Here is a 144179-nt window from a genome sequence, read left to right as displayed (position 1 = left end):
CCTCTGCACCCCTAACCAGCAGTGACCTCTGCCTTCAGCTGCTCAATATTGATCTCCCCATCCTCGATCTGCTGCCGTCGCTGATTGGCCACTGTCTTCTCCGTCTCCATGATCTGCAGCAGGTGCAAGTACTTCTGCATCAGCGCTTCACACTCTCTGGCCAGGGTCTGGTAGCTGTGGACAGACAGATGTGGTAAAACACTACCTTCTGGTCCGCCAGACATCCAACCAGAAGTGGGGGTCCCCCATTGATTGCAACTTAGAGAAGGACCTGACACCCAGACGTGGTGTGCGGGGCCTTGACCTGGCTGCTGTGCTGTTACCGACTGTTCTGACCCCTTCTCCAGCTGCTGTCTCATACTCTGAACTCTGGTTCCTCTACCTGATCCTATTCTCTCCTCTTGCCCTCCAATCCACCTCCGGGCCTTTGTACAGGCTCACTCTCTTGTTAGGGGTAAAGCATCTGGTGACTTTAAGTTAAAGTCAACACTCAAATGGAACAACAAAGCCTGGATGACAGCACATCTGATTGCAATATGGTTCACTGAATATTTTGAGCCCACTCTTGAGACCTACCGCTCAGAGAAAGAGATTCCTTTCAAAATATGACTGCTCACTGGCAAGTGCTGTGGTTCCCACGTAGATACTGATACTGGTGTGTGCCCCCCTCCACACACACACAGAAGTTAGGAAAAGTCTTATGACTCACATAATAGAAGTCTCCTAGGAGAGCAGGACCAGAATCTCAAGCAGCTCTGAAATGGCTTGAGAAAGCAAGGAAAGGAGCCTGGCCTGGGTTTTTATTGTGGTGGGAGGTTTTAAAGAAAAAATATTCAATAACACTTGTGAAAGATGGTAAAGCATATTTTATTCAGAACCACTGTGATACTTAGAGACCACCGTGATGGGATTCAAAGCAGAGGAGAAATGAGATTGGGCTCGACTCTGAAAGCAGCATGGGCAAGTGGGAATTCAAGGCCAGGCTGCATGGTGGGGGTCAGGGGATGAAAAATTACTAAGAGAAAAAGCAAGTGTTGGGGTCTCTGGCTAACCTGACCTAACAGGATTCTTACCAAAGACAGGCCAAAGTGATCAGACACCACCTGAGGGATGGTGGAGGAGGAGGAGGAACCTGAGCCGATCTCGAGGGTGATCAGACATACGGGTGGGGGTTCTGGTTAAACTGACTTAGCAAGGTTCTTGCTAAAACTAGATTTTACGAGGAAGTTCACACAAAGGCCTAGGAGAAGGTTCAGGAGCCTGACTAAAGTTTGGTCAAAGCAAGAAATCTTTGCCAGGGATGAGACTAGGGCAAGAGTTCTGCACACAGACAGGGGCTTCTGTGGTTCGATCCAAAGCCAATGCCCAAGAAGGGAGCCTCTGGACTTTCTCCTCAGCTTGTCCAGGTGTGGACACGAGGGGAAGTAGGAGAGGAGAGGCGTAAGCTGTCAGCACACATCATAAAGTTCAGAGTCTGACCGCTCATTACAAGGACCAACATGTGTACAAAAATATGCATTCTCAATGCCTTGTTTTTATATAAAGAAATGCCAACAGGAAGCTCAAGAATGATGAAAACTGTGTACGGGGGCCGGCCCCATGGCTTAGCTGTTAAGTGCGCCCGCTCTGCTACTGGCGGCCTGGGTTCAGATCCCGGGCGGCAACCGACGCACCGCTTCTCCGGCCATGCTGAGGCCGCGTCCCACATACAGCAACTAGAAGGATGTGCAACTATGACATACAACTATCTACTGGAGCTTTGGGGGAAAAATTAAATAAAAAGCTTTAAAAAAAAACAAAAAAAACTGTGTACTGGGGGTGGCTGGAGTAACAGCGCTGGAGGGGACCCAGAAATGTTGGCAGTAACTGTTCTGAGGTTAGACTTTTCTATGTTACAGATTTATCTAATATAAACAGAGAAATTTACATATACCATGCTTTCCCATTTATTAGTTTTTCTTTAATTTTAACTTTTGTACATAAGAAATCATTCTAAGATTTGATTCCTTTAGCACACTAACAGTTACAAAAGAGTAACCATATGAAATGAAATTTTCGTATCTCTTGCTAACTAAAAGGACAAGCTGCATCCTAGTTTGTCTTTCCACTGTATCTCACACAGGCAGTATTTTCTGGAATCAGTGGCATATTATAATGCAATAGGGGTTTGGTTTAGGTCCTTGAACATAGTAGAATTAGTTTGACTAGTTTTCCTCACATCAATTGAAATTAGAAATTCCATTGCTTTAGCTTTTTAAATCTCAGTGATCTCCAAGGACATGCACATGTAAACACTGATGTAAAAATTATAAATGCACCTGGAAACTTCAACACATTCATTTCACATCTTGAGATTCTCTAGCCTAAAAAGAACAAAAATTCTATTTATTTCCACAATTCTCTTGCCTTACTGACATTATCTCTCTCCATCAATTCACATTTTTAAGCCCACGAAACTCAAAATGTTATTTCTCATACAGGAAATAAAATTACCAAGAGCCAAGGGAAACCAGAGGCACAAGGCTGCACTGTTCAAGCGATACAGGAATCCAAAGGAAAGAAACACAAATATTGGCATCAGCACAGATAAGCAGCCTGCTTCCCAGGGACAGAAGGAAAGCCACATTCAGAAATTTAAACACATTCTAAACTCCTCTGGTAGAGACAGAAGCCTTGGAGTGGGTTAGTCCCTGGTGCAGAAGGGTGGGGACACCTGAGCAGCCACAGGAATGGACTCTGGGAGCTCAAACACCCTCCTCTGCCTGTGGAGGAAGAGAAGGGCTCCCTCTCTCAGCTTCCACTCTCACAAGTGAGGAGACTGTCGGCAGGATGCTGTTTAACGTTGTGACTCAAATGAACGCTAAATTGATAAACCCTAATCCAGACTCAGAACTCCTGACTTTCACAGACTTTCTCAATGTGCACAAATTACACTCTGTGGGCACCTGCACTGTGGGTGCAAAACATCGCCCTACGTGTCGACACAGGCCCAAGGGGATCACAGAGACGACCTCAGGGAGGACAGCAACCCCCAGCCCCTGTGCAGGTGTCTTCAGAGCTTTCCAGGGCTCTGTAGCTTCTCTCAGCAGACAGGCTCCTTTTGCGGTGGGTATGAGCAGGGACGACACCCAGGAAGAACTTGTGGGCCCTCAAGTACTTCCCTGTGCAGACTCAAGGGGTGCTTAGCTTAGAGACCCTGACCCCAGGCCTCTGCTCTCAGTCACGTTGCTTTGGACCACAGTGATCTTGTAAATGGCACAACCCAGTGTTTGAAGAATCCAGCAAACTCACACCAACCTACAGTTTACATGGAAAGGAGGGAAGAAAGTTGTAAAGCATTTTTCTAGTTCAACAAGAAAAGCCACATGTATTTATTACTTTCAGAAAATAATGTTAATTAATTGCTATTTCCATGGCAAGACACTGTTTTATGAACAAGTAATCATACTTAACACTTTTGCTGTTCAAGTATAAGCCCTGGAATTCCATTTGAAAACCCCCCATCCCAAAGAAAAGAACAGATCTCACAATATGACTACACACACTCAGGGAAGGCAGAAAGGGAAACAAGAATTTTTAACACATTCCATGTAATACTAGAAACTTATTTTTTTCTGAAATTTACCTCTTTCTTGCCTCTTTGGAAATATTTTATATTGCTTTACAAGCCCACAGATTACATAAACTTTAACTTTTGAAAACCTAAGGGTCAACTAATTGAATAAATCTTTTCAAGGTGACAAATCCAGGGAGGAGCAGTGCTGACAGGCCAGAACACCCAAGCAAGTTTGCACAGAGGAACCTCCACTCCAAGGCCTACCCATAGGATGTCTGTGCCAGGACACAGCCTGGGAGGGGCACAGGGACTTCATATGATGGATTCCAGGCAGTCCTTCTCTCCTCTCCTCTCGTGGAAGAGTTACAGACAAAATATAAATCTCACAGTCAACTCAGCCAAAACAAAACTCCCAACAGCTCCCCACCAAGCAGGACCTCCCCAAGTCTCCCCAGCTGAGGCTCTTATTTCTTAGCTCAGGATATAAACTCAGCACTGACTTCAGCTCCTACCTCCCCAGCCCCACCCCTCACCACTTCCCATCTGTACATGGTCCTAGTGTCTCGACAACACACCCAGAATTCAACCTCCTCTCCCCACCCTGACCTAAGCCTCCAAGATCTCTTGCCTGGCTTATTTCAACAGCCTCCTAACTGGTCTCCTTGTTTCTCCCCTGGTTCCTCTGTGGTATATTCTCAACAGAGCAGCCAGATCAAGGCTGCTAAACATATGCCCAGCCATGTTACTCTTCCTCTCAAAACATTCCAATGGTCACCATCTCATTCAGAATAAATAAAAGCCCAAGTCGTCACTACGACCAACAAGGCCCCACAATTGGGCCCAAGTCACCACTCTGCCTTCAGCTCCTGCTGCCCTCACCGGCTGTGCCCTGGCCAAAGTGGCTTCCTTGCTGCTCCCAGAGCAGGCCACTTGCCTTCCTCCTGCACTGCTTTTGGGCCTTGTTCAAAATCTAACTCTGCGGTGAGACCTTTCCTGGTCCTCCTGGCTACCATTCCACCCACCTCCATCCTAGCACACATCACTCTCCCACATGAGCCACACCATTGATGTCACACCCAGAATGTCACCCAGGGCATGGTTTTGTGTCTTGTTCACTTCTCTGGAAAGGTCACTGCAACAGTGACCCATGGGGCAGTGGAACAGAAGTGTTGGGGCAGCGCGAGCCCGGGATGGGCGCGGCAGCAGGCATTTTGCCTAGGCCCGCGGGCACAGCCAACTTGCTTTACGGAGGACGAGGGCGAGCGCGCCGCCATCTTGCTGTCCTTCGGGCCTTGGGGACCAGCTGCATATACCAGAGTATTGCCCAGAGCTCTACGCCACTCCTCACGTGGCGGTCCCGCTCGGGGGTGGTGAGGAGGGGGCAGGAGCCTGGCGGTTCGACAGCCTGAGGCTTGGGATGGTGATTACTGCGTGGCCGCGAACTGCTCCCACTGGCAGGGCAATGAGGAGAAACTTCCATCTTCTTCCACAGGTAACCAGCCACCGCTGCCCCATCAGCCCCCCATGAGTTCCAGCCCAAGGTGGGCGGCACTTTGTGCTAGGGGCCTCAGGGCTGGTCCAGCTGGTGAGTCAGCGTTGGGCGCTGCGTTGCCTTGGTCTGCGCCACCGTCTCTGCTCGGAGCGCCTCAGGTCACCACAGCCACCACACAGCCACCAGCGCCAACCTTATGGCCTCCATCACCCTCTCACCCCCACCCTGCGGCCACCCTACTCTCCATTGATTCGGGCTGGGGCCAAAAATGTCAAACAACAGTATATTCCGGAAATGCTCTTCCTTAGGTCACTATCTTCTTGCATTTGCTGTGACTTTTCTTCTCTTTTGATGGCAAGGGAGCCTGCCTTGATCTCTGCGATCAGGAATGTAGCTGAGCAAATGCAGCTTGTATCTGCTGAATGGATACATCTCCCAATTGCTCTGTTGCTAGAAGGGTCCTGGCAGGGCAGGGAAAGGTGGCTCTGCGTGTGGAGGTGAGTCCTGGAGAGGTGCCTGACAGCATCTTGGGCAGAGCAGAGTTAGGCCCACTCCTCACGGGGAGGCTGTCCCTGCAGACTGGGCATCTGACAGCATCTGGGGGAACAGGGTACAGTCCAATTCTCATAGGGAGGCTGACCATGCAGACTGGGACTCTGCAACTGACAGCATCCTGGGTGGAACAGGACACAGCCTAATCTTCACAGGGAGGCTTACCCTGGGGACTCGGGGAAGGGGCTCCTCTCTCCACGTCTTCCTTGGGCTCTCACAGTCTGGTGAGGGGTTTGCCTTCCCCCTGGCTTGGCTCCCTTCATGAGAGCTTCTGGAATTCAGCTAGTTCAGCGAGTCCTTTCCTGCGGACCCCACGCTGGAGGTGCCAGAACAGTGCACTGAAGACATTCTACATTGAAAACCTGCTGGCAGATCCTTTTGTTTCATGTTGCAGGTTGTTATTGAAGTTTGAAAGACCTGAATGCCACTGTTGTCTATAGTCTTATTGAAAGTTTACAGTGATTTGTTCTAATTTGAAAATTGTTACAATCTATCCAAAGAACTAGTAACATGAGCTTGTTTTAGAGGTTAGCCACCCTGCTTTCTTGACAGTTTCCTTCAGAGCCTGTGTCCCAAAAATTTTGTTACTGTTTTTGAGAATGAGGCAAAACACTGCAGAGAAAGTTGCTTATGGCATGTCTCATGGTCAAACCTGTTCTAGGGGCAAAGGAGGTGGAGGTCTTTGGGAAACTAGTCACAAAGCATTGAGAAAGGTTAGAAGGTCGTGTTGCTTGGAACTCCCTGAGGAGCTAGTACCCACCTGATCTGGTCCACAGTGGCCTCAGGGGGTTTAGATGACCTCAAGTGGAGCAGAAAGCCCTCGGGAGAGACAACCCCACCCCCCATGTGCACAATTATGGTCTAAATAGAGATTTTACCTTAATGAGGAGAAAAGATTATGAAGTATCTTGGTCAGTACCTTGCAGGGGCAGGTTGCTTTGTACAGGGAGCAGCTTTCCTTCTGATAGTGGAAGGACAGGAGGAACACAGAACCACAGCTCTTGGTGCTGACCTCCTCTTGGTGGTGGTCTCGCATCCTCAGCTGCTTGAGCAGAGCTGGGCCAGTCGCCCTGCTGAGTACCTGGGAGTCTCTGCTGGCCGACACCTGGCCTGGCTTTGAAATAGGGGGACCAATCTTCCCCGTTTTAACACCCAAAGTCTTGCATCCCAGGGACAGCAGGAGGGTTGGGCAGCCATGAGCTTCTAGGAACTATTTCCGAGGCTTCCTGAAGCCTTTCCTGTTGTCTTGATATCATCCTGTGCTATCTGCCTGAGCGTCTGTGTCCCTACAGGACACTTACCACAGCCTGGGAGGGGGTCCTCACCTTCCTTCCTTCTCTGCCCTACAGTCAGTCAACTCCTTAAGGTAGACAGTGGGTCTTTCATCTTTCTATTCCAGTAATAACTTGCAAGCAGAAGGTGTTCCTTAAATCTTTACTAAGGGTTGAAATGGGCATAGTCGTTACAGGTTTGGGTGTTCGCAAAAACACTTGTTTTGTTTTATAATTGATCATTTTAGGGGGAGACATTTAACTCTTTCTTTCTAATTGCTTTTTCATTTATTCTTTCAGTCTCCCCATAAAGGGCTCAAAACGTCTGGCCCAGTTGTTAAAAGCTGTTCACAGGGATGAAGGGACCCCACTAAGCATTCTTTTGTCTGTAGTGAACATTTCAACAATGTTCACCAAAAAAGCTCTCGGAAATGCTGGAGGTTCAGTACTATGTGCTCAAGCCCACGGCCATGCCCTCCATCTTCCACTTGAGGGAGAAGGGGGCTCTGAAGGACATGGCCGCCCCAGGAGAAAGGACACCAGGAAGGCCGCTGGGGGCCTGAGGATCATAAGGGTGAAGCAGATGGGGAAGGAGCTTCAGGTTCATCGTGGTCCTCGAGGGAAAAGCTGAGTGCTCAGCCGGGCTCCCGCAAGTTGAAGTGAGCCACTCTTCAGGGTGAACATCCACCCAGGGCTGCCCAGGAAGCCACCAGTCAGGATTGAGCACAGAGTCTCTGGAAGGAACTCCAGGAGACAGTGTGGCCTCCACAGGGTCAGACAGCCAGTGAGATGCAAACACTTCTGCAGTAGATGCTGGCGATGAGACCCCCTCTTCCCTGCCAGGGCCTGCTAAGTAAGAGTGACATTTCTGTGGGTGACTTTACCCCCCAGGATCTGGGGCAAGGAGATTTATTGGCTGGCTTCCTTCTTACAGTTTCTCCTCAGCACTCACTCAAGAGAGGCCATCTGTCCCTCAAGAGCCAGTCGAGCAAAGGAGGCTGAAGAGAGATGTGGGGACCAGCTGCAGCGGGACCAGCCTGGGGCCTGATGAGGGTTTGGCCCAGAGCCCCCAAGTTCATCATTCACAATGATGGCTCAGAAACCCTCCCAGAGCCCCTCCACCCTTCAACAGACGTCAGCCCGAAGCCAGCCACAGAAGCTGTGTAGGGCGAGCACGGCAACACTGGCCCCACTTCCCTCAGCGGGGTCATCCTGTCAGCTCTGGGGGCCCAAGAACTCTTCAACTTGCTGCACTCCTACTGCTTCTGCTCCCAGGGGAACAGGAACATTTGTGCCACCTGCAGGAGCAGGTGGATAGAGTGGCGAGCTGAAGAGGGGCAGCCGCCGACAGCTATGTTCACCCGCAGCAGGAGGAGCTGGACGAGCTGAAGGGAGGCGGCTCCCTGCCTGAGCAGCCTGTGGCCCCCAGCCGAGGTCAGTCCCGGGGCTCAGGGCTCCCCCACTGCCTGCTCATCATGAGGGGTTTCCTGCTCCACAGCAGACGGCCCCTGAATAGTTCTGTGTGTAGCATGCCTGCTGCTGTCTTGGGAGAAGGCTCTGCTGGTAGCCGTCCCACGCAGACAGGGAGCCCAGGTTGCAGAGCTCACCCTGCTCACTCTAGGGCACTCGAGAGGCAGCGATAGCTGTTGGGGTTTAGCCGGCGTGAAAGGAAACATTGCAGGTCAGCTGGGAAAGCCAGACTTACCCAATGAACAGTGCCTGAACGGTTGGTTTTCCACTTGAACAGGAGAAAATCAGCTTCTGTTGCATCCCACACACAAATGTAAATTCCAGTGAGTTAGGATCTAAATGTGAAACAAAATCGACATAGTAAACTATTAGAAAAGTTATGGGAGACTCTTAAAGTCATGGGGAGGTTCTTTCCATTCATGTTTTAATGAATACCCTTGAACTGAAATCATTTTGAACATTTTAATAATTTCTTTAAAATTTTAAACAGCTGTTTGAGTAGAATACGTTCTCTTCTGTAAAAATTAAAACACTAAAGAAATACATAAGCTAAGAAGTGGTAAAAACACCTATTTCTCACTTACCTCCCAACTTTTATTCCTTGTTGGTAGTAAAATTTGGTGTGTAATCTCCTAGACTGTTTTCTGTGCTTTACATACATATTTCTCTACCTGTACAAATAGTTTGGATATATTTTTGGTGTGTTTATTGGCTATGTTTCTGATTTTCCTGTTCTTTTACAGTTTAGTACTTGTAAACATTGGTTTTTCGATATTCTTTACATATTGAAGGTACCATCTTTTCCCAGTTATAGATCCATGGAAAACATTTCCCTACCACGTTGTTCATTTAATCTGGATCAGTGCTTGTCTTCCCAGATGTCAGTAACACTTCAGGTGGGAAACGGCACTATGTGACAGGCTGTTCAGGACCTCCTGGACCCCCAGGGCAACAACCATTAGGACAACACAAAGCAAGAAACAAAACACATCCTGTGTGTTTCCAGATGCATTCTGGAGGAAGGATAGCTCCAGTTGAGGGCCGCTGATGTCCTGGTCAGAGCCATCCACTATGTTCTCTTATCACGTTAAAGCTGTTTCTGTAGTTTGTAGTACCTGATGGTACAGTTTGGTGCCTTTGTCTGTTCCTCTTGGTCAGACTGCACAAGGTTTCTCACTGTTACAGGTCTTTCCAGACAGCCAGCCTTTGACTCCATTGCTCATGTCTACGTTGTTGTTCCTGCCTCGTGAATCCTCTCTTCATTCTCCAGTCTTTGGTTTTATTGTGGTGTTGTTCTGGCTCCTGGAGGGAAGTGGTCAGCTTCTTCGTGTACAGTTGATATTCCCTGATACCTGCAGTGGAGGCTGTGTCTCTTCTTCTGTCCCTTTGTCCCCACGCCATGGATTTGCCCCATGCTGCTCTCATTGCAGTTCATTTCTAAAGAGTTTGTCCTGTCAGTCTGGATTCCCTCTTTAACCTGAGAGACTTAGAAGGGCGTTGACAGATTTTCAAGTGGATAGGTTGGGGGAGGGGAGCCAATATTTTGTGATTATTTTTTACTTTTATTGCTTTAAGGCCCAGTAATATGGTCACTTATAGATTTCTGCTTTTTGGACTCTTTAGATATTTCATTGTGGCTTAGCACACAGTCAATTGTGGTGATTGTTTCATTGTGGATTGAGGAGAATGTATCCTCTCCACTAGTTGCTTACATTGTTGTCCCTCGGGCTGAGGCTAGATCTAGCTTTTTTGTGTTTGTCAGCAGATCTATTTCCTAACTTACTGTATCACTTGACCTGTGGATTTCTAAGAGAGGTAAGGTAGGTTTCCCTGTGATTCTGGAGGTGCCTGTGTCTTCATGTTTGTCCAGTTTTGCTTTATGTTTCAAGACCATATTGTTAGGTGCATAAGTGTTCTTGACACTTGTCAACACAGAAAACCTCTTTTTGTCCCATTTAAAGTCTTATTTCTTTATCTCCTTATTTTCAACCACATTATATCCCTTTATTTTATAACTATACTTTAACTCAACTTGAGAACCTTCCTCTTTTTATAGCGCAATTTAATCCATTTAAAATTGAAATTATTGATAAATTGGAATTTGAGTCTACCATTTAATTTAATTTTTAATTTGTTAGGCTTTCTCATGATTTTTCTATTCGTCTAGTAGGTGTCTTTCAGCTTTTAGGAACAACCATTTCTGTCTGTCTTTCTGTCAATTCTTAGAGTTGATCAGATCCTGTGTTCTACACTCCCAGCTCCTCACCTTCCACTCCCCAGCTTGAGACTGTCTGATCTTAGTTCTGTGTTCTTATTTTCCCCGTCAAGTAGCCATGATTGGATGTAAGTATACATTTTATTGGTTACTTTGTTCACCACTATTTATGGTATCAAATTTTTCCTCCTTTTTGGAAATATTTGATGCTATTTTGGAACTCATGTGACAGTAAAATTTTGAGAGGAATCGAGTCTGAGATACTCCTTAGGTGCTGATGCTGGGGAGCTAGCACCTAACCTCTTAAAGTTGCATCGGTGTGTCTGCAGAGTCAGGATGAGGTCAGAGATGTTTAAAACCATGGAATTGAATGAGGTTTCCTGGAGACACTGTAGCCATAGAAGGGACCACGGCCCAGCCTAGGATCAGGCAGTGTTTGCAGAGGTGCAGCTGAAGAGGGTCCAGGAAAGGGGACTGAAACAGTGGAGCATGGAGTCGCAGGAGCCATGAGGGGAAAAGTGTATTGGAGAAAGGAGTGGCAATCAACTGGGTCGGATACAGCTCTGATCAGAATGAAGAAAAGATGGCTCGACTCGGCCACGTGGGATCACTGGTCACCTCAGTCTCCTCGAGAGGGTGGGAATGAAGCTGGGTCTAGAGTTGGTGAATGGGGGCTGTGGGAGGGCAGTAGGGATGAGGCACTTTACTTAAGAGGTTTAGCCATGAAGGGGAGTCGTGAAAGTGGACAGTAGCCAAAAGGGAGCATGGGTCCAAAGGAGAGTTTTGTTTGTAACGTGGAGGTGAGCTAGGAGGTGTCTTGCTGCAGGGAGGACTGGATGGAAAGGAGGAACCTGAGAGCCTGGGAGGAGCGTGCTGGACCCTGAAGGGGTGCAAGGCTGAGCTCTGCTGCCTTGGGACTTGCAGAGAACATGAGGACAGATGTGCTGGTGGAAAGAGCGTCCTGTGTCTCTGCTCCTGTATTCCTGGAGCATGAGGTGGGCAGTGGCTGGGAGTGTAAGGGCGATGCAGGAGGTGTTAGGTGAGTAGCAGGGGGAGGAGGGGAGGGAGAGAGAGCGCTCCGGCTTGGTCTCCATGGCCTACACGGAGCTTCCCGCTGGGGTCCCCGGTCTTAATTTGTGTATGACAGACAGCTGCTGTCTGTCTTTGATGTCTTCCTCAAAATGTCGGCTCTGTTGATGGTTCCCAGGGCTACTATGAATTTGTTCATCACTGAAGGAATCTTTGGGTCACTTTTTAGGGATTTTATATCAAGAGTCTCTACATCTGTTTATTCAGTCCATCATCTTTACCCAATCCCTTTGTTTTTGGACAGATTCCATACAACAGAGCTGCTGGTCCAGTGGCATGCAGGTTCCAGGTTTCAGGAGGTTTGCCCTCCAGAAAGCCGCTGCTGATTGGCATTCTCACAGGACGTGGTGTTCTGTCCCTGAGCCCACTAAACCTGTGGGTGTGACGACATTGTAAATCCTAGGGCAGTCCTGTCAGGGCCCATCGATAGCATTTCTGTGACCTGTGAGGGCGAACATTTTTCCATGATCATTATCTGTCACTTCCCTGAGTGTGCTGTCGTCTGCCTTGCTCACTGAGCTCCGAACCTTCCTGATGGAACCAGGCTGTTCACTCTCTATCCAGTGTGATTGCACCTTCCCTCAGTGTGCCCCTTGAGGACTTGCTTTAAAAATATCTGTTTTCTTCACATTCTTTGATTCTTTGTACATATAATCTAGATTTAATCTGGAGCTTTAAAAATGATTTATTGTAGAAAACCTTGAACATACACAAATTAAACAGAAAAGTGTGACAGCCCCCCATTTCCCTATTACCCAACTTCAACATTTATCAATATTCTGATAATCTTCTTTTGTCCATATTTCTACCAACTCCCTACCTTCCATTGATTATTTTTTAATTAATAGATTGTTTTTTAGGAAAGTTTCAGATGGACAGAGAAATTCAGCAGGTAGTGCAGAGCATTTCTCCCTCCTCCCCCCCAGTTTCCCCTACTGTTAACATCTTGCATGACCACCTGTGTTAGTGCAGCTCATTCCTTACAAGTGAGGAGCTGATGTTGATACAGTGTTTGTAACCAAGTCCGTGGTTTACATTAAGGTTCTCTGTCTCGCTGTCATGTACTTGGATTTTGACAAATGCATAATCTCATGTATCCACCATGACAGAGCCTACAGAAGTGTTGGATTGTCCTAAAAGTCCCTGTGCTCTGCCTCTTCATCCCTTGCCCCCTAACTCCTGGAAACACAGATCTTTATACTGTTTCTATAGTTTTGCCTCTTCTAGAATGTCATGTAACTGGAATATATGAAAACTATGGAACAGAGTATATAGCCTTTTCCAGTTGGCTTCTTTCACTTAGCAATATGTATTTAAGCATCCACTATGTCTTTTAGTGGCTTGATAGCTCATTTCTTCTTTTTTTTTCCCTTTTTGTATATTGAGTTAAAATATACATAACAAAAAGTCTGCCATCTTAACCATTTTTAAGTGTACACTTCAGTGGCGTTAAATACATTTGCACTGTTGTATAGTCATCACCATCATTCATCCCCATAACTCTTGTAAATCTGAAATTCTATACCTATTAAACAATAACTCTTCCTTCTCCCCGCCCCCCAGCCCTTGGCAGCCACCATTTCACTTTCCATCTCTATGATTTTGACTACTCTCAGTACCTCGTGTTAGTGGAATCATACAGTATTTATCTTTTTGTGACTGGCTTATTTCTGTTAGCATAATGTCCCCAACGTTAATCCATGTGTAGCATATTGCAGAATTTGCTTTCTTTTTAGTGCAAAATAATATTCCATTGTATGGATATACTATATTTTGTGTATCCAATCATGCGTCAATGGACACTGGGGTTGCTTCCACTTTTTATCTACTGTGACTAATACTCCTATGAACATGGGTGTACAAATATCTCTTCAAGACTCTGCTTTCAGGTCTCTTGGGTGTATATCCAGAAGTGGAATTGCTGGTTCACATGATAATTTTAGGTTCAATTTTTTGAGGAACATCCATATTGTTTTCCATAGCAGCTGCACCATTTTACATTCCTATCAACAGTTTACAAGTGTTCCAATTTCTCCGCATCCTGGCCAACACTTGTTGTTTTCTGTCTTTTCCATAGCACTCATCTTAGTGGGTGTGACATGGTGTCTCACTGTGGTTTTGATTTGCATTTCACTAATGATTAGTGCTGTTGAGCGTCTTTTCATGTGCTTGTATGCCATTCTTCTTTGGAGAACTGTCTCTTCAAGTCCTTTGCCCATATTTGAATTGGCTTGTTTTTTAGTTGTTTAGTTTTAGGACTTCTCTGTATATTCTGGATATCAGTCTCTTGTCAGAAATATGATTTGCGAATATTTTCTCCCACTCTTGGGTTGCCTTGTTACTCTGAATAGTGTCTCTTGATGTACCAACTTATAAAATTTCCATGGAGTCCAATTTGTCCATTGTTTCTCTTTCGTTACATGTGTCATATCCAAGAAATCATTGCCAAGTCTGGTGTAGTGAAGATTTTGTCCTATGTTTTCTTCTAAGATTTCTTTTATTTTAGGTCTTACATTTACATCCTTGAGTTAAATTTTGTATCTGGTGTTGGATGAGGGCCCGACTTCATTCTTTTGCATGCAGATATCCAGTTTTCCCAGCACCATTTGTTGAAAAGAAACCTTTCTCCATTGCATGGTCTTAGCACCTTTGTCAAAAATCACTTGACCATATATGAGGGTTTGTTTCTGGGCTCGCTATTCCATGGCATTGATCTCTATGTCTGTCTTTATGCCAATACCATACTGTTGATTACTGTAGCTTTGTAGTAAGTTTTGAAATCAAGAAGTGTGACTCCTCTAGTTTTGTTCTTCTTTTTCAGGATTGTTTTGGCTATTCTGAATCCCTTGGGATTCCATGTGAATTTTAGGACGGGTTTTTCTATTTCTGCAAAAAACATCATTAGGGTTTGGATAAGGATTACATTGGATCTGTAGACTGCTTTGGGTAATATTGACACTAACAATAGTAAGCATTCCAACCCATGAACATGGGATGTGTGTTATTTATGTATGTCTTCTTTAATTTCTTTCTGAAATGTTTTGTAGTTTTTATGGTGCAAGCCTTTCACCTCCTTGGTTAAGTTAATTCCTAAACATGTTATTCTTTCTGATACTGTTATAAATGAATTGCTTTTGTAATTTCCTTTTCAGAGAGCTCACGGTTCGTGTATAGAAATGCAACTGATTTTTGTGTATTGACTTTGTATCCTGCTACTTTCCTGAATTCATCTGTTAGATCAAATGGCTTTTTTGTGGAGTCTTTTGGATTTTCTACATGTGAGATGATATCCTCTTCAAACAGAGACCATTTTACTTCTTTCTTTCCAATTTGGATGCCTTTTATTTATTTATTTTTATTCCCTCGTGGTTCTGGTTTGAACTTTCAGTACTGTGTTGAATAGAAGTGGTGATGGTGGGCATCCTTTCCTTGTTCCTGACCTTAGAGGAAGATCTTTCAGTCTTCCATCACTGAGTATTATGTTTGCTGTGTGTTTTTCATATATGGCTTTTGTTATGTTCAGGCACTTTCCTCCTATTCCTTGTTTATTGAGTGTTTTATCATGAAAGTGTGTTGAATTATGTCAAATGGTTTTCTGCGTCAATTGAGATGGTCATGTTTTTTTCCCCTTCATTTTCTTAATGTGGCATATTACATTGATCGATTTTTGAATGTTGAACTCCCATTGTATATCAGGAATAAATTTCACTTGGTCGTAGTGTATAATTCTTTTAATACGCTCTTGAATTCGGTTTGCTAGTATTTTGTTGAGGATTTTTGCATCTATGTTCATCAGCGGTAATGGTCTGTAATTTTATTTTCTTTTAGTGTCCTCGTCTAGTGTTGGTATCAGGGTAATGCTGGCCTCATAAAATGAGTTTGGAAGTGTTCTCTCTTTTTCAATATTTGACAGAATGTAAGAAGGCTTGTTTTTAATACTTCTTTTTATGTTTGGTAGAATTCACCAGTGTATTCATCTGGTCCTGAGTTTTACTTTCTTGAGAGATTTTTTTTAGATTTCTTGAAATATTAATGACATATAACATATGTAAGTTTCAGATAATCAAGATGATGATTTGTGAAAGGATTACCACAATACGGTGAGTTAGCACCTCCGTTCCCTCACATAATTAACTTGTTTTTTCTAGCTATCAATTTTAAGATCTACTCTCTTAACTTTCAAGTATATAATATAGTATTGTTAATTATGGTCACCATGCTGTACACTAGATCCCCAGAACTTATTCATTTTACAGCTAGAAATTTGCGCACTTTGACTCACATCTCCCCTTTTCCCCCACCCCCGAGGCCCTGGCAAACACCATTCTAGTCTCCATTCCTTTGAGTTCGGCTTTTTTAGATTTCACATATGAGTGAGAATATATAGTATTTGTTTTTCTCTCTCTGACTTATATCACTTAGTGTAATGCCTTACGGTCCATCCATGTTGTTACAAAATGCAGGATTGCATTCTCTTGCATGGTTAAATAATATTCCATTGTATATTTCATGTATATATACATATACCTCACATTTTATCTATTTATCCATTGATGGACACATAGATTGTGTCCACATCCTCAGTTTGTGAATAATGCTGAAATGAATATGGAGGTGCAGATATCTCTTCAGAATAGTGATTTCAATTCCTTTGGATATACAACCAGAAGTGGAATTGTTCATTTATATAGTATTTCTATTTCTATTTTTTTGAGAAAATTCCATATTTTATCCATAGTGACTGTAGCAATTTGCATTCATACCAACAGTGCACAGCGTTCTCTTTTCTACACAGTCTAGCCAACACTTGTTGTCTGTTGTCTCTTTGAAAATAACCATTCTAGCAAGTGTGAGGTGATATCTCATTATGGTTTTGATTTCATTTCCTTGATGATGAGTGATTACGAGCATCTTCGCATGTACCTGTTGACAATTTTTATGTCTTCTTTGGAAAAGCATCTAATCAGGTCCTTTGACAATTTTCATACTGTTTTGTTGGTTTCTTTGCTGTCGAGTTGTAAGAGTTTCTTATATATTGTGGATATGAGCCCCTTTAGTTTACCTATTGTTTCATTTGCTGTGCAGAAGCTTTTTAGATTGATGTCATCCCACTTGTTAAGGTTTGCATTCATTGCTTGCACTTTTGATGTTATATCCAAAAAAATCATTGTCAAGCCCAGTTTCATGGGGATTTTTTCTTTATATTTTCTTACAGTTGTTTTATATTTGGTGTCTTACATTTATGTCTTTAATTCAATATGGTCTCATTTTTAGAGTGGTGTAACATAGGGGTCCAATTTCAGTTTTATGCATGTGCTTATCCAGTTTTCCCAAGACCATGTATTGTAGACGCTATCCGTTCCCCATGGAGTCTTCTTAGCTGACTAGTCAACTGTTAGCAAAGTGTATGTGTGTGGTTTTATTTCTGGGCCCTTGATTCTGTTCTATTGGTCTATGTGTCTCCTTTTATACCAGTATCATATCGTTTTTCTTACTATAGGTTTGTAATAAAGTTTGAAATCAGGAATTGTGATGAATTCATCTTTTTCTTTCTCTGGGTTGCTTTGGTTATTGGAGGTCTTTGTGGATCCATATGAATATTAAGATTGTTCTATTTCTGTGAAAAATGTCACGGGAATTTTAATAGGAATTGCATGGAATCTTGAGATGGCATTGGGTAGCATGGACATTTTAACAATATTAATTCCTCTGATCCATGAACATAAGATATCTTTTCATTTCTTTGTGTCTTTGATTTCTTTCATCAATGTCTTATAGTTGTCAGTGTCTAGATCTTTCACCTTCTTGCTTAAATTTATTTATGAGTATTTTACTGTTTTTGATGTTATTGTAAATAGGATTTTTTTCTTTATATCTTTTTTAGATAGTTCATTGTTAGTGTACAGAAAGGCAACAGATTTCTATACGTTGATTTTGTCTCCTGCAGCTTGAGTGAATTGGCTTATTAGTCCTAATAGTTTAAGGGGGAGTCCTTAGGTATTTCTCTATATAAAATCATATCATCTGCAAACAGAGACCACTTTGTTTCTTCATTTCCAATTTAGATGCATTTTATTTCTTTTTCTTGCCAAATGTCTCTGGTTAAGACTTGCAGAAGCATGTTGAAGAGTGCTGTTGAGACTGGGCACGCTGGCCTTGTTCTTTGTCTTAGCAAGAAAGCTTTCATCCTTTCAGTGTTCAATATGATATTAGCTGTGGGTTTTGTCATGTAAACCTTTTATTATATTCAGGTATCTTCCTTCTATAACCTTTCTTGAGAGTTTTTATCATGAAGGGGTGTTGAATTTTGTCAAACTGCTTTTTATGCATTGATTGACATTATTTGATGATTTTTATCTTTCATTCTATTAACGTGGTGTATCACATTCATTGATTTACATCATGTTGAACTTGTCCCTGTTGATTGATCCTTTTTTGAGTTTAGATAGTTTTGTTATAATGTGTCCTGGAGAAGAAGGTTTTAGTATGAAATTTTAGGGTGACAGATCAGCTTCAGGACCTTGGATGTCTAAAACTCTCCCTAGACTTGGGAAGGTGTCAGCTGCTATTTTTTTTTAAGTCAGCTTTCTTTTCCTTTCTCCCTGTCTTCTCCTCTGGTACCTTAATAATGCTTGTCTATTTCTTTTCATGGTATCCCATAATTCACACTTTTGTCATTCCTATCCATTTCTTTTTTTCTTTTTGCTTCTTTGACTGGATGATTTCAAATGACACATCTTCTAGTTCACTAATTATTTCTTGTACATGGTTGAATCTGATTTCGAAGCTCTCTATTGAATTCTTCAGTTCAGTAATTGTGTCCTTCAACTCTAGGATTTCTATTTGTTTTTCCTTAATGATTTCTGTTTCTATGATGAACTTCTCACTTGTTCATGCACTGTTTCCTTATTTCATTTAGTAGTCTATCTGTGTTTCCTTAGAGTTTTATGAATTTCTCAAAGAAAGTTGTTCTGAAGTCTGTCACATTTCCTATATCTCCATTTCTTGGTTGGTCGTTGGAGTTTTATTCTTTTTCTTTGGTGGTGTCATGGGTCTTTGATTATTCATGATCCTTGTGGCCTTCCATTGGTGTCTGCAAATTTGAGGAAGTAGGTATCTTTTTCACTTTTTACAGACTGGATTTAGCAAAACAAAGCCTTCACAGTCAGCCCATCTAGGGGTCCTAGGTAGGCCATCTGGTGGTGTCCAGGGCAGGCTTGATGCTGGAGTCCTTGGGCAGCCTGGTACTGGAGTGAGTGGAAAGCTTGGGTCCACGGTATTTTTTCTGGCCTTGGGCACAGCTGGAACCCTGAGTTCATGAGTAGCCTCACTGGAGCCTGATTTGGCAGGTCCTCATTGAGAGCCTGCAGCCACTGGAGTCATCCAGGGCCATGGGAGTTGGCCAGTGCTGGGATGAGCTGAGAGCCTTGGTTCACGGGACACTGCCAGGAGACTTGTGCCATGAGAGACAGCTTGTGCTGGGGTAGGCCAGAACTCTGGATTCCTGGGAGCCTGCTGGGAGCCTGGGGCCACAGGAGCTGCCTGAGGCTGCAGAAGGCAGCAGGCACTGGGTCAAGATGGAAGACTGTGTTCATGGGAACCTGCCAGTGCCTGGTGCCATGCGAGCTGCCTGGGGCTGCCTGAGTCAGCAAACACCTGGGTGAGCTGGGGGCCTGGTTTTGTGGGAGCCTGCCTGGAGCCTGGTTCCATGAGAGCTGTCTACAGCTGCTGTAAGTTGCAGGTGGTGTGGTGAGCCATGGGCCTGAGTTCTCAGCAGCCACTGGGGAGCCTGGTACCATGGAATCTACCTGGTACCATGCTGGAGCCAGCCATAGGTGGAGTTAGCTGTGGTCCTGGGTTTGTGGGAGCCCATTGAGTGTCCTGTTACAGAAGCTGCCTGTGGCTGTGGGTGCTGCCTGTGGCTGCCTGGAATAGGCAGGAACTTGGGTAAGCCAGGGTCTGGATTCACCAAAGCCCACCAGGAGCCTGGTGCCAAGGACACCACTTCGGGTCACACGAGCCACCTTGGGCTGTTGAAGATGGCAGCCCCTAGGCTGAGATGTGGGCCTGGGTTCCAAGGAGCCTGGTGGGAGCCTAGTTTCAAGGATGCTGCTTGGAGCCATCAGAGCTGGCATGCTCCAGGGTGAGCCAGGGTCCTGGATTTGCAGAAGCCTACGGGGAGCCTCCTAGGTCCACAGGAGTCAGCCTGGGGCTGGGGCAGGCTGGCTCAGGACTCTGTGGTGAAGTCAGGCAGAGTGGAGAAGTCCTTTCTCGTTGGGAGGTATTTGATTACTGATTCAGTCTGCTTATTTGTTACTGGTCTGTTCAAGATTTCTATTTCTTCATGATTTAGCTTTCGTAGGCCGTTTCTAGGAATTTATCTATTTTGTCTAGGTTATCCAATTTATGAGCGTACACTAGTTCAGAATAGTCTCTTCTGATCTTTTTCTTTCTGAAGCATCAGTTGTAATGCCTCCTCTTTCATTTCCAATTTAGTTTATTTGAGTCATCTCTCTTTTTTTCTAGATATATTATCTAAGGGTTTATCACTTTTATTTTTTCAAAAGATCAACTTTTACTTTTATTAATCTTTCACACTGTCTTTCATTTTTTTCTACTCTCTTCTTGATGACTTCCATCCTTCTGCTAACTTTGGGTTTCATTTTTTCTTTTTCTAATGCTGTGTGTTGTAAGTCAGGTTGTTTCTTTGACATCTTTCTTCTCTTATAATGTACAAGTTTATCAGTATAAACTTTCCTCTTAGTATTACTTTTGCTGCATCCTATAAGTTTTGGTGTGTTTATTGTCTCTTTTTGTATGTCCTGAGCTATTTTCTAATTTCCTTTTTGATTTCTTCTTTGATCTACCTTTTTTTTTGTGAGGAAGATCAACCCTGAGCTAACATCCATGGTAATCCTCCTCTTTTTGCTGAGGAAGACTGGCCCTGAGCTAACATCCTTGCCCATCTTCCTCCACTTTATGTGGGACGCCACCACAGCATGGCCTGACAAGTGGTGCATCAGTGTGTGCCCAGGATCTGAACCTGGGCTGCCAGCAGTGGAGCACACACACTTAACCGCTACAGCACAGGGATGAACCCCTGATCTACTTTTAAGTATAAGAGTTTTTTGTTGAACTTCATCATATCATTAATGTTCCAGTTTTCCTTCTGTTATTGACTTCTGGTTTCATGCCATTGTGTTGGGAAAAGATACTTGGTATGATTTCAGTCTTCTTAATCTTGTTAAGACTTGTTTTGTGACCTAACACATGATGTGTTCTGGAAAATATTGTGTGTGACCTTGAGAAGAGTGTACATTTTGTTGCTGTCCAGTAAAATGTTCTGTGTGTGTCTGATAGGTCAATTTAGTATTTCATGTTTTCATGTCTTCTCTTTCCTGATTTTCTGTCTGGATATTCTAGCCATTGTTAAAAGTGGGGTATTGAAGTCTCCTACTATTTGCAACTTATAAAAGTGAGAAGGCTCTAATTTTGACAATATATAAAGATCTCTTAGAACTCAGTTATAAAAGACAAGTCAATGAAAAGGGGTAAACAATTGGAATAGACATGTGTCCAGGAAATACATAGATGACCAATAAGCACAAGATAGATGCTCAGTATCATTAATTATTAGGAAAATTCAAATTCAAAGCACAGTGTGATACTATTTCACACTCAAAATGAAGGCTATATTCAACATAATGGAAAATAACAAGTGTTGGTAAAGATATGGAGAAAGGGAAACCGTCATACATTACGGATGGGAAAGTAAAATGATGCAGCCACTGCAGAAAACAGGTTCGCATTTTTTAATATCTTAAACCTAGAATTACAATTGACCTGGAGAGGCCCATGGTAAATATGTCCACAACAGCAAGCTTGTCCATGGACATTCAAAGTGACATTGTTCACAATGGTCCAAAAGTGGAACAAACCAAAATATCTATCCAGTTATGACTGCATAAACCAAATGTGGTCTATTCATAATATAGGATTTTATAGAGCCATAAAACGGAATAAGGTACTGCTACCTGCTAGGCCATGGGTTAACCTTGAGACATGTGTGCTCACTCAAGCCATCCACAAAGGCAACAGATAGCATGATGCCATTGAATGAAATGTCCAGAATAGGTAAATAGATGGGGGAGAATTCAGATGAGTTGTTTCCATGGGCTTAGGTTAGAAGAAAATAGAATGTGAATGAGTATGGGTTTGTTTGGGGGTGTTGAAAATGTTCTGGAATTAGATAGTGGTGATAGCCACACAACATAATCATTGTACTAAAAGCCACTGAACTGTATATTTTGAAATGCTTAAAACGGTGTAGTCTATGTTAAGCAGATTTTCTCCCATAAAAATTTTGAATTTTTTAAATTAATCAGGGTATTGGTTAATTTTAGGTTGGTTGGGATATTTAATAATGGTAATTAATGAAGTTCTTATGGGTAGAGCAGGTTGTAGTCAAGAAAGTAAACATCTGATGAGGGCTATAGTAGCAAATCCTATGATTACACAAGCAACAGTCTAAAATCCAGTCCGTTTCCTTTGTTCCCAACTTGGAGAGACTGGCCATGTAAATATGTCAGTGATCTTAGGGGTCTTGGGTATCTGTTCAAAGATTTGGGTAATGTTATACAAGATTTTAACCTCTTGGGCCATCTGATGGAGGTAGGTTTGAACTTGTGTGTTGAGGTACATTCAGCAAGTGGTTCTAGGAAAGGCACAAACCCCTCCTTCCTTGGCCGGTATAGACAGTCTAGGGCCAGGACATTTTCTAAAACCATTTAGGCAAGAGACTCATGAGACTGTTGTACAAGGGCTAGTATAGGTCCTCATGGAGTTGTTGTCCGTGTGGTGTTAAGGTTTTCGATACTTCTTGGTTGCCTCAGTTTCCTGATTTTGTGTGGGTAGTGCCACCGCACCTATGTCCAGTCCAGTCAGTCAATCCTAGTAGAACCGAAACACTCAGTGCTATAGGATTGACAGTGTTTCTATGAGTTGGTGGTAGCCAGTCAGGGCAGGAAACTCAGGGGACCTGAGACCTGAGGGAAGCAGGCTGAGAGAGAGACAAAGATGCATTGCAGACTATAGCCTGGAGTAAGTTGCTCAGATGGCTGGGGAAGACAGAAGCTCACTGGGTGAGAGCCTTGTGATATCAGCCCACAGTAAAATCCAAAAGTGGATGTTCCTGGTGTAAAATATTCATTAGGGGTCTTGGAGGTAAAACCAGTAATTTACACCCATTCACTGGTTCCCTGTGCTGTATGATTTCAAGGGATATGGTTAAAGTGTTTGTTGGTCAAGAGCTGTTTGGGCCTGGGCACAAAATCACCAAGGTGGCCTCAAAGTCTACCTCAAAGTGACCCCTCAAGGAGCTGTTGGGGCAGAAAGTGGGTGGAGCATTTTGAAGGAAGCCTGGAGCAAAGATGATGTTGTTTGATGGATTTGGCTACAACTGAGTCTCTCCGCAGTGTAAGCCCTTCAGCTGCGGTACAATAGGTGATTGGAGGCCAAGTGACAGACCCTGTGACTCCTGATTCCCAGTGCATGGGCAGCCCTCTCAGCCCATAAATGGTGGTGGTGTTTGTGAATCATCTTTCTGGTAGTGTGGAAGGTATAGGGGACGTGTGGTGGGACACGTCCTGATAGTGTTGGGAGGGACTGTGTGTGAGATTACGGTGTTGAAAGGGAAGGACTGGAGGCAGGTGCAGTGCGTGTATGACCAACAACGGTCAGTGAAGGGACAGCCGAGGTGTAACTAGGGAAATCAGGGACCAGCAGAAGTCATGTGTTTAATACAATACATCAGGCCTAAATGGAGCCACTTAGGTTACGCCCCACGTCAACAAGCGGAGACTTAATTAGACTTTTGGCCCTCCCAGTGATGGAATCTTAAACCAGTCAATCAGGAAGCACCTGATGAGCAGCACGAGTAGGTCATCTTCCTGATAGAGCCCTGCCATCCCCTAAAGGAAGGTAACCTTACAGTAACCAACCCGCTTTGTTGTCTAGTGTAACTTAATTGTTCCTGCTCCCTTCTGCCTATAAAAGTCTTTCATTTCGTACAGCTCCTTGGAACTCCTTTCTCTCTGCTAGACTGGATGCTGCCTGATTCATGAAATGTTGAATAAAGCCAATAAGATATTTAAAATTTACTCAATTTTGTTTTGTTTTGTACTAGTTTGGTGGCAGCAGTGGGATCCAAAGGAGATATCTCATAGCTTTGGGGATGAGAATCACAGGCATTGGTACCTGCAAAACCTTTGAGTTCTCCATCTTTTTTTGCTGTTTCAGAGTGTTGTTGGTAAGTTCCTCTCAGATCTCAGATCCACTATCTTTTCATTGAGCTCCCGATCTAACTGGCTTCCCAGTCCAGGGCCAATGGGTCAGTCTAGATTGACAGGATGCTCTATCAGAGCATCAGTCTTACCCCTTGGCTAGTCAGCAGTGCCAGACAAAGGCTTAGTGAGTCAGCTTGAACTGGCGAAGGATTCTACCAGGAACCTGACTCCCTGGCCCTTGGTTAGTCCACAGTACTCATTTGTTGGGGTCTGCTGGTTGAGTCTGTAGTCGCCATGTGTTAGGGTCTAGTGGTTCAGTCCATAGTTTTTGCTAATGGAGAGGAGTGGAAGAAATGTGTGTTCCATGCACACCCAGTCCTTGAAAACTTCCCACGTGCATTTTACATGCATTTTCCCCTCTGTTGATGGTCGATGAGTTTTAAGGAAATGGTGAAGGCACAGTGTGGAGGAATTGTGGGTTTCTGCATGACTAACTCGAGGAGTGCTGCCCCCTCAACCTGAACAGCCACCCGGCACTACTGGAAATGAAAGACATCCCCTCATCGTGGATTGGAAGACTCCTTATTGTGACAATGTCAACATTATCCAAAGAGATCAATAAATCCAGTGCACTCCTAATCAAAATCTCAAGGATGTTTTGTGCTGAAATGGAAAAAAACCCATCCTAAAATTCTTATGGAATCTCAAGTAAGCCCAGATACCAAAAATAATCTTGAAAGGAGGTGCTAAGTTGAAGGACTGATTCTTCCTGATTGAAAACTAACTACAAATCTGCAGTATCAAAACAGCATTGTCATGGCATAAAGACAGACATATTGACCAATGGAAACAGAATTGAGAACCCAGAGATTAACCCTCACCCATATCATCAAATGATGTTTGACAAGGGTGCCAAGATTATTCAATGGGGAAAAGTCTTTTCAACAAGTTGTGCTGGAAAGAGTGGATATCTACATGCAAAAGAATCAACTTGGACCCTTACATAACACCATACACAAAGCCTAATTTCCAGTAGATCAAAGACCTAAATGTAAGAGCTAAAACTATAATACCCTTAGAAGAAAACATAAGACAAAATTTTACAAGAGAGAATTTGGTAATGATTTCATGGATATGACACTCAAGGAGCAGGCAATAAAATAAGAAAATACACATACTGGACTGCATGTATATTAAAAAGTTTTGTGCCTCAAAAGACATTATCAATAGAGTAAAAGCACAGTCCACAGGATGGGAGAGACCATATTTGCACACCATGTATCTGACAAGGCCTTAATATCCAGAATAGATAGAGAACTCTTAAATTCAACAACAAAATCAAACAACCCAAATCAAAATTGAACAAAGTACATGAGTAGACATATCCTCAAAGAAGATCTGCAAATGACCCATAAGCATATGAAAAGATGCTCAACATCAGTAATCATTAGGGAAATGCAAATCAGAAACACAGTGGGAGACCATCTCACATTCATTAGGATGGCATCTATCAAAAAATAAAAAGAAGAAGAAGAAAAAGAATAGAACCAGTGTTGGCCAAGATGTGGAGAATTTGGAACCCTTGTGCACTGTCTTGGGAATATAAAATATATGGTTGCTGTAAAAATCAGTATTACAATTCCTAAAAAAAATTAAAAATATAATTACATAGGACCCAGCAATTCCACTTCTGGGTATATACTCCCCCAAAGAGTTGAAAACATGTTCTCCAAAACATATTTCAACACCCATATTCATAGCATCATTATTCATAATAGCTAAAACATGGAAGCCACCCAAGTATTGTAACCAAGGAAGGGCTTGCTGCCCAATGCACCCCTTAGGCCAACCATGAGATACCCGCTCTTGTAGAAGGGAAAAAGCTTTATTACAAGGTTGGCCAGCAGGGAGACAGGAGACAAAGTTTAAATCCTTCTCCCCAATGTGCAGTTGAAAAGGGCTTTTTAAGGGCAAAGGAGTGGGTGCGGGAAGGTTGGGGTCAGTCCTAGGCATTTTGCTCAAGAAGAGTTTCACGTTCTGTCCTACATCCCACGTTCAAAAGGCGGTGTCCTTAACATGATCGGCAGGGGAGTTCTTGGTCCCCTAGGTCATCCTCCGTCACTTGTGCAGTCACGGTTTGAATCTTGCCAGCCATCTTATGGTCTCATTGGCTCAAACCAGTTGAAAATTGCTCAAGGAGGAAAAACGAGAGTTTCTGAAAAGCAACTCATGGCCCAAGACTAGAACCTTAGTAAATATCATATGGAACGTGGCTTAAGAAAGTAGTCTCCAGGGGACCATTGATAAAAATCTGGTTGTGGCCTCATTTTATTTTGGGCTTGGTTTTGGGCCGGGCTATGGTATCTGTCCAGGGATGTATGGATATGCAAAATGTGGTATATACATACAATGGCATATTATTCATCCTTAAGAAAGGAGGGAAATTCTAAGATATGGCACACCATGGGTGAACCTTCAGGATATGACTCTAAATGAAATAAGCCAGTCACAAAAATACAACATTGTGTGATTTCCCTTCTATGAGGTTCCTGAAATCGCCAGATTCAGAGAGACAGAAAATAGAACGGTGTTTGCCAGTGGCTGGGAGGAGGAGGAATGTGAAGTTATTCATGAATAAGTATAAAGTTTCAGTTTTGCAGGATGAAAAGTGTTCTGATGATGGATCGTGGTGATGATTGTACAACAATATTAATGTATTCAATGCACTTAAAGTGTACTTAAATATATCGATGTAGCCTGATGACTTGGCCTGGCCGAGCACATGCTTGTGCTGTTGCACATCTTACCCCTCACTGTACAGTTGGGAAACTGGCCCAGAAAGAGGCAAGTACTGGCCCAGACCACAGGAGGCAGTCAGGGTCTCGAAGACTAGACAGAGCTCTGGCTTCCTTGACCAAGCCTCCGACCCTTCCCTCAGGGGCCCTTTGGCAATGAGAGACATTAAGATCCTAGGAGGTTGATGGCCACGCCTCTCCATATGGGGTCATTTTCCTCTCCTCATCATCACATGTGCACAGGTACACCCACTCACACTGACTTCTCATGTAGGGGCCATGGAGGTGCAGTCAAGAAAGACCCGATTCCAGAGAATTGACAAGAGGCAGGAAGGAGAGAGGGTGGAGGCAGCTCTCCCACAGGGCCATAGCATCCGTTCTCCTAGATACGTGCCCAGGGGCCCAGTGATGGGGAGAGGAATCCCTAAGGATCCTAGGTTTCCACCTGTTCCAGACCCATCCCTGGCCCAGCTTAGAAAGCACAGGACTGGGTCCCTGCAGTCCACCTCTGTGTGCTCCCAGAACTATGATCAGCCCACCCTCCCCTTGTGTAGGCATTGGGAACAGAAGAGAAGACCTCAGTGAGTGTTGTCCTGTATAAAGTGGCGTGCATCCAGCGGGTGACACCAAGGGTTCCATGAACTCACAACGAGTCTGTTGGACTAGGTTCTCTGTTGATGACCTACTGTGTTCTGCAATGCTGAGAAAATGCTTTCCACCCACTTGAGATCGTTTAGAACTGAGGAGGCTTGGGGGTTTGGGTGGATGAGAACTGGGGATAAGGAGAAAGATGCCAGAGCACTGGACACCAAGTCTAGAGATGAGAGAGAAGACCAGTCCCTGTTGGACCCTCGGGGTCTTCATCTAGAGGCAGGGGGGAGTCATTGTCCTGGTTGAGGTTGGATGCCACAGGAGTGGAGGACACCTGGTGGGGGACAGCAAGATGAAGGAAAAGGTAGGCTCCCGAGATTCCTCCTACTCCCGCGAAGGTGACAGTTCCTGCTCCTTTACCTTAGAGAGCCTCTGGTCTTGAGGACACCCAAAGAACGGTTCCTTTCTGTTTGGCGGAGATTTGGTAAGGGCTGCAGTGCTAGTGATGGCCACCAAGGTGTGGGCAGCCTCTTGTGTCAGTGGTGGCCAGTGAGTTTTTGTTTTTATTTTTTTCAGTTGTATTGAGATATACTTGATATACAGCACTTTGCAAGTTAATATTGTTGCGTGGTATATTTGAAAGTTGCTAAGAGAGTAGATCCTAAAACCTCTCATCACCAGGAAAAAACCTTTTATTTCTCTTTGGTGATTGATGTTAACTAAATTTATTTTGCTAACTGTTATATAATATATATACACATCAAGTCCTTTCCTTCTGCTGTAAACCTGGAATTTACTCAGTGTCCACTGAACTTTACTTGACCTCCTGGAGCAGCAAAGAATCAAGTAGAGGTCTTTCTGGCTGACCCCCTGCCTCAGAAACAACTTGTACCTCCTATTACTAGTGTTCATCTCCACAATCAAAGTTGGTCAGAAGCACGGGGCGGAGTGCAAGATCTTCCCATGTACTCATTCAGCAGCTGTGCAATGAACACTCATCCTGTGCCAGGTGCCCTGGTGGGCCAAAGTGCAGGATGAAAATGACCAAGTTGTCCCTGCCTGCCAGGAGCTCACACTCTAGAGGGGAAATGGACAAAAGCAAAGACATGAAAAAGAAAAGAGAAAGTGCTGTAGAGAAACACAGCAGGGGACTGTGAGGGAGGGCTGGGCATCACTGGGTAGGAGGGTCTGGAAGGCCTCACTAGGGTGACATTTGCTGGGAGCAGAATGACAAGAGGGAGCCAGCCCTGCATTAGTCTGGGAGCAGTGTGTCAGGGAGATGGCACCACTGGTCCTGAGTCTCACAGGCAGAAGTGACTTTAGCCAGAGGGGGTTAGAAAGGTGGCCAGTGCAGCTGGAGGGAGGCTGGGAGGAGAGAACAGGAGCTGGGGTGGAATGTAGGGCCAGGGCCTGGTAGGCTGTGTCAGTTACGTTTCCCTCTCTGACATCATTGCCTGTAACTTTGCACTTCAAAACTACAAATGATGACTATCTGACAATTTGTGTGGATCAGCAATCAGGCACGTTTTAGCTGGGTGCCTCTGCCTCAGTGAGTTTGACAGGTTGGGGCTGTGGCTACACATGAGGCTCGACTGGAGGAGGACTGGCCCCCAAGTTCACTGTCAGCCTTCAGGGTTCAGTTTGGACTGAGAGCCTGAGTTTCTTTCTGTCTGTTGGCCTGGGCAGTCCGGTGCTTCTCTCCTCTATAGGCCACCACATTGGGCAGCCCCACACACTGGTATTTGATTCCTCAGTTACAGGGATTCGACAGTGAGAGAGAGAGAGAGATGGAATATGAGAGAGGGATTAAGAGGAAGTGAGAGATATTTTTAGTCAAAATTTAGACAAGACATCCCATCACTTTGGCTGTTATTATGTTAAGAAGCCAGTTACTACCACTTGGTTCCACGGGAATGGCTATTCCATGGGTGGGGCTTACTGGGTACCACTGAGGGGGCTGCCCACCTCATAGGCCAAGATGAGGCACTTGGGTCTCATTCTCCATTAAACAGGAACAAATCTAATGGTTTTATGCCGCAGGATGGCAGTATCTAAATTTCCATTAGTTTCAACCCCCCCGATGACGCTGACCTGAAAATGAGGCCAAGTTGGAAGCGACTGTTCCAATATCACATTGCTAGAACCCAGGCCTGTTTAGAGTGGTGTTCTGTGTTACCTGTCACCCCTTCTTGTTATTCTTCCATCTCTAAGTTTGTGCCTTAGGTACCTGTGACACCAGCCCACAGGGGTAATAGATATTATGACATATAAACCGGGTGACATCCCTAGGAAGTAGATTCTAGCCTGATCCCCATGGTGCAGGTTTGGAGACTGGGGAGGACCTGAGAGGCACAGGGATTTTCCCAGGGTGAAGAACTGGTAAGAAAAAGGAGGTCTGCATTCATCTCTGTCTCCTCAAAGCTAGGACCCGACTTAGGTTCCCAGGGAGCTGTGGCTAGGGCTGTGTAGGCTCCTTGTGTACAGTTCAAGAGATGACATGGGGAGGAGGGTGAGCAGCCCGGGTGCAAGGGGCAGCTCTGGACATGTTTGATTGAGGGAAGGTGCCCAGGTAAAGGAAACTTGAAAAGTGACCTCACTTCCTTGGTCATAGACCACAACAGATCTTAGAACTCTGGTAACCAGACACCCACAGCCCCCCATCCAGCTCACTTGACTGGAGACAGTCAACAGGCAAAAATGTTTTGTTATTGTATCCCAACTTTTGGAGGATCTGGGCTCAAAAAATCCCAGAAAGAGAATATTTTTGGTTGTTGCCGACGTTGTCTCAGCCCTCATCCCTGATGCCTCTGGGTGTCTGGCAGGAGGCAGTGAAGGCTAACACGGGGCAGCCCAGGAAAGGCTAGTGCAGGCCAAGACACAACTGTGATCCCACCTGATCAGCCCCTCACCCCTTGGCCCTCATCGTGTGTGTGTGTGTGTCTGTGTGTCTGTGTGTGTTTGTGAGGAGGGGGGAAGGCAGGGCATGGGGTCAGGTCATTCCTGGGCAGGAGCTGGTTGTTAGGTGTCAGAAGCATGGTGAGTCTGTCATGTTCATAGCTCAGATCATGGCTGGCAGCATGAGAAAGTGAACTCCTCTACTCTTATGCTACCGAGCCATAGAGGTTTCATCTCCTTCCCTCCCTGACCACACTTCTTTGCAAGGATGTCCCTCTGTGCCTGAACTGAGGAGCAGACTTTCTCTTAGGGGTTGACCCCAGTGGCAGTCTGCAGGCAGCCCCTGATTCCTTCTGGCCCAGCTCCCGAGCAGTCTTTGCAGAACTCCGCTCAGGAGGTCATTGAGGAGCTGCCCAATGGTTTCAACTCCACCAACTCACTAGACAAGGGTCAGGTGCATGAGGCCACAGACGCCATCCAGTGCTGCTCTGAGATGAGATCAGGAGCCACACTCAGGACATTGAGATGACGATGTTGAACCAGAACTAGGGTGGGACCAGACTTGTGATGTCCCTTTTTCAAGCTAAAGGGGATGTACACGCAAGTCTCCTGCCTGGTTCGGAGCTGAGCTACCTTGACCCTCTTACTCTTGCCCAGTGTGAGCTTCTGGAGGCCACTAAGGCAGAGCCAGAGGGTAAGGGGGACTGCAGGCTGGCTACATGGAAGGGAAGTGGGATATTTCTTGTGTTTAGGACACATGGAAAGCCAGCTATGTGAGTGAACTTTTCTCTTTATTCCACTACAGCGGCAGCTGCAGAACTCCAGACAGTGACAGAAGTAGACCAATGGGCAGTGGTGGAGGTAGAACTGGCTCCAGCGCCGTTGACATCACCTCTTCTAGTGCTGGAGTGGGCCTCACCTCCATCAGCAGTGTTGGAGCTGGAGCAAGGGCCAACATTGGCTCCAGCAGGAGAGGTAGCTGTTGAGCTGAACCATCATATCTAGTGGGAAGTCCATCTCCACTTGTGGCTCTTAAGGAGTGTGAGAAGAAGCCCAACCTCACGGCCTTCCCTCCTCAGCTGGTGGTGGAGCAGTTGACCATGATGGATGCGGTGAGCAGCTGGGCTCTCAGGGTGAGGTGGAGCAGGCCTTCCCTCTGCCATCGTTGCACCAGACCTGATCTGGACTCCTATGATCTGGACCCAATTCCTGGCTCTGCCCCTTACCAACTGTATGTCCTGGGCAACTTTCTGAACCCCAAGCCTTTGCTGTCCACCTGCAGGCCATAGAGGTGGACATTAAGAGTACGTGCTGCACAGAATGGCTTTGCCAGCTCCATGAGGTAGAAGAAATGGAAAGCTGGGCAGGGCGTGGCCCATCAGTGGTGGAGGGGAACTCACTGTGTGCCGTCAGGTCCACAGTAGCCCAACCGTCTGCTCAGGAGGCTCAACAACCTCAAGACTTATTAGACACCTGACGTGTACTTCACTACAAGGGAGACAAACAAGGCCCGTGGTTGTAGCTGCCACGGGGGAATGTGCATCAGAATGGGGAGTGGGACCAGAGGGCGGATCATGGTGGTGGAAGATGCTCCCTCGGCATGAGCTGAGTTGAGCCACCGTCTGGAGCTTGGGGTTAGCCAGGACGGGCTGTGTGCAAATGCCCCTCTCCCTTCCCTACCAGTATTGGGTCCTGGGTCATCCTGTGCTGGGTACCCTTGGTGGACAGAGAAGAATACCCAGAGACTCTCACAAGACTCAGGCCACATCTTGAGGTTCCTGAGCTCCAGCTCTAAATTGTGACCCCTGCTTGGGACTTTGGGGGCTGTGGACACAGAGCTGGGGTGTGGCAGGGCTGGGTGACACTCTCCCTGTTCCCCAGGAGCTCTTCCAGAAGGTGGTGCCCTCTCAGTGCCTGGGCTTCACCTGGGGCAAGAGGAACAAGCCCGGCAATGAGCACCTGACACCCACTGTCCAGGCCACCGTCGACCACTTCAGAAGGGTGGCCAGCCTCGTCATCATCACCTGCCTCGGGAACGCGAGCATGATGACCCAGGACAGGGCAAGGGTAGGGGAGCACTGGATTCAGGTGGCCCAGGTGTGTTGTGGGAGGCCCAGTGGAGCCCCTCACTGGAGCCTTGGGAATTGTCTCTCCACCTTTATCAGCTCCCAGGATTGAAGTGTGTGGTCTAAGCCCCTGCAAGTCCCTAGGCCCTTCCTGCCAGGGGCACGCTGACCTTAACTCCAGGTCCCAGTGGTAGGATACTCACTTCCTACCTGGCTCCTTCCCTGGGTTGAGCTAAAATCCTCCTCCCTGTGAGTGTTACTCTTTGGGTCCTAAATGTGCCCTTCTGGGGCTCCTTGAGCGTCTGTCTCATCCAGGAGGGGTGATTTAAATAGAAGGGGATTGAAGCTAGATCAAGAGGGGCTCCAGCACCCCACCTCACACCTCACTCTCTTCCCTTCCCCAGGAGTGCGTGATCCGGAAGAACTTCTCAACCCGCACTGTCATCTCTGTTCTGCAGAAAACCTCCACAAACCACTTGAAGAACACATGGGAGGAAGTTTCCCTGTGGGTAGGCCTCTTTCCATAGGAGGACCAGGGTGGATGGGGGATCTCCTGTATGTCTGCCATTGTCTCCTCAGTCAGCTGGGAATTCCTGGGAGGCAGCAAATGCTGGGGACAGGGCCTGGGCCTCGGTGTGTTGTCTCTAAGTCTCCTGGTGTCCTTAGTGCACCAGTTCTGCTTCAAGACTCAGTTTCCCTACATGTCAGGTACTGGGTTGAACCACATTGGAGATATTCAAGTGTTTATAGCAACAGAACTCTACGACCAGTTGAAACTCAAAGTGGTCGAAACAGAGCTGCTCTGTGGATCTTGGGAGTGGACACCCCAGTGACCAACAGGAGAGCCCCCTCCTAGTCCCATGGGACCTTAGCACTCAGAGGAGCCCAGTGAGAACACTCCCCCAGGAAGGTTGAATCTCTTGGGTTGTCAAAGAAAAGGGATTTGCACTCAGACCCCTCACATTATTCCTAAACTTATCCTTCCCTCTTTCCCCTCCTCTCAGGGACAGCTCTGAAAAACTGAAGGAGCTCTATAGCCAAGACGAGTCCTTGAGAAGATAACTGATGACCAAGGTAGAGTAAAGGCTGGGCGTCTGGAAAGAGAGGAGGGGAGAGAGGGGGAGGGGGACTGGGTAGGCTGTGGGTTTGATAGTTTCTCACTTGAACTTTCTCTGAAACATTCCTGTCTATCCTGTCCAGGTTAACAAGCAGAAGGATCTGTTAGGCCCCTTGGCCGGTGGGGTGCGATTTTTGGGCAGGAGGCCCTGGTCATGGGACACAGTGGTGTTGGCTGGGCTGTTCCAGGAGGAGTTGCTGAGCTGGTGCCATCAGCAGGTCTCTGGCTTCTATGCATGTCCATCCTGCTGGAAGTAGCGCCTTCCAGGATGTTGGGTTGTTGAGGTGGGTTTAGCCCTCAACCTAAACCTGTCCTCAGCAAGCCAGGCCCCTGCTGCTCCTTCTCTCTTCACCACATCTCCAAAGGAAGGGAACCCTGCCTGCCCCAGGGACATGTACAGCTGGGGATTCCCATGGACCAGGTGGACAAACAGGCTGCTCATCCTTGGGTCTGAACTGCTGGACCAGAGACAGATGTGTGTGCATTCTGGGACCCCCCACTGGACCCCTAGAGCAATCACTCGAGTCAACCACAGGAGTTTAACCTGAGTGCCTGGTTGGCAATGACATATGCCCCTGGTGGCTTATCAGCAGCGTCTAGGCAACTGATGGATTCTTAGTGGATCCTGCTGAAAGGATGTTAGGAACTTCATGTAAACAGGGAAGGAAAGTGTTCTGTCACCCCTTTCCCTGTGGATCAGAGGTGGCAACTTGGAGGTCCAGTTCCTTAGTGGATAAAGAAAGAGTTCAATGCAGGGGAATGTCCTGAGGGGTTCCTTGGGGAGGAGAAGGCTTTGGCATGGCCACTGTCCCAGCTTGGGGGCCAAACACTCCACGGGACTGGGGCAGGCAGGAGCCACTCAACCAGACTGCCAAGACACACAGTCCTCTCCATCCACGGCTCGGCCCAGGACCAAGCTTTGAGAGCTCGGGGACAGGACTCTTGTCAGTGGTGGGGCTGGTGGTTAGGGGAGGATGTTGGAACAGAACCTATGGCTGGGAGGGTCAAGGGGCCTCTCCTCTTTGGGCCCCTGAGCAACTCACTGCCCCTCTTTGGGCTTCTGTCTCCTCATCAGGGAAGGGAGGGATGGTGGTTCTGTGGTGCAGGCCTCACAGGGGTGTGATGAGGTAAGAGGGAGGAAAGGAATGTGGGAGCTTTCTGCCTGCTCCACCTGGAGGGGTGAAGGCGAACACAATGATGACAGTCATGTGACTCTGAGTCCTCAGGAGAACCTGTGAAGTAGCTGGAGTTCTCACACCTTCCAGATGAGTAAACAGGCTCAGAGAGTCCAGGCCACAAGCCCAAGCTCACACCCAGAGTGAGAGTTGGAGACGGGCTTGTTCTAGAATCACAAAACCTTGGAGGGTGGCGTGACATTGTTACCAGTTGATTAGAGTTAGATGTTCAGGGTCGGAGGCCAGTGGTGCTGGAGAGAAATGAGGTGAGGGGAGTATGGCCCACTGACACTGTCCTTGACCCTGGCAGGAGGGGTCCTCCACGTTTGCCTCCCCGGAGATCAGCCCCCAGAGAGTGCACGAGAAGCAGCAGCAGCAGGAGAATATGCCTGTGGGGGAGGGTCTCTGCTGGAGGCCTCAAATAAACAGAGGAGGGCCCTTCCTCTTGCTGCCACAGTGCCTGAATCCCCCAGTAGAAGTGACCAGGAGGAGGGCCTGGGAGATCTGGTGCAGAATGGGTTTGTTGTGGGGAGGGCCAGGGACCGCATACCCTGTGATTTGCCAGAAGCCGGCCCTGGGAGGTGAGGAGGAGGAGTGTGGTGTTCTTGGGGTGTGAAGGGAGGAGGAATTGAGGGGAGGCTTCTGAGGGTCTTAGGCTGCTGCCGGTGGGAACACTGGGGTGGGCAGAGAGTATGAGGGTGAGGACTTTTCAGGGGAGGGTCTCCAGGGGGCAGACTTGAGAGCAAGGGCTCATCCCACACACAACCCGATGTCACAGAGTGTCATCGCATATCTTGGTACTTTCCTCGGTGACCTGCTGATGCTGCACCTGCTGATGGGTGATAATCTCGAGGTGGGTGGACATGAGGAGCAGGTAGGGAGAACCAGGATCCTGAGCCTTGGGATGCAGGAGACTCCAAACTGAGCTCTGAGCTCTCAGCACTTGGCACATCTCTCCTGAGAGCCTCGCAGCCGCCCCTGGGAGCTGGGGCATCAGGCCAATCTTAGGGATAAGTGAACAGAGGCTCCACCTGAGACACCCATTCTGGTTCCCCAGGCTAGGGAAGCTCAGAGCTGCCTGATGGCACAGCTGCATGAGGTTTTATCTGAGTTGGACACAGCCTCTCCCTCCTATGCTGCCCATGGAGGGAGAGAGACTTCGGGCCTCTCCAAGTCAGGCAGCACATATGTGGCTGAGCAGTCCCGTCTGCCTGAGACCTCACCCTCCAAGTCTGTCATCAGAGAGGGTTGTGATGCCACGTCCCTCAGCCTGACCCCCATGTCCTGCTTCTCTGGATCCCAGAGCCTGGCCTGGGTCCAAGTCCTGTTTTCTCTGCATGCCCCAGCCCCTCTGGGGATCTGGCTGTAGTGCAACATGAGAAAGGGTGGGCATAGGGGGCTAGTCAGGCTAGGGGCCTCTATCTAATGGACTCTGGCTCTCTGCCTTCCAGGAGAACAAGATTAATCTTGAGTAAAGGACTGAGGTGAGCAGCTGTGGCACTCCCTGCGGGGGAGGGGAAAGAGGTGGAAATCAGAGAGCTTCTGGGGAGAAAATTCCCTGGCTCCACCCCCTGTATCTTACATTGAGTGGAAGAGTTTGATAACAGAGAAGTGGGAGACCCATCCAATTGGCGGGTGGCTTGAGGGGAGGATGGCATCAAGTAAAACTTTCTGGAGGAGGGGCTGATTATTCCCATTCTGCAAACAGGTAGAGCCTGGATGGAACTGGAGAGAAGGATGGTTCCCAGGACCGGTCCCCTGCCCCTTACCTCACAACCCACAAGACCCATGCAGCATCCCCCACCAGGCCCTGTCTGAATCCTCTCCTTCCCTCTGGTCCCAGGAATACTGAGTCATGAGGGAGATCCTGCTGCTCCAGGTGGCTGCAAAGAATTACAACCTGGACCCCGAGGAGCGATTTGGGGCCTGGTTCCAGGACATGGTGCTGCTCAACGAGAACGGTAGGTGAGGCCGGACAGGAGTTGGGTGAGGGCAGGGGTGGACTCTCCCTGTTGGCCAGTCCAGAGAGCCTGTCTCTGTGGCCCCCAACTCAGGCCCAGGACTTATTGCATGGTGACCTCTGGAACACCCAGACTCCAGCTGCTGGGCAGGCTGTGGGGGGACACCTGAGGTGTGGCTCCTGGTAGGCTCACAGGTGCCTCTTTGTCCTGGAGCTACAGCCTGTCCTGCCAGCTGGAGTCCCAGACCTAGTTGGCCAACAGAATACTCAAGGCCAAGAACTGGCCATCGTCAAGTTCAAGGGTGAGTGAGTGTCTGGGCCGGGGTGACTGACTCCTAGGGGTTCAGTAAAGCTCGGGCTAAGCGTGGCATTGGGGAGTCAGACAGCTGGCACTGGGATCCCAGCTCCACTACTGAACACTCCTGTGACTCGGGTGACTCTCTTCAGCTTCCTGAGACTCTGTTTCCCCCTCTGTGAAATAGTTGATACTAAATGATCGCTCACGTGGCAGAGACAAATGGGGTACTGGTGGCTGACAACACTGAGCACAAGGTCTGGATCACCCAGTGCAGTGGGGACAGGGTGGGGGCCATGATTATTGGAGGCCCCTCAAGAGAACCCGACAATTCTACTCAGCCCCCAGGCCCCAACTCCGAGCCCAGTACCAGTGGCCGATCATAGCCCCATCCTCAGCAGCGCGGACACAGCTTGGAGGCTTGCGATGCACCGGGCCAGCTCCTCCCACCTGATGGGAAGGGGAACATTGTAAGCTGATTCCTGGGGCCCCTGAACCCCAAGAGAGAGGGGACGACCCCACCCCAGCTCCCTGACATCTCTACCCCAACACCTATTCACCCACTGGAGAGGGACAGTAGTTATTTGTTGTAAATAATAATAGCCATATTTGAATATTATATTAAAGTCCTCTTCCCTTTAGAGCCTGGGAGTTGTGGAGTGGTTCTGTCGCTTTCTGTAGGCATGTAAGTGAGACACTGAATCTCACATTTTTCCTTGAATCCAGAACTCTTCTGGGTCATCAGCTTATTGTATGTGGGAGAATGGAGAAGGGCCAGCCCCTTCCCTGACTAGTGGGGACAGTCCCAAGTCCCCCTAACACCGAGGACCGGTTCATTTCAGTATCATTCAGCTCCTCCAGGAGAGGACACAGCCCCCCGCCTGTTCTCTTGGGATTTAAAGGTTGAAGGTACTTTCACAGGCAGAGCAACAACCACTGAAATGTGGGTGTCTTTAAAACAGCACTACCCAGGATCATTTCGTGCCACAGGCAGGGGCTGCCTTTCTACATTCTGGAGGAACAGGGAACATTTTATGCTTCTCTTCTTGAGGTGTCTTTTAACCAAATTTTAGGAACTTGTAGTTTTCTAGTTCAATCTCTGGGATTGCATCAGCTCTAAGTGGGGAAAACCATGTAAAAGATCAAAACGTGCACGTGGAGACGACAAGGACTGAGGAAGGTCATTTGCAAATGGACTAAAGGCAGGCATGACTTTCCCTCTTGAGGCCCCTCTAGGGGCTCTGTGTTCACCCCTGACCTAGCTTTGAATCCGCCTTTGATCCTTGATCAGGACTCTGAATTCCTTTTCCTGCTTGTTTTGTATCCAGGAGGAAAGATTTGTGACGCAGCTTTTAAGGCTACTGCTGGGCCTCGTTCCATAAACATGACTGTTCCCTGTGGAGTAGGATTTTCAGCACCCCTGCCTTTCTTATGCAATTCCCTTTAGGGCAGATATTCCCTAGAAGGCCCACAGCCTCCTCCCTGGCTTGGCCTGATGGATCCCGGGTGAGCTCTACTTTGCCAGGATAAGGGACCATAATCTTGGTCAGTGAGTGACCTCACACTGTCCCTTGCTGTCCAAGGTGACTTCTGAGCCCATGTCATTCTGTGGTCCATGGTCTTGGACAATCTTCCAGTTTACACACTAAGTGTTGGTGTTACCAACTCGTCCAAATGGGGCAACTGGGCCCGAGACCTTAAAGTGTGTTGGCCTTGGGTGGTTGTGATTTTTTCCTCAATCGTGTGCTGTGGTTACATTACCACCACCTGCTGGGGTGGGAACACTGTTTGGAGCTTTGAAAGATGAGGCAGGACAGGGGTGTGGGGGGCTCCAGCAGGGAATGCCATGGAACTGATGATCCATGGACGTGCATGAGCACAGTCTTACCAATTAAAATACTGAAATGCTTCCCATCTGGTGGTGGTGTGGTGATCATTTCAATATACACTCAAACATTGAATCATTACATTGTACCCCTGAAACTAATATAATTTTGTATGTCAACTTTACCTCAATAAAAAAAAACACAACAGACAAAACAATTTTAATATTATAAATGAGTTCAGTGAATCCCTGAAAGTGCCCCATTCCCATATGGAAGTTACAAGAAGCAGAGAGGATGAAGTAAATGGAAGAAAGTTGTATAAAACACTATTCAAATTAAAATCGTTTAAGTTGCTATCAGCTCCTTGTGGCAAAGTTCTATGAGCACTGATCTTCTTTCACATTTTTCCGGGAAAAGCATATTTTCAGATCCAACCCATAATAGTTTCATCATTTCCTCTAATAAGACAATTTCAACTTAATAAATAAAACCAAAGGTATCCCTTATGTATGAATAAAATTAGTGAACTCTACAGAGAAAAGAGCATATTTGCACAATCTCAATAATGGAAACAGAAGAACTGAATGATGGTAAAGTCTCATTCAAGCTTATCTTTGAAAGCCAGTAAGACCAGGCTGTCTTTTCAAGGATGTGTGTAGAGCTGTCAGCCTTGAAAGATAGAAATAGTGGCCTCCTCTGGAGCAAAGGGCAGGCTTGCTTACTACCCAGTATAATACAAATAACACACCCCCAAGGCAATGTTTAGCAGACATCCTGCCCGTTATCAAAGATTTGAGTTCCTTAGGCTCTGAGATCTTGCAACCCTCTGCATGTCACCTGCCCCACACTGTATCACACTGTAGGAAGTGAGATTCAGTGAACCGGTGCAAATGCTGATACTCTGGCCACTGCTATTGCTGTGTCATTAAGTTCTTTGTCTCTGACCCATGGGTATCGTGTCTTTTGCCATCATCTATAAGACCATGGTAGGCTGACATTAGCTAGCAGGTAAGGTAAAATATCAGACCTTTCACAGTTCCCGTCAAGCCCTTAAAGTAACTAGTAGTCTTAGGAACAGAGAGCTATCCAGAACAATATGCATGGATGGTCTTCATAGAAGACTTCATGCAACCAAAACTAATAAGTCTCTCTGATCTCTTTTATTTCTACCCCAATTAGAAGGAAAGGCACCAAGCTATTACAGAACTAGGGATTATGAAAGCCACCTGGAGACCTAGTGACCAGAAACTTCCCATGGGGAGCAAAGACAGATGGGCATATTTCCAAAATGGACCCATATGCCTCCCTATCATCCAAAAGACAGTACATTATCTTAATTTATGATGATTTGAGTCATTAAAATCTTGTGATGGGCCAAAGATAGATTTCTAAGAGGAGTGAGGCACATGGCAGTTGTAAGCAGAGTAATACATTTGGTGAAAATCATACGCTGAACTAAACTTAGTGTTCTAATCAATTATAAGCTACAACAAATTTAATTAGGTCAATTAAATGATATTTAATGGTATCCTTAATTATTACTCTGCAATAATGAACAAGAAACTCAGGTAGATAACTATAATTGGTCTTACTTTGAAACATGATAGTCAGGACTATTTGAGATAAGCTGGAGAGAAGGAAGGGTAGAAATAGATAAAAGTTAGCTGCTCTGAAGCCACTCTCAAGACCCCTGGATCTACATGTACCCCAGGAGATCGAGGCAGACGGCTGTGTACCTAGATCCTCCTGCACTGTGGTTCTCAGGGATGTCACAGGGCTGAAACAGCTTCCTGAATCGTGTTTACACGTCCATGTGTACAATACCTCTGACCATGGGGATGAACCACCATTCAATCATCCCTTACACCCCTCTAATTAACAATTAGATTTCAAAATCACTGTATCATTACATTATCATTTATTCCTCAAACCGGTGGGATGCGGAGCTAAAAGAAAATCAAATTTCAATGGCTTCTTTTCTTTGAAGGACTCGGATGTTCTTTCACACTTGGAATCCGGATTAGAAGATAAATCCATCAAATCAATGGAAAAAAACTTAAGAAATAGACAGAGGGATATTTCATACATATATACACAGTTTGCACTTTGGCAAAAATAGAGTTATATTTTAAAAAATTAGAAATTTTTGAAATTTTATAGATATTAAATACTTTGTTCTGCTTATACTCCCTTTGGTTTACCAAATGAAACTCATTCTTTAATGGGCATTTCTAGCATTCAGTGCTAGTAACACCAGCTTTTTTAAATTCTTATATTTTCCAGGTCAAAGAACAAGAGCAGAGGTCATCAAAAGGTCAAGTCTAATCTACCTACAGATGTGGCAGGCTTAGCTATGGATGTTCAAGCCAGACATTGCCAGGAGAACCACATCTCTTCACCCATAGGTGAGTTTTTACTAGTAATCACAGAGACAATGATATCAAAGGAAATTCTTTATTAAGAACTAAAGTTATAGATTCCTATCTTGGGTTCATTACTTTGAATTTTTGAAGCAAATCATATATATAGATTGGACCATGTTCAATTCTATGATCTTTAGAAGATGCAACCTACAGCTGAAGAGAAATAGATACAACATCAATATCTTATCCTCTCTGAAGGCCAACTGAGAGCCCCTGGAGTCAGAAGTTTTCAAGACAAGAAAAATTCATCCTCCTGAACAGAAAGAGTAGAGGCTATTCAAAGATACAACTTTAAATTTTTAACATGACTTGTTAGAATGTGATGGAGCGAGCATAATATGTTCTAAGTTTCATAATTTTTCTCCAGAATACTGAGATGGATGAGCTTGAAGTCCAGTTTCCCCATAAATGTCATTATTCAGTGATAAAATTAATTTCCCTATAAAATAATTCCCATAAAAATGTTAAAAATGTATCATAGTCTCTGACTAAAAGGAAAGGAAGCAAATTGAGCAATTGAATACCAGTTTAATAAATTCCATACAAGGATCTTATTGCAGCATTATGTATAATAGTGAAACTGGATGTAATCCTGTTTCTATCAAAGAAGATATAAACAGATCATGGTATACCTATTCTTTGGAATACCTCTAAAACTTCTAAAAAAGTAAGTTAGAGTGATGTGTACTGATAAGGAGAGAGGTCTATGATATATGGTTTGGGAAACAGCAAATTGCAAAACGATGTCGTTATGTAATTTGTGTTTAAAAAAAAAACTTTGTGTATATATAAATTCATAGGAAATTTCCAGAAGAATAAGCCGCAACCTCTTAACAATAGTTCATTCTGAGTAGGGGAGTGAGTTTGCAGAGAAGGAAGGTTTCACTTTACTCTACATAGATCAGTATAATTTGACTTTTATTACAGTGTGTATTTGTTTCATAATTAGAAAAATGAGTGATGTGACCGTTTGGTGCAGGGCAACAGTATTATGTTCACCAGTCTCTGTTCTCTATGTTACTGCACAGCATGGACTGTAGGAGAAAGCCCAGAGGAGCAATGAAGACAAAGAAGACATGACACCTGCAAAAAGTCAGTGGAGTATTTCTACATAAGAAACATTCCAGGTGAGTTACAGTCAGTATCTTCCACTGCTCCAGCTCTCGCAATGAACCTAGAACCTGCCCAGGGTAAGCCGGAAGACCACACCCCGCTAGTCCACTCCCTGCCCGGAGCCGGTTTGTGCAGGGTGACTGCCATCAAGCAGACAATGGACTCAGGATGCAGTGTGTGCCTTTGGGGAGGCTGGCAGAGAGGCACAAAGTGGAACACCAGCTAAGTGCACACACCTGAGAGGCGGAATTCCAGGTGGAGACTCAAAATGTACTAAGAAACTGTGTGAAGTGAAGGAAGCTACTCGACCTCTCTGATCCTCAGTGTCCCCTCCTGTAAAATGGGGATCACAGGCCTACTTCATAGAGCTGTTGGGGAAGATACATAAAAGTTCCTGTGACAGGCAGTGTCCACATTATTAACAAAGTCATATTCGACTTCCAAATAATTGATGAAAAGTATAATGTTAATGAAACCAAAGACGAGCTACCCAGCTTCAGAAGCAGCACCAGCAGCATGAGAATGAGAGGAACTCCAAGTAAGCAGGGTTCTTCACAGCTCCACTGGAGAGGACGAACACGGGGTACACCAGGTACACTGTTGTACAGTGACTCGTGTAGTGAGGGTGGGTCCCTAAAGACACTGTGAAATACAGTTACACACAGTGGCTCCTAGGAAACAATTACAAAGCAATCAACGCAGCAGTTAGGAATGGGCAATAGGCGAGCAGAGGAGGGTCAGAGCCACAAAATCTGACAGAAAACACTGAACCACGAGCTCCCAGCTCTGTCAACGGCTGCAGTAGTTGCACCAGGAGATCAAACGTCTGAGACAGCCATTGTGGGGACTGCTGGGAGCACAGTGGTCACTGCAGCCACACCCCAACAGCAGTTGCATCGGAGCACACAGACCCAGAGACTTTCCTCTCCATTAATCCTTGTTTTAAGATGATGAATATCCTCATGTTACAATGTCTCCTTCCAACACTTGTGGACGAGTGTCATCAGAACCCCCTGAAGAGGGGACAGGCCAGAGTAGGATGGAACACTGGGGGCTGGGGGAGCTGCGCTGCACTTGACCACACGGACTATCACCCGGGTCTATTGAACACGAGAGAAGAACCCGAGGATGTGGTCTAAAGAGAATTCCCCATCTTGCCACATTCAGAGACACTGCAGAGTTTCTCACCCGTTCTTTACAAAAATGTTAAAGAATTCGTGTCGTTAATCATAAAGAGGCAAATTCTTGACATAATTACAGAGTCCAGTTTCCAGGAGCAGATTTTTCAGTTGTTTTGATAATATCCCACATTCAGGAATCAGAAATGTAACCTATTGGGGTGTGTAATATAAACAAGGACTTTTTTTCATGTAGATCAACACCCAGATTTTTAGAGAGGACATAAATCGTGAAAGCTGCTAATCATTCCTCTACAGGTTTCAATAAGACTTTTAAGTTAATTTACCAATCTCAGGAAAAGAGAACTTGGCAATTCAAATTTTTTGTTTCTGCATTCAAGCGTACAGTACAGCCAACAGAATGAGCATAAAAAAAATTAACAAGAAGTTCTTGCTTGCATTTCATCTTTTTCAAATAAGCAGGATATTTTATGTTCTGTTCCTTTCACTACTCTAATCAATTTTTAAAGAATACGGTACATCTGACTATCCCTAGGCGTGTTTATCCAGGAACCTTGCCAGAATCCAAAACGGAATTGTTAATGCTGATGAGTTTCAAATGCTGCACAAGTGCTGTCTACCTTGAACATCCCTTACCCAAAGCTGGACCACTGTTCTCTTCCTGAGGGATCAGAGTCTCCAGCCGTGTCCCTGAGAGACTGGTCACTCAGGCCTCAGCTGAGATTAGGTGATCAATCTAAAGGGAAAAATTGTTAAGCTATTATCATCTTAAGGATGTTGTTTCGGAGTCCTCTGCACTGGAATGTGTTGGTGAAAATGACCTAATAGATACTTGCCTGAGAATGAGGTTGTTCCCCTCTGCTCTTAATGGATCCTGGGGAAACCAGTGATTAACCTCACAGATGTCTCAACTTCCACATCTGTGAAAAAGGCAAGAAACAGCCAATGTTACCAAGCTGAAAAGCTCTTAAGTTGTGCTTGCAAGAGGGACCACAAGGGCAAATGTCTCCCAAAAGCTGATGAAATGATGGCACTTTGGCTGGAGAAGACAGAGGGGCAGCAGGCAAAGTGGAAAGTTTCTGGGATGTCAAACCAGTTCCTATAAGCAGTTTAGAGAAGCACTTGAACCTGGACTAGGTAGGAGGCTATGAAAAGACCCACAGGCACACAGGTGGGAGGAGGATTCAAGCAATAGGGGGAGGCCGTGGGGAAGAGGTGCGAGTCAGGTTTCAATTTTGGACAAAACCAGTTGCATGCTGCAGGCCAGCAGTTGCCATGCAGCTGCCATGCCTTCCTAACTCTCTGGTCCCCCTCGTCTCGTCACATCCCTCCAAGACTCAGTCAACGTGGAGCGGGTGCAGGACCAGAGTCCACAGCCAACGGCGGTTTGGCCCTCGACAAAGCTCACACCGCCCTGCTCCTACCCCCAGGCCTAGGCACCGCCCCATGCCCAGAGCATCCTGAGAGTTGTAGTCCTGCAGCCCTACAGGTTGCCAGCTAGGAGCAGTTAAGAGACGAAAGCTCCTAGCATGCACAGTTTGTGGCCCCCACTCTCGCCTTGTTCCTCTGGCCCTGGGCCCCACCCCTCTGCTTCTCCACCCCACCCTCTACCCCACCTCTTCTCTATACCACGCCTACTCTCCATGCCCTGCCCACCAGAGTTTTCATAGTGTGGTTGGGCTGCATCCATTAAGGCTGGTACTCAGGTAGGGGTGGGGCTCACCAGCCTGGTTATTGCTGAGGATGCTTGCAGCCCTGGTGGAAGCACCCTGGCCAGTATTTGAAATGTAAATTCAATATCTAAAATGGAAATACCGGGTGCCAGGCATCCTGGAATTTGCCTTTTCAAGGCCACCTGTCCTATCATCCCCTCCATCCCTCCAGGCTGCCATGATCCTCCCTCTGAACCCCATGGTCAGTGTCGCTGCAGAGATCCTCCCTTTGGACCCTGCCTGCCTGAAGGGCCCATACCTTGATCAGACGTCTTAGAACGACTGCCCTTAGCCATGTCATAAAAAGGAGAAAACATCATATTTGACAACCCCAATTCCTGCATTATACAGACAGGAAACTCAGGTGCACTTGTAAGTGACCCTTAAGCCACTTCATGGGACCACACGCATGCCCCTTCTCCCATACTGCACACAGGCTTGTTCACTGGATTTCCTTATCCCAGTGTGGACCTCTTGGCCTCATTAACACAGGCAACAACACTGAAACTTCCCATTGGTCCTCCCCACAATGTTAGGCAAGTTTGTGCAGGAAGGTAATATACAATTTCTGCTCTACTATAGGGCTGGCTTCTTGGGAACTAGTTTTAATATCCCTGTTTAAATATACCCTCAGAATCACAAAATAATTAAGCAAAATAATTTGTTGTTGTGGGGGGTTATGGTGGTAATTCTCTGAAGTCGTTTTTCCATTTAGCTTTTCTGATTGACTCCAAATACTACAGCACCACACGCTTCTCAGTTGCGTGGATGCACATCTCCACTTCTTTGCAGGGAGGACGAACAACAGCAGAATACCCGTGGCCTGACTTTCTGGAGCATCAGTATTACTACAAGATTTGGAAAAACCAAAGTTAGGTCATTTCCAAGGTAAAGAATTAAAAACTTAAAACTAAGATGAGGTGGGAAAATCACATGCCATTAATAATTGTCAGTAATCTGTGCCTGAAATGTCAGACTTTCTCTGAGAAAGAACTTGGAGACCATGTTTCCCATTGTTTTAAATAGGAAAAATTAGAAAGCATAGTAAATCTATCGAAAAACTCTAGCAATTTCCTCACTCACATTATGGCACCTAGACATAAGTTCCGAACATCAGGTGTTCCTCATTTTTTTCCTCATTCAACCCAGTCCCACAGGTCTTGAGTGCATGCTGTGAACACGGCATTGTGCTAGGTGTCAAGGCCTTGGTAAGCATTGTGGTGGGGGTGGACCTTGCTGGAAAAAGCATCATAAAACCTCAAAGCCATGCCACTTACCAAATTGAGGCAAAAATGGAAAGACCTAGGGGCCAACGCAAGGATGAGGGCATTAATAGACACTTGGAAGTATTAAAATCCATCTAATGGTGTCATAAGTGAATGTGTTCCACTTTAAAACAAAACACTGCTGTTATTCTTAGATATTGAGTTAGTATCTTTGTGCAAATATGCAGGATTTAAAATGGTTATTGATTTATAACATGTGTACAGAAATATATGCAGAAGTCATCCACGTAAATCTCAAAGAATTATTACAAAGTGAACACACTTGTGTGACCAACAACTAGCACCAGCTTCACTCAGGTCCCAGCAATCCCTTTCTCCTTCCTTCCTCCCCAAAGGTAACTGATATCTTACCAGCAAACACTGTATATCGAGTTTGTCTTCTTATACAAGTGTTTTATCACAGAACAATTTAAACAATATACAAAATAAACAAAATAGCATGGTAGGCCTGTCACCCAGCTTCAACAACTACTAATCATCTGCCATTTTGGTTTCATCCACACTCCATCCCATTTCCACCTCACTTTATTATTTTTTTAGTACTTTGTGTGTGGGGGGGGAGTAAGACGTACAGCAGTGAAAGGCACAAATCTCAACCGTACAGTTTTGACAAATAAACATGCCCATGTAGCTTTCATCCCTTTAAGAATAGAATATTTCCATCACCCCCAGAAAACTCCTTCCTGTTCCTTCCCAGGCAATTTTTTCGTTCCCCCGAGGCAACCCTTGTTCTGGTTTTTTCAGCATAGATTCATCTTGGCTGAAATCATCCCACGTGTATTGTTTTCTGTCCAGCTTGTCTCCCTCTGCACGAGGTTGATAAGTGTTTTTCAGCATGTGTGTGTCAGCGTTTGCTCTTCAGCACGGCTGAGGGCGATCTGCTCTGTGGATCCCCTGCAGTGCGCTCATCTTCCTCCTGGGGACGTGCAGGTCATCTCCTGTGAACAGTCTTGTACAAACTTTTTTGGTATGCTGTTTAATTCCTTTATTAGCATTTAAGTTACACACCTTTGCATTTTTTAGTGGTTGGTCCAGATTACAATATGCATCTTTAACATATCACAGCCTACCTAGCTTAATAGTTCACCAATTTAATCAATGTAAATATGGAAGCCTTGCTACAGAACAGTTCCATCTACCTCTGTCTGTCCTTTGTGCTATTGCTGTCATAAATTTTACAACTACCCATGTTATAAATCCCACAATACAGTGTTATAATTTTTGCTTTAAATAGTCATAGGTCTTTTAGAGAAATTAAGATAAAAAAGTTAAGTATTTGGAAGGAAATGCTTTGAAACTCTGCAAATGTACTGTCTCTTCTTTAAGTTTCATCCACAGTTTTTGCATTCACCAGTCAGTCTTTTCCACAGTAATTATTACTGTGGTGTTCTAGTGGCGATTTTCTATTTCATGCTATCCAGCCGCATTTATTATTTGGAATTCTGGGAGGAAGATTCCCTGCCCTCCCTCTCCCTTTCTTCCTCCTTTCTTTCTCTCTTTTTCTCATTCTTTTTTTCCCCTTTTTCCTTTATTCCTTTCCTTCCTTTCTTATTTAATCTTTTTTATATCAGTATAGCCTCGTGGATATTTATTTTGTTCTCTGGGTAATAATCCAATGCTACCATTATTTATTTTGTTGCTCACAGTTTTCCAGCTTGAGCCATTGGGAAGTCTTTCAGATTGATTCCTTTTGACACGTCCCATCATTTTCTGTGTTTTTTTTTAATTGACTTTCTTACTTTCTGGCACTACAAGATGATCCAGGCTCATCTTGTATTTTCCATCTCCAGCCCTAGAATTAGCCATTTCTCCAAGAAAACCTGGTTCTTTTTATTTGAGAATGATATTTAGAAAACAAGATCTGGGAGCGAGGTGTGCTTATTAATACTAGAGTGTCACTGCTTCTAGACCCTCTCAGCAGAGTTTGGAAATGTATGTATGAATATAAACTCAGGTATACACATCTATCAATCTATCAATCTATCTATCAATCTATCTATTTGGTAGACATATTAAAAGTGACATGGATTCATACTGATACTTCCAACTCCAATCGAGCACCACAGAGTTTATTCTAGCATTCTCCTTTTGTTTATTTGTAATTTCTTTCACCAACAGTGAGAAACTTAACTCCAATTACCTATAATATATTTACTAATGTGTCAACTACTTTCAGAATTGCTAATCCATACCCTTATGAAAAACAAATTCACCACCTAGAGTACAGTGTTTGGGTCCAGTACTTTAGTTTTACAGCATCCCATCAAAACACTGTCTTCCAAAGTTACTTAGGTCGGGACATTTCATCCCCACCCCTTCAGTGTGGTTTTGTCACATGCTTGTAATACAGTGGGATTCATTTTTCACTGCATTCTATCTGGGTTCCCCAGCATCCTGATTGATTTTTAAAATTTGCAGAGTAAAATTCACTCTTTTCGGTGTACAGTTCTATGGGTTTTGACTTCATGGTAATGTATCCATGTCCACAGTACTATACAGAGTTGTTTTTTTCACCTCCAAAATTCTCTCATGCTATCCCTTTGTATTCAACCCCTTCCCCTACTCCATCCCTTGGCAACCACTGATCATTTTCCATCCTTGTAATTCAACCTTTCTAGAAAGTCATATAAATGGAATCATATACTGTACAGCCTTTTGAATCGGGCTTCCTTCACTTAGAGAAATGTATCCAAGATCCATCTATGTTGTTGTGTGAATCAAGTGTTTATCCTGGGGCTGGCCCCATGGCTTAGTGGTTGAGTGCGTGCGCTTTGCTACTGGCAGGCCAGGTTCAGATTCAGGGCACACACCAATGCACTGTTTCTCCTGCCATGCTGAGGCCACGTCCCACATACAACAACTAGATGGGTGTGCAACTATGACATACAACTATCTACTGGGGTTTTGGGGGGAAAAGGAGGACGATTGGCAATGGATGTTAACTCAGAGACGGTCTTCCTCAGCAAAAAGAGGAGGATTGGCATGGATGTTAGCTCAGGGCTTATTTTCCTCACAAAAAATAAAAAGTTTATCCTTTTTATTGCCAAGTAGTATTCTAATGTCCCAGTGTCCACAGTTTCTTTCCCCATTCACCTGATGAAGGACATTTAGTTTATTTCCAGCTTGTGGCAATTATGAATAAAATGGCTATCAATATTCACACAAAGATTTTTGTTTAAACATTAGTTTTCAATTTGCTTCAGTAAATACCTAGGAGTGGGATATCTGAGTCATATAATAAGTGTATGTTTAACTTTATAAGAACCTGCTCATCTGTTTTCTGAATGCAACTATCATGTTGCATTCCCAGTTCTAATTGCTCCTACTCCTCACCAGCATGTGGTATTTGCAATTTTATTTTTTATTTCAGCCAGCAAATAGTTGTGTGGTATTTTATTGTGGCTTCTGTATCCATTTTGAAAGTGAGTTCTGCTAAATATAGAATCCTGTGTTGACTTTTGGGTTTTCTTTCTGCATTTGAAAGATGTAATTTCGTTGTTGAGTTGTCTCTTTTGTTTTTGATAATATATCATCCATCATTCACATTATTTCTCCCTGTATGTAATGTCTTCCCCTGTATATCTATATTTCCCTGACTGCTTTCAAGATTTTCTTTTTATCTTTGGAATTTAGTAGCTTGACTATCATGTACCTAAGTAGGGTTTTATTTTATATTTTATTTTGTGGGTTTGCTGACTTTCTTGGATCTAAAATTTTAGATTTTCCACCAAATTTTTGAAATTTTATGCTATTATTTATTGATTTGCATTTCTGCCTCATTTAATTTTTCTGTCTCTCTCCTCTCTGCTTGGGACTCAATCATCTCACAGGTCATAAGGCTCTCTTCACTTTTCTTCAAGATTTTTACATTCTTTTCTTCAGACTGGATAATTTCTATTGCTCTATCTTCATGTTTCTTCTACTGTTTCTAATCTACTGGTAAACTCAAAAGTATTTTTTTTATTTCATCTTCCTATTTGGTTCTTTTTTGTAATTTCCACTTCTCTGCTGAGTTTCCACTTCTGTTCATTCATTATGGGAATATTTTTCTTTACCACCATGATCATCTTTAGAATACCTGCTTTCTTATCCTTGTCTGCTAATTGCAACACCTTGGGGATAGTTTCTACTGCCTGCTTTTGGTCATATATGGATTATATTTTCCTATCTCTTCAAATCTCATGAGTCTTTTAAATTATGTACTGGAAATCATGAAAGATAGTTATAGAGACTCTGGATTCTATTGTATTCCTTTGAAGAGTGTTGTTATTTTTCTAGCAGGGAGTTACCTTGGCTGGACTGAAACTCCAATCCTATCTCATTTACAGTGGGCATAGCTGAAATCCTCATTCAGTTCTTTCATCTTCCAACTGCTGTTTTTACACTAGGCCCTCTGTGGCCTACACTGCATGTGTGTTGTTCAAAGATCTGCCAATTTGGTGTGTGTGGGGGGGAGACTTACATGCATATTTTGAGATTTTCCTCTTTGTGGCTCCCTCCATTCCAGAATTTCTCCCCGAACTTTCCAGCTACTCTGTCAGCCCCAAAATATATCCTCTAACATTACAAGTAAGACTGTAGTTTTTCCACAGTCTGGGCCAAGTACAGATTTCGGAATGCTTTGAGGCAAAAGACTCAAGCTTGCAAATAGCTCCTGGTGCAATTCCCATCATTTAAAGGAAGACTCCCTCTCAGTTCTGCTTGCTTTTGGAAGTGATTTATACCTACACACATATACACATTTATTGTATCTGTATTACATATAAATACATGAGTCTGTATAAGTATATATAATGATTTACGCAGATTTTATCATTGTTATCTGTGAGAGTGTTAGTTCAACAAGCTACTCCACCATTACTGGAAGCCAGACCTCTGTTTTGTTCCTTTCTTGGATTTTATATAAATGGAATTATAAAATATATAGCCTTTTGAATATAATCTCTTTTATACAGCATTATGGTTGTGATATTCATCCATGCTATTGCATGTAGCTAGTGTTTGTTCATTTGTTGAAAATAATTAATTTTTAATGGTCATAAAATATCATAACATAAAATTTTAACCATTTTTAAGTGTACAGTTCAGCGACATTCAATACATTCACATAATTGTGTAGCCATAACCTCCAACCATCCACAGAACTATTTTCACCTTGCATTGAAACTTTGTGCCGATTAAGCAACAACTCCCTGTTATCCCTCCCTCTTGCCCACCATTCTCTTTTCCATCCCTATAAATTTGACTACTTTAAGTACCTTATATGTGTGGAATCATATAGTATTTTTCCTTTTGTGACTGGCTTTATTTCACTTAGCATAAAGTCCACAAGGTTCATCCATGTCATAACATGTGTCAGAATTCCTTCCTTTTAAGGGTGAATAGTATTCCACGATGTGTATACACCACATTTTTTTTGTGAATTCATCCGTTGATGGACACCTGGCTTGCTTCCAGCTTCTGGTTATTTTGAATAATGCTATGAATAACACAGGAGTATGTATACGTCTTTATACTTCTGCGTTCAGTTCTTTTGGGTGTATTCCCATAAATGGTGCTTTCAGATTCATTTTCTCACATGTAGGAGGGTTCTGCACACCTCCAACAAGCAATTCTTGGAATGTCATCTGGTCGCTAGATAATTCAACTCAATTTGATGCTGTCAACCCAGAGATACATCAGATTCCACAGGTTGAGGGCTCAGTCCCATAAGTCTGCACACCCACCTAACCTCACCTCAACTTCAGATGCCAGTTACAAGCCCAAGTTTTACCTGTACTTCTGACTGACTGGCTATAAACCAGAGGTTCCCACAACCTCCTCCTTGGGTTTGATTAATTTGCTAGAGTGGCTCACAAAACTCAGAAAAACATTTACTAGATCACCAGTTTATTATAAAACGATATAATTGTGAGAAGGGGCACAGATCTTTCATGTCATATCCAGATGCACCACTCTCCAAGCACTCCTTGTCATTGCCAACCTGGAAGCTCTCTGAACCGCCTTCTACTGGGATTTTTATGGAGGCTCCCTCACATAGGCATGATCAATTATTAACTCAGTTTCCAGCCACTCTCCTCTCTCTGGAGGATAAGGGGTAGTGCTAAAAATTCCAAGCTTCTAATCAGGGTTTGGTCTTTCTGGTGACCAACCCCCATCCAGGAGCCATTTAGGAACTCACCCAGAGTTGCCTCAATAGAACAAAAGATTCTCCTAGTATTCTTATCACTGGGTAAATTACAAGGGTTTTAGGAACTCTGTGCCAAGAACTGGAGGCAGAGGCCAATAAATATGTTTTTTATTATTTCAGAACCCATAAGTGGAATTTCTAGATCATATAGTAATTCTATTTTTAATTTTTGAATGAACTGCCATACTGTTTTCCACAGTTTTATATTCTCACCATCAGAGCACAAGGGTTCCAATTTCTCAACATCTTTGCCAACACTTGTTATTTTCTGATTTTGTGATGGTAATTATCTTAATGGGTGTGAAGAGGTATCTCATTGTGGTTTTATTTTGCATTTTCCTGATACTTAGTGATGTTGAGCATCTTTTCTTGTGTTTCCTGGTCATTTTATATCTTCTTGGAGAAATGTCCATTCAATTTCAATTTGCATTTTTAAATTGGGTTGCTTTTTTATTTTTGAGTTGTAGGAGTTATTTATTCTAGATATTAATTCCTTATCAGATATGTGATTCGCAAATATTTTCAACCATTCCATGGTTTCCCTTTTTACTCTGTTGATAGTATCTTCTGATACAGAAAACTTTTGCATTTTGATGAAGTTCAATTTGTTATTTTTTTTGTTACTTATGTCTTTGGTGTCATATTAAAGGAATCATTGTCGGCAATGTCATTTGGACCCAAATTTTGGAACCGAAAACACAGGTTTTACCCTGTGTTTTCTTCTAAGGATTTTATAACTTCAAGTCTAACATTTATATCTTTGATCCATTTTGAGTTAATTTTTGTATATGGTGTAAGATAAGGGTCCAACTCATTCTTTTGCATGTGGGTGTCCAATTATCCAGCACCATTTGGTACAAACTTATCCTTTCTCCAATGAATGGTCTTTGCACCCTTGTCAAAAATCATTTGACCATATATGCAAAGGTTTATTTCAGGGCTCTCTATACTATTTCCTTAGTATATTGTGTGTAGTTATGCCAGTACCACACTGTTTTGATTACTTTGTAGTAAGTTTTGAAATCAGGAAGTGTGAGTTATCTAACTTTGTTCTTCTTTTTCCAGATTGTTTTAGCGATTTAGGGTCCCTTGAGAGTCCATATGAATTTTAGGATAGATTTTTCTATTTTTGCAAAAAATCATTGGAATTTTTACCTCCTTGAGTAAGTCGATTCTTAAGTATTTTATTCTTTTTGATGTTATTGTAAATAAAAATGTAAAGTTTGTAAATTTCCTTTTCAGATTATTTATTATTAATGTATAGAAGAACAAGTAATTTTTGTATGTGGATTTTGTGTCTCATTACTCTGCAGAATTTATTAGTTTTTACAATGTTTTTGTGGAATTTTTAGGGATTTCAACATATAAGATATTATGTGTAAACAAATATAATATTTCTTCTTCCTTTCCAATTTGGATGCTCTTTCTTTTTATTGCCTAATTGCTTTGGCTAGAACGTCTAATACCGTGTTGAAAAGTGGTGGTGAAAGTGGGCCTTCTTGCCTTTTTCCTGATGTTAGAGGAAAAGCTTTCAGTCTTTCACCATTGAATATGATGTTCTCTGTGGATTTCTATATATGGCTTTTATTTTGTTGAAGTAGCTTCCTTTTACTCTGAGGGTTTTCTAGTGTTTTTAACATGAAAGCATGTTTAGTTTCGTCAAACGCTTTTTCTGCATCCATCGAGACGATCATGTGTTTTTTTCCTTCATTCTGTTAATGTGGTTTATTACATGGATTCATTTTCATATATTGAAACATCCTTGCATTCCAGAAATTAATCCAACTTAAAAATGATGTATATCCTTTTAATATGCTGCTGGATTTGGTTTGTTAGTATTTATTATTTATAATGATACTATTTATAATATTTATTATTGAGGATTTTTGTATCAATATTTGTCAAAGATATTGACCTGTAGTTTTCTTTTCTCTTAGTGTCTTTGGCTTTGATATCAGGGTAGTGCTAACCACATAGGATGACTTTAGAAGTATTCTCTCCTCTTCAACTTTTGAGCGAGTTTGAAAAGAATTGGTGTTAGTTAATTGAAAAAACGTCTTTGGGCCCAGGAATAAATTCAGCATAAAATAAATACAAATAAATATTTTTTAAAAATGTGAAAAAGTTTTCTTACTAAAAAAATTAAAAATGAAGCAAGTACATCACTTATCACTTTATTTCTAAAAAGTTTTTTTAACCTACTAGTAAGCATGAACAAATTGTTAGAATTAAAATGACTCGTGTTAATTTTCTTCATTGTAAATTTTCTGACATAATTATATGATGCCGTCATGTATGACATCTTTTATGAAAAAAATGGTCATTTTTTGTAGTATTTGAGAATATTATGAATTTTCCCAGTGGTCTCTGACAAAACTCTGATATGCAAAGTTATCTTTTCAACATATATGTCTTTACCAAATTAACAAACTCTGTCAGGTGCTAATTAATCAACTACTTTTCATATGATTTAGGTTCTCCATCACCGACTTCCTTAACCATCAGGAAATTCTACAACTTCTGCAAAATTAACAATTTTACCTTACACTCTATTTATCTCATGTGGTTTAAAACATCCAAAAATCATTGATAAACTGACCCTGCCCAAACTAAACGATGGTGAATTATAAAAGATGGTCACTGTTAAGTGGAGAGGGATTTCAGGTTGAACTTAATTTTATAAATGGTCAATTTATTACGGTGTATTGTCCTGTTATGTATTTTATTTCTTTTTTAAAGAAATGATAGTTGAGGGCACTTAGATAATAAGAAGTTGAGAAAATAAGGAACTCATATACTCTGTAAGCTTCAAATGTTTTCAAGCATAAGATACAATAAGAACTAAAAGTAAGAAATGGCAGAGGAAATAGAGATAAGGGGATGAAATTGCAAAACTGAATCTATAATAATATCTCAATGGCTACCGTTGTAGTGCCAAGAAAGTGGTGAAGTCAAAGAATTCATAAAGATGATAATAAACACACTACAAAGGAAAGAAACTGAAATTTTTATAGAGAGGATTTTTACAATGATATGACAGATAGAGAACAGGGAAGAGAAGTTGGAGTGAGAGACTATCTGCTTCTTAAATTATTTCCACTGTAGAGAACAAAAAACCAATTTGCTGAAATCTTTATTCCCCTCTATGACCCTATCTTTACCTGCAAAATCTCAGCCCTGAATCGATGTCAGAGTCGAGATTTTCCATCTCTGGGGAACAGAGCAATTAAGCTCATCTGAAACCTCAAGTGCCCAACCTGTGAAATATGGCCGACCATCCATTCTCACAGAGGAGCCAACTGGAGGTAGGATTTTTGGTTCTGAATTCAGCTAAACATCTTCAAAGAATTGTACCTGGTCTTCCTTATCCAGGGCTATCAGTGAAGTGCTGGCTGACTTTCAGAGAAGAGCAATTCACAGTCAGCTGGGACATTTTCTGTTGAGCTCTCTAGAGAAGGCTGTGGGGTTTGTCAGTAAGAGATGATTTCTATAAGAGTTATATTTTTTTATTTTATTCAGAGGTTTATAAATAAATTTACATGATAAGTATTATTATCAAGAAAAATGGTTGTGTATTCCTTGGTCATTTAAGCAAAATCTTCCTCTCAGAGCCTACCCATAGACAAAGCCAAGATTTAATCTGCAAGAGTCTGCCAGGCACTCTGTGGTCCATGGGAATCCCTCAAGTGGGCAGCCTGTTCCCTTGTGTCCTGTGCTGGTGTTCAATCTTCCATCTCTTCAGGGTACCACTAGACAGAGGCCTATCAGATCCTCAAGGGACTTGACATTTGAGAAATGTACTTTTCATTATCTTTATACATCTACACTTTTCAAAAAACTCTCAGCATGTCCAGTAATTGTGCAGCAGTATACCCAACAGTAAGGTTCTCACCATTGAAAGTTGAAACAAATAAATTTTGAAAAGGAAAAAGTGATCTTTGCAATTTTGTACAGATTAACACTGTAAGTAATATACTTTATATATTACCAATTTTGAGATTATTTGTATTTAAAAATACTGCTTCAAAACCTTAAATCATTGTAAGTGGTAGAGTCTGATATCTGCTTTGGCTGAACCATTGTATACAATGTCAGCCATAATTCCTCTATTCCAATATAATCTTATATGTGGGTGGTAATGGTTAGTTCTTATAGATTGTTTGAACACATGCATATCACAAAATACAAGTGGCCATTAAAAATTAAAATGTTCACCAAATACAAGATTATCTGATACCCAAAAAAAGAAAACATTACTGTAACATTAAGGCTACAACTGTGAAAAAGGAAGCCAAGATACACTCAAGTCAAGCTTTTGTTCAAAAGTTAATTGGCTCCTCTTTGAAACTTTATCATGTTTATTATGTAAGCAAGATACTTTCAGAGACTAGAATATAGAAAGTGCTTATTGGTAAGTTAACATTGTGATCATTTATTTTGTAAATGTTAATATGAGAGATGTAATTCATTTTCTACTATATTCAGATTTTCAAGTTCTGCTAAATCTAAGGCCACATTACTGGCAAGTTGGGATACCTCTAGTCATATGAAAAACATGAATCCTACACGGAAGCATATAAACTCTCTATTCATCAGGATCTAAATTCTAAAACATTCTAAGCTTTTGGAAGAAACCAATCATATTCCAAATTTACAGTAAGGCTGCATGTGCCATACAAGATCCTATAGGAAGAGAAATCCAGATTTTAAATAGAGGAGATTGTGCACAAAAATAAAGTACCTTTTCAAGTCTGAAAGGGGATTTCAAGAAAGAAGGGATTCTCAGAACATGTGGGAAGTGGTAAATAACTTAGCAAGGGCTCTCTAAAGGAAAACATATTGTGGACAAAAGAGCTTCACATGCAGAGAGCTAAAATGGCATCTCTGGAATCCTAACACTGAAACAGATGCAGAACTACTTTTTCCTAAAATTTAAAATGCATCTTATCCTCCAAACAAATACCACCTCCCTGCCTTGTGGCTTACCTGGGCATGGTGACGTGTTGGAATCATTTTTCTAATTCATTGGCTCTTAAACTTGATGGGCTCCAGAAGCACCTGGAGGCCTTGTTGAAAACCCAGACTGTTGGGCCCTCAGAGTTTCCAGTTTAGCAGGTCTGCAGCAGCACCTGAGAATTTGCATTTCTACCCAGTTCCCAGGTGATGCTGATGCTGCTGGTCCAGGGACCCCACTTTGAGAACCACAGCCTAATTTAGACCCTATATATGGTTACCAAATCAATTATTTCATACTTTGGCTGCCATTTTTCCTTTATCACATCAAAACCTTAGCTCCGAATCTCCTCATCTAGCAATGGGTATACTTGGAGAGTTTAACAGCTGGTCCTCTCTTCCGGCTCAGTTCTCCCTCTTCCTCTCAATACTACATTCTCTTGCCAGGTAATTGTTCCTTAAACATCAGTGCATCATAGATCTTCCTTGCTCAAAAACTCATGTCTCTTATGCTGAGCACAAGACATTTTAAATTCTCTACTTGGCTCATAAGGTCTTTAATAGCCTTACTTTAATAGCAAAATGCAGACACCCTGTTCCCTACTCTGCCTGCTATAAAGGAGTATGTGAGGATTACATAAGATACAGTCAGTTCTTGTTATGCACAGTGTGACATTCTATAAAGTCACTGGGAACACTGAATCAGTGAATATGACCCACTGCTCCTACGGGAAATGCAGTGTTAGGTTCCTGCAAGCCTTAGTCACATTTTCTTCAACTGATCAATACATAGCCTTGTTCTCTGTGTGTTTCTCTTTAAAGTCACCTTATTTAATATATAGTTGATATATTAACATTGAACTTAGACTAACAGCACTGTACCTCGTGTCTCAAAGAAGCTTGTTGAACACACATACTTTCTCCATAAAGGCATGTCACAGCCTCTTGCCCTGAGGAACACCAGGGAACATTGCAGCACTACACACGGGGGACATATTAAACAGCCAAGTCACCAACACAGGCACAAAAAGATAGCAAATGAGGCACTAAACGGACTGCAAGAAGGACACTTGTTTACAGCATGGGCTGAAACAACAGGGCAGAGCGTCACCTTGTTCCCCTCAACTGGGAACGTGTACTTCGAGTGAATCAAATATTTCACCACTTTGCGCTTATCTGCAAATGGACAAGAAAGCCCTGTGAGTGTTGATTTGGGGGCTGCCAGTACATTTTAGCTAGTAGGCAATTGTGCAGACACAGAATCCAGAAATAAGGAGGATCAACTATATTATGAAAACACGTTTTCAAAACCAGAGTATTGTTCAGATATAAGAGCAATAATGATAACCCCACAGCTAACATGTTAATGCCTACTATGCGCCAGGAGCTCTTCTAAACACTTTACATAAGTTAATGCATTTATATCTCACTAAAACCCTATGAGACAGGAGTTCTCAGTAGCCCCATTTTATAGATGAGGAAACTAAGGCTCAGAGAGTAAATACTTTGCACAAGTTCCCCAGTTAAAAGTGGTATCACTGGGATTGGTGTCCAGACAAACTGGTCCAAATCTCACAGCCTCAACCACTATGGTAGGAACGTGAGCGAATTTTCTACCACTCCCCAAAAAACCCCTTCTGCTCCAGCCAGAGTTGTCTCCCACATACTTATTCACTCATGAAACATTTTCTGAGTGCCCCCAAGGTATCAGGTACTGTGTTTAGATACTGGAGGGACACATAGAATGTCAACGCAAATAATCCATAAAAAATCTATAAAACCTAATTGGGGTGAGTTTATTATGAGTCAACCTTTGATGACCATATAGCCCGGGAGAATCTTTTCACAAAGAAATGGAGCACTCCAAATAAGTGGGGTGTACAGAGTGGTTATATGCCACCAAAGAGCATGTACCACATGTGATTGCAATATCTCTTTTACAATAGCCACGACATTGACCTGTTGGCACCTGGATTGATGAACACTGTGGATATCAGATGTGCTGTCTCCATGGGCGTGGCTGTTGTCTCAAGTTGGGTTGTCACAGGATGAGCACAGCAATCAAATCCTAGCCTAGGGAGAAATGTTTATCCTTAAGGAAATGTCAATGTGGTGAAGTGGCATTTACATCTTAAGGGCATTGCTTTTGTCTTTGGGACACGTTAATTGCTTAAAGCGGATATCTGGATGAACAGAAGCTACAGGCCCCTTTTGGGGAAAAAAAAACAAGGTCAGGCCCAATTAGTTTTACACCAAATGGCTTCCTCATATGCTCCAATATATCCTATTGCTTGCCATTTATTTATCGCTTTCCCCCTTTTGATCTATAATCTTTTGATAGAAAACATTGATGATCAAAATATTGTCCCTTGGTGCCAGGGTGCTTGCCTTCTTCCCTGGGTTTATCATGTCCCTGGGTGCCAGGCTTTTTTTTTATCTCATCTATTTGTCTAGTTGTCCACGTTATGGGGAATTAGTCGGATATTGTGGACAAGCAAAGAGGTATATATATATATAAAAATAGAGAAAGTATTTCATGGGTTTTGGATAATTTTAGGTTGTTGCACAAACATTGCATATGCGCCTTTTTAAAAATACTATAGCCCCTTGTGTACATTGTGCACAATTATAGAACAAGTACGGTAACAATGATACTAATTTAACATTTTTTTAAAAGATTAGTTTACAATGAGATTTTAGGCATAGTCCTTATCAGAGAAGGATATTTGTCCAAGGTTATAAGATTGATTGGCCATCTCAAGTCGCCGAGCCATCATTACTCTATTTTGCATGACAGTCTTACAGCACTGAGTAAAGAAAACAACAATCAGTTTGAATATTATGATTAGTACAAGAATTCCAAGATGTAATAGAAATAGGACTTGCAATCCAGATCGAAAAAGGGAACCAATACCAGAAGGGAGCTCATGGTGCTCAGGGCAAGCTACCCCAGGAGGCACCACTCTGGTATGTGGATTATTTCGAGCTGAAGACAATAAGGACTCAGAGAACTCAGGAAGAATATTTGAATTTCCCCTCCCAAACTGCCTAAAGAATTTAAAACAAAAGATCTGTTTCAAGAAGGAGTTATTATCATGATGGCTGTAAAGATAATGTAGGATAGAGGTTACAATAGGAAAGGCACCAAGTCTCTTTTATCAAAAACTCTATCTCTCCCTGACCACATTATCTATAGATGACCCTGAGAAGAGTTGTCAGGCAAACATTTGCATTTCTATCTCCATGTGAGTTGTCTTCTTACCCTCTGAGGTCCCAGACCACTACCCATCCCCAACACCTTCCTCACCTTTAGCTGCAATACTTAAGCGGACAGCTTAGACAGAGGGACGAGTTGCTCATTTCTGAGTTTCTCCCATGTATACATGTTATTAAACTTGGTTTTATTTTCTCCTGCTAACCTGTCTGGTTAATTATTTGGCCAGCCATAAGAACCTTAAAGAAAATGGCAGAGGGAGATTCTCTCTCTCTCCCGACAGTTTTGGCGCCCAATGTGGGGCCACACTGGCTGGCAAATTGCCTTCTCTGGCTGGAAGAACTGCCTTCTCCCTGGACTATTGCAGATGATGAGATACGGGAATGCCTGATGAAAGCCGGCGGAAGGTAAGACTTCTTACCACGTCAGCCACCAGGAATCTCTATCTGTGGAGTCTGGTGGAAGGAAGCGGTGAGAATTTTTTTCTCTTTCTAAATTTAGATTGGCAGGAGAAAATATTTGGGAAACTAGTTTCTTGTGCTTTTAATGACGTTGGTAAATTTGGTAGAGTACTCTTGGTTTTGATCTTGATCACTTTTCCTCCCAGAGATAGTCTCTGTTTTTCTCTTTTGTGTCTGTCTTTTGTATCATGTGTGATAAGAAGGAAATACCTTAGGGTAGAACGCAGGCATAGGCTCTATAAGCCTGCTCTCTGGGCCGTCCCCACAGACTGGTGAGTTTGCAAGTCTCACCAGACTGGCGTCTATTAAGACAAACTTTGCTGTGGGTTAATATGCACATGAAGTGAAGGCCATTGCCAAGGACATCTTGGAAGCCAAAATGGCCGCAAATTTGGTGGGCACGAGTCGAGCAGTTAAGAGCCATTAGGGCACTTGCCACTTTCAGAAGACTCCCATGACAGGATAAGTTGGGTCACGGAATGGGGTAGATGACTCAGGTCCCTCGCCAACTCCAAGAAAATGTCCGTGCAATGGCAAGGTACTCTGTAAAGCACACAGTCCCTAACCCCATGGCACTTCCCCCCCAGGTATTATTCTGGCTCCAAGAGACCTAAGGAGTGGCTAAAGCTGTCATTGTGCACATAAGAAAAAAACCGGATGAGGTTTTCTCTTCTGTCTTGTTCTGTGTCCTGATAAAACTTGGCTTTGTGACCAGTGAGAATCTTCTCCTTGGTCTCCACCATACAGAAGGTGCATTTACCAGCGTGCCCCTTGGTGGCCAGTCGAGTCGGCTGGGGTTCTGAACTGTCTCTTTGTCTGGCTGTGCCAACCTTTCTGGGGAGTTTGTCATAAAGGGCCCAGTCCATAAGGGCTTTTGTTGTCTTAACCTTCGTTGCTTGTTAGTGCTGGAAAAATCACATCCCAATATCACCTGCCCCGTGTCACAGATTAGCGGCTCTGTGACTGGAGGCGTCCCACACTATTGTGGGAGACCTGAGACACCGTTTTCACTACACCATCTTTACCGCCTGTGCAATGAAGGTCTTTATTTTCTCTGAATATCTTTGGGAGTGAATTCTGTGGATCATGGGGGCTACATCATCTGCGCCCTCACCAGGGATGCCTCTTGCGTCCAAGGTAAAGATTTACTCTAAGCGTGGAAAGTTACTTCTAGATCTTTCCTTAAAAAGGCTTATTGGATTGAGTCACTATTAGAATAAATATACAAATGAAGATCCTACTCATCAATGGCCAGACACAGATCCTTTGAGTTAGGAAAATTTCTAAATTGGGGGACAAAAGAATGTTTTCAGAGCTCTCACACAATTGTTTAATTGGTACACAAAAATGGGCCAGAAAAAGGAAGGGAAAAATTTGAATAGCCTTAAGACCTCGACTCAGGCTACAATTGAATTAAGAACATGTAAAAGTGTAAATATTGATAAGATTATAAAGGTTGGAAAGTTTGAGCTAATTTTATATAAAGAGGTTACATCAACTTTGCCTGAGTATGTTTTAAAATGTGTGGCTGGGGGGCCGGCCCCGTGGCTCAGCGGTTAATTGCGCACTCTCCGCTTCCGGCAGCCGGGGTTCGGTTCCCGGGTGCACACCGAGGCACCGCTTCTCTGCCCATGCTGACGCAGCGTCCCACATACAGCAACTAGAAGGATGTGCAACTATGACATACAACTGTCTGCTGGGGCTTTGGGGAAAAAAAGAAGGAGGACTGGCAATAGATGTTAGCTCAGAGCCGGTCTTCCTCAGGAAAAAGAGGCGGATTAGTATGGATGTTAGCTCAAGGCTGATCTTCCTCAGAAAAATAAATAAATAAAATATAAAATAAAATAAAATAAAATAAAATAAAATAAATAAAATAAAATAAAATAAAATAATAAAATAAAATAAATAAAATAAAATAAAATAAAATGTCTGACTGGGAATGCTTCCCTTGTTCAAAATTATAAGACCAAGACCTATTGATAAAAATCTTAATGATAACTATGTTTAAAGGTATAAGAGTTGATGAAATTTTGTAGAAAAAACCGATGTTATTTCTGTTACAGAACTGGTTAACAAAAATATTAATTTAAATGATGGCTAATTTTATCTGAAGTCTTATGAAGTCTTGTAGGCAATCTAAATAATTATTGGGAATAAGTAAATAATTGTGAAAAAGATGAATGTTGGATGAACTTTAAACAATAATTTTGTCTTATGGTGGTTACAGCTTCCAAACTCTTTTTGGTGACTTAAAACTTTAGAGTTTTGCTAAATTTTATGATAAAAATACTCTGTGTCATCATTTCCAAACAACATAATATGTTAGACATTGATTGCTAAATGTACATTTGTCTACTTTTGGCTTTTCATTACAGGAAAACTAAAAGGTGTTTTGGGTCTATTGGTAAACGTGTTTTATTAAAAGTTGTACTATAAAGTAACATATTTCTAGAAGTTATGAAGTGTTTATAAATTTTCCAAGCCACAAGATACCAATGTAAAAGAATGTTTATAATTGTTTACTTAGTTTTTACTTACAAATTAAGGTTTCTAAAGGTTAAAATTTCTAATTAATATATGTGATTGAGGCTACTAAAAATTAAGAAAAATATATCTGTGTACAGGGAAAATAAGATATATAAAAAAGGTACAAAGAATGAAAATACTTTGATTGATTAAGAAAGGTAAATTTGTCCTCAAGTACTAGGAGGGAAAAGAAAGATATAAGACAAATTCTGAAGGTAAAAAGGAAGTTATAGAAAGTTTATGGAAGAGGAATTCTGGAAAAAGAGTTTTATGCATGGTCAAGTTGGCTAAGATTAAAAGGAATTTAATTAAGTAAATGAGTTTTAATAGCAGAAGTAAGCTGGTGCAAAATTAAAATTTGGTCTTCTGTCTCTTAAAAGGATAATTTGCTTAAACATGATAAAGAGGATACAAAAGATTTTTCTTTACCTCTGAGTAAGTCTACCTAAAAGACAGAAAATCTATGTTTTGTTAAAATAATTTCCTGTGTTCAAAAGACTGAGGTCTCTCTATTGAGGCTTTTTGGACTGTTAATGCTCTGTTTGCTTTAACTTTTTATATTTTTGACAAGATCCCCAAAATTCATATCATAAATAAAGTCTTTTTTTTTACTTTTTTTTCTTTGAGAATTTTCAAAGTGCCCTGGAATTTCTCAAAGATATTTGCTCTCTTCCTATAAGGAGGAAGATACTAAACTTATGGGGTTTATTCAGTATGTTAAACTATGTGAAAAGCATTGTCAGACAAGTGATGATAAGTCTGCTTAGGTGGTATTATGTGGGTAAATGTTATTGACAAAGGTGTTTTAAAATTGTATAACATTACTGAAATTCTGATCTGTCCTGGTTATCAGTCATAATTCTGGTTATTATTATTTTAAAGTGTTGTATGTCACAGAATTAACCAAATTTCTCTGTCAATTGTCATTTTTGAGGTCTTGTTTACAGACATTTCTTGGCTCTAATGCTTTTGCAAAATATGTTTCAACTTCAAAAAAATTCATAGAAAGGACTCTGACATTTATACTGTAACACAGGTTTCTAACAAACTTTCTGATCATAAAGCTTAACTTGGTAAAAAAATTACAGAAATCCGATGGAGAGACTGATAACTTCATGAAGCTGCTAACAAAAAGAGTGGGATCAAGAATGGATTACACAGGACTGAATGAACTGATAAGGATGATTATAATTTTTATGATTTTTCATTTGAAGTATTGCTGAATTTTTAATATTTTGTTTTTTCAGATTTAAGGAAAACTTTTTCTCTTTTCTCCTGAGCTAGCTATGACTTATAGCAATTTGGTAAATGATACTTTTGCAAGTAAAATGGAAATATTTATCTTTTTCTCTCTACCTGATCCCTCCAGGATTTGGAAACTCTAAGTAAGTTAGTATTGTTGTTTTCATGGCAATATAGTTATTTGCATAAGTTCAATAAGACTCTGTTCTCCTTATAACGGGACACAATTGGAAACACTGGTTATATTACCAAGGTGGTGACTGGAACATCATATTTGTGATATAACCATACAGCTTTTGAGGAATGAAGATTGGATTTTATAGAGTAAAGCCACGTGGAAATATTGGCTTTGTACCTTATGTTCCAAGCAGCACTTACCAAGATAAGTAAAGAATGTCACTTATCTGGCAGGTACAAGGAACCTCGAAATATTTTGGGGGAACCTTGGAAGAGGGGAATTCACCCAAATCTGTAGGTATTGCAGGCAAAGTGATGACAAAGTCCTTGGCTTGGCTTTCTTGGCCTCGAGAGGCCTTTGAAGTTCAATGTGAGATTCCTTATAAAAAGTTCCAGCAAAGTAGATTTAAAAGAGCCTATGTGATCAATTGCTATTCTTGCTGTACTTATGTAAATAATTGTGCCAACTCTATTGGAACTAGACTTATTTTGCAAACTAGTTAGCTTTAATTAGGCTATCTTAATAAAAATGAGGGTGATTTTAGAGAGGAAAATTATATTTCAGTAAAACTATAGTGTACTTTTGCGGATATTAGATCCTATTTTTTTTAATTGTCTTTTGAGGTTTTTGTTTTATATCTGTTGACTGGATTGGATCCTGATTTCTTCTAGTCTCCTGAAATATCTGGCTACAGATCTCCAAACTAATATTTTTCATTTTTTTTCCATTGTTTTCATTTGGAATCACTGAAAACTGAACCTACCCTTTTTCCTGAAGCCTTACAAACTGAAGCTGATGGACTTGATATAAACTTAAGAGATGACCCGATGACATCATCAGAGACATTTTAAACTGCAAAAGATGCTTTGATGCTGACATCTAAAAATCTTCTTAACTGGCTCTCCCCTAAACTCAGAAACTGCTTTACAACTTGCTCCAACCATTAACCTTGTTTTTCTTTCGTTTACATAGAAATGCTTCTATTAAATACTTGATTGCTTGCTTCCACAATATAGGCATAACCTTGAGAGCCCACCTGCATCACCACCTTCTAAAATGAATTTAATTGAACTGATCTATTATCAGGACTAAGAAATGTGTTCAGTGAGATGAAACAATCTACCAACTCAGCGTCTGGACTATGAAACTTCTTTAAGTTTCAAAAGGACTGTGAAACCTCTAGGGAAGTTTCAGAGGAGGGAACTGATGGTGCCCAGGGCAAGCTACCCCGGGAGGCACCACTCTGGTATGTGGATTATTTCGAGCTGAAGACAATAAGGACTCAGAGAACTCAGGAAGAATATTTGAGTTTCCCCTCCCAAACTGCCTGAAGAATTTAAAACAAAAGATCTGTTTCAAGAAGGAGTTATTATCATGATGCTGTAAAGATAATGTAGGATAGAGGTTACAATAGGAAAGGCACCAAGCCTCTTTTATCAAAAACTCTATCTCTCCCTGACCACATTATCTATAGATGACCCTGAGAAGAGTTGCCATGCAAACATTTGCATTTCTATCTCCATGTGAGTTGTCTTCTTGCCCTCTGAGGTCCCAGACCACTACCCATCCCTGACACCTTCCTCACCTTTAGCTGCAATACTTAAGCAGACAGCTTAGACAGAGGGACGAGTTGCTCATTTCTGAGTTTCTCCCATGTATACATGTTATTATTAAACTTGGTATTATTTTCTCCTGCTAACCTGTCTGGTTAATTATTTGGCCAGCCATAAGAACCTTAAGGAAAAGGGCAGAGGGAGATTCTCCCGACAGAGCTGACCAAACAAATCAAGGCTGAGTGTAGGATCGCTTAGGGCATTCACTTGTTTTTTTCATGTGCTTTAGTAGAGATGACACATTGGAAGACTGGTCAGGTATAAAAACACAGCATTCGGTTTGAATGATCGCACATGTACCACCTTGGGATGCTGTAAGAATATCTAAGGCCATTCTATTTTGAAGAACAGCTATTCTCATTAAAGACATTTCAGTATTTAATAAAACTCTTGTTACCTGACTATCGTTAAGGGCTTGTAGAGTAAATTTTGTCAGATCCTGTCTATGAAATATGACATCTTCTAGCCCCAAGGAAGGAGCAAATATAGCTGCTAGGTGGTCATACTAGTGGAATACTGAACGAGCCCCTCTGTCCTTAAGGAGAGGCAGATTGGCAACAGATATTAGATCTGGGCGAATCTTTCCCTGTATCCAAAAGAAGACCAGAGTGCAGCACCCTAACCATCCTGGTGACAGCCAAAGCCAGAGGTTTGTTCCACATAACCACTGAGTTCCATTAGGAGCCGTCCAATACACGCTTGGTCTTCGAGACCAGTCTGTACCAAACCAATCACTTTTTTTAAGTATAATAGTATTCTGACATGACTCAGGGGGGTATCCAGCCTATCTTTCAAGTGTAATTTGGTAGATTTTGTTTGGAATGATTTCTCTGCTCCCAACATAAAGGTGCTGGTATGTTTAAAGTTCCAAGGCTAGAAGTAAGCCAAACATATCCATCCCAAATTTGTGTGAAACTTTCCGTAGTTTTTACTGTAATGTCTGGTTTCTTTTGTTTATCTGCAATTTGTTGGGATAACTGGGTGGTTTGAGTAACAGAAAAAGAATAACCGTAACCTGTATTATTAATGGTATGGGCTATTGGCCCATACCATTGGCCCATACCATATCCATTTCAGGATCATAATTACTAATATCAGACAAAGTGCAAACATTAGAACTAGCTCTATCACAATAAATTGATTTAGAGCTTTCCAATCCGTGCCTTGAAAGAGAGAGACCCACCAAGGCAACCCAGAGGTGTTAGAAAGTGGAAGTTGGCTACATATCCAACAAGTGGACGGATTTTTGTATATAGCAAAGGAATGAGCCCATTGCAGAAAAATATTGCCATCAGAGGTCCATTGAGATGTAGTTTGGAAAACAAACATAGCATTAGAAAAACTTTACATGGCATTTTTTTTTTGGTAATTAACAAAAGGTTTTGTAATTAGGTTCTAATCTATCTTATAAAGTTGAAGGGTAAAGTATTGGTGTAGGAAAACGGTAAGGCAATATAGATATTGATTATTTTAGCAATTACATAAAGCTTAAACTTTACGAGGGTTTACATGAGGAGATATAAAGTTAGGAATACAGGCCTGGTCCGGAGTCTTGGGACAGCTGTCTACAATAGATGTTGTCTTCTTCTCATCCTGGTTTGGAAATATTCATCTTGGTCAGTCGAAGTCAGGTGTCAGAGACTACAGTTGAAGTCCATTCAGGTGGAGAAGCCTTTTATAAATGAGAAATGTGAGGCCATGAATCTACACCTTTAAATTTTGCAGCACATGGCTTGGTTAAAAACACCTGATATGGTCCTTTCCAACGGGGCTGCAAAGAGTCATTTATCAGATGTCTTTTCCAATAAACAAAATCTCCAGGTTGTACTCCATGATCCTTAAGGTCTTATTCTCCTGGGAGCTTAATGTGAAATGAATTAGCTACCAATTTCTCGTTTCTTTTAGGAGCCACAATGAGACCTTGACAATAATGTAAAATATCTCCTTTAAGTAAAGTTCGTTCATACATTACGTCGTCTAATTGCATAGGTCGTCCAGTTATTATTTCAAAAGGAGACAGTCGATGTTTACCAAAGAGCGTAGATCTAAGATTGAGGAGCACTAGCAGAAGAGCATTTGGCCATGAGAGACTAAAAAGCTTTCTGAAAGCTTTGCCAATTGAATTTTGATGGTGTCATTAGTTCTTTCCATCAATCCTGAGGATTGGGGATGGTAAGTGCAGTGAAAATGCTGCATTATTGGGCAAATATTACAAACAGATTTAATTATTTGTCCAGTGAAATAAGTTCCCTGGTCACTATGTAACTCGGTAGGCATTCCCCAAACAGGAATTATTCTAATAGTAATTTTCCTACTGTTAGAGCCGTTGCTCTTCTGCAAGGAAAGGCCTTAAGCCAATGTGAGAACATACAGATAATTACCAAGATGTATTTATATCCTTGAGATGGTGGCATTTGGACAAAGTCCACTTACCATACCTCAAAGGGTCCCTTAGGAAGGTGAAAGTGGCCTTGTGACCCATGAAGTGGTTTCCCTGGATTATATTTTGGGCATATAACACAAGGAGTATAAGCTTTATGGGCCACTGTGGGAAAGAGTTTCCTAAAGTATTGTTTTGCCCATAAAATCATCTTTTCAAGTGCCCAGTGGGTTAGTTGGTGTTTATGCTGGAGCAGGGGCAATTGTGCTCCAACAGGTACTGTGGGTTTCCTATTGGGCCCAAACCACATCTGTGAGGGGGTGTCAAAAATTCGCCCTTTTGACTGCCATATCTGTTTTTCTTCTTCCATAGCCACTTCTTTGGCCTGTAGAAGGAAGTCTTTTACTGAGTTAGCAGAGTTAATAGGAAGCAGCAGGCATTCTCGAGGCTGGGTAGGGCAAGCCTTCAAGGCTGCTTGTTTAGCAGCTGCATCAGCAAGCTAGTTTACTGTAGCTTCTAAAGTATCAGATTTGGAATGCCCTGGCATTTTAATAATCGCTAGTTGTCTCGGTAGCTGTATGGAATTTAATAATTTTGCAACCTGTTTCCTATTCTTCATAGGCTGACCTGAAGAGGTTAAAAGTCCTCGTTGTTTCCACAGCATTCCCAAATCACGTGTTACTCTCAAAGCATGACGGCTCTCAGTGTAGATACTTGCTACCTGGTCTCTGGCCAATTGACAAACTCGAGTTAAAGCAATTAACTCAGCTTGCTGTGCTGACTTTAACTCTGGTAAATAAGAACTCTCGATTATGTCTACTGAGGACGTTACTGCCTATCCAGCCTGATAATGTCCTTGTTCATCCTTTGAGTAAGATCCATCTATAAACCAAATTAGATCAGCATTATCAATGGGAGTTTCTTGCAAATCATTCCTAGGAGTAAGTAGATAATTAATTAATAAAACACACTCGTGGGCAACTTCTTGTGATGCTGGAAGTAAAGTTGCAGGGTTAAGATAATTACACCGAGCTAAGGTAATATTAGGAGCAGAGACCAACAGAACTTCATAGGAGGCTAGCCGGCTGACAGAGTAATGCTGAGTGTGATGAGAATTTAGGAGAGATTTGACTGAGTGAAGAAGATAGATAGCCAAAGGAATCCCCATCACTATTTCTTCAGTGGTCTTGCATAAGAACGCTGTTGCTGAAATGGCTCTAATACAAGGTGGAAGCCCTTTTGCCACTGAATCTAACTGCTGACTATAATACCCTATAGGTCGCTGTCGACCTCCGTGTTTTTGAGTTAAGATACCTAAGGCATTTCCTTTATCTTCATGTAGGAAGAGGAATAATGGCAAGCTGTAATTAGGATGTCCTAAGGCTGGTACTTGGGCCAAAACAGACTTGAAGGTAGTTACTGCCTTCTCTCCTTCTGGTGTCCATTCAATTAAATCAGGCTGGTCAGACTTAGTATCATATGTAAGGGCTGGGTAATAAGTGAAATGTTAGGTACCCAGTTCCTGCAATATCCAGTTAGTCCTAGGAATCCTCTTAACTGTTTCTTTGTCTTAGGGAGAGTAAAAGCCAGGATTCTTTTAATCCTTTCAGAATCAATCAACAGTCCATCTTTAGATATCAAGTGTATTAGATATTTTACAATAGGCAGGCAAAAATGTAATTTGTCCTTGGACACTTTATGCCCTTTAGATGCTAGCTGTTGCAATAGATAAATTGTGCCCTTCTGAGAACCCAACTTAGTGTTTGAACACAAGAACAAATCATCCACATATTGAATTAAAGTGGAGTCATTAGGGAATTCTGTATTCACTAAGTCAGCCTTGAGTATCCGGGAAAAATAAGTGGGGCTTTCAGTCTAGCCCTGTGGCAACACTGTCCTGGTATCCTGGCGATCTTCCCACGTGAAGGCAAAAAGATATTGACTATCCTTTTCCATGGGAATGCTAAAGAAGGCACTGCATAAATCAATGACTGAGCAATAGCAGCTGTTATTTAGAATGGTTGAGAGCAAAGTGTGTGGGTTAGGATCCACAGGATGTCGGGGAATCACGATATTATTTATAGCTCTGAGATCTTGAACAAATCTCCCGCCTTTCCCATTCGGCTTTTTTACGGGCAAGATAGGTATATTACAGGGACTAGCACAAGGAAATATAAGTCTCTTTTCAAGAAATTCCTGAATGATAAGCCTCATCCCATTTAATGTTTCTGGTTTAAGTGGATATTGCCGAATATTAGGTAGAGGTTTAGAGTTGTCAACAGTCACCTTAATAGGAGTGGCTGATTTAATTTTCCCAATATCTGAAGAGGATGATGACCATAATTATCTAGACACTTGTAATAACAGGTCATCAGTTTTCTCTTCTTCTATTTGAGTCATTGATTTCACAGTCATCAACCTTTCAGCAATTACATTCTGGTCAGCATCCCGATTTTCTGAATCCAGAAGCATTTTGCCCTTTTGTGAAAAGGCAATATGGGCGTTGTATGCTTCTAAAAGATCTCGTCCAATCAAATGAATTGGAGCACATTTAACCAGAAGAAATGCATTTTTTCCTGTGATGGTTCTTAATTGAAAAATGATTGGTTCTGATTTAAAAACCTGCATTGGAAAATTCGAAACACTTACCATTTGAACTGTCTGTTTACTCCGAGGGAGAGGGCAATGAATAAGGGTAGGGCTGAGGACAGATAAGGTAGCCCCGGTATCTACTAGGGCCTTTAAAGTTTCCCCTCTAATAGTTATCTCAATTTTCCCTAAGGCATTTGTGAGGAGGAGGGGAAATGCCCTCTGGTAATCCTCTGAGCAGCCTAATTCCTGTTTATTGCTGTCACGCCCTAAGTCCCATTTGAGTTTCCGGCAGTGTCGTTTGAAATGACCAGGCTTTTTGCAATAGTAACAGACAAGGTCATTTCGTTTCTGGTTAGATTTGAAAAGGTTTGCTTTTGTTGGGGGCACTAAGCTGTTGTAGCTGTATACTCATAAGCTTAGTGGCCTTTTTGTTTTCTGTAATGTTTTAGAGAGTTTATCTGTAATAGTGACAAGAGCACTAGTGTGCCTTAAAGTGCAATCCAGTTCATGTCTCTTAACTAACTTTGCTAATTCCTCATCTAATCCTTCTAAAAAAATTGAATTGAAAATTGAATCATTCTGGTGATCCTCAAAACTTTCAGGAGCCATCCCAGAGTGCTGTTTGAATGTTTTCTCAAGCCTTTCAAAATAATCAAAGATAGATTCCTCGGGTCTATGCTTACATTACTGGAATTTAGCACCATCTATCTTCCTGGAAAAAATTACTGGAATGGCTTTGTGTAAGTTTTGAGCGATATCCCTACACTCCTTAAGGCCATGAGGCTCATGCTTATGGAAATCCTCCAGGGGGTCTCCAATCTGCCTCTTTTATCCATTCATTTGTTTTGTTCTCAGACACCAGCAAATGCACAAGCTGATATAAATCTGAACATCCTGGTGCATATGTTCTAACAATTAAGTCAAATTCTCGAGCAAACCCTAAAGGATCTTGCAAAGGGTCTGGGAAGCCCTTTGTCAAATTCTTAAGTTCAGTTCTAGTCCAGAGAGTATACACAAGAGCAGGCTCACCTCTCCCAGTAACAGGTTTCTCCTTAAAGGGAGCCACTATAACTTTAGGTCTTTCAGTATCTGCCCCTGAGTGTTACTCCTTGTTTTCTCTAGGGGTGGAGGAGGAGGGAAGGGTGCAGGAGGAGGAGGAGATGAGCTCTGAGGTGCCGAAAGCGGTGGCGGTGGAGGAGGTAGAGGAGGTGAGGGGGGTGGACAGCTTCTGACTTCTTATCTCTCTTTAATTCAGAAAGAGTCTCTGTCAATTTACAGTTAGTCTCCTGTAAAGAAGTCATTTTACTATTATTACGCTTTGAAGCCTCTAAATGCCAAGCACATAAGCTTCTCTTTCTTTTGTTTTGGTTTTATTGCCGGCTTTTTCAACCTATGCACGCAAATACAGTAGTTTTCAGAAGTCAAACTTTCCCCATTTTGGCCATTTACGACCTAAGTCATCCTTGGTTAATCTCTCCCATTTAGTTAAATATTTGCAAGCATTGTTGCAGTATGCATTATACATGAAACCCGCTGCAGTCCCATGGGGGGTTGTCCTTCCGGGAGCCAGCTGGCTTTTGAAGCACGGCTTCCCATTTTCTTTTAGTTCTGTTTGTTTGTTTTTTATAAAGTCTGAACAACTTCTAGGAACTGTGTAGTGGGTCACAAGTGTGCTGCTTTGAGTGTTACTCCCCAAAGGAATGTCAGAATCACTCTCTTATGTGTCTCAGTTTCTCCCGCCGGCAGTCTTAAGACCACTGTCAGGGTTGGGAGTGTGGATGACCAACCCTCAGGTGCATGTCCCCGGCTGAAGCTATAATTAATTAAGGTGAATGATAGTGGAACGCCCTATAGGACCACTACACGTTGTGAGGTTCACCTCTGACACTCCCACTGAGGTTTTTCAGTCACACAAATAATGCCTTTTTGGTCGGAAGGAACAATGTCTCTTTTCTTCAGAGCTGAACAAGTTCAGACTCTCATTTCTCTATCAAGCAGATTTGTTCAGACCTTATAAACATAATTATTTCCAATTTTAAATCCAAATTAAAAGGACAACCAACCCAGTTTACTCCAAGTTTCCCCTAAGCTCCCCTGGCCTAGGAAATTCCCCCTAGGTTTTTCTCTACCTAGGAAATGTACCAGTACCTTTCAAAGCCTTTAGTCTTAAGACCTTGAAACAGTTCAAATAAACTCTTGGATCATCAACTTAAAATAAGGAGGTCCAGGTTTCAGGAGAACTCACCAAGTTGACCTGAGGAATGCAGTGATCCGGATGGGGCTCAAAGGGCCCCTGCGGTACCAAGAACCGGTTCAGTGTAGATTCCAGGTGGTCTCCAGTGGGTTTCTCTGAAATCCTGCCACAACTATGCCATAAAGGTCGACACAAATAATCCATAACCAATCTATAAATCAAAACTAGAGTGAGCTTATTATGAGCCAATCTATGAGGACCATATAGCCCAAGAGAGTCCTTTCACGAAGAAATGGAGCACTCCAAAGTAGTGGGGTGTACAGAGTGGTTATATACCATCAAAGAGCATGTACCACATGTGATTGCAATGTCCCTTTTACAATAGCCACGACATTGACCTGTCGGCACCTCGATTGACGGACACAGTGGGTATCAGGTCTGCTGTCTCCATGGGCGTGGCTGTTGTCTTGAGTTGGGTGGTCACAGGATGAGCGCAGCAATCAAATCCTAGCCTAGGGAGAAATGCTTATCCTTAAAGAAATGTTATTGTGGGGGAAGTTGCATTTACATCTTAAGGGCATTGCTTTTGTTTTTGGGACATGTTAATTGCTTAAAGCGGATATACAATGGATGAACAGAGGCTACAGGCCCCTTTTGGACCAAAAAAAAACTAGGTCAGGCCCAATTAGTTTTACACCAAATGGCTTCCTCATATGCTCCAATGTATCCTACTGCTTGCCATTTATTTATCAAGAAGAAGGATAGTCTCAGCTTTAAGGAGCTCACTGTCTATGAGACATGACTAAAACAACAGTTATGGAAAAGTAGGTAAGTACAGGGTCCCAGAGTGGGTATATCAAATGGGGTCTCTAGATGGAGACCTCTCAGGAAAAGTCTCCAAGAGAAAGAAATATTTAACATGAGTTTAGATTAAGAAATAGGAATTAAGTTGATTAAAAAAGGGGATAGGAGGACAGAAGAAACAGATATAAAAAGACAGATATAAAGGATTCTAAATCTTTCAGAAAATGGGTGGTATTTTTAAGGCTGGAACAAAGCAAACATGTAGGACAGAGTGTGTTATGCGGGTAAAGATGAGGACAACAAGGGAAAGCCTGCGTGTCCAGCTCAGGAGTCTGAATGCTCTCTAGGCTGCTCTGAATAGTCATTGGAGGAGTCTAAGCAGATATCAGATTTAAGCAAATTTGGATTCTAGAAGGTAAGTCTGGAGGCATGGTGGAGGAAAGATTAGAAGAAATTAAAACTGGAAGTAAATGGAACTGTTGGGAGACTAGGCAGCAATCCAGATAAGATAATCCTTGGCTCAGAAATGGGGTCTGCAGGTGGAGGAGGCCAGGAGGTGGGAAGCAGTGCTGGGCTCCTGGAGGAGGAAACTGAGCTGCCTCTAGTCACGGGAAGACTGTGCATGTCATGGCCTCCCCACCCCCATGCACAAATGCCATGTTCTTTTCTACGTCTGTACCTTTCCTCTCTTCCCCCTTCTGAAATCCTCACTCTTTCTTCCCTCCACCTGCCCAAAAGTGATTCATTTGAGGACCTGATCTAGTCCATCTCTCCTAAGAAGCTGTCTTTAATTACAATTTCTCCATAGCATTGCCAATGTTTTTTAGGTTCTGTAATGTAACATACACTAAATACCTTGGCAGAATCAAATTACATCTTGCAAACCATGTCATGTATGTGGAGGAGCTTGGAACCTTATAATTCTTTGTATTTCCTTCAATACCTACCACAAATACCTTGCACATATAGGTGAATGGATGTCCAGTAAAGTTCAGTAAAGAAGAAGCACCGCTTTATAAGCTAAGAACTTTTATAAACTCAGTTATTCCTTTAGATCATCTGCTTAAACCATTTGTTTTTCTCCACAGGTCAACAGTGTTGCCCAGCACAAATGAATTTTACACCTTCTCAAACTCAATAGAGCAAAGATAGAAATTCATTCCCCCTGCAAACCTTACTGCCTCAGAGAAGCAAAAACAACGTGTGACATCTAATTCTTTCTTTACATTCTCATCTCAAATTGCAACTGGTTTCCAGATGCTAACTTGTTTTCATTGTTAAAACAGACAGAAAAAAATTTCCCATTATTTCTTTGTTTCTTTCTCTTTTTTTGTGAGGAAGATCAGCCCTGAGCTAACTTCCAATGTCAATCCTCCACTTTTTGCTGAGGAAGATTAACCCTAGGCTGACAACTGTGCCCATCTTCCTCTACTTTATATGGGATGCTGCCACAACATGGCTTGAACAAGCGGTGTGTAAGTGGGCACCCGGGATCCAAACCTAGGAACCTGAGACCACCGCAGTGGAGTGCGCGTACTTAACCGCTGCACCACGGGGCTGGCCCTTCGCTTTATTTCCACTTTCCAGAATAATCCTTAATATATTATGGTAAACTCCTTTGCAAAATGTCACTGATTTTCAATGTCAGTGCCTCCGCAAGGTTATCCTTGCATTGTCTCCCCTCCCAACCGCCTCTCATTTTGCCCTTACCCAGTCTCATGGGGTCAAAGTGTTTACTGAACACTAAGAATGAGCAGAGTCTGAGGGAGACTTCAAGGATGACAAAGCCATGTTTTCTGACCACAATCATCTCTCTCTTTCTCTCCTTTAGCCTCTGTTTTTCTTACTCTGGTTTCTACTTTAGTTGTTTACTTGTCTTGTGAATTGTTATTTTGTGGTTTATAATTACCATGTAAATTCATGTTACTGTTTGACTTAGAGTTTAAAAATAACTTACATTAAACAATGTTTTTTCCCAGCCCTTTGATGTGTCTAATACATTCCAATGTAATTCAAGTGGCTTTTTGTATTTACCTCTCCATCATTATTCCTTCAGAATTATGTTCACCCCACACTTTTGATCTGACCAACGCTGCTTTACTCTTTAAACTTTTCTATGCCAAGACTCACATGAGGAATCCCTCGAACACCATCAGCTAGGTGACCCCACATTCCTCACATCTGTTGCCTTGATTTGTTCCTAAACAAACATGTTTCTGAATCTAATAATAAATTGTACCAAGTGGTCACTGTATAAAAGGCAGTATCACAGATATCTTAAAGAGAAGAAATGGAAAAGAATATTCAATTCCTCAGATAAGTTTGCAATCAAATGAGGCTGAGGGGACCTGGGGGCACTGATCAGAGCAGGATCCTAAGGGAAGAGTTTTAAGTCAATTTCAAATGAGGCTAAAACTGGAATGAGATAGTATTTTAACAGTTATCTGAAATCATAAGCATTTTTCTGACCTTTGAGAATTTACTTGCTTATAAACTATACAACATGTGGAATAAGAGAGTGTTGATATTGTTTAATTTCTTTTTATTTTTCAGCACTTTGTAATAGATGTGGCTATTCACAATTAATAAATATCATAATGTGGAGAGACCCAACTTTCAGCTGCCTGATATTATCAATTCTTACACAAAGCTAGAGTTTTATAATTTTATTTATTTATTTTTACCTCCAAAGCCCCAGTAGATAGTTGTATGTCATGCTGCACATCCTTCCACTTGCTGTACGTGGGACGCAGCCTCAGCATGGCTCGAGAATCAATGCGTCAGTGTGCACCCAGGATCCGAACCCGGGTCGCCAGCAGCGGAGCGCAAGCACTTAACCTCTAAGCCACGGGGCAGGCTCCCCAAAGCTAAAGTTTTAAAGGTCAAAATTCATTTTAGTTACCTTTCATCTAGTCCATTTATATCAGAAAGTTGTTGAGTTTTAGGAAAATACTCCAAAACACAAATTTTATACGTAATTTCAAAAACAAAAAATGACTTAAAAACTGAGTGGTAACCATATGTTAATCTACCATATATTAATCTTCAACATGGGAGCAAAGATTTTTAGAGAATATAATTGATATTTGCCAATTTGTATATTGTAGAATGCTAGAGAATTTACAGTTTTAATAGTATTTCAAATGCCAGAGAATAATAAACAGAATGGTTTCAGTTTTATGAAATGGTTTTTTAGACATAGCAGATTTTCAGAGCATATTTCTTGAAAATAAAACAATGAGTTAGTGAGGTTTAAGCAACGTGGTTTTATTTTAAACTTGCTCATTCCATGGGAGCATCAATAAAAGCCCTCCAGGAGTGGCTGACACTCTTTCCTTCCGCCTGAGCACCAGCTGTATTTTCTTTAAGCATCAGACTCTCAGGCAACACCATAGCCCTCAACTCCGTTTAGTTGAGAAAAGGTTTTATGAGTCCTGTGTTTTTTCTAGGGGTATGGAGTTCCCAGACTTATTAAGTACAGGGAGAGAGTAAGAGTCAGAACACATTCAATAAACTCCGGTGTGCTCAGGTGAGAGGACAGGTGCCTGAACTCACATCTGAAGAAGAACTTGGAGGATGTTTTCTGACTCTGTTTCCTGCCTCTGACAAAGCAGTCCTGGACATCCCCATTACGTCCACCCAATAACACAGGCAGCCTTGATGGACCAGAAGTCCTCCTATGTCCATCATTTGTACAGAGCAAACTGGCTTAAGGCCTCTCGTTTCCTGCTGCAGTGGTAATTTACAGAGATACAGCACTGCCATCTAGCGACTAAGAAGAGAACAGCAAGGTGCTTTACATGAAAAGTGAGATTCTGAGTTTTTAAAAAAACAGTGAAGCACTAAAGTTGGTAAAGTTGACACAAAGTTGACACGTTGTGGCATACGAAAGTTATAGTAAACCTGAAAAATGTGTATGTGAATTAATCAGTTCTCTATGTCTTTAAAACATGTCTTGACATCTGACTCACAAATAGTACAGTTTAAATATAATTGAATAACTTTGGAAATAAACTTCTCATCTCATCTCATCCAATGCTGTTGGCAGGAGCCGGTATTAAATAGCCAGATGGTGAGTACCCATGGTGAAGCACTATTTTTATCACAGTGGAGAGAATATGAGGCATAAACCCAACAGACTGATGTTCAGATCTTCCCTCTTACCCTTGATTAATTTTGTAAACATGGTTTTCTTTATCGGTTAAATATGAATTATAACAGTTACTTTAAAGGATTACTGTAAGAATTGCATAAGGTAATACAGTAAAGGAACCGGTGCACAGTAGATTGATAGTTAATTCTCCTTCACTTTCTTCTATGAAACATACACACTTCATCTAAGAAGAGAACCCGTGTATAAAATAAACTTATGACAAAGAGTCAATGGCTCCTGAAGTAAGGGACATCATTGTTGAGTGCTTAACCTCAACTGACTCCAAATACTGTTAACTGTCAGTTAATTTTATATGTTTTCTGTCTTCCAGACACTTCACTGGCTACAAGGAGAAGGTATGAAATTTAAATTGATCTATTTCACCCTTGAATGGCCAAGCTGTAACATCAGGTGTTTTAAATCACCTAGTTCTCCAGGTATTCGGCTTATTACTATATATTTTACCAGGGTTCACAGCCCGAGACAAATAGAAAATTATTATAATTTTACACACATGAATATATATCTTGACTATTACAGCTGGAATCTTAATATATAGAGCAATTTTGTACATGTTTTTTCCTTATCGATAGTACAGAATACTTTTGTCCAGGTTTACTTTGGCATTATTATATATAATGAAGAATTCAGCAATATATGCCTTGGAGATAAGGATTTAGAAAAATCTATCATACTATTGGAGTCGTGCCTCAAAAAAAAAAAACTGCTATAAAATTGAGAGGATATTTTGAAGGCATTAAGATATTTTTCTCAATTATTTCCAACTTTATTTCCTTTTACCTATTTTTAATCTTTCTCCATCTTTTTCACTATTGGCTAATCATCTCGTAGTAATTAAATCACCCTCAGCTGAGTCGAGCATGCCTCTTCAAGTGCCCCAGTCTGATATTGGTCTCAGCTCTGACAAAAAGAAGCTGGAAAACCAGTTTTATGGCACTATTCGTAAGAATGTCTTTACTCTTACAATAATAGCTATATTTTTGAAAGGCACCAGTGGATTACAAAATGAACTACTCGACCAATGTGGTATCCTCATTTTCCCTCCAGAGGAAGAGAGCACAACTTTCATGTGTAATGCAGGGCTGCTGCTTTATTGTTTTTTCCTTTCAAGACATTTTATTACTTGTAAAACTTAATAGGGTGAATAGTAATACATGAGTAACAATATAAACGTACAAACAGCAAAAAGATACTATTTTAGTGTCATAATTTTATATACTGTAACAAACAGTAATACTTTCATAATGTAATATCTTGATTGATCATAAAGTTTTTTCTGGCTCATTTTTATGCTAAATCATTTATTAGATTACCAAATTTATACTTTTATGATCTTTATTTTCAATCAGTATAATTGAAGGGACACCAATTGTTCTTGGTAAGTGAAAGGTCACAAAAATTTTTTGATAATTTGTAAGTTTGAGAAGGATCTTTCTGCTTTTAAAAAGAGAAGTCATTTAATATTTCAAAAAGTTCTCAAAAATCATCAAATTCTTTAATTTCACAGAGAGGAATACTACGTTCCAGAGAGCCTAAGTACGTTGTCACACACTAACCAGAAACAGACCTGGGCCTAGAACTTAGGTCTGAGTCGCCTGACTTCTACTGGAAAACACTCAAGAGAGCACACTCTCTTCTTACTAGTAATTTCTAATACTAAGTTATTTTCAAAAGCACAGTTAAGAGAAAGTGTAAATAAATAAAACAGATGATTTTATATAAAAAAGTAGCAATTGCTACCCACAATTTCTATTCCATATGAGTGTTTCCTTTCTTGCAGGTTTCTTTTTTTTAATAGCAAGTTCATTTTGGTAACAAGAAAAAAGACATAATATTTTGCTTCTTTAGTAACAGCAAAAAAAGCTTCTGTGGAAATTAAAAAGACACTAACTAGTGTTTCATCTACTAAAGCAACTTAAGAATATTATTTGATTTTAGAAAAGCTCTGAGAGATTTTTTTAAAAATCATATCCATGTGACTATTAGTCCAGCCAGGCAGATCTCCACATGACATCTCCTAAAGTGTCCAGTTTTCTGCTGGATCCAGCTGTTGTCAGGCCCAATGCTCTGGTTGGGTAGAGAATGATGCAGCTTCTGAAAAGCATGTGCTCAGTTCCACTTCAAGGCTGATTTTCTCTGCAAAGTCTAAGTGGAGGAAAACATCCCCTTCCACCTGACTGGATTCCCCTGCAGGCCTAGAGAAACAAGGTGGCCTAGCCACCTGGGCAGACAGGAAGATAAATGAGAGTCTGTCACAATTTTATGACAAATAAGAGAGAAAAGGATTCGACATCCTAACAAGATCTTCTTACCGGTTGAACAGCATCTGAACATTTTTTTTCAGAGTTTCCAAAATAGCACATTGAGATACTAGGTTGGAAAGGAAGAAGATAGTCAATATATTAAAAAATAAATTTTCTCATTTCCTCAATCAGAAAACCAAACTAAACAAAATATATCTTTAACCATAAGTACCTAAAACATCCAGTTTATCTTCCCGTTATAATTCTGTGTTATGAGAACATGACTGCTTTTCAATATATTTAATATGTACAGTGACTAACACTCATGCCATTAATGACTTTTGAAATTAGAATAGCCCTATGCCCTTATTGACAGACATCAATCATAATTAATTTTCTCAATTGCTAGTTTCTGTTTTGTGCCAGAAAGTACCTGCTAAGACATTCAGTTTTTATATTATTCACTTTGCGTAAGTCTGTACAATGATGGGCGACAACTCAGCCATCTTGAAGCACGGGCTCTCAAATGCTATATTTCACTATTGGCAAATCACCTTCTGGTTTGAATGAGAGACAATCAGCCCTGTCACAGTAGACACTCGGGAAAAACGGATCTTGCTCCTTTTGTCTGTCCTTTGGGAGTCTGTGAGACTGCAAATTCTTCATACTGGAAAACTTAAGAGATAACCAAGTCCAGGAATCCTTTTAAAGCTAGGGGACACTTTCTTCTAAGTGAAGCTTGCATCAAAGTTTGTAAACATAAGAAAAAAACCAAAGAGTCTTGGGGGCCAGCCCGGTGGCACAAGTGGTTAAGTGCACGCGCTCCGCTTCGGGGGCCCAGGGTTCACTGGTTCGCATCCTGGGAGCATGCCAACGCACCGCTTGTCAAGCCATGCTGTGACGACATCCTATATAAAGTGGAGGAAGATGGGCATGGATGTTAGCCCAGTGCCAGTCTTCCTCAGCAAAAAGAGGAGGAGTGGCAGATGTTAGCTCAGGGCAGACCTTCTTCACAAAAACAAACAAACAAACAAAAAAAAACAAGAGCCTTCAGGAATCCCCAGTGATCCATTGATGGGAGTCTGAAAACCACTCATCTTTTCCGTCCTCCACGTTTTACAGATGAGACATAACACAAGCAGTTGGTGGCAACCTGAAGACTAGAGTTTGTCTCCTGACTGTCACATCAGTCCCACCCCTGACTGTTGTGCATAGCAGATGCCTGACAAGATACAGCAGAAACTCCTTGGAATAATTTAGACATTCCCAATTTAGCAGCATTTTAGTTGATGTAAGTGACAAGGCTATAGAAAAACAAAAGGTATTTACTACTTAAATTGTATAACGTATAGTTAAATGACATTGAAAGTTTTCATTTCACTTACAGCACAGTTTGGATGGGCCCAGGGGCCTTCTTTAATCTGCTCACCCTCCCTGGAGTCTCAAAACTTCTCTGTCTTTCCCCTCTTGCTCACTGTGTTCCAGCCACACTGGCTTCTTGCTGCCCAACAACATCCGAGTCACAGTTCCTCCACAGCATCTCTGCAGCGCTGGGATATCTGCATGTCCTCCTGCTCTGTCCCTTCCCTCTGGGCCTTGCTTCAGCCTCCCTGGGCTCTCTAATTAAAGTAGCAACCTACTCGCTCTCTAGCTCTCCCCATTGCCTGTGACTTACCTTCTTCTTGACACAGGTCATCACACAATAGACTATGTAATTCACTTGTCTGCCTACTTATCCATTATCTCTTTTACCCAACAAAAACAAACTCTGTGAAGACAGAGATTTTGTAGAAATTTTTTTACTTAGTGTATCCCAAGACTGGCATACAGTAGGTGTTTAAATATTTGTTGAGTAATTGTAAAAGGGAAGGAAAGGAGTGATCAGAAGAATGATCACACCAAGGAAGTAGGTGCCACCATGAAGAGTGTGTATCCTGGGAAGGGTAAGAGGGAGGAAAGATTTTATGTCAGGCAACACGGATACCACTGTGCCTTTACTATTTCCTGCACATCAGCTTGTCGACGTAAATAATCCATAATCAATCTATAAATCAAAATTGTTGGGCGTTTATTAAGAGCCAACTTTTGAGGACGACAGTCTGTGATCTTCCTTCCCTAAGGAAAGAAGGGCACCAAAGAAGTGGGGTGTACAGAGCAGTTATATACCGTCAAAGAGCATGTATCACATGTGATTGCATTGTCCTTTTTACAATAGCCACGAGATCAGCCCTACCAGAACAGCTATTGATGGACACAGCGGGGGAGCAGATCTGCTGTCTCGATGGGCGTGGCTGGTGTCAGATCAGTTGTCTGGAGCTGGGTGGTCACAGGATGATTGCAGCAATCAAATCCTAGCCTAGGGAGAAATGCTTATCCTTAAGGAAATGCCAATGAGGGGGAAGTTACAGTCTTATCTTAAGGGCATTTACTCTTCTCTTTGGGACATGGCAAAGCAGATACACAATGCAGGCGACAAGCCATTTTGGAAAAACAAATTCAGGCTGAATTAGCTTTACCCCAAATGGCTTCTTCAAATTATTTTTATTTTTTTTCCCCCAAAGCCCCGCTAGAGAGTTGTATGTCATAGCTTCACATCCTTCTAGTTGCTGTATGTGGGACGCGGCTTCAGCATGGCTGGAGAAGCGGTGCATCAGTGCGTGCCCGGTATCCAAACCCAGGCCACCAGTAGCAGAGCGCATGCACTTAACTGCTAAGCCATGGGGCCGGCCCAAATTTGCTTCTTCATATCTTCCAATATATCCTATTGCTTGCCATTTATTTATCAAGCTCAGTATGTCTTTCAAACAGAAATCATTGAGAATAGCATGAAGTAGTCACTTACCAACAGATTTCACTGTGGCAACAGAATATTAACAAGTGGCCTTCAAATATAACCATTCTCCCAAATACTGTATTTCTCTGACTTAATCAAAAAGGGATTCTTCTCTCTTATACTGACAAATCTCCACTCTGAACTTAGGACTAGAGGTAGCCAATTTTGAATAAAGACTTTTAACATCAAAGCCAGCCAATAGTTCTTGTTAAAGCAAATCCAAACTTGGGAACACTTTTGTTTTCAGTCACCTCCAAATCCTCTCAAACTCAAGATAATGTCCTGGCTTTGTGCAGATAGAGCAAAGGTTCTCTTCCTCTTTTTCTATTCAGATAGTGCAGGGAAGAGCCCAAAGTGTCTCCTGGTGGTACACTAACAGTTCTTTACATTAGAAATGCATGCAGTGTTCCTAGTTTCTTTTCCATAGGCTGAGACCTGCTGATCTGCCCAGAGGAGCAAACTTGTGGGCTCCAACAGTAAATAAGACTGTGTGCAGTTTACCACAACAATGAACTACAAAGATGTATCAGAAAATATTTTGAACACCCACACCTAAGCTCCCAGTTTCCCTCTGTCTAATTCCATGGCTACCTGAAGTGAATTCCTTCTCCATCCCCATCCCTTTCGTGATAGTTTTTATTTCTTTGAATCAGTATGTTATAACATCTAAGAGAAATTTCTCAAAATACTCTCTTCAAAATAGCTAGCTGAAGTATAGGAGTTGTAGAGGGTCATGATTTTAAGATGAAAGTGATGTACAGAGTAACTGTACATCAAAATAAAACTGTACTACATCAAACTGTACTATAAAATAAAAAAAAATGAATGAGAACAATAAGAGACAGAGGAAAAAATGCTAAGGAGAAGGACTATAATAGAGAGTAAAAGTCAGAAAGAGAGAAAAAAGATGAAAGAACGTGTAGGAAAGAGAAAGAGTCAGGAGTAACATGAGAAATAGCAGAAAGTGGCACGAGCAGAGGGAAGACACCATGCTCAGAGCGAATGACAGGTCAACTGGCTTCTGAGCAGGGCTCAGTTCTATAGTCACTGGACTACATTTGAGAACTCCACTCAGTTCTAACATCCTGAGATTGACCAGGCTTCATCCAAACTCGGACGGCACTGGTTACCAGTGCTCTCCTCTCCCAGCACCTGCTGGAGCTTTGGGAACTGCCTCTCTCAGCTCTGGCACTGACGGAGTCCCCACTAAATATTCATCAACTGGGATGGTTGTTTTAAAAGAGTAACCCAGAGAGAGCTCTCTCAAGGATACATTTAAACCTGCCAACTCCTTCACTCATCCTTCTGAAGAATTAAGAAACTAATCTGTTTTTTTTTGTTTTTTTTTAATTACTGTGAAGCAAAGTAGGAGAAAACTTTCCTGGCAAAACTTTAAATGTTCCATCTTTTTTGAAGTTACATCACAAAAATTCTGAGCATAATCTAAAATTCTGGGCTGCCCACAGTTGCAAATGTGTTTCAGAAATGATCTTTTTATCATCACAAAGTAAGCCTATGTCTTATAAAACAAAATAAACTTGGATGAGTTTTATCTTGTAGAGAGAGGTCAGCAAGAAAAAGACTAGGATGTGCCTCTCTGCTATGAAGGAAAATAAATAAAATCACACCAAAATACACAAAATATGCCTCTAATACTGAATGAACTGGCCTCTAAAGAATTTTACATTTTAAGTAAAAATGCACTTATATAAAATTATACATTAGTTTGACTAAAATCTAGTCAACTTAAGAGAGGAAGAATTCATTATATTTCTTTTAAATAACATGACTTATGATTAGCTGCATAATAAATGGTTGATATTTTAATTCTGGTATACTATGTCCTTCCAAAAATGAAGGTGGGCTTAAACCTGTCATTTTCCTAAAAGGGGCCAACCGTGTGGTCTGCTTATTTGATTATTTAATAGTATGGATCTGTTCCTCATTGCCAATGAAGGATGTCTACACACAGCCTTTAGCTTGCATATGTAAGGGGAAATGCAGGCTGAGTTTACAAAAAGAAAAATTCAAAATAGGGCATTATCTTTAGGAGATGTGGTCAATGTGTTCAAGAATATTTTCTCCCTTGGTCAAGTGACTAGCTGAGAGAGAATGCTGTCAACCTCTTCCTTGGTCCCTTATAGAATGTGTGCACTACCTCAATTGAACATGTCCTAAAGTGTTTGAACTAAACTTGGGAATGAGTTGATGATACTGTATTTGCATTACATCACACAGAATCTCCTTCATTAGGCACCATTCAAAACAATTTTTTGCGATATTAGAGGCCAGAAAACTTTTGCTTCTCTGAGAGACTGCTGCTTTTCATCTCATGGACATGAGATGATCGAGAATTCTTCCCATTTCTCTTTCTACTTTAAACCTGAGAGATACATTTCCGACTACCTTTAAATACTGCAGGTCCTTCTGAAACACATTTCAGTGCGCTGGCTTAATTCAGCTTCATTGCACTGTTCAGTCCTAAATTCCTTTCAGTTTGATCTATTTCCCTTTGTAATCCTTTTGTATTCCTAGATATTTAAAAGCTGCTCAAATCTATATTGTAGGAAAGTTGGGTTACAATTCTTTCAGACAGCATGTAAACCCAATTTTTAGGGTTTCTACACAAAACGTTTCTGCCATGTTTCTACCAGCTCTCCTTTCATATATTTTTCTCCAGGACTTCCTGTGACAAAATTGCCTTTCTAAAAGCCAGTCTTCTGTTCACTCTCTTGGCTAGTCACATTTCCATAGAAAGATACGCGACTGGATTTTCAAAAGATGCAACAAGAATGATCAAGTCCCGATTCACACCTAGACAGCCTGCTCCTGTTCTCCATGAATTTTAAAACTCAAGTTAATTATCTCTTTGATTTTGCCTCAATCTCTTGAGTAATCTTGGCAATGAGCCCCTAAACTGCAACACAGCCTGCTTCAGCAGACACAAAACTCTCTCTCAAATGCTTGCATTCATGTGCTGACTATGTATTGTATTTATTTAGATCTTATTGAACAAAAGATCTTCATTGATTCACTCAAATACTTAAGTATATACTATGTGCCCAATGGTCTTGAAATGTTGGGGGTCCACAAGGAAGACAGATATGTGTAAACAGATAAATTAGACTACAGAGATAATATGAATGAAAGAGATATGAATAAACTGCCGTCAGACTCCAGGGAAAGAACCACCATGGGTTGACCTACAACTAAGATATATAGCTATGTACTGGGGATTTGAGGAAAAAAATAACCATCATGGGGGGTGGACAGGCTTTGTACCATCTAAGGAAAGGAAAAGGAAGGGAGAGAAGATAAAGAGAAAATGAGATAAATGGAAAGGTTTTCTTCTTCTTCATGCTTTTTGCCACCAGATTTTGGAGCACAGTGCTTGCTGATGTCCTTTCTAGCCAGTCTTATCCTTCAGCCGGCTTCTAGAGACTTCAACAATTCAATTGTAACAAGCTGGGCTCCTCCCTGCAGAAAATGCCAACTATGTAGGGAGCCAGGAGGGAAGCAAAAGATTCACAGGAATCTGCAGCCCTTCTGCAGCTCACTGGTGGGGAGGGTCACTGAGGCTTCACCTTGGCCTCTGTCTCCAAGTTCACATAAAGGAGAGTCGGTTCCTTTCTTGACATATGAACATGGAGAGAAACCTGTTTCACAGAAGGGGTTATGGAAAAATTAAAGTGAGATCCATGAAAAAGGCAGAGGAAGTAGCACCATGAATCTGAAGTAACTGGACATGTGAATTAGTAACCAGTATAAAGAAGAGCTGAAGACAAAGGAAAGGCAAAAAACAAGTTCTCAATTTCCTAAAATGGAAATGCAAGTCTTTCTTCTTCAAAAAGAAAAAAGTCATTGAACCCTTTCCTTTAAAATAAAATTGAAAGGGGCCACATGTTGCAAATAATGCTTTTAACCATGATGTCACTACCCAATAATGTGTAGCAATCAGTTGTTAAGTTCATTGCAAATACTTCATTCCTTAACAATTATGTTATCAAAGTTTGCAATTGATATATATGCACTTTAGAAAATAGTAGACTGTGTGCAAATTCGTCATTATATTATTGACAATGTCACTCTTAGAACTGTAATCTTGACTAGGAGAGAGCAGGTGGCATGACCCTAGATTACTAGAGTCACAGCAAGAAAAGTTAAGAAAGTGCCATCAGGACATTTGGACAAAAGAATGTTATATGGCTTTTGGGTTTATAACAGATCAATTGGAGAAAAACAAGTCACTACATTAAATTATTTTCTACTTACCTCCATCACCCTCTCCAAGAACACATATTTTAAAATGAGACAAGTTATTATATTAAAAATTACTGGCTCTGGCATTTTGAAAACTATGTCCAATAATGAAGCAAAAACTGGTTTATAAACATCCTGGTATCAATTCCAACTACCATCTTTTACCAAACTAAAACTCTCATTATCACTAATTCACTTGCAATCTAGTGCTCCTCCAATATACAAAATCAACAACTTAAAATGTGTCATAATTTTTTAAAATTTCCCTAAAATTTTAGAGGATAATAGGAATATATGTCTTGGACAAGTTGAGAATGATGGAGACACTAGGAAAGGAAAAGATGAAAATATTACCCTAATCAATGATGTCAAACACAAGTTATGAACAACTGTTAAAAGAATTCTCTATGAAATTGATCAATGCTACTGTCTCTATACCTGGCTATTTCCTATCAGTAATTAGATACATAAACAAATAGAATAGTCTATCTAACGGGATCAATTCTTTTACTTGTGTGCTTTCCCTTTTAAAACTACATATGCTTTTATGTGTTTGCTCTATGTTTAGGTGGTGTCACATTAGAACACCCTCATCTCTGAAGATCTTTGCGTTAAGGAACACTACCTTGGCCCTTGATCAACTGTACTCTGTGTTATGGTAAACTCAGAGCCCTACATGCATCAATGTTTTCTACATGCTCTTTCCCGTGCATTGTTCATGTCAGGGAGTATAGTCCACCAAGTGAACACTAAGCAGTGTTTCAAAAGCATCAGATATTAAAAGGAGGACATGCAGGTTTGGGTGTGGGCCCCCAGTCAGTGCCTCAGTGCAAAGAAGAAGAGGTAAATGCATCCCTCCAGAGACTGGGATAAAAACAGGAGGTTATGAGCAGGAGGCTCCCTCTGCAGGCCTTTAAGCAGGGACCTGGAATAAAAGTGCTGTCACCGTGGATCATGGTTGGTTTTACAGGAAACTCACGAAGAAGATAAGGACATGAAATAATGATAATTATAATAACAGCAACAAACACTTCTACTGAACCAAGGACTGCACTTTGAATGTAAATTCTGTGCTTGAACATACATTAACTCACAGGACCCTGAAAATATCCCGACGTAGTAAATGTTGATGTTTTAACCATTTTATAGATGAAGAGACTGGGTACAGTGGATAGAATACTCACCCAGGTTAAGAAGCTGATATATGGCTCAGCCCAAGCTCAGTGCTCTTATGTTATGCTCTTTGACTACAACTCCAAGTTAAGTCTCTAATGACTATCTCCAATCACAGGTGCCAACCCCATCCTCCTCCATCGATGGAGGTAGGCTTGGGCAGGGCATGGACCAGGGTGTGGGAGGCCGGCTGATCTCAGGTCTGGCACACAGGTTGCCAGGCTGCTTCCTCTTCTGTCGAGGCCTAGCACTCGCCCCAGAAAACTTGGCTGCGGGCCTCAAGTCTCTTTCGTGCGGAACTTCTCCCTCTGAAAGTGGCCTGTCCCAGGAGACTGGGCCGGCTGGCCGGCCAAACACCTCTGGACAAAGTAGGCGAACTGAGCTGGCCTTCCCGTCGCCCTCTGCGTGGCTCCTCTGCACTCAGGCAGAAGGCCTCACTCGTGCCCTCCATCATGCTTTTCTCCCCAGAGCCATGGCCTGGGCTACTGTTAGTCTTACGTTAGTGTTATGTTTGGTTTCCGGTTAATGTCAGTTTTAGGGCTAGGTTTAGTTTTCGAGGTAGTGTTAGGTTTATGTTTAGGTATATGTTTAGGGTTAAGGTTAGGTTTATGGTTCTGGTTAGGGATAGTGTTATGATTCATGTTAATGGTATGGTTGAGTTTAGGTTCGGGTTGGGGTTAGGGTTAAGGTTGATTGCCAGGTTCGGGTTAGATTTCAGGTTAGGGTTAGGGTTCAGTTAGCGTAGGGTTATGATCAAGTTAGTGTTAGGGTTAGCGTTTCTGTTACTGTTGGGGTTAGGGTTAGGTTTAGCATTCGGTTTATCGTTCTGGGTAGGGTTAGGGTTTGGGTTTGGTACATGTTTGTTTTACGTGTACAGTTAGGGTTTGAGTTTAGGGTCAGGCTTATGGTTAGGATCAGTGGTCAGGTTCAGTTTAGTGTTGGGGTTAGTGTTTGGGTTCGAGTTAGCATTAGGGTTAGGGTTAGGTTCAGTGTTTGTGTTAGTTTTCGGGTTAGTGTCAGGGTTAGAGCTTGGTTTCGGTATTGGTTTAGGCTTAGAGTTAGGGTTGGGTTAGTCTTCAGGTTAGTGTTAGGGTTCAGGTTCGAGTTAGGGTTCTTGTTAGGGTTAAGATTCAGGTTAGGGTTCGGGTTAGGGTTAGGCTGAGGTTTAGGGTTAATATTCGGATTAGTGTTATGATTAAGTTTTGGGTTCGAAAAAGGCTTAGCTTTCGCGTTAGGTTTCTTGTTAGGGTTAGGGTTAGGGTAGGACTAGGGTTAGGCTTAGGGTTAGGGTTGGGTTCGGGTTATGGTTAAGGTTAGGTTTAGGTTTAGGTTTTGGTTTCGAATTAGGGTTATGGTTAGTGTTAGGGTTCGATTTAGGGCTAGGGTTAGGGTTAGCCTTGGTTTTGGATTAGGGTTAGGGTTAGATTTAGGGTTAGAAATATGTTTAGGGCTCAGGTTAAGGTTAGGGTTAGCAATAGGGTTAGGGTTAGGGAAATGTTTAGTTTTAGTGTTAAGTCTAGTGTTCGAATGAGGGTTAGTGTTAGGATTCAGGTTCGGGATCGGGTTAGGGTTAGGGTTAGACTCGAGCTAAGATTATGGTTATGTTTAGGGTTACAGTTAGTGCTAGGATTTCTGATAGGGTTAGGGTTAATGTTCATGTTAAGTTTAGGGTTAGGTTTAAGGTCAGGATTGTTTTCGGGTTATGGTTACAGCTAGGGTTCAAGTTCAATTTCCGGTTAGGGTTACGGTTATGTTTTGCTTATTGGGACGGTTAGGATTAGGGTTACTGTTAGGGTTATGTTAAGGTTTAGGGTGATGTTAGTGTTTGTATTAGGATTAGGGTTAGGGTTTGGGTTCTCATTGGGGTTAGTGTTAGTGTCGGATTAGGCTTTGAGTTTGTGTTAGTTTTAGGGTGAGGGTTAAGTTTAGGGTAAGAGTCAGGGTTTGGGTTGGGGTTCGGGTTAGGGTTAGGGTTCGGGTTAGCTTTAGGCTTAGGGTTGGGGTTAGTTTTGGATAAGGGATAGGGCTGGGTTCAGGTTGGGTTTGGGTTCGAGTTAGGGTTAGGTTTAGCATTTGGGTTCGGATTCGGGTTATTTTTCGTGTTCAAGTTAGCATTATGGTTACGGTCAGGGTTTAGGTTAAGTTTATCGTTAGGGTTAGGTTTTGGCTTAGGGTTATGGTTAGAGTTAGTGTTAGGGTTAGGATTAGAGTTAGGTTAAGGTTAGGGTTGGGTTCGGGTTAGGTTTACTATTAGGGTTCATGTTAGGTTTAGGGTTATGTTTAGTCTTAGAGTTAGTGTTCAGATTAGGGTTAGGGTTAGATTTCAGGTTCGTGTTAGGGTTAGGATTAGCAGTAGGTTTCGGGTTAGTGTTAGGACTAGGGTTCGGGTTAGGTTTGGGTTCGGGTTAGGGTTAGGGTTAGAGTTCGGGTGAAGATTAGGGTGAGAGTTAGTGTTAGGTTTGGGATTACGATTCGGATTAGGGTTAGGGCACTGTTTCAGGCTCAAAATGGGATTGAAGTTAGTGTTAGGGTCGGGTTAAGGTACGGCTAAGGTTCGGTGTACAGTTAGGTTTAGGGTTAGTGTTAGGCTTAGAGTTTGGGTTTTGGTTATGGTTATGGTTAACGTTAAATTTTGTGTTAGGCTTAGGCTTAGAGATATTATTGGGTTGAGTTAGGTTTAGGGTTAGGGTTAGTGTTAGAATTAGTGTTCAGATTATGATTAGAATTAGGTTTCAGGTTAGGGTTAGGATTAGCGGTAGGGTTCATGTTAGGTTTATGGCTAGGTTTCAAGTTAGGGTTGGTTTCGAGTTAGGGTTAGGGTTAGGGTTCAGTTGAGCGTTAGGGTTATTGTTAGGGTTAGGGTTAGGGTCGGGATTATGTTTAGGATTAGGTTTAGGATTCGGGTTAGGGTTAGGGTTAGGGTTAGGTCTAGGCTTAGGGTTCAGTTTAGGGTTAAGGTTAGGGTGCAGCTTAGTGTTAGAGCTAGTGTTCTGGTTAGCATTAGGCTTAGGGTCCGGGTTAGGGTTCCGGTACGGGTTATGCTTAACGTTAGGTTTCATATTAGGGTAAAGTCGAGGGTTAGAATTAAGGTTAGGGTTAGGGTTAAGATTGTGTTGGGTTAGCGTTAGCATTAGGGTTAGGGTTAGGTTTAGGGTTCGGGTTAGGTTTAAAGTTAGAATTTGGGTTCTGCTTTGGGTTAGGGTTACTGTTAGTGATTGGGTTATGGTTAGGCTCTGGGTTAGGGCTAGGTTTATGGTTATGGTTGGGTTGGGTTTAGGTTAGGGTTAGGGTTCAGGTTATGGTTATAGTTAGGATTAGTATGAGGTTTCAGGCTAGTGTTAGGGTTGGGGTTACTGTTAGGGTTGGGTTAGGCTTATGTTTGGGTTCCAGTTAGGTTTAAGTTTTGTGTTCGTGTTAGGATTCGTTTATGGTTAGTGTTAGGATGAGGGTTAGGGTTAGGGTTCAGTTTACAGTTACGTTTAGGTTTCAGATTAGTGTTAGAGTTCGGGTTGGTGTTAGGGCTAGGGTTATGGGTCTGTTAGTGTTAGGGTTAGGGTACGGGCGCCTGTTTTATTTAGGGTTAGGGTTAGTGTTAGGGTTTAGGGTTAGTGTTTAGTTTAGGGTTAGGATTAGACTTAGTGTTCGGTTAGAGTTAGGGTTCCTGATAGGGTCCTTGATTGGGTTAGTGTTAGAGTTCGGGTTCGGGTTAGGATTAGTTTCGGGTTATGGTTTGTGTTAGGGTTTGAGTTAGTGTTATGTTTTGTGGGCTAGGTTAGTTTTAAGCTTAGGTTAAATTTAGGGTCAGGGTTAGGTTTAGGGTTCGAGTTTGAGTTTGAGTTAGGTTTTAGGTTAGGGTTACGGTACGGGTTCAGGTTATGTTTCAGGTTAGGGTTTGGTTTGAGTTCAAGTTAGGGATTGGTTTAGGGGTCGGGTTAGGTTTAGGAGTATTGTTGAGGTGTGTATTCGAGTTAGGTTAAGGTTAAGTTGAGGATAGGTTATTGTTGGGGTTTGGGTTCTGGGTAGGCTTAAAGTTAGCATTAGTTTTAGGTTTAGGGTTCATGTTAGTGCTAGTGGTAGGGTTAGGGTTATGGTTAGTGTTAGGGTTCGGGTTAGGATTGCGGTAGTGTTAACGTTAGGGCTTGGATCAGTGTTAGGATTAGGTTTAGGGTTAGAATTAGCATTTGGGTTCGGCTTCGCATTCTACTTATGTTTAGGGTTAAGATTAGGGTTAAATTTAAGGTTCAGGTTATGCTTAGTGTTAGCTTTCTGGAAAGGATTCTGGTTAGGGTAACTGTTAGAGTTAGGCTTCAGGTTAGGCTAATGTCAGGGCTGGGGTTAGGGTTAGGGTTCAGATTAGAGTTAAGGTTCACATTAAAATTAGGGTTCGGGTTCGGTTTAGGGTTAAAGTTATGGTTACAGTAACGGTTATTGCTAGGGTTCTGGTTAGGGTTCAACTTAGGCTTAATGTTAGGGTTCGTATTAGGATTCAGTTTATGGTTAGTGTTAGGTTTGGGGTTAGGGTTAGGGCTAAGGTTACTGTTAGGGTTAGGGTTAGGGCAAGTGTGAGGGTTTGATTTCGGATTAGGGTTACGGTTAAGTGTAGGATTAGAGTTAGTGTTCAGATTAGGTTTATGGTTCCAGTTCGGTTTCGGGATTCGGGTTGGGGTTAGGGTAGGTTTAGGCTTTGGGTTAGGGTTAGGGTTAGGGTTCGTGTTAGGATTAGGGTTAACATTAGGCTTAGCTTTACGGTTCAGGTTCAGGTTCAGGTTAGGTTTAGCATTAGGTTGGGGTTATGCTTTCGGTTACGGTTACAATTTGGTTCGGGTTAGGATTTGGTTTAGAGTTAGGCTTAGGGATAGGGTTCGTGTTAGGGTTAGGGCTAGTGCTCGGGTTAGTCGTTGCTTGTGTTAAGGCTAAGGTTTGGTTTAGGTTTACGGTTAGTTTTAGGGTTAGGGTAAGAGTTCGGGTTAGGGTGAGGTTAGGGTTAGGGTTCGGGTTAGGGTTAGTATTTGGGTTCGGGTTTGATTTAAGGTTAGAGTTCAGGTTAGGGTTAGGCTTAGGGTTCAGGTTAGAGTTAGGGCTCGTGTTCGGGTCAGAGATACAGTTCTTGTTATGGTTTGGGTTAGGGTTAGGGTGCGGGTTAGTATTAGGGTTAGGCTTTGGGTTAGGGTAAGGGATAGGTTTAGTTTTATGGTCAGGGTTAGGGCCATTGCTAGTGTTAGTGTTAAGGTTAGGGTTAGGTCTACAGCTTGGTGAAAGTTTACGGTTCGTTCTAGAGCCAGGGTTAGGGTCAGGTTTAGGACTGTTTTAGGGTTAGGTCCAGGGCAAGGAGTAGGCTTGGTGTTCCAGTTAGGATTAGGATTATTGTTGGTTAGGACTAAGGTAAGGGTTAGGGTTAATGTAAGGGTTAGGGCCATAGCTAGGGTTAATGCTAAGGTTCGGGTTATGTCTAAGGCTTGGTCAAGCATTAAGGTTTGGGCTAGGGCTAGTGTTAGCATCAGGTCTAGGACTAGGTGAAGGTTAGGGTCAAGGTTAATCTTAGGGTTAGGGTGAGGGTTACCGTTGGGGTTAGGGTTACTGTTGCTTAGGGCTAGGGTTAGAGTTAGGGCTAGGGCTGGGTTATGTTCAGGGCTAGGGCTAGGATTAGTGTTATGGTTACTCTTAGAGTTAGGGGAGGTGGTTTGAGATTCAGTTAAGGTTAGGTTTAGCCGTAGGGGTAGGATTAGGAATAGGGCTACTGTTTGTGTTAGGACTGGTTTAGGGCTACAGCAAGGGCTAGTGTTAGGGTTAAGGTTGCATTACATGTAGGGTTAGGGTGAAGGTTAGGGGTGGGAGTAGTGTTAGGCATAGTGTTATGGCAAGATTATCATTAGGGCTGGGCTTAGGGCTATGTTTAGTTATTACATTTAGTGTTAGGTTTCCTTTTAGGTTTATAAGTAGATTTATTTTTATGGTTAGGGATGGGGTTGGTTTTGAGGTTAGGGCTAGGGGTATGATTAGGGTTAAGTCTGACGTTAGTGTTGGGTGTGCCTTAGGGTTGGGACAATGGAAAGTGTAGGAGTAGGCATAGGGTTTTGGTTTGGGTTAGCGTTAAGGTTATGCTAGTGTTAGGGTTACTGTTAGGGCTAGTGCTAGGACTAGGTTTAAAGTTAGGGTTAGAGTTACAGTGGGTTAGGGTTACCATTACAGTGAGTTTTAGGGGTAGGCATATGATTAGGGTTAGGGCTAGGGCTAGTTTTAGGGTTTGGGATAGGTTTATCGTTAGAGCTAAAGTTGGATTTGTGTTCATGATACAAACCCCAACCCTAGCCCTAAAACTAATGCTAACATTAATCCGACCGTGAAGCCTAATTCTCACCATAGCCCTAACTCTAAACCTAACCCTAACCGTAGCCGTAGACATAACATTATCCTTTACCTTAACCCTAAATCTTAGCCTAAACTTACCCCTATACTAAACCTATGCCTACCACTAACCCTATACCTGACCCTTACCGCAACTCAACCTCAATCCAAACATTAACATTAACCCTAAAAATAATCCAAGAACTAGCACTAAGCCTAAGCCTATCCCCATCACTGACTATAGTCCTAGTCTTAACCCTAACCCTGGCACTAGCCCTATCCCTAACACTAAACCTAGTCCTAGTCTTAGCACTCACCCTAACTGTAACCCTACCCCTACCCCTTGCCCTATATCTAACCCTAACACAACCTACAACTGAAACTAATCCTAGCCCTAACCCTAGCCCTAAAACCCAGACCTTACACTAGCCATAACCATAAGCCTACGTCTAAACCTAGCACTGGCCCAAACTTTAACCTTAACACTAGCCCTATGTTAACTCTAGTACACTAACTCTAAACACTAAGGCTAACACTAACCTTAACTCTAATCCTAACAATACCCCTAACACTAATACAAACCTAGCCCTAACCCTAATCTTAAACCTAAGGCTAACGCAACCCTAACTCCAACCCTAACCCTGCTTCTCTCCATAAAACTAACTCTAACCTTAACCAAAACCTAACCCTAACCCTATACTTAACCTTGGGAACTAATTTGTATAGAACAGGGAATCCAGAGTAGAACTGAGCCAAATCATGTCTAGCACCCATTCCTGGAAATAACTTCATGCCCCATCTCCCTTCCTTCCAGCTAGTAAGGATCACATAATACCTAAACAACATTTGGTACAGATTGCTGTTTGGAATCCTAAACCAAACCAGTACACAAACCCTAATCCGAACCTTAAGCCTAACCTTAACCCTAACTCTAATCCGAACCAAAACCCTAATCAGAACCCTAAACTTAACGCAAACTTAACCCCAACCCTACTCATCCTTCTCTCCATAAACTAACTCTAACCAAAACCAAAACCTAACCCTAACCCTATCCTTAACCCTAACACTAATCTTAGCCCTATCTCTACACCTCTACATCTACCCAAACCCTAACCCAATCCGAAGCCTAAGCCTAACCCTACCCCAACACTAGTCATTTGCAGGACCCTAACGCTAGCACAAACACCAATATTAACCATAACACTATCACTAGACCTCCCCCACACCGAACTTTACCCCATCTTTAACCGTAAACTTAACCCTAACTGTGACCTTATCCCTATCATAATCCTAGCCATAGCCTTAAAATAACGCTTACTGTAGACCTAATGCTATCCTCAACCCTAACCCTGGCTCTAGCCCTAGCCCTAAACATAACCCTAAACCTAACCCTAAATCTAACACTAACCCTAGCCCTACCCTAACCCAAACCTTAATCCTAGCCCTAAGCCAACACATACCACTACCCCAGACCTTAGTCATAGCCCTAAACCTAACCCTAACACCAACCCTTACTCTAACCCAACCATAACCCTAACCCTAAGCCTAACCCTAATCCTAGACAGAGTCCTAAATCAAACCCTTGCCCTAACCCTAACCCTATTCCTAACCCTCAGCCACATCCAAACCCTAAACATAATGATAACCCTAACACTAAACCTACTCTTAAACCTAACCCTAACACTAACATCAGCCCTAACCCTAACCCAATTGCTAAGCCTAACGCTAGGCTAAACCAAAATGCTAGCGCTTACATATAACACTAACCCTAAAGCTACCACTAGCGGTAACCCTAAAGCTACACCTAACTGTAACACTCTACACAAGCCCTAACCCTAACACAAATCCCAGCCCTAGACCTGACCCTAAACTTAGCCCCAGACATGACCATATCCCTAACCCTAACCCTAGCTCTAGCCCTAACTCTAACCCTAACCATAACTATGGACTTAGGCCTAGCCCGAATGATACCCCTAGCCCTTTCCATAGCCCTGGCCATAACGCTAACTCTAACACTAGCACATTAACCATAGCCTTAAACCCAACTCTAGCCCTAGTCCTAACCCTAATTCTAAGCCTAGACATAAGCCTAGCCCTAACCCTAACCCTAGCCCTAAACCAAACACTAAGCTTAACTGTAACTCTAACGTAGCACTAAATTTAACCGAAGACCTAAAACTACCCCTAACCCAAACTCTTATACTAACCCACCCTAACTCTGGTCCTAACACTATGCATAAATCTAGGCCTAACATTAGCCCTAACTCTAACCATTGCCCTAACCTGAACTCTAGTCCTAACCCCAACTCTAACGCTAAACCTACCCCTAACTCTCACCATAACCATAACCATAACCCAACACGAGACCTAACCCTAAACTTAGCCCTAGGCATAAGTCTAACACAAACCCTAACCCCAATCCTACCTCTACCCCTCCCCTAACCCAAACACTAGCCTAACACCTACCCCTACTACTACCCATACCCTTAAATCTAGCCCAACACTATCCGTACCTCTACCCCTGCCCCTACACCTAAATCAAACTTAACCCTAACCCTAAACTGAACCTTAATTCTCACCATATCCTTAGCCATAACCTTATCTTTAACCCTAACCCTAACGCAACACTAACCCTAACACTACCCCTACACCAACCCCTCCCCTAAACCTAAACCTAACCAAACGCTTATCTTACTCCTAACACCAAGCATAACCCAACCCTAATCCTAACCTTTACACTAATCCTAGTCTTAGTTCTCATCCTAACCCTAGGCCTAGTTCTAACACTAACTACAACACTAGTCATAACCCTAAACTTAGCCTTGTCCCTAGCCCTAACCTTAACCATTACACTAACCCTAACACTAACCCCAAATCTAACCCTAACCCTAACCTGATTCCAACCCCACTTCTATCCCTACGACTAACTCTAATCTTAAAACTTATGCTAACTGTAACCGTACCACTATATGTAACCTTAAACCTAGCCCTAACACTACCACTGAGACTAACCCTAAACAAATGCCTAGCCCTAACCCTAACCATAGCTATAAACCTAAAACTAACACTAAACTTAACCCTAACCCTAGCCATAGCCATAAAACTAACCCTAAAACTAACCCTAACCCTAACTGTAGCCCTTACCCTAAACCTAAATCTACTTCTAACTGTAACCCTAGCCCAAACCTTGACCCAAGACTTTTTTTGTGCGTGTGTGAGGAAGATCAGCCCTGAGCTAACATCTGTGCTAATCCTCCTCTTTTTGCTGAGGAAGACTGGCTCTGAGCTAACATTTATTGCCAATCCCCCTCCTTTTTTCCCCCAAAGCCCCAGTAGATAGTTGTATGCCATAGTTACACATCCTTCTAGGTGCTGTATGTGGGACGCACCCTCAGCATAGCCAGAGAAGTGGTCATCAGTGTACGCCTGGGATCTGAACCCTAGCCCTAGCTATAACCCCAACCATAACCCTAACGCTAACCCTAGCAGTAACCCTGACCATAACACTAACCTTAGCCATAAGCCTAGCCCTAGCAGTAACACTAATCCTAACCATAACAATACCCCTAACCCTAGCCCTAACCCTAACCCTAGCCGTAACCCTAGGAATAACCCTAGCTCTACACCTAACACTAGGCTTACACTAGCCCTAACAATAACCCTAGAATTAACACTAGCCCTAGCCCTAACCCTAGCACTAAACCTAAGCCTAAGCCTAGTCTTAGCCATAAACCCAACAATAACCCTAAGACTAACCCTAGCACTAACCCTAATAATAACACTAACCTTAGCCCTAACCCTAGCCCTTGCAGTAACCATAACAATAACCCTAACCCTAATCCTAACTCTAAGCTTAGCCCTAGCCCTAACACTAAACCTAACCGTAACCCTAACCCTAACTCTAATCCTAACCAGAACCGGAACCCTAACACGGGCCCTAAGCCTAGCCCTAACCCTAACTGTAGCCCTAACCCAACTCCTGGTTTTAACGCTAACCCTGCCAATAACCCTAAACCTAGCCTTAGCCCTAGCCTTAGCCCTAACCCTAAACCTAGCCTTAGACATAACCTTAGCCACAAGCCTAACTCTAACCCTAACCCTAAACCTATCGCTAGCCATAACCCTAACACTAATGCTAACCCAACCTTAGCCCTAGCCCCACTCCTAACCCTAAGCCTAGCTCTATCCCTAACCTTAACCCTAACACAAACCCTAAAACTAATGCTAACACTAACCCTAACTCACACACAATTGGTTTGATTTCAACATATGTGAATATTGTCACACACAATGGGTGTGATGTCATACATAAAAATGTGAATTATGTCACAAAAAAGGTGAATGGTGTCACACATATCAGTGGGTGTGTTTTCATACACAAGCGTGAGCCTTGTCACACCTACAACATTGGTGTGATGTCACACATACATTGAGTGATGTCAGACACACAATGTCTGTGAAGGCAGACACCAACGTGGTGAAGTCACAGACAATGCAGGTGGTGTCTCTCACGATAATGAGTGTGAATTCACACAAATTGAGAGTTACACAATACACAAAGGTGGGATTTAAGTCAGAGTAAAATGTGAGAGATTTCACAGAAAACTGGATGTTATTTCATACATAAGAGCGGAAGTCACATCACACTGAGTAATATGACTGCCGTCACACACAATGGGAGTGATATCACACAATTTGTGAGATGTGACTGGCTATCCTCGTGTTATCACAATCAAGTTATGTGATGTCCAAAAAAGGGTGTGATGTCGCACATAACGACTGCAGTGATGTCACGCACAAAAAGTGAACGATGTCACAAGCGCAACATTGGAGTCATGTCAAACACAGTATCACAGTGATGTCATACTCAACTGGTGTGATGTTATACATAATACTGGGAGTGACACCAACATAATAACGGTTGGGATATCATATGCTAATTAAGGTTGATGTCGCACACAATTGATATGATGTGACACAAGATGAGGATGTTGTTACACACACAAGTGGGGTGATGTCACCCATAACCGTGTGTGTCACGTCACGCATAATGATGGGAGTGATATCACATGCACACAATGGGAGTGATGTCACACTATAAAATGTGATTTATGTCAAAAGGGACACAATGATGCTACACATAGCAGTGGGAGTGTTGTCACACAATTCATATGATGTCACACATAATGTGAGTGATGTCACACAGAAACATGTGAGTAATATAGCAGATGACTCGTGACTAATGTCACACACATGTGTCAGTGATGTCACACTATTGGTGTGATGTCGTAAACACAAGAGGCATGTAGTCTCAAATAAAAGACAGATATCACTCGAAATATATGAGTGAAGTCACAGGAACACCATGAGAGTGATATCAGAACACTAGTAGAGTGATGTCCTCGAGAATTAGTGTGACGTCACACAGAATATTGGGAGTGACATCACACGTAACAATAGCGATTTCATATGCTAAATTGCATTCATGTCACACGTAATTGGTATGATGTCAATATCTGTACATATTGTCACGCTCATAATACGTGTGATGTCATACATAAAAATGTGTCTTATGTAACCAAAAAGTGAATGGTGTCAGACATATCAATGGGTGTGTTTTCACACACAAATGTGAGCCCTATCACAAGTACACCACTGGTGTGATGTGACACACAAATTGAGTGAGGTCAGACACACAAAGTGTGTGAAAGCACACACCAATCTGGTGATGTCACGGACATTTGGAGTGGTATCTCTAAGGAAAATGAGTGTGAATTCACACATAACAATGAGAGTTACATAAAACACAAATAGGGATATAAGTCAGAGTAAAATGTGAGAGACTTCACAGAAAGCTGGGAATGATTTCATACAAAACTGTGGATGTCATCTCAAAGTTAACAAAATGACTTCCCTCACACAACGGGAGTGATATCACACAATTTGAGAGAGGTGACAGGCTAACCTAGTTTTATCCTGCTCAAAGTGTGTGATGTACCAAAATGGGTGTGATGTCACACAGAAGGATTGGAGTGATGTCAGACACAAAATATGAGCCATGTCACACACCAGTGGAGTGATGTCAAACACTATGAGGGTGATGCCACACTCAATTGGTGTGATGTCATACATAATACTGGGAGTGACACCACACATACTAATGGTTTGATATCATATGACAAGGTTGATGTCATTCACAATTGATGAGATGTGACACGCAAGGAGGATGTTGTTACACACACACAAGGGGTGTGATGTTACCCATAGCCAAGTGTGTCACATCACGCATAACATAGGGTATGATATCACATGAACACAATGGGTGTGATGTTACAAGTTACATGTCACTCATGTCACAGATAGCAATGGGAGTGATGTCACACTATTGGTGCGATGTCACTCATAACAATGGGAGTGATGTCACACATAAATATATGAGGTAATCTCACTAAGGACACATGACTGATATCACAAATAAGCTGTTAATAGTCTACACTCAGGTTTCTATCCAATGTATTGAAAGAGCACTTCTGCTGAACTCTGCTTGCCAGTAGCTCTAGGGAACATACTCTAATGAGACCTTTTATACTTTTCACTACAACTGGTACAGATTATCTGTAAGATCCATTGAACGAAAGTACAGTGTGAAGAAAGACTCCTTTTTTAAATCTGTTTATGATCGTCTTGAAAAGTCCCTTTTCAAAAGTTGCAGTTCGCGTCTTTCATTCAGGCTTTCTCTTACATGGAACGAAAGAATGTGCTCATTGATCTCAGTTTGCCAGTAGCTGTTGGGAGCATCTTCCTATGAGAGGGTTTAAATTTTTCACTACACAAGGAAGAGAATATATCTAATATCCATTTATGAAAAGCACAGTGTGGAGAAAAACACTTTCTTGTACCTGTTTAGCATCTGCACTGAAAAGTACTTTTTCAAACATTGCAGCTCACGACATTTACTCAGGCTTTCTCACACAGTATATGAGAGAATGTTCTTACTGAGCAAAGGTTGCCATTAGTTGTAAGTAAGATCTTCCGAAGACAGCTTTGATCCTTTTCACTACTGCTGGGAGAAAGTATCTATAACATCCATTGAAATAACATACACGGTGGAATAAAACTCTTCTTAGTTGTTGAGGATCATCTTGATGAGTGAATTTTTCAATCATCGATCTTCATGGCCTGCACTCAGGCTTTCCCTCAAATATAATGGAACAACACCCGTTCTGAACTCAACAGCCCTGTAGCTGTAAGTCAGTTCTTCCTTGGAGGGCTTTTAAACTTGTCACTACAGCTGGGAGAGAGGATCTGTAACATTCATAAAATGAAAGTCAAGTGTGCAGTAAATCTCCGCCTGGTATGTGTATAGGATCCTCCCGCAAGTTGCCTTTTCCATCATTGTAGATAACGACCGTCACTCTGGCTCTCTCTCCTATGTAATGCAAGAAACTACTTGCTGAACTCAGCTGGCAAGGAGCTTTAAGCAGCATCCTCCTTTGAGAGCTTGTAAACTTGCACTGCAGCTGCAAGAGAATATCTGTAACATCCATTCCATGTAAGTTCTCTGTGGAGGAAAGCACTTCCTTTTAGCTTTTTAGGATCATATCGTAAAGTGCCTTTTCATCTTTGCAGCTGATTGCATGCACTCAGGCTTCCTTCCTGATATAAAAGAAAACACCCCTGCCAAAACTACTTTGCCAGTGGCTGTTAGGAACACCTTACTAGGAGAGTTTCCACTTTTCACCACAGCTCGAAAAGATGCTGTATCACATCCATTCAATGAAAGTACACCGTGAAGAAAACCTCCTCTGTAAGTGTTTATGATCATGTTCTTAAGTGGATTTAAATACACTGCAGTTCAATCTGTATTCAGGGTCTCACTAGCATATCATGATGACCATTAATGCTTAACACAGCTTGCCAGTATCTGTTAGTAACAGCTTCATATGAGAGGATTTAAAATTTCATTACCACTGGGAGAGTGTATCTATAACATCCATAAAACGAAAGTCCAGTATGTATAAAATTTCTTGCTTCTATCTGTATACGACTATTCTGATAATTGCCTTTAACAACATTGCCGTTAACTACCTTCAATCAGGAATTCTTTCCCATGTAAAGCAAGAAAGTTCTTGCTGACCTCTGCTTCCAAGTACTTTACAGGAGGATCTGCCTCTGAGAGCTTTTAAACTTTCCACTGCAGTGGGGCGAGTATTTCGCTAACATTCATTCCATGAACCTACTCTGTGGTGAGAAACTCTTAAGGTTAACATGTTAGGATATGTTCAAGTGCCTTTTCCTCTTTGTCGCTCATTGCCTGCACTGAGGCTCCCTTGCCAACCGAAAGACCAATCACCACTGCTCAAACAAGTTTGAAAGTAGCTGTTAGGAACAATGTCCTGTGACAGCTTTCCAGCTATCACTACAGGTGGTGCAGACTATCATTACCATCCATTCAATAAAAGTTGACTGTTCAGAGCAACTCTTGCTTGTAGGTGTTTAGGATCATCTTGAGAAGAGTCTTTTAATTACTGCAGTTCAATCTGCATTCGGGGTCTGAGTAGCACACTATGATGAACGCTATTGATTAACACAGGTGGTCAATATCATAGGTTACATCTTCATATGAGAAGTTTAACAGTTTCATTTCAGCTAGGGTGGAGTATCTATAACATCCATAAAATGAAGGTCAAGTGTGGGGAAAATCTCTGCCTTGTATCTATATAGGATCTTCTTGCAAATTGCCTTTTCCCTCTTTGCGGTTAACGACCTTCACTCAGGCTCTCTCTCCCAAGACATGCAAGAAAATGTTTGCTGAACTCAGCATGCAAGTATCTCTGAGGAGGATTTTCCTCTGAGATCTATTAAACATTTCACTGCAGCTGGGAGAGTATATCTCCAACATCCATTCCGTGAACATACTCTGTGCAGAAAAACTCCTCCTTTTAGGTATTAGGATCATATAGTAAATTGCCTTTTCCTCTTTGCTGTTCATTGCCTGCAATGATGTTTCCTTCACTAATATAGAGACAAAACACCACTGCTCAACCAATTTTGCCAGTAGCTGTAAGGAACATCTTCGTATGAGAGCTTTCAAAGTATTATTACAGGTTTTGCTGATTATATTTAACATCCATTCCATTCAAGTTGAATCTTCAGAGAAACTCCTGCTAGTAGCTCTTTAGGATCATCTTGAGAAGAGACATTTAATACACTACAGTTCAATCCACTTTCAGGCTCTCATGAACATATCATGACAAACATTATAGCTTAACACATGTGGCCTATATCTGTAAGTAACATCTTCATCTGAGATGTTTTAAAATTTCAGTACAGCTAGGAGAGTGTATCTAGAACATCCATAAAATGAAAGTGAAATATGGAGAAAATCTGTGGCTTGTCTCTTTATGGGATCAGCCTGCATATTGCCTTTAGATCACTGCAGTTAACGACCTTCGCTGAGGCTCTCTATCCCATGTAACGCAAGAAAGTGTTTCTTAACTCGCCTTGCAGGAATCTTTAAGGATGATCTTCCTCTGAGAGCTTGTAAACTTTTCATTGCAGCTAGGAAAACCTATTCATTACATCCATTCCATGTAAGTACTCTGTGGAGGAAATCACTGCTTTTAGCTTCTTTCGATCATATTGTCAATTGCATGCTCACCTTTGAATTTCATTGCCTGCCCTCAGGCTTCCTCCCTGATGTAAAGAAAAAACACCACTGTTAAACTTACTCTGCCAGTAGCGATTAGGAACACCTTCCCATGAGAGTTGACACTTTTCACCACAGCTCAGGAAAAAGCTCTATCACATCCATTTAATGAAAGTATACCGTGAAGATAACTTCTGCTTATAACTGTTTAGGGTCATTTTCATAAGTGACTTCAAATACACTGCAGTTCAATCTGCGTTCAGGGTCTCACTAGCATATCATGAGGAACACTATTGCTTAACACAGGTGAAGAATATCTGTTAGTAACATTCTCATTGGAGAGGTTTTAAAATTTCAGTACGGCTGGGAGACAGTATATGTAACATCCATAAAATGAAATTCCAGTTTGGAGACAAACTCTTGTTTATATCTGTATAGGATTATCCTGAAAATTGCCTTTTACATCATTGCCGTTAACGACCTACACATAGGAATTCTCTCCTTGTAATGCCAGAAAGTTCTTGCTCAACTTGCTTGCAAGTATCTTTAAGGAGCACCTTCCTCTGAGAGCTTTTAAACTTTCCATTGCAGCTGGGAGAGACTATCTATAAGATCCATTCCATGAACATACTGTGTGGTGGAAAAGTCTTCCTTTTAGTTTTTTGGATCACATAGTAAAGTGCCTTTTCCTCTTTGTAGTTCATGTCCTGCACTGTGGCTTCCTTCCCACAGGCAAGACAAAATACCACTGCTCAACGAAGTTTACCAGTAACTCTTTGAAACACTCCTAGGAGAGCTTTCAAACTATCACTACATGTGGTGCAGATTATCATTACCCCACATTCCAGGAAAGTGGACTCTTCAGAGAAACTCTGCTTGTAGCTGTTTGGGATTATCTTGAGAAGAGACTTGACTACACTGCAGTTCAATCTGCATTCAGGTTCTCAGTAACGTATCATGATGAACACCATTGCTTATCACAGTTGGCCAATATCTGTAAGTAACATCTTCATATGAGTGGTTTTCAAATGTCAATACAGCTGGCAAAGGGTATCTATAACATCCATAAATTGAAATTCAGGTATGGAGAAAATCTTTTGCGTGTATCTCTATAGGACTATTCTGAAAATTGCCTTTTCCAACATTGCAGTAAATAAACTTCACCCGTGCTCTTTCTCCCAAGTCAGGTAAAAAATGTTTGCTGAACTCAGCTTGGAAGTATCTTCAAGGAGGCTCTCCCTCTGAGAGCTTTTAAACTTTTCACTGCAGCGGGGAGCGAATATCTATAACATCTATTTCAGGAATGTACCCAGTGGAGAAAAAGTCTTCCTTTTAGCTTTTTAGGATCATATTGTAAAGTGAGTTTTCCTCTTTGTCGTTCATTGCCTGCACTGAGCCTCCCTTCCCATTGGAAATACAAAACATTCCTGCTCAATGACCTTTGTCAGTAGCCATCAGGAGTATCTTCTTAGGAGAGCTTTTGAACGATCACTACAGGTGGTGCAGATTGTTGTTATGATCAACTCAATGAAAGTTGACGCTTCAGAGAAACTCCAGCTTGTGGCTGTTAAGGGTCATCTTGAGAAGAGACTTTTAATAGACTGCAGTTCAAACTCTATTCAGGGTCCCACTAGCATATCATGATGAACTATATTGCTCAAGACAGGTGGCAAATATCTGAAAGGAACATCTTCATCTTAGAGGTTTTAAAATTTCAGTACTGCTGGGAGAGAGTATCTATAATATCCATAATATGAAAGACAAGTTTGGTGAAAATCTCGTTCGTGTGTCTGTGTAGGTTCATCATGCAAATTGCCTTTTCCCTCATTGCATTCAATGGCCTTCACTCAGCTATCTCTCCAAAGTAAAGCAAGAAAGCATTTGTTGAACACAGCTTGCAGGGTCCTTTAAGAATGGTCTTCCTCTGAGAGCTTTTAAAATTTTCGCTGCAGCTGGGAGAACTTATATATAATATATATTCCATGTAATTACCGTGTGGAGGAAAACACTTGCTTTTAGCTTCTTCAGATCATATTGTCAGTTGCATTTTCATCTTTGCATTTCATTGCCTGCACTCACGTTTCCTCCCTGATTTAAAGAGAAAACACTACTGCTAAACCTACTCTGCCAGTAGCTGTTAGGAACACCTTCCTAGGAGAGTTTCAACTTTTCAACACACCTCGGAAAGAAGCTCTATCAAATCCATTCAATGAAAGTATACCATGAAGAAGACCTCTTCTTGTACCTGCTTAGGATTATCTTCATGAATGACTTTAAAGGCACTGCAGTTCAGCCTGCATTTAGGGTATCATTAGCATATCATGATAAACACTATTGCTTAACACAGGTTGCCAATATCTGTTAATAACTTCTTCATATGAGAGGTTTTAAATTTTCAGGACAGCTGGAGAGAGTATCTATAACATCCATAAAATGAGAGTTCAGTGGGGACAAAATCTCTTGGTTGTATCTGTATAGGAGTATCCTGAAAATTGCCTTTTCCACCATTGCGGTTAAGGACCTTCCCTTAGGAATTCACTCCCAGGTAAGGCAAGAAAGATCTTGATGAACTCAGATGGCAAGTAGCTTTCAGCAGATCTGCCTCTGCAAGCTTTTAAACTTTCCACTGCAGCTGGGACAGAATATCTATGCCATACATTCCATGTAAGTACTCTGTGGAGGAACATACATCATTTTAGCTTTTTAAGATCATCTTGCAAAGTGCCTCTTCATCTCTGCAGTTCACTGCCTGCACTCAGGCCTCCTCCCCAACACAAAGACAAAACACCACTGTAAACCTATTTTGCCAGTTGCTGCTAGGAGCACATTCCTATGAGATGTTAGAGTTGTCACCACAACCGGGGAGGAAACTGTATCACATCCATTCAAGGAAAGTACCGTGTGAAGAATATCTTGTCGCTGTTTAGAATCATATTCATGAGTGACATTAAAACCATTGTAGTACAGTCTACCTTCAGGGTCTCACTAGCATATCATTATCAACACTATTGCTTAACACAGGTTGCAAATATCTGTTAGGAATACCTTCATATGAGAGGTTTTAAAATTTCAGTACAGATGGGAGTATCTATAACATCCATAAAATGAAAGATCATTGTAGAGAATATTTCTTGCTAATATCTGTATAGGACTATCCTGAAATTTTTCTTTCCATCCTTGCAGTTAACAACATTCACTTAGTAATTCTCTCCCTATTTAATGAAAGAAAGACCTTGCTGAATTCAGATTGCAAGTGGCTTTCCGCAGGATCTGCCTCTGAGAGTTTTTAAACTTTCCACTGCAGCTGGGACAGAATATCTATAACATCCAGTACATGAACGTACCCTGTGCAGAAAAACTCTTCCCTGTAGATTTTTGGATGATGTGGTTCAGTGACTTTTCCTCTTTGCCGTTCATTGCCTGCACTGAGGCCGTCTTCCCAATGGAATGACAAAACACCACTAATCAACCAAGTTTGCCAGTAGTTTTCAGGATCATCTTACTAGGAGAGCTATCACTACAGGTGGTGCAGATTATCCTTACCATCCATTCAATGACAGTTGACTTTTCAGAGAAACTCCTCCTTGTACCTGTTTAGGATCATCTTGAGAATTTGAATACACTGCAGTTCAAACTACATTCAGGGTCTCACTAGCATATCATGACAAACACTTTTTCTTAACACAGGTACCCAATAAGTGTAAGTAACATCTTCATATGAGAGCTTTTAAAATTTCAGTACACCTGGGAGATAGTATCTATAGCATATGTAAAAGGAAAGGCCAGTATGGAGCAAAATTCTTACTTGCATCTGCAGAGGACTCTCCTGAAAATTGCCTCTCTCAACATTGCGGTTAACGACATTTACTTAAGAATTTTCTCCCTGGGGCCTGCCCGGTGTCACAAACAGTTTCGTGTGCACGCTCCACTTTGGTGGCCTTGGGTTTTCAGTTTCCCAACCCTGGGCACGCACCAATGCACTGCTTGCCAGGACATGCTGTGGTGGTGTCCCATATAAAGTAGAGGAAGATGGGCACTCATGTTAGCTCAGGGCCAAACTTCCTCAGCAAAATAGAGGAGGATCAGCATCGGATGTTACCTCAGGGTTGATCTTCCTCACACATGCTAAAAATAATGTCTCTCCTATGTAATGCCAGAAAGTTCTTGCTTAACTCTGCTTGCAAGTAGGTTTAAGGAGCATCTACCCCTGAGAACTTTTAAATTTTCCACTACAGCTGAGAGCGAATATCTATAGTATCCATCTAATGAACGTACTCTGTGGAGAAAAACATTTCCATTTAGTTTTTGAGGATCATAATGGAAAGTGCCTTTTCTTCCTTTTGGTTCGTTGCCTGCACTGAGGCTGCCTTCTCAATGGAAAGACAAAATACTACTGCTCAAGCACTTTTGCCAGTAACAAGTAAGGAAATAACTTCGTGCCCTGTCTCTCTTCCTTCCGGCAAATGAAGTCAACCTACCTTACCCAGGTTGGGGACATATTGCCATTTCAGGCCTTGAGAAGGAATATCACATTCCTTTGAGAAGGCAATTTCTGATCCCGGGTTCTAAGTAGAGCTCTAGCAACAAGTTAGTAAATGAGTTTCAAAGATTACTGGAACTTAGCTGAACTATGTATAACACGCATTGTTGGAAATAACTTCATGCCCACTATCTCTTCCTTCCATCTCGTAAGGATCAGAAACCTAAAACAGGTATATAACAGAATGCAGTTTCAGGCCTTGAGATTGAATCTCATATTCCTTTGAGAGGGCACTTTCTGATCCAGGCTTGTAAGTAAATGTCTAGAAACGACTTTGTATGTGAGTGGCAATCATTAATACAGCTGAGCTAATCTATGGTTAACACCCATTTCTGGAAATATCTTCATGCCCAATCTCTCTTCCTTCCAGCTCTGAAGGTTTACATTCCTAAAACAGGTTTTGAATATATTGCTGTTTCGAGCCTTAGGAGGGAATATCACATTCCTTTGAGAAGGCATTTCTCGTCCCAGCATGTAAGTAGATGTCCAGGAACAAGTTAGTATATGAGTGGCAATCATCACTACAGCTGAGCTCATCTGTATAAAATACCCATCCCTGGAAGTATCTTTGTGCTCACTCACTCTTCCTTTCAGCTCGTGAGAATCACCTTCCTAAACCAGGTTTAGAACATAATGCTATTTTGGTCGTTGAGAGCAAATCTCACATTCCTCTGTGAAGACACTTACTGATAACTTCTTGTAAGTAGATGTCTAGGAACAAGTTTATATTGGAGCATCAATCAGTACTACAGCTGAGTAAAATGATTTATAATACCCATTCCGTGAAATAACTTCATGTAAAAACTCTCTTCCTTCTAGCACTAAGATTCACTAAACTAAACCAGTTTTGGACCATATTGCCTTGTTGGACCTTGAGAAGGAATCTCGCATTCCTTTGAGAAGGCACTTTCTGATCCCAGAGTGGAAGTAGATGTCTAGGAACAAGTTTGTATATGAGTGGCAAGCGTTACTACAGCTGAGCTAAGCTGTGTATAATACCCATTCCTGAAAATAACTTTGTGCCTCATCTCTCTTCCTTCCAACTCATAAGGATCACAAAGCTAAACCAGGTTTGGAACATATTGCCATGTCACTCCTTGAGATGGAATCTCATATTCCTTTGAGAAGACACATTCTTTTCCTGTCCAGAATGTTGAAGTCTAGGAATAAGTATGTATATGAGTGTTAATCCTTACTAGATCTGAGCTCAACTGTCTATAACAACCATTCCTGGTAATACTTTTTGCCTCATCTCTCCTCCTTCAATCTCATAAGGATCACAAATATAAACCAAGTTTCATGTATCATGCCATTTCAGGCCTTGAGAATGAATCTCACACTACTTGGAAGGCACTTTCTGATCTCTGCTTCTAAGGAAATGTCCAGGACAAGATTCTATATAAGTGGCAATCGTTACTACAACTGAACTATTCTTTGAGTAACACCCGATCCTGAAAATAACTTCATGCCCAATCTATCTTCCTTCCAGCTCGTAATGAAGACCTTCCTCAACCGAGTTGGGAACATATTGCCATTTCAGACCTTGAGAAGAAATCTCACAATTCTTTCAGACAGCAGTTTCTGATCGCAGCCTGTATGTAGACGTCTAGGATCAAGTTTGCATGTGAGTGGCAATCACTAATAGAGCTGTGCTTCTCTCTTCCTTCCATCTCGTAAGGATCACAAACCTAAATCAGGTTTGGAACATAATGCCATTTCAGGCCCTTGAGAACAAATCTCACATTCCTTTGAGAAAGCACTTTCTGATCTCGGCTTGTAAGTAAACGTCTAGTAACGAGTTTCTAAATGAGTGGCAACCATTACTACAGCTGAGCTAAACGGTGTATAAGAACCATTCCTCAAAATAACTTCCTACCCCATCTCTCTTCCTTCCAGCTCTAAAGGATTACATTCCTAAGCAAGGTTTTGAATGTAATACCATGTCGGGCCTTGAGAAGGAATCTCACATTACCTTGAGATGGAACTTTCTGATCCCAGCTTCTAAGTAGATCCCTAGAAACAAGTTTGTATATGAGTGGGAATCATCACTACAACTTAGATGAACTATGAATAACACCTATTCCTGAAAATAACTTCGTGCCGGTCTCTCTTCCTTCCAGATCATAAGGCCCACCTTCCTCAACCACGTTTGGAACATATTGCCATTTCCGGCCTTGAGAAGGAATCTCATATTCCTTTAAGAAGGCACTTTCTGATCACTGTTTCTAAGTATATGTCCAGGAACAAGATTCTATATAAGTGGCAATCGTTAGTACAACTGAGCTATTCTATGAGTAGCATCAATTCCTGGAAAAAGACTTCATGCTCAATCTCTCTTACTTCCAGCTCGTAAGTACCACCTTCGTCGACCAAGTTTGGAACATATTGCTGTTTCAGGCCTTGACAAGGAATATCACATTCTTTTGAGAAGTCACTTTCTGATCCCGGGCTTATGTAGATGTCTAGGAACAAGTTTGTATATGAGTGGCAATCATTACTACACCTGAGTTAATCTATGTGTAAAACTCATTCATGAATATGTCATTGTGCCCAATCTCTCTTCCTTCCATCCAGTAAGGGTCACAAACCTAAGCCAGGTTTGGACAGTATTGGGATTTTGGGCCCTGAGAAGGAATGTCACATTCCTTTGCGAAGGCCCTTTGTGTTCCTGACCTGTATGTAGATTTCTATGAGCAAGTTTGCATATGAGTGGCAATCATGACTACGGGAGCTAAAGTATGTATAACAGCCATTCCTGGAAATCACTTTTTGCCTAATCGCTCTTCCTTTACCTCATCAGAATCAGCTTGCTCAACCATTTTTGGAACATCATGCTATTTCTGGCCTTGAGAAGGAACCTCATAGGGTCCAGCCCCATGGTGTAGTGGTTAAGTGCACCCTCTGTTGCTGGTGGCCCAGGTTCGGATACCGGACACACACCGACACACCCCTTGTCAGGCCATGCTGTGGTGGCACCCCACATAAAGTGGAGGAAGATCAGGACGGATGTTAGGTCTGGGCCAGCGTTGCTCAGCAATTAGAGGAGGATTGGCATGGCCGTTAGCTCAGGGCTGATCTTACTCACAAAGAGAAAAGAGAAGGAACCACATATTCCTTTCAGAAGGAACCTTCTTATCCCAGCTTCTAAGTAGAAGTCCAGGAACAAGTTTGTATATGTTTGGCAATCATTACTACAGCTGAGCTAAACTGTGACTAACAGCCATTCCTGGAAATAACTTCATGCCCAAACTCTCTTCATTCCGGCTCGTAAGGACCATCTTCATCAACCAGGTTTGGAACATAGTGTCCTCTCAGGCCTTTAGAAGGAGTTTCACATTCTTTTGAGAACACATTCTCTGATACCAGCTTCTAAGTAGATATCTAGGAACAAGTTTGTTTAGGCGTGACTGTCATTACTGGGGCTGACAAACTTGGTATAACACCCATTCCTGGAAATCACTTCGTGCCTAATCTCTCTTCCTTTCATCACGTAAGGATCACAAACCTAAACCAGATTTGGACCATAGTGTCATGTCGGTCCTTAAGAAGGAGTCTCACATTGCTTTCAGAAGGAATGTTCTGATCCTGGCTTTTACGTAGATGTCTAGGAACAAGTTTGTATATGATTGGCAATCATTACTACAGTTGAGGTAAACTTCACATAACACCCATTCCTGGAAGTAACTTTGTGCCTAAACTCTCTTCCTTCCATCTCATAAAGATCACAAACCTAAACCAGATTTCGAACATACTGTCATTTCGCACCTGGACAACAAATCTCACATTCCCTTGAGAAGGCTCTTTTAAAAAGTGTATAACACATAATCCCTGAAATAACTTTGTGCATAACCTCTCTTCCTCCCATGTTGTAAAGATCACTTTCCTTACCCAGGTTTGGAACATAATGCCATTTCTGGACCTGAGAATTAATCTCACTTTCCTTTGAGAAGGAAATTTCTGATGCAGGCTTCTAAGTAGAAGTCCATGAACAAGTTTCTATATGAGTGGCAATCATTCCTAGAGCTTAGCCGAAGTATGTGTAACGCCCATTCCTGGAAATAAATTTGTGCCTAACCTCTCTTCTTTCCATCTTGTAATGGTGAAAAACCTGAACCCGGTTTGGAGCATAATGCCATTTTGTGCCCTGAGAACGAATCTCATACTCCTTTGCTAAGGCACTTTCTCAACCCCCTTGTAAGTAACAGTCTAGGAACAAGTAGCTATGTGAGTGGTAATCATTACTACAACTGAGCTAACCTATGTATATCACCAGTTTCTGGACATGACTTCGTGCCCAATCTCCCTTCCTTCCAGCTGCTACAGATCTCCTTCCAAAAGCAGGTTTATAAACAGGGCCATGTAGGGCCTTGAGGCAGGATCACTCTCAAATGCCTTGGAGAACACAATTTCTTTTCCCGGTTTGAATGTAGATGGTATGAAACACCTTGGTATCTGAGAGGCATTCATTACTACAGCTGAGTTGAACTATGTATTACAACCATTCCTGATAGTAACTTCATGCCCAATGTGTCTTCCTTCCAGCTCCTAAGGATCGCCTTCCCAAAACAGGTTTTGCACAGGGCCATGTAGGGCCTTGAGAGAGAATCTCACGCACATGTCTTAGAGAAGGAACTTTCTTATCCCGGTTTGTAAGTAGATGGTAAGGAACATCTTTCTGAGTGGCATCACTACTACAGCTGAGTTAAACCATGGATAACACCAGTTCCTGGAACAAAGTTCAGGCCCAATATCCCTTCCTTCCGGTACATGAGGATCGCCTTCCTAAGGACGGTATGGAACGAGGACCATGTACTGCCTTGAGACAATCTCACTCACAAGCCATAGAGAGCACACTTACTGATAGCGGATTCTAAATAGATGGTTAGGATCATGTTTATATCTGAGTGGCAAGAATTGCCACAGCTGAGCTAAACTAAGTATGACACCCATTCCTGGAAATGACTTAGTGCCCAATCTCCCTTCCTTCCAGCTCCTAAGGATCGCCTTCTCAAAGCGGATTTGGAAACAGGACTGTGTGGTGTCTTGTGACAGCATCCCACTCATAATCCATTGAGAGCACGTTTTCTCATACTACATTCTAAGTCGATGGCTAGAAACATGTTTGTATCTGAGTGGCAGGCATTACTACAGCTGAGCTAAACTAAGTATAACTCTCATTCCTGGAAATTACTATGTGCCCAATCTCCCTTCCTTCCAGCTCCAAAGGATCACTTTCCCAAAGCAGGTACGAAAACAGGGCTGTGTAGGGCCTTGACACAGGATCACTCTCAAATGCCTTAGAGAATGGAATTTCTTATCCTGGGTTGGAAGTAGATGGTTAGAAACATCTTTGTTTGTGAGTGGCAGTCATTACTACAGCTGAGTTAAACTATGTATAAGACCCATTCCTGGAAACAACTTGGTGCCCAATCTCCCTTTCTCCCAGCTCCTGAAGATCGCCATCCAAAACCAGGTTGTGCACAGGGACATGGAGGGCCTTGAGAGAGGATTTCACACACATGCCTTAGGGAAGGCATTTTCTTATCTCGGCTTGTAAGTAGATGGAAAGAAACATCTTTCTATCTGAGTGGCAATCACTACTAAATCTGAGTTAAACTATGTATAACATCCATTCCTGGAAAAAACTTCTTGCCAGATCTCCCTTCCTTCCAGCGCATAAGGATCGCCTTGCCAAAGCAGGTTTACACAGGCCCATGAAGGGCCTTGAGAGACAATCTCACTCACATGATTTAGAGAAGGCACTTTCTTATCCCCGCTTGTATTTAGATGGTAAGAGACATCCGTGTATCTGAGTGGCAATCACCACTACAACTCGGACAAACTATGTATAGTACCCATTCCTGGAAGTAACTTCATGCCCCATCTCTCTTCCTTCCCACTCCTAAAGATTGCCTTCCCAAAAAGGTTTTCCACAGGCCCACAGAGGGCCTTCAGAGAGACTCTCACTCACATGCCTTAGAGAGGGCACTTTCTTCTCCTGGAAAGTAAGTAGCTGTTATGAAACATCTTTCTATCTTTGTGGCAATCGCTACTAGAGCTGAGTGAAACGATGGATACCAGCGATTCCTGGAAGTAACTTCATGCTCATCTCCTTTCCTTCCAGCTCCTAAGGATTGCCTTCCCGGAGAAAGTTGTGCACAGCACCATGTAGGGCCTTGAGACAGAATCTCAGTCTAATTCCTTAGAGAAGGCACTTTCTTATCCTGGCTTGTGAGAAGATGGTAAGAAACATCTTGGTATCTGAGGGGCATTCACTACTACAGCTGAGTTAAACTATGGATAACATCCATTCCTGGAAGTACCTTCATGCCCCGTCTTCCTTCCTTCTACTTGCTAATGATCACCTTCTGAAAGGTGGTTTGGAAACAGGGCCGTGGAGTTCCTAGAGACAGGAACACTCTCAAATTCCTTAGAGAACACACTTTCTTCTCTCGGTTTGTAAATTGACAGAAAGAAACATCTTTGTATCCAAGTGTGAATCATTACTAGCTTTCGGGTTAAGGTTCGTGTTAGAGTTTGAGTTAGGGATTGGGTTAGGTTTAGGGTTAGGATTAGGGTTCGGGTTGGGTTGCTGTTAGGGTTAAGGTTTGGCTTAGGTTTCAGGTTAGGGTTTGTGTACTGGTTTGGTTTAGGTTTAGGGTTAGGTTTAGGGTTAGGGCTAGGGTTAAGGTCAGGCTTAGGTCTAGGGTTATCTTTCGGGTTCGGGTTAGGGTTCGGGTTACTGTTAGGGTTAGTGTCAGGGTTATGGTTGGGTTCCACTTAGGGTTAGGTTCAGGGTGCGGGTTAGAGTTCAGGCTGGTTTATGGTTAGGGTTACATTTAGGATTTGGGTTAATGTTAGACTTAGGATTCTAGTTAGTGTTAGGGTCGGGTTAGAGTTAGGGTTCAGGTTTGAGTTAGGGTTAGGCTTAGGGTAAGTGTTACTGCTTGCTTAGAATTAGGGTTATCGTTGCCTTCCCATTAGGGTTAAGGTTTGTGTTATTGTTACGATTCAGGTTATGGTTAGGGTTATGGTTCTGGTAGGGTTTAGTTTAATGTTAGTGTTGGTGTTAGGGTTGAGGTTAGGGTTAGAGTTAGGGTTCTGGTTAGGATTAGAGTTAGGGTTCGTGTACTACTTTGGTTTAGGGTTAGGGTTAGAGTTAGTTTTCAGGTCAGTGGTCGGGTTAGCTTTAGTTTAAGGTTAGTGTTAGTGTTCAGGTTAGAGTTAGGGTTAGGTTTAGTGGTCTGATTATTGTTGGAGTTAGAGTTAGGATTATGGTTAGGGTTAGGATTAGGGGCGGGTCAATCTTCACGTTAGTGTTAGTGTTAGGAATCGGTTTAGGGTACGAGTTAGGGTTAGGGTTCGAGTTAGGGTTAGGGTTAGGTTTAGGAGCATGGTTGGGTTCATGTTCGGATTAGAGATAGAGTTCGGGTTAGGGTTAGGGTTCGGGTTCGGGTTAGTGTTAGCATTAGGTTTGGGTTTCATGTTAGGATTAGGGTTAGATTTAGGGTTAATGTTAAGTTTACGGTTAGGGTTAGTATTATGGTTCGATTTTGGGTTAGAGTTAGGGTTAAGATTCATATTAGGGTAAGGGCTATGGTTTGGGTTAGCGTTAGGTTTAGTTTTAGTGCTAGTGTTTGGATTAGGGTTTTGGTTAGTTTTCGGGGTTGGTTTAGGGTTAGCTTTAGCGTTAGGGTTCGCGTTAGGGTTAGGATTGCCGTTGGCTTCAGTTTAGGGTTAAGAGTTGTATTGTGTATAGGGTTATGTTTAGTGTTCGGATTAATGTTACGATTAGTTTTCAGTTTCGCTTTAAGGTTAGCCTTAGCTTCAGGGTTCGGGTTAGGGTTAGGGTTAGTGCTACGGTTAGGGTTAGGGTTGGGTTCCGGTTTGGGTTCGGGTTAGAATTAGGGCTGGATTTAGGGTTATGGTTCAGTGTAGTGTTAGGGTTAATGTTAGGTTAAGGGTTAGGGTTAGGGTTAGGATTGGGTTTAGTATTAGCTTAGTGTTCAGGCTAGTGTTAGGGTTAGGGTTCAGCTTCAATATCACCTTAAGGTTAGGGTTAGTGTCGGGCTGGGAGTCACGTTAGGGTTTGGGTACGGTTCATGTTAGGGTTTCTGATTGTGTACAGTTAATATTCATGTTAAGATAATTGTTAGCTTTAGGGTTAGGGTTGGGTGCAGGTTAGGGTTAGATCTGAGGTTCAGGTTACGTTTAGGATTGAAGTCCTTTTTTGGGTTAGTGTTTGTGTTATGTTTCGGGTTATGTTTAGGGTTAGGATTAGGGTTACAGTTGTTGTTAGTGTCACATTTAGGGAGAGGTTAGTGTTTGGATTAGGGTTAGGGTTAGGGTTCGGGTTCTGGATCGGCTTAGGGTTTCGGTTATTGTTGGGTTTAGCTTCGTATCAGGGTTAGATTTAGAGTTTGGTTTAGTGTAACGGTTAGGGTGAGGGTTAGGGTTAGAGTTCGGTTTCGGGTTACTGTTAGGGTTGGGGTTATGATTAGGCCTCAGTTTAGTTCTTGGTTAGGGTTAGGGTTGGGTTGGGTTAGGGTTAGAGTTTGTGTTAGGGTTAAGTGTAGGGCTGGGTTAGGGTTAGGGTTCAGGTTTGGGTTAGGATTAGGGTTAGTGTTAGGGTTAGGCTTTGGGTTAGTGCTAGGCTTAGGGTTAAGGTTGGGTTGGGTTGCGGATTGCATTAGGGTTCAAGTTAGGGTTAGGTTCAGGGTTCGTGTTAGGTTTAGAGTTAGGGTTATGGTTCATTTTAGGGTTAGGGTTGTTGTTAGAGTTCTAGTTAGGTTAGGCTTAAGGTTAGGTCTAGGTTTACTCTTAGGGTTTCATTGGGTTAGGGTTAGGGTTAGGGTTAGTGTTTGGGTTTGTGTTTGTGTCATGGTTAGTTTTCAGTTTCTGGTTAGGATTAGGGATAGTGATAGTGTTCAGGTTAGTGTTAGGGCTAGAGTTCGGTTTAGGTTTGGTTTTGGATTAAGGTTAGGATTCGGATTAGGTTTATGGTTAGCATTAAGGTTAGGTTTTGGGTTAGGATTAAGGATAGGTTTAAGGTTACAGTTAGGGTTAGTTTAGGGTTAGGGTACAGGTTACGTTTAGAGTTAGAGTAAGAGTTAGAGTAAGAGGTAGGGTTAGTGTTATGATTCGACTTCAGGTTAGGGTTTTTATTAGATTTTGTGTTAGGGTAAGCGTTACAGTTTGGGTTAGGTGTAGGTTTAAGGTTAAGTTCAGTTTTATGGTTAGTGTTTGGATTTGGGTGAGGGTTAGGTTTCAGGTTAGGGATTGGTTATGGTTAGGGTTAGGCTTCAGGTTAGGGTTAGGTTTAGGGTACGTGTTAGGTTTAGGGTTAGGGTTCGTGTTCTGGTATGAGTTAGTGTTAGGGTTAGGCCTATGGTTAGTGTTAGAGTTGAGTGCAGGTTCGGGTTAAGGTTAGTGATAGGGTTACTGTTAGGGTTAGGTTTATGGTTATGGTTGGGTTACGGTTAGGTTTAGGATTAGGGTTTCAGGTTAGGGTTAGATTTAGTGTTAGGGTTAGGATTAGTGTTAGGGTTCAGGACAGGGTTAGGGGTAGGGTTACTGTTAGGTTTAGGCTTAGGCTTTGTTTGGGTTACAGTTAGGTTTAAGGTTAAGGTTCTGGTTAGGGGTCTGGTTAGTGTTAGGTTCAGGGTTCCAACACCTGTTTTCCTTAGGCTTAAAGTTAGTGTCTGTGTTTAGGGTTAAGGCTCGTGTTCATGTTAAGTTCAGGGTTAGGGTTTGTGTTAGGGTTAGGGTTAGGATTAGGGTTAGGGTTAGGGTTAGGATTAGCGTTAGGGTTAGTGTTTGCATTAGGGTTGGTCTTATGCTTTGTTTTTGGGATCTGGGAAGTTTTAGGTTTAGGGTTGGGTTTCGGATTAGTGATAGGGTTACTGCTATGGTTTGGGTTATGCTTAGGCAAAGGTTTAGGGCTAGGTTTAGAGTTGGGTTAGGTTAGGGTTATGGTTATAGTTCGGGTTAGGGTTAGTGTTAATTTTCAGGCTAGGGTTAGGGTTAGGGTTAGGTTTAGGGTTAGGGTTAGGGTTACTGTTAAGGTTAGGGTTAGGGTTATTGCAAGGGTTAGGGTTTGGTTTTGGCTTAGGGTTATGGTTAGGTGTAGGATTAGAGTTAGTGGTCTGATTGGAGTTCTGGTTCCAGTTCGGTTTCGGTTTCGGGTTAGGGTTAGAGTTAGGGTAGGATTAGGCTTCGGGTTAGGGTTAGGGTTCACGTTAGGATTAGGATTAGTCTTAGGGTTAGTGTTCGGGTTCGGGTTTGAGTTACGTTTAACGGTAGGATGGGATGATGCTTTGGGTTACGGTTATCATTTGGTTCAAGTTACGGTTTGGGTTAGGTTTATGCTTAGGGTAGGGTTCTGCTTATGTTCAGGGTTAGTGTTTGGGATAGGGTTTAGTTGGATTAGAGCTAGTGTTTGCTTTAGGGCTAGGATTAGTTTTAGGGTTAGGCTAAGGGTTCAGGTTAGAGTTATTTTAGGGTTAGGGTTTGAGTTCGGGTTAGTAATTGGGTTCAAATATGGTTTAGTGTTAGGTTTTGTGTTAGGGTTTGGGTTAGATTTAGGGTTCCGGCTAGGGTTAGGGTTATAGTGCGAGTTAGTGTTAGGGTTAGAGTTCGGTTTAGGCTTTGATTTAAGGTTAGCTTTTGTGTTAGGGTTCGGGTGGGTTAGGGTTAGGGTTCTTGTTAGGGTTATTGGTAGGTAGATGTTTAGGATTAGGTTTGGGGTTAGGGTTAGTGTTCATGTTAAGTTTACTGTTTGGATTAGGGTTAGGTTTCAGGTTAGTATTAGGGTTGTGTTAGATTTAGGGTTAGGATTAGGGTATGGTTAACGTTAGGTTTAGGGATAGTGTGAGGGTTAACATCAGGGTTCGGTTTCAGGTTACGTTTAGTGTTAGATTCAGGGGTGGGTTCAGGTTAGGGCTAGGGTTGGGTTCGCGTTAGGGTTCTGGTTAGGCTTATGGTTTGGATTAGGTTTAGGTTTAGTGTTATAGTTAGTGTTCAGATTAGAGTTAGGGTTAGAGTTCGAGTTCAGGATCTGCTTAGGGTTAGGATTAGGGTTAGGCTTCTTTTTAGGGTTAGCACTAGGGTTCAGGAGGGTTTAGCGTTATGGTTAGGTTTAGAGTTAGGGTTATGGTTAGCTTTACGGCTCAGGTTGTGGATAGGTTAATGATTCGCGTTAATGTTAGGGTTAGGGTTAAGGTTAGTGTTAGGCATAGGGTTGGGATTAAGGTTAGGTTTGTTGTTGGTGTTAGGTTTCTGGTTAGGGTTAGGGTTAGGATTCAGCTACATGTTAGGTTAGTCTTCAGATTCAGTTTACGGTTAGGGTTATGATCAGGTTAGGGTTAGTGTTACTTTTGGTGTTAGGGTTAGCGTTATGGTTCAGTTTAGGGCAAGGTATACTATTCGGGTTAGTGTTAGTGTTAGAGTTAGGATTCAGTTTCAGTTTACAGTTAGGATTGCATTCGGATTAGGTAATAGGGACAGGCTTAGTGTTCGGGTTAGCTTTATGGATTGGGTTAGGGTTCTGTTTCAGTTTAGAGTTAGCATTCAGGCTCTAGTTATGGTTAGGGTTAGGTGTTCGGTACCGTTTAGACTTAGCATTCAGGCACGGGTTAGCGTTAATATTCTGTTTATGCTAAGGGTGAGGGTTCTGGTAAAGGTTAGGGTTATCGTTAGAGTTCGGTTCAGTTTGGGGTTACAGGTAGTTTGGGTCAGTGTTAGGTTTAGGCTATGGTTTGGGTTCTGTTTAGAGTTAGGTTTAGGTTTCAGGTTCAGTTTAGATTTAGGGTTTTGTTTCAGTTAGGGCTGTATTTAGGGTTAGGGTTCAGTTTAGGCTTAGTATTAGCATGTGGGTTAGTGTTAGTGTTAGGTTTAGAGTTAGGGTTAGGGTTTCAGTTACGGATAAGGTTTGGGTTCCTGGTTGGGTTAGGGTTAAGGTTAAGGTTAACCCTAACCTTGGGCACTTAGAGGACCAGGGTTTCACTAATCCAGAGAAGAGGCTGGGACCTGTCGCCTGAAGGGCACACCAAGGGTGGCCCCAGACCCTTAGGCCTCCGACCTGCTGAGGCCAAACTCACTGCAATGCCATATGCCTGTCTCCACACTTGTGACTCTACAGAGGCTTTCCTCTACCTGGCTGGAGACGAAAAGTGTGGGCGTGGGGTGAGGCCATGGTTTAGTTATTCCAGGAAGAAATGAGGCCCAGGACAAAGCAGCTGGCCCCGGCAGAGCCTTGACCTCGCACCACAGTCCGCCTTGGCAGCCAGGGCCAGACTACCACTTCCAAAGAAGAGAAGTGGCTGGTGACCTGAGTGGGTGTGGGGGAATAGGAGGGAGACAATAGCTGAAGCCAAGTCAACAAGGGCAGCATTCCTTCTTCACCTGCACGTGGCAAGTGTCAGAGAGCGCCCCACTTGGTCAGAGACCAGTGGGCAGGCGAGGCGTTCAATGAGGACCCCCGAGGCCCGGTGGCTGTGCATGTGCCCTGGGCCTGACACATTGAACCCAAGCCCTCAGGGCTCCTGGAGAGACAAGAGAAAGATGGGCCCAAGGGAGAGGTAGGCAAGGTGGGCAGGTTGAGCCCGCATCTCTCCTCAGGTCCCTGAGAGAGAAAGAGAGAGACACAGAGAAACTGAGAGAGAGAGAGATCCCTGAACTATGAGTCGCTGCCTCCACCACTGGTACCAACTCACACACCATCACACTTCCCCCCACCACCCCCATACCCGCCCCTGGGCCAGCCCCACCACAGAGAGGTTGGTTCCTTGTCACTTCCATGCTGTCCCTTTGGGACCTGATGCCAGAGCAGGGGAAAATGTTCAGACAAAGTTTTCCATGTCACTATCCATGACAATGGTCTTCTTTCCCTCTCAAATCTGACAACCCCACCCCCAACATCCTCCTTTGTCTTAATCTGAAGATAGTATTGAAGAGGAGAATCTCTGCCATTGTGTTGAGAGACTCAGTTTCCCTTGTTTCTCCCATCTACACATGTTGTTAATCTTGAGATTATTTTCTCCAGCTAACCTGTACTGTTAATGATTTGTCCAGCCATAAGAAATTTAAGGGAAAGGGCGGAAGAGGGTTCTCACTCTGCCCCCGAGAGCCCTCAGCTGGGTCCCTCCCTCAGACTTGGCCAGGGACAGCCCATACCCAGAGGCCATCTCCCGGGGCATCCCAGGAAAAGCTCACTGCCAGCACCCATCCTCTCACCACTCTCAAGTCCATCGTCCTCCCTCGGGATGCCTGGGCAGGTCAGAGACCTGGGTGTGTGAGGCAGCTAGATCCCAGGTCTGGCACACCGGTTTCAAGGCAGCTTCCACCTCTGATGGTGTCCAACACACGCCCCAGAAAGCTTGGTGGTAGGCCCCAGGGCTCTTTTCTTCGGAACATGTCCCCTTGGAAGGGGCCTGGCCGAGAATTGTGGGCCAGCCGGCCAGCCAGCCATCTTGGGACAAAGCAGGAGAGCCGAACCATCCTTCCAGTTGCCCTGGGCTTGACACTGGCGACCTCAGGAAGAGGGCCTCACTGGTGCCCTTCATCATGGATTTCTCCCCAGAGTCGTGTCCTGGGCACTACGAAGGCCAGGCCCTCCCGACTCCAGAGAAGAGGCTGGGACCAGTTGCCAGAAGGGCTTTTCCAGTGTGGCCCCAGCTCCCTGGGCCTGCGGCCTGCTGGGACCACACTCACTGCTTTGCCATATGCTTGTTCCGGTCCTTCTGACTCCACAGAGCCTCTCCTCCACCTGGCTGGAGTTGACAAGTACAGGCGTGGGGTGAGGCCATGGTTTTGTCTTTCCAGGAAGAAATGAGGCCCGGCATGAAGCAGCTGGCCGAAGCAGAGCCTTGACCTCGCACCCCAGTCGGCCTTTGGCTACCAGGGCCAGACCAGCACTTCCAAAGAAGGGAAGCATCTGGCGAGCTGAGTGAAAGTGGTCGAATAGGAGGGAGACAACAGCTGAAGCCAAGTCAAGAAGGGTGGTTCTCCTTCTTCACCTTCAACTGGCAGGCACAAAAGAGCGCCCCACCTGGTCTCAGCCTCTTGGGCGGGCAGGGTCTTCACTGTGGACCCTTGAGGCCCAACTGCTGTGCATGCGCCCTTTGCCTGAGTTGTTGAACTCAAGCCGCAGGTCTCCCAGTGTGGCCAGAAAAAGAATGGCCCATGGGAGAGGTAGGAGAGGTGAGCAGGGTGCGCCTCCCCTCCTCTCCTCAGGGCCCCGAGAGGGGGAGACACAGAGAGAGCCAGAGAGACGTAGAGAGAGAGAGATCCCTGACCTCTCTAGATTTCAGGTTAGAGTTAGGGTTTAGTTTAGCTTCGGGGTATGATCAGGTTATTGTTAGGGTTAGTGTTACCATTGGGGTTAGGGTTAGGGTTAGCGTTAGGGTTAGGATTCTGAGTAGGGTTAGGGTTTGGGCTTGGTACAGTTTTGTTTTACATGTAGGCTTAGGTTTAAAATTTAGGGTTACAGTTAGGGTTAGGATTAGGGTAAGTGGTCTGGTTCAGTTTAGTGTTAGAGTTAGTATTAGGTTTCGAGTTAGAGTTAGAGTTAAGGTTAGGGTTAGGTTTAGTGTTAGTGTTAGTTTTCGGGTTAGGGTCAGGGTTAGGGTTTGCTTTCGGTATCGGTTTAGGCTCAGTGTTATGGTCGGGTTAGGCTTCAGATTAGGGTTAGGTTTTGGGCTCGGGTTAGGGTTCTTGTTAGGATTGGGATTTAGATTAGAGTTCTGGTTAGGTTTAGGTTTAGGGTTAGTGTTAGGATTAGGGTTATGATTAAGTTTTAGGTTCAGGAAAGTCTTACCTTTAGCATTAGGTTTCTTGTTAGGGTTAGGGTTAGAGTTAGGGCTAGGTTTAGGTTTAGGGTTAAGGTTGGGTTCAGATTATGGTTATGGTTATGGTTAGGTTTTAGTTTCGGTTTAGGGTTAGGGTTAAAGTTAGGGTTCAATTTAGGCTTAGAATTAGGGCTAGGGTTAGGGTTATGGTTGGGTTTGGATTAGGGTTCAGGTTAGGGTTAGTGTTAGCATTTGGGTTAGAATTACGGTTAGAGTTCGGGTTAGGGTTAGGGTTAGCAGTAGGGTTCAGGTTAGGGTAAGGTTATTTTTAGTGTTAGGGCTAGTGTTCGAGTTAGGGTTAAGGTTGGGGTTCGGTTTCAGGATCTGGTTACAGTTAGGGTTGGAGTCAGGCTAGGATTAGGGTTATAGTTAGGGTTACGGTTCGGGTTAGGGCTGCTGGTAGGGTTAGGGTTAATATTCCTGTTATGTTTAGGGTTAGGTAAAGTTAGGGTTGTTTTCAGGTTAGAGTTAGGGCTAGGTTTCGGGTTCATGTTCTAGATAGGGTTAGGGTTATGTTTTGCTTTTTTGTCATGGTTAGGATTAAGCTTACTGTTAGGGTTATGTTAACGTTTAGGGTGAGATTAGTGTTTGGCTGGGTTAGGATTAGGGTTTAGGTTCTCCATGGGGTTAACGTTACCGTCACATTAGGCTTTGTGTTTGTGTTAATTTTAGGGCAAGTGTTAAGGTTGGGGTTAGAGTCAAGGTTAGGGTTGGGGTTCGTGTTAAGCTTAGAGTTATTGTTAGGGTTTGGGTTAGGTTTAAGCTTAGGGTTAGGGCTAGGTTTAGGGTTAGTTTTGGATTAGGGATAGGGCTGGGTTTAGGTTGGGTTTGGGTTCTAGTTAGGGTTAGGTTTAGGATTCAGGTTGGGCTTAGAGTTAAGGTTAGTTTTCGCGTTAGAGTTAGCGTTATGGTTACATTTAGGATTCAGGTTGGTGTTAACGTTAGGGTTAGGGTTAGGGTTAGTGTTCACCTTAGGTTTAAGGTTAGTTCTAGGGGTTAGGGTTGGGTTCTGGTTCGGTTTAGGGCTAGGGTTCAGTTTAGGGTTAGGGTTCCAGTTCATGTTCATGTTAGAGTTAGGATTAGGGTTACTGTGAGGTTTAGGCTTAAGTTTATTGTAAGGTTTGCCTTCGGATTGGGGTTAGGTTTAGGTTTTGGGTGGGGATAAGAATAGGTTTAAGGTTAGCGTCGGATTAGGCTTTGGGTTAGGGTTACTTTTGGGGTCCGGGTTAGGGTTTGCGTTAGGGTTAGACTTATGCTTAGGGCTAGGTTTAGGGTTAGTGTTGGGTTGGGTTCATGCTTTGGGTTAAGGTTATCATTTGGTTCAGGTTAGGGTTTGGGTTAGCATTATGCTTAGGGTTAGTATTCTGGTTAGATTAGGGTTAGTGTTCGGGTTAGAGTTTAGTTGCGTTAGAGCTAGTGTTTGCTTTATGTTTATGGTTAGGTTTAGGGTTAAGCTAGGGTTCAGGTTAGAGTTATGTTAGGGTTAGGGTTCGGGTTCTGGTTAGTAATTGTGCTCGAATGCAGTTTAGGGTTATGTTGTGTTAGGGTGTGGGTTAGATTTAGGTTACCGGTTATGGTTAGGTTTATGGTGTGGGTTAGTGTTAGGGTTAGGGTTCCATTTAGGGTTTGGGTTAGGGTTATCTTTATTGTTAGTGTTCAGGTGGTTTAGGGTTAGAGTTCCTGTTGTGGTTTAGGTTAGGTTTAAGGATAGGGTTAGGGTTAAGGTTAGGGTTTGGTCTCAGGTTACGTTTAGTGTTAGATTCTGGGTTTGGGTTCAGGGTTAGGGCTAGGGTTGGGTTTGCATTAGGGTTCTGGTTAAGCTTATGGTTTGGGTTAGGTATAGGTTTAGTGTTATAGTTAGTGTGCAGATTAGGGTTAGGGTTAGGGTTCGGGTTTGGGATCTGGTTAGGTTTAGGGTTAGGGTTAGGCTTCTTGTTAGGGTTAGAACTAGGATTCAGGTTAGGTTTAGCATTATGGTCAGGTTTAGGGTTAGACTTATGGTTAGGTTTACAGCTCAGGTTATGGATAGGTTAATGATTCGCGTTAATGTTATGGTTAGGGTTAGTGTTAGGGTTAGGATTGGTATTAAGGTTAGGTTTATTGTTGGTGTCAGGGTTCTGGTTAGGGTTAGGGTTAGGATTGAGCTACATTTTAGGTTAGTGTTCGAATTCAGTTTAAGTTTAGTGATATGATCTGTTTAGGGTTAGGGTTAGTGTTACTGTTGGGGTTAGAGTTAGCATTAGGGTTCTGTTTAGGGCAAAGCATAGTATTCGTGTTAGTGTTACTGTTAGGGTTAGGATTCAGTTTCAGTTTACAGTTAGGATTGCATTCGGGTTAGGTATTAGGGACAGGCTTATTGTTCAGATTAGCTTTATGGTTTGGGTTAGGGTTCTGTTTCAGTTTAGAGTTAGCATTCAGGCTCTAGTTATGCTTAGGGTTAGGTTTTCGGTACCATTTGGAATTAGCATGCAGACATGGGTTAGTGTTACTGTTCTGTTTACACTAATGGTGGGGGTTCTGGTAAGGGTTAGGGTTATCGTTAGAGTTCGGTTCAGTTTGGAGTTATGGGTAGTTCAGGTCAGTGTTAGGTTTAGGCTATGATTTGGGCTTCTTTAGTGTTAGGGTTAGGTTTCAGGTTCAGTTTAGATTTAGGGTTTTGTTTCAGTTAGGGTTGTAGTTAGGGTTAGGGTTCAGTTTAGGCTTAGTATTAGCATGCAGGTTAGTGTTAGTGTTAGGTTTAGAGTTAAGGTTAGGGTTTGAGTTATGGATAGGGTTTGGGTTTGGAGTTCGGTTATGGTTAAGGTTAGGGTTAACCCAACTTTGGGCACTTGGAGGACCAGGGCTTCACTACTCCAGAGAAGAGGCTGGGATCTGTCGCCTGAAGGGCACACCAAGGGTGGCCCCAGATCCTTAGGTCTCCTTCCTGCTGTGGCCAAACTCACTGCCTCGCCATATGCCTGCCTCCGCACTTGTGACTCTACATTGGCTTTCTTCTACCTGGCTGGAGTTGAAAAGTACAGGCGTGGGGTGAGGCCATTAGTTTGGTCATTCCAGGAAGAAATGAGGCCCAGGACGAAGAAACTGGCTGAGGCAAAGCCTTGACCTCGCACCCCAGTCCACCTTGGCAGCAAGGGCCAAACTACCACTTCCAAAGAAGGGAAGTGGCTGGCGAGCTGAGTGGGTGTGGGGGGATAGGAGGGAGAAAACAGCTGAAGCCAAGTCAAGAAAGGCAGCGTTCCTTCTTCACCTGCACGTGGCAGGTGCGAGAGAGCGCCCCAGTTGGTCAGAGACCAGCAGGCTGGTGAAGCGTTCAATGAGGACCCCCGACGCCTGGTGGCCGTGCTTGCGCCTTTGGCCTGACACATTGAACCCAAGCCCGCAGGGGTCCCTGAGCAGCCAGAGAAAGATGGGCCCATGAGAGAGGTAGGCAAGGTGGGCAGGTTGAGTCCACATCTCTCCTCAGGTCCCTGAAGGAGAAAGAGAGAGACACAGAGAAACAGAGAGAGAGAGAGAGAGATCTCTGAACTATGAGTCACTGCCTCCACCACTGGTGTCAACTCACACACCATCCCACTTCCCCCCGCCACCCCCATGTCTGCCCCTGGGCCAGCCCCATCACAGAGAAGTTGGTTCCTTGTCACTTCCATGCTGTCCCTTCAGGACCTGATGCCAGGGCAGGGGAAAACTTTCAAAGGTTTCCATGTCCCTATCCATGAGAATGGTCTTCTTCCCCTCTCAAATCTGAAAACCTCACCCCCAACATCCTCCTTTGTCTTGAACTGAAGATAGTATTGAAGAGGAGAACTCTGCCATTGTGTTGAGAGACTCAGTTTCCCTTGTTTCTCCCATCTACACATGTTATTAAGCTTGAGATTATTTTCTCCAGCTAACCTGTCCTGTTAATGATTAGGCCAACCATAAGAAATATAACAGAAAGGGCGGAAGGAAGTTCTCTCTCTGCCACTGAAATCCCTGAGCTGGGTCCCTCCCTCAGACCTGGCCATGGACAGCCCTTACCCAGAGGCCATCTGCCAAGGCATCCCAGGAAATGCTTACTGCCAGCCCCCACACTCTCGCCACTGCCAAGTCCATCATCCTCCCTTGGGAGGCCCAGGCAGTTCAGGGACCCGGGTGTGGGAGGCAGCCAATTCCCAGGTCTGGCACACCAGTTGCAAGGCCGCTTCCATCGCTGACAGTGTCTAGCACACACCCCAGAAAACTTGGCAGCAGGCCCCAGGGCTCTTTCCTCCAGAACTTGTCCCCTTGGAAGGGGCCTGGCCGAGGAGTATGGGCTGGCCAGCCAGCCGGTCGACTTGGGACAAAGGAGGTGAGCCGAGCCATCCTTCCAGTTGCCCTGGGCTTGGCACTGGCCACCTCAGGGAGAGGGCCTCACTGGTGCCCTTCATGGTGGATTTCTCCCCAGAGCCATGGCCTGGGCACTAGGAAGTCCAGGCCCTCCTGACTCCAGAGAAGAGGCTGAGACCTGTTGCCAGAAGGGCTTTCCCAATGTGGCCCCGGCTCCCTGGGCCTGCAGCCTGCTGGGGCCACACTCACTGCTTTGCCATATGCCTGTTTCACTCCTTCCGACTCCACAGAGCCTCTCCTGCACCTGGCTGGAGTCTACAAGTGCAGGCGTGGAGTGAGGCCATGGTTTTGTCTTTCCAGGAAGAAATAAGGCTCGGCATGAAGCAGCTGGCCCAGGCAGAGCCTTGACCTCGCACCTCAGTCCGCCTTTGGCTACCAGGGCCAGACCACCACTTCCAAAGAAGGGAAGCATCCAGCGAGCTGAGTGAAAGTGGTCGGATGGGAGGGAGACAACAGCTGAAGTTAAGTCAAGAAGGGTGGTGTTCCTTCTTCACCTTCAACTGGCCGGCGCAAGAGAGCGCCCCACCTGGTCTGAGCCTCACTGGCTGACAGGGCCTTCACTGTGGACCCCTGAGGCCCAACTTCTGTGCATGCGCCCTTGGCCTGAGTGGTTGAACTCAAGCCGCAGGGCTCCGGGAGAGGCCAAAGAATGGTCCACGGGAGAGGTAGGCGAGGTGGGCAGGGTGCGCCTCCCCTCCTCGCCTGAGGGCCCCGAGAAAGGGAGACACAGTGACAGCAAGAGAGATGGAGAGAGAGAGAGATCCCTGACCTCTCTAGATTTCAGGTTAGAGTTATGGTTCCGTTTAGCTTTGGGGTATGATCAGGTTATTGTTAGGGTTAGTATTACCGTTGGGGTTAGGGTTAGGGTTAGCGTTAGGATTAGGGTTCTGGGTAGGGTTAGGGTTTGGGCTTGGTACGGGTTTGTTTTACATGTAGGGTTTGGTTTAGAATTTAGGGTTACTGTTAGGGTTAGGATTAGGGTCAGTGGTCGGGTTCAGTTTAGTGTTAGAGTTAGTATTAGGTTTCGAGTTAGAGTTAGAGTTAGTGTTAGTGTTAGTTTTCGAGTTAGGGTCAGGGTTATTGTTTGGTTTCAGTATCGGTTTAGGCTCAGGGTTATGGTCGGGTTAGGCTTTAGGTTAGTGTTAAGGTTCTTGTTATGGTTAGGATTCAGGTTAGGGTTCGGGTTAGGTTTAAGTTTAGGGTTAGTATTAGGATTAGGGTTATGATTAGGTTTCGGGTTCGGGAAAGTCTTAGCTTTAGCATTAGGTTTCTTGTTAGGGTTAGGTTTAGAGTTAGGGCTAGGTTTAGGTTTAGGGTTGAGTTCAGATTATGGGTAGGATTAGTGTTAGGTTTTAGTTTCGGATTAGGGTTAGGGTTAACATTAGGGTTCAACTGAGGGTTAGGGTTATTACTGGGTTTGGATTAGTGTTTCTGTTAGGGTTAATGTTAACATTAGGGTTAGAATTATTGTTAGAGTTCGGGTTAGGGTTAGGGTTAGCAATAGGGTTCAAGTTAGGTTAATGTTATTTTTAGTGTTAGGGCTAGTGTTCGAGTTAGGGTTAGGGTTAGGGTTCGGTTTCAGGATCAGGTGAGAGTTAGGGTTAGAGTCGGGCTAGGATTAGGGTTATATTTAGGGTTACGGTTCGGGTTAGGGCTGCTGGTAGGGTTAGGGTTAATTTTCCTGCTATGTTTAGAGTTAGGTAAAGTTAGGGTTGTTTTTGGGTTAGAGTTAGGACTAGGTTTCGGGTTCATGTTCCAGATAGGGTTAGGGTATTGTTTTTTTTTTTTTGTTATGGTTAGGATTAGGGTTACTGTTAGGGTTATGTTAACGCTTAGGGTGAGATTAGTGTTTGGTTTAGGGTTAGGGTTAGGCTTTGGGTTCTCGATGGAGTTAGGTTTATGGTCGCATTAGACTTTGGGTTTGTGTTAGTTTTAGGGAAAGGGTTAAGAGTGGGGTTAGAGTCAAGTTTAAGGTTAGGTTAGGGTTATGGTTAGGATTAGGGTTAGGGTTAGTGTTCACATTAGGGTTAGGGTTAGTTTTAGGGGTAGGGTTGGGTTCTGGTTCGGTTAAGGGCTAGGGTTCGGTTTAGGGTTAGCTTTCCGGTTCATGTTCATGTTAGAATTAAGGTTAGGATTAGGGTTACTTTGAGATTTAGGCTTAGGTTTATTGTGAGGTTTGCCTTCGGATTAAGGTTAGGTTTTGGTTTTGTGTCGGGATAATTTAGGTTCAAGCTTAGCTTCGGATTAGGCTTCGGGTTAGAGTTACTTTTGTGGTCCGGTTTAGGGTTTGGGTTAGGGTTAGGCTTATGCTTAGGGCTAGGTTTAGGGTTAGGGTTGGGTTGGGTTAGGGTTACTGTTAGGGTTCATGTTAGGGTTAGGGTTATGTTTAGTCTTAGGGTTAGTGTTCAGATTAGGGTTAGGGTTAGCTTTCAGGTTCTGGTTAGGGTTAGGATTAGCCGTAGGGTTTGGGTTAAGGTTAGGACCAGGGTTCAGGTTAGAGTTGGTTTCAGGTTAGGGTTAGGGTTAGGCTTTGGGTGAAGATTAGTGTTAGTGTTAGGGTTAGGGTTAGGATTAAGGTTAAGGTTAGGATTAAGGTTTAAGATTGGATTAAAGTTATGGTTAGGGTCGGGTTAATTTTAGGGTTAGGATTTGGGTTAAGGATAGGTTTAGGGGTAGTGTTAAGGTTAGGGTTCGGATTTGGGTTAGGGTTATGGTTATCGTTAAGGTTTGGGTTAGGGTTGGGATTGGTTTGGCTTATGGTTAGTGTTAGGTTCATGTTAGGGTTAGGTTTAGGTTTAGAATTAGTGTTCAGATTAGGGTTAGGGTTAGGTTTCGGGTTCAGGTTAGGGTTAGTATTAGCGGTAGGGTTGGTGTTATGGTAATGGCTAGGTTTCAAGTTAGGATTGGGTTTGGGTTAGGGTTAGGGTTCGGTTGAGCGTTAGGGTTAGGGTTGGGAATATGCTTAGGATTAGGTTTCGGATTTGGGTTATGGTTAGGCTTAGGGTTAGTGCTAGGGTTAGGGCTCAGCTTAGGGTTAAGTTTAGAGTGCAGCTTAGTGTTAGGGCTAGTGTTCTGGTTAGGTTTAGGGTTAGGCTCATGGTTAAGGTTCAGGCACGGGTTACGGTTAACGTTAGGTTTCATGTTAGTGTAAAGTTTATGGTGAAAATTAGAGTTAGGGCTAAGGTTAGGGTTAGGATTGGGTTGGGTTAGTGTTAGCATTATGGTTAGGGTTAGGTTTAGTGTTAGGTTTAGGGTTTGGGTTAGGTTTAGAGTTAGGGTTCGGGTTCAGGTTAGGGTTAGGGTTACTGGTAGGGTTTGGGTTATGGTTAGGCTTAGAGTTAAGGCTAAGTTTAGGATTATAGTTGGGTTTGGTTAGTGTTCTGGTTAGGCTTATGGTTAAGATTAGTGTTAGGTTTCATGATAGTGTTAGGGTGAGGGTTACTGTTTGGGTTAAGGTTAGGCTTATGTTTGCATTTCAGTTAGATTTAAGGTTTGCGTTCAGGTTAGGGTTCGTTTTAGGGTTAGTGTTAGGGTTAGAGTTCGGGTTACAGTCAGGGTTAGGTTTCAAGTTAGTGTTAGGGTTGGGGTTGGAGTTAGGGTTAAGGTTATGTGTATGGTTAGTTTTAGGCTTAGGGTACGGGCACCTGTTTTATTTAGGGTTAATGTTAGTGTTAGGGTTTAAGGTTAGGGTTAGGATTAGTGTTAGTGTTCGGTTAGGGTTAGGGTTTGCGTTAAGATTAGGGTTAGGGTTAAGTTTAGGTTTACAGTTCGGGTTCGGGTTAGTTTAGCTTTAGGGTGGGGTTATGCTTTCGGTTATGGTTACGATTTGGTTCGGGTTAGGGTTTGTGTTAGGGTTAGGCTTAGGGTTATGGTTCGTATTAGGGTTAGGGCTAGTGGTCGGGTTAGGGGTTGGTTGGGTTAGGGCTAGGGTTTGTTTTAGGTTTAGGGTTAGTTCTAGTGTTAGAGTAAGTGTTTGGGTTAGGGTTAGATTAGGATTAGAGTTCTGGTTAGTGTTAGTATTTGGGTTTGGGTTCAGTTTAGGGTTAGCATTCATGTTAGTGTTCGGGTTAGGGTTAGGGTACATGTTATTCTTAGGATTATGGTGTGGGTTAGTGTTGTGGTTCGGGTTAGGGTTAAGTTTAGTGTTTGGGTCAGGAATACAGTTCTGGTTAGGGTTTGGGTTAGGTTTAGAATTGGATTTTTTGTTTGGTTTAGGTTTCGGGCAGTGTTAGTTTTAGGGTTTCTGTTAGGGTTAGGGATAGGTTTAGTGTTATGTTTAGGGTTAGGGCCATTGCTAGTGTTAGTGCTAAGATTAGGACTAGTTCTAGGACTTGGTGAATGTTTATGGTTCGTTCTAGAGCCAGGGTTAGTGTCAGGTCTAAGACTGGTTTAGGGTTAGGTCCAAGGCAAAGGGTAGGCTTGGTGTTAAAATTAGGGTTAGGGTTATTGTTGGTTAAGGCTAAGGTTAGGGTTAGGGTTAGTGTAAGGTTTAGGGTCATTGCTAGGGTTAAGGCTAAGGTTAGGGTTATGTCTAAGGCTTGGTCAAGCATTAAGTTGTGGGCTAGGGCTAGTGTTAGCCTCAGGTCTAGCACAATGTGAGGGTTAGGATTAGGGTTAAGGTTAGCTTTAGGGTGAGGTTTACCGTTTGGGTTAGAGTTAGTGTTGCTTAGGGGTAGGGAAGGGTTACTGTTAGAGTTAAGGCTGGGTTATGATTAGCTAGTGCTGGGTTATGATTTGATAGGGCTAGGATTAGTGTTATGGTTATTATTAGTGTTAGGGGAGGTGGTTTGAGTTTCGGTTAAGGTTAGGTTTAGCGGTAGGTGTAGGATTAGGAATAAGGCTAAGTTTTGTGTTAGGACTGGTTTAGGGCTACAGCAATGGCTAGGGTTAGGGTTACGGTTGGGTTACGTGTAGGATTAGAGTGAAGGTAAGGGGTGGGTGTAGTGTTAGGGTTAGTTTTATGGCAAGAGTTATCAGTAGGGCTGGGCTAAAGGCTAGGTTTATTTATTATATTTAGTGTTAGGTTTCTCTTTAAGTTTATGCCTAGATTTATTTTTATGGTTAGGTATGGGGCAGGTTTTGAGGTTATGGCTAGGGGTAGGATTAGATTTAGGTCTGACATTAGTGTTGGGTGTGCCTTAGGGTTGGGACAATGGAAAGGGTAGGAGTAAGCATAGGGCTTTGGTTTGGATTAGGACGAGGGTTATAGTTAGTGTTATTCTAGTGTTAGGTTTACTGTTAGGGTTAGGGCTAGGACTAGGTTTAAAGTTAGGTTTCGAGTTGGCTTAGGGTTACAGTTACAGTGAGTGTTAGGGTTAGGCATATGATTAGGGTTAGTGCTCGGGCTAGTTTAATGGTTTGGGATAAGCTTATGCTTAGAGCTAAAGTTGGGTTAGGGTTCGTAATGCAAAGCTCAACCCTAGCCCTAAAAGTAATGCTAATATTAATCCAAATGTGAAGCCTAATTATCACCATAGCCCTAACCTTAATCCTAACCCTAACCATAGCCCTAGAACTAACCTTATCCCTAACCCAACCCTAAGGCTAACTCTACACTTACACCTACACTAAACCTACGCCTACCACTAACGCTATGCCTGACCCTTATTGCAACCCAACTCCAATACAAACACTAACCCTAACCCTAACAATGATCCAAGATCTAGCACTAAACCTAAGCCTAGCCCTATCCCTAACATTAGAGTCCAAGCCTTAACCCTAACCCTGGCACTAGCCCTAGCTCTAACCCTAACTCTAACTGTAACGGTACACCTAACCCTTGCCCTAGAGCTAGCCCTAACCTAACCCTACAAATGAAACTAATCCTAGCCCTAGCCCTAGACCTAAAACCCAGACCTGTCACTAGCCATAACCCTAGCCCTATCTCTAAGCCTAGCTTCTGACCCTAACCTTAACCCTAAAACTAACCCGATACTAACTCTAGTACAAATACTAAGGCTAACACTAACCTTAACTCTAACCCAAACAATAACCCTAACACTAACACTAATACTACCCTAACCCTAACCATAACCATAACCCACACCCTATCTCTAACCCTAAACTTAAACTTAAGCCTAACGCAACCCAAACCCCAACCCTAACCCTGCTTCTCTCTATAAACTAACTCTAACCCTAACCAAAAACCTAACCCTAGCCCTATCCTTAACCCTAACACTAATCCAAGCCCTACCCCTACACCTACCCAAACACTACCCCTAGCCTTAATCCAATAGGAAGCCTAAACCTACCCCTACCCCTAAGACTAATCTTATGCGGAACCCTAACACTAGCACAAACATTTATATTAACCATAACACTAAAACAAGACCTCCCCCACCTCTAACTTTACCTCTGACTTTAACCCTAAACCTAACCCTAACTGTGCCCTTATCCCTACAGCTACCCTTAACCCAAACACTTAGCATACCCCTAACCCTAACCCTAAGCCTAACACTAATCCTAGACAGAGTCCTAACACAAAGCCTTGCCTTAGCTCTAACACTAACTCTAACTTTATTCCTAACATTAAGCCAAACCCAAACCCTAAACATAATGGTAACCCTAACACTAAACCTACTTTTAAACCTAACCCTAACCCTAACATTAGCCCTCACCCTAACCCAATTGCTAAGCCTAAAGTTAGGCATAACAAAAATGCTAGCCTTACACACAACACTAACCCTAAAGCTAGCACTAACCATAACCCTAACCCTAGCACTAGACCTAACCCTACACCTAATCATAACACTCCACACAAGCCCTAACCCTAACACAAATCCAAGCCCCAGACCTGACCCTAAACTTAACCCCAGACATGACCATATCCCTAACCCTAACCATATCTCTAGCCCTAACTGTAACCCTGACCATAACTATAGACCTAGGCATAGCCCTAATGATAACCCTAGCCCTTTCCATAGCCCGGCCCTAACGCTAACTCTAACACTAGCACTATTCCTAAACTTAGCACTAACAATAAGGCTAACCTTAACGATAGCCATAAAGCCAACCATAACCCTAGTCCTAACCCTAACCCTAAGCCTAGCCCTTACCCTATACCCTAGCTCTAACCATAACCCTAATCCAACTCTAACTGTAAACCTAAGGCTAACCCTAGCCAAAACGCTAGGTCTAGCCCTAGCTCTAAACATAACATTAGCCCTAGCCTAGCCCTAAACCTGACTCTAGAGCTAACAGTAGACCTAGCCCTAACACTAATCGTAGCCCTAGCCCTAGTCCTAACCCTTGCACTAAACCTCAGCCTAAGCCTAGTCCTCGCCATAAAACCAACAATAACCCTAAGCCTAACCCTAGCACTAATTTTAACCATAACACTAAACTTAGCCCTAAGCCTAGCCCTTGCAATAACCATAAGCCTAACCCTTATCCTAACTCTAACCCTAACCCTAAACTTAACCATAACCCTAACCCCTGGCCCTAACACTAACCCTGGCAATAACTCTAAACATAGCCTTAGCCCTAGACTTAGCCTTAACCCTAAACCTAGCCCTAGACATAAACCTAGCCACAAGCCTAACCCTAAACCTATTGCTAGCCATACCCTAACCCAAACGCTAACCCAGCCTTAGACCTAACCCCACACCTCACCCTAAGCCTAGCTCTATCACTAACCTTAACCCTAACCAAAACCCTAAAACTAACGCTAACACAAACCTTAACACACACCATTGGTTTGATTTCAATATATGTGAATGTTGTCACACACAATAGGTGTGATGTCATACATAAAAATCTGTCACAAAAAAAGTGAATGGTGTCACACATATCAGTGGGTGTGTTTTCACACACAAGTGTGAGCCTTGTCACACATACACCATTGGTGTCATGTCACACACACATTGAGTGACGTCAGACACAATGTCTGTGAAGGCACACACCAACTTGGTGAAGTCACAGACAATGGGTGTGGCGTCTCACACGATAATGAGTGTGAATTCACACAAATTGAGAGTTATACAATACACACACGTGGGATTTAAGTCAGAGTAAAATGTGAGAGATTTCACAGAAACCTGGGTGTTATTTCATACATAAGAGCGGATGTCACATCACAGTGAATAATATGACTGCCGTCACACACAATGGGAGTGGTATCACACAATTTGTGAGATGTGACTGGCTATCCTCGTGTTATCGCAATCACGGTATGTGATGTCCAAAAAAGGGTGTGAAGTCACACATAATGATTGCAGTGATGTCACACATAAAATGTGAATGATGTCACAAGCACAACATTGGAGTCATGTCAAACACAGTATCACAGTGATGTCACACTCAATTGGTGTGATGTCATACATAATACTGAGAGTGACACCAACATAATAACGGTTGGGATATCATATGCTAATTGTTTGATGTCACACACAATTGATGTGATGTGACACACAATGAGGATGTTGTCACACACACAAGTGGTGTGATGTCACCATTAACCGTGTGTGTCACATCATGCATAATGATAGGAGTGATATCACATGCACACAATGGGAGTGATGTCACAGTATAAAATGTGATTTATGTCAAAGGGACACAACGATGTCACACACAGCCGTGGGAGTGTTGTCATAAAATTCGTATGATGTCACACATAATGTGAGTGATGTCACACAGAAACATGTGAGTAATATAGCAGAGGACTCGTGACTGATGTCACACACATGTCAGTGATGTCACACTATTGCTGTGATGTCATAAACACAACAGGCACGTTATCACAAATAACAGAGAGATGTCGCTTCAAATATATGAGTGAAGTCACAGAAACGCCATGGAAGTGGTGTCACAACACTAGTTGAGTGATGTCCTAGAGAATCAGTGTGACGTCTCACAGACTATTGGCAGTAACATCACACTTAACAATAGCGATTTCATATGCTAAATTGCATTCATGTCACACGCAATTGGTGTGATGTCAATATCTGTGCATATTGTCATGCTCATAATAGGTGTGATGTCATACATAAAAATGTGTCTTATGTAACCAAAAAGGGAATTGTGTCACACACATCAATGGGTGTGTTTTTAGACACAAATGTGAGCCCTGTCACAAGTACACCATTGGTGTGATGTGACACACACATTGAGTGATGTCAAACACACAGTGTGTGAGAAAGCTCACACCAACCTGGTGATGTCACAGACAACAGGAGTGGCGTCTAAGGAAAATGAGTGTATATTCACACATAGCAATGAGAGTTACACAAAACACACCAGTGCGATATGTCAGAGTAAAATGTGAGAAACTTCACAGAAACCTGGAAGTAACTTCATACATAACAGTGGGTGTCACATCACAGTTAAGAATATGACTGCCACCACACACAATGGGAGTGATATCACACAATTTGAGAGGTGTGACCGTCGATCCCAGTGTTATCACACTCAAGGTGTGTAACGTACCAAAAGGGGTTGATGTCACACAGAACGATTGGAGTGATGTCAGACACAAAATATGAGCCATGTCACACACCATTGGAGTGATGTCAAACACTATCAGAGTGATGCCACACTCAATTGGTGTGATGTCATACATAATACTGGGAGTGACACCACACATACTAATGGTTTGATATCATATGACAAGGTTGATGTCATTCACAATTGATGAGATGTGACACTCAAAGAGGGTGTTGTCACACATACACAAGGGGTGTGATGTCACCCATAACCAAGTTTTCACATTACGCATATCATAGGGTGTGATATGGCATGAACACAATGGGTGTTATGTTACAATTTACATGTCACAGATAGCAGTGGGGTTGATGTCACACTATTGATATGATGTCACTCATAACAATGGGAGTGATGTCACACATAAATATATGAGTAATCTCACTAAGGACACAAGACTGGTATCACAAATATGCTGTTAATAGCCTACACTCAGGTTTCTATCCAATGTATTGAAAGAGCACTTCTGCTGAACTCAGCTTGCCAGTAGCTCTAGGGAACATATTCTAATGAGACCTTTTATACTTTTCACTACAACTGGTACAGATTATCTGTAACATTCATTCAATGAAAGTACAGTGTGAAGAAAAACTCCTTTTTTAAATCTGTTTATGATCGTCTTGAAAAGTCCCTTTTCAAAAGTTGCAGTTCGCGTCTTTCATTCAGGCTTATTCTTACAAAGAATGAAAGAATGTGCTTGTTGTGCTTGCTTTGCCAGTAGCTGTTAGGGAACATCTTCCTATGAAAGGGCTTAAACTTTTCACTACACAAGGAAGAGAATATCTATAATATCCATTTATGAAAAACACATCGTGGAGAAAAACTCTTGCTTGTATCTGTTTAGCATCTGCACTGAAAAGTACTTTTTCAAACATTGAAGCTCACGACATTTTACTCAGGCTCTCTCTCACATTATAAGAGAGAATATTCTTACTGAGCAAAGGTTGCCATTAGCTGTAAGATCTTCCGAAGAGAGCTTTGATTCTTTTCACTACTGCTGGGAGAAAGTATCTATAACATCCATTGAAATAACATACACGGTGGAAAAAAACTCATTTTAGTTGTTAAGGATCATCTTGATGAGTGAACTTTTCAATCATTGATCTTCATGGCCTGCACTCAGGCTTTCCCTCAAATATAATGAAAGAACACCAGTTCTGAACTCAACAGCCCTGTAGCTGTAAGTCAGTTCTTCCTTGGAGGGCTTTTAAACTTGTCACTACAGCTGGGAGAGAGTATCTGTAATATCCATAAAATGAATGTCAAACATGGAGAAAATCTCCGCTGGTATGTGTATAGTATCCTCCTGCAAATTGCCTTTTCCGTCATTGTAGTTAACGACCGTCACTCTGACTCTCTCTCCTATGTAATGCAAGAAACTGCTTGCTGAACTCAGCTGGCAGGGAGCTTTAAGCAGGATCCTCCTTTGAGAGCTTGTAAACTTGCACTGCAGCTGCAAGAGAATATCTGTAACATCCATTACATGTAAGTTCTCTGTGGAGGAAAATACTTCCTTTTAGCTTCTTAGGATCATAGTGTAAAGTGCCTTTTCATCTTTGCAGTTGATTACATGCACTCAGGTTTCCTTCCTGATATAAAAGAAAACACCCCTGCTAAACCTACTTTACAAGTAGCTGTAAGGAACACCTTCCTAGGAGAGTTTCCACTAACCATCACATCTCAGAAAGAAGCTGTATCACATCCATTCAATGAAAGTACACCGTGAAGAAAACCTACACTTGAAGTGTTTATGATCATCTTCTTAAGTGGTTTTAAATACACTGAAGTTCAGTCTGTATTCAGGGTGTCACTAAAATATCATGATGACCATTATTTCTTAAGACAGCTTGCCAATATCTGTTAGTAACATCTTCATATAAGATTTAAAATTTCAGTACCACTGGGAGAGTGTATCTATAACATCCCTAAAAGGCAAGTCTAGTATGTATAAAATTTCTTGCTTCTATCTGTATACGACTATCCTGATAATTACCTTTACCAACATTGCAGTTAACTACCTTCAATCAGGAATTCTTTCCCATATAAAGCAAGAAAGATTTGCTGACCTCTGCTTGCAAGCACTTTACAGTTGGATCTGCTTCTGAGATCTTTTAAACTTTCCACTGCAGTGGTGCAAGTATTTCGTTAACATCCCTTCTATGAACCTACTCTGTGGTGGGAAACACTTAAGGTTGGCATTTTAGGATATCTAAAGTGACTTTTCCTCTTTGCTGCTCATTGCTTGCACTGAGGCTCCCTTGCCAACGGAAAGACAAGTGACCACAGCTCAAACAAGTTTGAAAGTAGCTGTTAGGAACAACGTCCTGTGATAGCTTTCCAACTATCACTGCAGGTGGTGCAGATGATCATTACCATCCATTCAATAAAAGTTGACTGTTCAGAGCAACTCCTGCTTGTAGGTGTTTAGGATCATATTGAGAAGAGTTTTTTAATTACTGCAGTTCAATCTGCATTCGGGGTCTGAGTAGCATATCATGATGAACACGATTGATTAACACAGATGTTCCATATCTATAGATTACATCTTCATATGAGAGGTTTTTCAGTTTCATTGCAGCTAGAGGAGAGTATCTCTAACATCCATAAAATGAAAGCCAAGTGTGGAGAAAATCTCTTCCTTGTATCTATATAGGATCATCTTGCAAATTGCCTTATCCCTCTTTGCAGTTAATGACCTTCACTCAGGCTCTCTCTCCCAAGACATGCAGGCCTAGTGTTATGGCTAGGGTTAGGGTTAGTGTTAGGTTTAGGGTTAGGGTTACTGCTAGGGCTAGGCTTAGGCCTAAGGTTAGTGTTATGGTCAGGGTTACTGTTATGGTTTAGTTTTAAGGTTATGGTTGAGGTTATGGCTAGTGATAGGGTTAGGCTTAGGTTTAGTGCTAGGATTAGGGCTAGGGCTAGTGCTAGGGCTAGGATTAGTGTTAGGGCAAGGGCTACTGTTAGCTCTAGAGTTAGGGTTAGGCCTAGTTTAGGGCTAGTGTTATGTCTAGAGCTAAGGCTAGGCCTAGCGTTCTGGCTAGGATTAGCCTTATGCTTACAGTTATTGTTAGGTCTAGGTCTAGGTCTATGTCTATGGCTAGGGTTAGAGTTAGGGTTAGGGCTATGGTTAGGGTTAGGTTTATGTTTAAGGTTAGTCCTAGTGTTGGGTTCAGGATTAGGGTTCGTGTTAGTGTTCAGGTTCGGGTTTGTGTTCGGGTAAGTGTTCAGGTTCTGGTTCGGTTAGGGTTAAGTTTAGGGTTAGGGGTTAGGGTCATTTTTAGGGTGAGAGTTAGGGTTAAATTTAGGATTAGGATTAGGCTTGGGCTAATGGTTAACCTTAGGTTATAGATTAGGGTTAGGATTAGGGTTACCTTTAGGGGTCTGTTAGTGATAGTGCTAGGGCTAGGGTTAGGGTTAGGTTTATGGATAGGATTTGGCTTAGGGTTAGGATTAATCCTCCATTTAGGGTTAAGGTTACAGATAGTGGTACTTGTTGGCTTTGGGCTACGGTTCGGGTTAGTGTTGGTGTTATGTCTAGGGCTAGATTGAGTTTTAGGATTAGTGCTAGGGTTCAGCTTAGGGCTAGGGTCAGGGTTAGAGTTAGGTCTAGGTCTAGCGTTATGGTTAGGGATATGGCTAGGATTATAGTTCGGTTTAGGGTCATGGTTGGTGTTAGACTTAGTGGCAGGGGTACTGTTAGGTTCAAGGTTAAGGCTTGGGCTATTTATTGGGAAGGGGAGAGGTAGGTTTAGGGTCATGGTTAGGGTTAGGACTAGCATTAGTTTTGTGGCTATGGTTAGGGATAAGTTTAGTGTTAGAGTTAGGGTTAGGGCCAGGTCTAGGCTTAGGGCTAGGGATAGATCTGTGTTTAGGGTTAGGGTTATGGCTAGGGTAAGGGCCTGGTCTAGGGCTGGGTTAGGGTTACGTCTAGAGCAAATGTTAAGGGTAGCGTTACACCTAAGGTTAGGGTTTGGCATAGGGCTAGGTTTAGGCTTAGGGTTGGGTTAGGCTTAGGTTTGGGGTATGGGTAGCGATTTTGGTTGGGGTTGGGGTTACGGTTACTGTTAGGGCTTGGGGTTGGGTTAGGAAGAGAGTTCTGGTTAGTCTTAGGGCTAGGTTTATGGCTAGGGCTAAGGTTAGGGTTAAGGTTGTGCTTGGGGTAGGTTTAGCGTTTGGGGAGTGTCAGGGGTATGGTTAGCGTTAGGATTAGGTTTTGAGAAAGGCTTAGGTTTAGGTCTAGGGTTAAAGCTAGGGTTAGGTTTAGTGTTAGAGTTCAGTTAGGTTTATGGCTATGGTTAGTGTTAAGGCTATTGTTAGCGCTAGGATGCTGGTTAGGGCTGGGGCTTGCTTTAGGCTTATTGCTAAGGCTAGGATTAGGGTTAGTGTTAGGGTTACTGTTGGGTTAGCGTTACAGGTAGCAATATGGGTAGGGTTAGGGTTAGCTTTAGGGTTAGATGTAAGATTAGGCTTATGTTTAGGGTAAGTGTTAGGGTGACGGGTAAGAGTATCAGTAGAGTTAGGGGTAATGTTAGAGTTGGGTTAGAGTTAGAGTCATGGTTGGCATAGGGTTAGGGTTTGGGTTAGGGCGACTGTTAGTGTTAGCATTAAGGTTAGTGCTAGGGCTATGGCTAGTGCTATGGTTAGGGCTAGGGTTAGTGTTAGGTTTAGCGTTAGTGTTAGGGCTAGCGTTAGGCAAAGGGTTAGGGGTACGGTTATGGTTAGCACTAGGGCTAGGGATAGGGCAAGGGTTAGTGCTAATTCTAGGGCTAGGTCTAGTATTACTGTTAGGGTTAGAGTATGGGTTAGGGCTAGGCTTAGGGTTAGGGTGAGGGTTAAGGTTAAGGCTATGTTTAGGGTTAGCCTTAGGTTTATGGTTTTGGTTAGGGTTAGGGTTAGGACTAGGGCTTGTGTTGCGTTTAGGGCTGGGGCTATGATTAGGTCATGGTTAGCATTAAGGTTAGGGTTAGTGTTGGGTTAGTGTTAGGGTTAGGGTTGCAGTTAGGGTCAGGTCTATGGCTAGGGTACAATTTAGGCCTATGGCTGGGCTTATGGTTAGGTTTATGGTTACGGTTATGGTTAGTGGTAGATCTCGAGTTAAGCTCGGGTCTCTGTTTAGGGTTTGGGTTAGTCCTAGGTCTATGGCTAGGTTTAGGGTCAGGGTTAGGTTTAGGGTTAGTGTAGAGCTCGATTTATGTTTACGTTTAGGGGTAGGGTTAGATTTACAGCTAGGGTTAGGATTAGGTCTATGTTTCTGGTTAAGGTTATGGTTGTGTTAGGTTTAGAGTTAGTGCTAGAGTTACGAGGAGGGCTAGCCTTAGGGTTAGAGTTAGGGCAAGGATTAGGGTTAGGGCCAGGTTTAGGCCTAGGATTAGTGTTAGGTTTAGGCTTAGAGTTTGGGTTAGGTTAATAGCTACAGTTAGGGTTAGGGCTAGAGTTAGTGCTATAGTTAGTGTTAGGGGTAGGGCTGGTCTTCGGTTTAGGGTTAGGGCTAGAATTAGGTTTAAGATAGGGTTAAGGTTAGGGCTAGGCTAGGGCTAGGGTTAGAGCTAGAGCTAAGGCTATTGTTAGGGTTACGACTAAGTTAAGGATAGTGTTATGGCTAAGG

General features: G+C 42.7%; 1 protein-coding gene across 6 annotated transcripts; it reads left to right on the top strand.

The window, feature by feature from the left end:
- The first annotated feature begins 31110 nt into the window (after positions 1-31110).
- On the top strand, positions 31111-88797 carry LOC131402048 (ral guanine nucleotide dissociation stimulator-like). 6 transcript variants are annotated; one of them, XR_009218218.1, is made up of 9 exons: positions 32681-32785; positions 33281-33350; positions 33477-33611; positions 36412-36529; positions 40933-41054; positions 42101-42199; positions 45209-45408; positions 45780-45924; positions 88748-88797. XR_009218218.1 is itself a non-coding variant. In XM_058537026.1 (5 exons), the coding sequence occupies exons 1-4, from the start codon at positions 31311-31313 to the stop codon at positions 33336-33338; spliced, it is 351 nt and encodes a 116-aa protein (XP_058393009.1). In that variant the 5' UTR covers positions 31111-31310; the 3' UTR covers positions 33339-33350; positions 33477-34775. The 6 variants fall into 6 exon arrangements, 1 of the variants encoding a protein (XP_058393009.1); XR_009218217.1 differs by lacking the exon at positions 88748-88797 and adding an exon at positions 56122-56190; XR_009218216.1 differs by lacking the exons at positions 33477-33611; positions 88748-88797 and adding an exon at positions 47072-47133.
- The last annotated feature ends 55382 nt before the right edge of the window (positions 88798-144179 follow it).

The sequence above is a fragment of the Diceros bicornis genome (genome assembly GCF_020826845.1).
Source record: "Diceros bicornis minor isolate mBicDic1 chromosome 3 unlocalized genomic scaffold, mDicBic1.mat.cur SUPER_3_unloc_2, whole genome shotgun sequence".
NCBI lineage: Eukaryota > Metazoa > Chordata > Mammalia > Perissodactyla > Rhinocerotidae > Diceros > Diceros bicornis.
The sequence above is the reverse complement of the archived record's forward strand: the minus strand, read 5'-3'. Positions and strand labels throughout refer to the sequence as shown.

Bases quoted from the DNA above. Each gene is read 5' to 3' on its own strand.
- LOC131402048 (XM_058537026.1), top strand. The intron at 32,272-32,680 runs GCAAGGGTAGGG...TCCCTTCCCCAG, and splicing joins GCATGATGACCCAGGACAGG to GAGTGCGTGATCCGGAAGAA. The intron at 32,782-33,280 runs GTGGGTAGGCCT...CCCTCCTCTCAG, and splicing joins ACATGGGAGGAAGTTTCCCT to GGACAGCTCTGAAAAACTGA.